This window comes from Toxorhynchites rutilus, chromosome 3 (assembly GCF_029784135.1).
Source record: "Toxorhynchites rutilus septentrionalis strain SRP chromosome 3, ASM2978413v1, whole genome shotgun sequence".
Classification (NCBI taxonomy): domain Eukaryota; kingdom Metazoa; phylum Arthropoda; class Insecta; order Diptera; family Culicidae; genus Toxorhynchites; species Toxorhynchites rutilus.
This window is the reverse complement of record NC_073746.1, coordinates 223,769,818-223,913,996: the sequence shown is the minus strand read 5'-3', so window position 1 is coordinate 223,913,996 and position 144,179 is coordinate 223,769,818. Positions and strand designations below refer to the sequence as shown.

The 144,179-nt window shown below is 38.6% G+C and overlaps 1 protein-coding gene across 1 annotated transcript; it reads left to right on the top strand.

Annotated features, from left to right (window-relative positions):
* Positions 1-58,318: 58,318 nt before the first annotated feature.
* On the top strand, positions 58,319-141,791 carry LOC129777616 (uncharacterized). Its single transcript, XM_055783990.1, has 9 exons — positions 58,319-59,219; positions 84,303-84,422; positions 84,593-84,786; positions 91,880-92,018; positions 92,147-92,296; positions 92,360-92,503; positions 92,620-92,832; positions 92,922-93,172; positions 140,733-141,791. The coding sequence occupies exons 1-9, from the start codon at positions 59,147-59,149 to the stop codon at positions 141,147-141,149; spliced, it is 1,701 nt and encodes a 566-aa protein (XP_055639965.1). The 5' UTR covers positions 58,319-59,146; the 3' UTR covers positions 141,150-141,791.
* Positions 141,792-144,179: the final 2,388 nt, after the last annotated feature.

Sequence of the window (144,179 nt, the reverse complement as noted above, 5' to 3'; positions counted from 1 at the left end):
GATTCAAGTGTTTTAGTCGGAGAATTATGGAAATTCGATACTTTTGTGAGCCTAACTAATCTTCAAAGTGTTTTGTAAATTCGAGTTCTACTCAAAATATGATCAACAGACACTGTATAATGGTTCATGAATAGTTGAAGAGAGGTTCTACGACGATTTGAAGTCGAAGAAACATGGTATGTCTTCGAAACATCTGGGAATCCTTAGGGTGTCAGTTTTATCCTAGTTTCCCCTGCAATATTACAAAGGCGCGAATTTTGCGGCTTTGTATGTTTACCATATCTTAAGATCCCTAACAACTACTCGCATGCAAGGTAGCATACAGATGTACAGATGTAAACATACAGATGTACAGAAAGAAAAAATCTGTATAAAAAATCTGTATCAGGAAACTAACGGAAAAAATGTTTATCTTCATTTGGAATTCATTTTTCTTTTTTATAGGTTGTTAAAGTCGTATCTGTACAATAAAGTAAATCATAAAAAGGTTTTCTTATAAACATTGTTTTTCAACCCTTAACAAAGAAAACAAATCTACGCGAATTTCTGCGAACTTTTTCCGCCAACCAATCATAACAAAGCGCGGGATCACTTGCGAAAGAGTGAAAAGAGATAGAACTTCCCAAGCTTTTGTTGGAAAAAACTAGACTAGTGGGTTATATCTTTGATTTGACCGCAAAGTAGACGTAGGACTAACGTTGACTTAGCAATAAAAAAGTAACAAGCATACGAATCTTAGACATTTCATCTTTCGAATAAAGTGATTATCATACCACTTCGTTTAGCCGGAAAAGAATTATTAACGCTCAAAGGGGGAATCGATTCCTCCTCAGAAATATCCAGCGTAAATAGTACCACTCCCCAAGCCCCGACAATTGAAATCAATCGTAAACAAAGATTGATATATAATATAATATCCACTACATCATACCATATCGTGTTCTTCACTATCAAATTCATAGTCAATGGCACCCATCGGTATCGAATTATCATCGAAACCTCGGTTTCGATAAATGCTCCGTTAGGTCCGGCTACAGAGGAGAAATGGGATTGAAAAACGACAAACGGGAGAAAGAGATGTTGGAGATTGGCAGAAAACTTCTGCATTTTATTTTTCGAATATTGTGATTATCATACCACTTCGATTTGCCAGAAAGAGATGTTGCTCAAAGGAGGAATCGAGTCCTCCGAGGAAATACCCAGCGCCAATTAGAATCGATTGCGGCATTCGTACACAAATAATTTCAGCTTTCATCAAAGTGATTTCTTCGATATGGTGAAAGATCCACTATTTCGTATTCGTCATTATCAAATCCATAGTGAATGGCGCCCATCGGTATCGAATTATCATCGACACCACCATTTTCGCTAAATGCTCCTTTCAGTTCGGCATGCAAAAAACTTTTCTGAACTCTAATCCATAAATTTGGTGTCCCTGAAAATGGCCGTTGATTACATGCTAAAGTACTAAGATAATAATGACGGAAGCGGAAGAGCGGCTGTTTAAGCACGCTCTCTTCGGATACGATGGGCCAGCTGGATGTCCTTGGGCATGATGTGACGCGTTTTGCGTTGCTTAGCACACATATTGGTATCTTCGGACAGGCCGGCTGAATAAGCCTCGCTTGCCTCCTGCAGTGCCATAACGGCGGGAAACTTTGTGGAAAATGTGGCTTCTCCCCACCTCCTGTGGCTGGCGCGCTTTTCTGAGCTGCTTTCGTGGTGCTTTACCACCGGTAGATTTACGAGCTATCTATATAACTCTTAGTCATTTTATCATTTGTATGCAGTGTATGGATTTCGATCAAAATCGTATGATACACAATGTGTCATGCAAGTAACCTCTCACGAATCACGAACATATAACCAAATATAAGAGGATCATTCAGATACTTGTATGAATGACAGTAATCACTTGTGTTACATTACATGATTAAACCAAGAGAGGAACGAAGACTGTTGTTTGCATATTCGAGCTGTATCAAACATCGCAAACCATTTTCGAAGCATGCATACAAGTTTGAACCGCATATATCGTCCCGCTCTACTATAGCGAAACCCACTGCACAGACAAGTGCAAAGCAATAAATGATACAAGAAAAATTACGTCATGATTCGGTCACCATTTGCGAAAAGCAACGAATGGGAAAAGAGAGCGGTGTTGCTAGTAAAACTATGCGGTCTATATGAATGTACATATTTCAAGGGATAGCGGCGTTAAAAATGGAAATTATGATCTGTCTACCCTTCCCTTAGCCTCTATCGAGCTAAATGATCATAAAATCAGAGGCAAAGAAGAAAATAAATTTTCTGTACCGAAAGCGTATATGATGGTTCTGCTTGCGTGTCGGTATATAATGAAGTGCGAAATAATGCGTCGTGATTTGCAGCACGTAACAACAAAAGAATGCCGCTGGGGGAAATGATTTGTGTATGATCATATTTGAACGAACGAAAGCGATTTTTTCAGTGAATGGATCATTTGGCAAACACTGTTTGTATGGAATGATTATCATACTGTTCCGTTGATCCGAAGCAGAAGTATTAACGCTTAAAAAAGGAATGGATTCCTTCTTGGATTTACTCATCAAAAATAATGCCCTTTCCCGATAATTAGAAACGAAAAACGGTTGCGGCATTCGCACATAAATAATTTCATAATGCAGCTTTCATTAAAGTGATTTCTTCGATATGGGGGAGCATCCATTACATCATGTCATATATTTCGTATTCTTCATTGTCAAATCCATAGTCAATAGCACCCATCGGTATCGAATTATCATCGACTTCACGATTTTCGCTAAACGCTCCTTTCAGTTCGGCCTGCAAATACTTTTCTGAACTCTAATCCATAAATTTGGTGTCCCTGAAAAGGGCCGTTGATTATATGCTAAGGTAATAACACGCTACTCGAATACGACAGGCCAGCTGGATATCCTCCGGCAGGGAGTGACGCGTTTTGCGTGGATAGCACACAAATTGGTATTTTCGAATAGGTCTCCTGCAGCGCCATAACCGTGGAACTTTGGAAGCGCAAGTCGGTTTCGAAGTCCTGGGCAATTCCACGAACCAAACGCTGCAAAGGTAGCTTGCGGATCAACAATTTGGTCGACTTCTGATAGCGACGAATTTCACGCAAAGCGACGGTTCTCGGTCGGTAGCGATGTGGCGATGTGGCTTCTTTCTGCGGCTGGTGCGCTTTTCCGAGCTGCTTTCGTGGTGCCTTATCACCGGTAGATTTACTAGCTGTCTGCTTGGTCCCAATGAAACGAGTCCTCACGGTGCGAGAGTAGCGGTAGAAATGAACGAAAGCGGTTCGCTTCGGTTCGGTTTTTGATTGTAGTGACTTTGAACTTTTTCAGTTCATTCGTCTCTAGCCTTGAGAAAGGCCCTTGGAAAACTTTGCTCTACACCTGCACTACACTTCGCACTCGATCCCTCGTCGTTCAGCTCATCCAGCAACGATGTTGTCAAGTCGGCGTCCACACAAAGAATGAACCATATCAAAGGATGTGTCATGTTTTATAGCCATCCGTTCGGTTCAACTGCAGAAGGGTAATGAAATTGGAAGACCATAATGCATAGGCATCTGAGCGCGACCGCCCTCTCTCACATCGCCGCATCAACTGAATGGATTGCCAGATCGTATGCGAGTTTATATACGGTTTCAATAATTTGTTTTCTAAGCAATTTTCAAACTATTGAAACAAGTTTTCGGGTCAGGCACAATTTGCATGGCTTTATCGGTTTAATCCAGACAAGCTACCACTCCGTTCAGCCGGAAAAGAGGTTTTAACGTTCAAAACCGTGCAGTCCAGCGTCACTCTTTTGTTTTCGAAACTTTAAACTTACACCCCGGTACAGAAATGAAAGACGTAGTCCTATGTCAAAAAAGACATTTGCCTATCGGTGCGCAGCTTATATTACTGGATGCTTTCAACGAGGTGTGGATCAAGGGATTTATCCTGAAGTCGTGGAAGGAGGGCGTCGTTATCCCTATACTGAAGCAGGTAAAAATGGCTGTTACGGAGAGGATTATCGTCCAATAACGCTGTTCAGTTGTTTGGGAAAATTACTCGAACGTATGGTGAATCGTTGACTTGTCACATACCTCGAGGGTCATCGTTACCTGAGCGCGGAGCAGTTTGCGTTTCGTGCCGACAAGGGAACCGAGCTTCACCTAGTTACGAATCATTAGCGATGCAATGGAAGATAGAGAACACGTAGTTTGTGTCCTGCTAGACCTTTCGAAAGCCTACGACAAGGTATGGAGAGAACCGATAATCCATACCCTGCGGAAATGGAGGGTGTACGGCAGAATGCTCCAATTTCTACAAAGTTTCCTAGAGCACAGGTGTTTCCGAGTGGCAGTGGAAGAAAAGCAGTCGTCGTTACGAAACCAGTCGAATGGTGTATTACAGGGAACTGTGTTGTCGGTAACGCTGTTCCTAGTGGCAATGCAACCGATCTTCACTCGCATGCCAAAGGGGGTGAAGACTCTTTTATATACAGATGATATCGTTATTATCGTTGCTGGAAGGATGGTCAAAATGGTTAGAAGATAGCTTCAACGTTTTTTCGATGTTGTCCTCCAAAGGACATCTGAGTCAGGGTTCAAGACTGTGTCCGACAAATGCCAGCTACTCCATTTCTGTGAAGGAAAACGTCATAACAAAATTCCAGGGCTGTTAATTGAAATGAAGATAATAGTGATCGACAATAAACTGTCATTCATCCCCCATGAACAGGAAGTGAAGCGGAGAACCAAGAGCCGTCTATATGTATTGAAGATAATCGGTGGCCCACGTGAAAACGCAAATAGGAAGACTATATTAAATATCTTGAACGGATGGATTGTCCCGAAAATATTCTACGGCATCGGCATATACAGCAGAGGTGGAAAAAAGGCCATCATGAAACTAGAGCCGACATTGGGGAAAAAGAAATGTCGTATATTGTCAATATTCTTCTTCTTCTTGAATGGCGTTAACGTTCTCTGTGGAACTTTTGCCGTCTCAACGAATGCGTCATTTATTAATACTTAGTTGAGATTTCTTAAGCCAAATAACACGCCTTCAATGTATTCCGAGGGGCAAGCTCTAGAATACGCGTGACCACAGTGCAAGTCGAAGGAAATTTCTCTGACGAAAAATCCTCCGGCCAGAACGGGAATCTAACCCGAACACCCGGCATGATAATGTGAGACGCTAACCACTCGGCCACGGGTGCACTATATTGTCAATATATGGCAACAATTAAACATATCTTTCATTCAGCTCGCGCAGTCCGAAGACATCGGTCGCAAATTTGTTCGCGTCTATTATAGAGTGGAGATTATACCGTTATCAGTTCGTGGCTGGTGAAGTTATTTCGCCCTAACGGGGTTCTCTTTATTGCGCGAGTGAGGAGAGCAGCAATCACTACCAGCGTGAGGAAGAAGTCCTCCACGGCGGACGCGGTGCGTGTGCCGTATCATCGCTGTGTGTGCTTTAGCATCGTCATCGATTCCATCATCGTGTTTTGGTGCGATATACCGTTGCATCTGTGCCGAGCGATTGCCACGCGGTTCGATTGGGACACCGTTTCAATTCATTCGCATTGGTGTGCGATTTAGGTATAATATATATTAGGTTTAGAAATACAAAAAAAAAATAAAAATTATATTATTTTATAACTGCCGTAATGGCAGAATGTCATGTTGACATGGAGATTGAAACTACTGTTTCCTCCTCACTAGCTACAACGGGGGCTGGGAAGTCGCTTAAACGCGTTCCCCCCTCAGAAGATGTCTCTTCAGAGAAAGAGGTAATCTACCTTAACAAGCCCCCCTCAAGAAAATTGGCAAACTTTTCCTCCTCGCCCTCTCAATCTCCCGCTCCCGCTTCCGCTCTACTACCGAACTTGCCTCCCAGCCCTACTGATCCCGCTCCCGTTCAACAATCGACCTCGTCCTCCCCCTCAGTTGTTTCCTCTCCTCGTGTCAAGGTCTATCCAGACGATGCACTTGGAGCTGGTCCATGGGTTGTTTTTTTCCGGCCTAAACCAAAAGGAAAGTCAATTAATGTCATTCAGGTTTCGAAAGATCTGGCAAGATTATATTCCTCCGTGGTCGAAATCTCTAAGGTTAGACCGAACAAACTGCGTGTTGTCGTGAGTGATCGGAAACACGCGAATGCAATTGTGATCGACGAGAGATTCTCCCTAGAGTATCGCGTCTACGTGCCCTCCCATGACGTAGAAATCTCGGGGGTGGTAACTGAAACTGGTCTGACGTGCGAAATGATAAAAGAAGGAGTTGGTAAATTTAAAAGACTCCCGTTGGTGGGTGTTAAAATTTTGGACAGCCGCCAACTAGGAAAAGTATCCCAGGAAGAGGGAAAAACTAAATTCACGCCGTCAGACTCGTTTCGAGTAACTTTTGCTGGTTCCGCTCTACCTGACTACGTCATGGTGGGCAAATTGAGATTGCCTGTGCGACTCTTCGTGCCAAAGCCCATGACTTGCCAAAAATGCAAGTCAGTTGGTCACACTTCAGATTATTGTGCCAACAAGGAGCGCTGTGCCACTTGCGGAGAGCAACATGAGGGGAAATCCTGCAGTGCGACTGAGCATAAATGTCCATATTGCGGGGGATCCCCACACGAGCTCTCAGTGTGTGAAACTTACAAGAGTCGCTGGGAGAAACAGAAGCGCTCTTTGAAGGAACGCTCGAAACGCACTTTTGCGGATATTTTAAAGGGCGCTTCTCCACGGGCCCAACAACAACAACCAATCAACACACAAAATGTCTTCGCCACGTTGCCCGTTGACGAAATAGAAGCGGACACAGCTAACGGGGGCACACCGTTCATTTTCCAAGGGAATCCCCGGCGCAAAAATGTGACCACTCCCAAAGTTCAAGGACAAGCCCCTCCGGTGATACCCCCTGTTAGCATGCCTAAAAAATCGAGTGCAGCGGACAAGCAAAATCAGGTTCCTCCTGGATTCCGTGGGAATAATTCACCTTCGAATGGCCCAGCACTCGAGGGGACATCAAAAACCCCAACTGCCCCTGTTTTTCCGTCCAGTTCAACTTCCCAATCGGGATTTATAAAGTTGTCTGACCTTTTGAACCAAATCTTCAAGTGTTTTAATGTTTCCGACTCCATCAGAACCATTGTCACCGCAATGCTTCCAGTACTAAAGACAATTTTGCAGCAATTGATGCAAACATGGCCCCTCCTTGCAATGATTATCTCTCTTGATGTCTAATTTAAATAGAGAGGTCGGAGACATCACTGTTTTACAGTGGAATTGTCGTAGTCTTATCCCTAAATTGGATACATTCAAATTTTTAATTCATAACTTCAATTGTGATGTTTTTGCTCTGTCCGAAACTTGGCTTTCTTCGCGAGATGATCTCTCTTTCCACGATTTTAATATCATACGCTTGGACCGTGATGACAGATACGGAGGGGTGCTATTGGGGATCAGTAAGTGCCACTCATTTTTTCGAATTGACCTTCCACCTATTGGAGGGATCGAAGCTGTTGCTTGTCATGCAAACATCAGAGGCAAAGACCTCTGTATTGTCAGCTTGTATTGGCCTCCGAGAGCTGCGGTTAGCCGCAATCAACTTGTTGACATGTGCTCACTCCTTCCTGAGCCACGATTGATCTTGGGAGACTTCAACTCTCACGGAACTGCCTGGGGGGAACAGTACGACGACAATCGTTCATTGTTGATATATGACCTTTGTAACAGCTTCAATATGACCGTTTTGAACACTGGGGAAACAACACGTGTACCTAAACCTCCTGCTAACCCAAGTGCTCTTGACCTCTCGCTTTGCTCGAATTCACTATCGTTAGATTGCAAGTGGAATGTAATCCAGGACCCCAACGGTAGTGATCACTTGCCAATCAAAATTTCCATCACCACTGGGTCGAATTCTTCTGAATCTATAAATTTGGCATATGACCTCACAAGACACATTGACTGGAAAAAATATGCGGACGCGATTACTCTAGCCATCAATTCCAGAGATGGTTTACCTCCATTGGAGGAGTATAACTTCCTTTCTCGTTTGATATATGACAGCGCGGTTCGCGCTCAAACGAAACCCATCCCAGGTTCCACTATTCATCGAAGGCCTCCCAATCCATGGTGGGATAGCCAATGTTCCAAGCTTTATCAGGATAAATCGAACGCATTTAAAGCTTTTCGGAAACGTGGAACCATTGAGAATTTTCAAACGTATTTGGACCTTGAAAATCAATTTAAAAACTTGATCAAAGGGAAAAAACGTGCTTATTGGCGAAATTTCGTGGGAGGTTTGTCACGAGAAACGTCAATGAAAAAATTATGGAAAGTGGCTCGAAACATGAGAAATCGCTCTTCATCGAATGAAAGCGAAGAATATTCACATCGATGGATTTTTAATTTTGCACGGAAGGTTTGTCCTGATTCCGCTCCTGTGCAAAAAATTGTTCGAGATATACCACAAGATAGGTGCGATCTTGATTCCGAGTTTTCGATGGTAGAATTCTCTCTTGCTCTCCTTTCTTGTAACAATTCTGCTCCAGGAACGGATAGAATTAAGTTCAACTTATTAAAAAACCTCCCTGATGTGGTGAAACATCGCTTGTTGAATTTATTCAATCGGTTTCTGGAGCATAATATTGTTCCAGATGATTGGAGACAAGTGCGAATTATAGCTATTCAAAAACCCGGAAAACCCGCGTCCGACTTCAATTCGTACCGCCCAATAGCAATGCTGTCTTGTATACGGAAATTGTTGGAGAAAATAATCTTGTTTCGCCTTGATCAATGGGTTGAAACGAATGGCCTCCTCTCAGATACACAATATGGGTTCCGCAGGGGCAAGGGGACGAATGATTGTCTTGCGTTGCTTTCTTCAGAAATTCAAATGGCTTACGCCGAAAAAAAACAAATGGCTTCAGTATTCTTGGACATAAAGGGGGCCTTTGATTCAGTTTCAATAGAGGTTTTGTCAGACAAATTACACTCTCGGGGTCTGCCGCCTCTGTTGAATAATATGTTATATAACTTGCTTTGTGAGAAACAGTTGAATTTTTCTCACGGGGATTCGACAGTAAATCGGGTCTCCTACATGGGCCTCCCCCAGGGCTCATGTTTAAGCCCCCTTTTGTACAACTTCTATGTAAACGACATCGACAATTGTCTTACACAAAATTGCAGCCTAAGACAACTTGCAGATGATGGAGTGGTGTCTGTCGTAGGATCAAACGAATCCGACCTGCAAGGTCCCTTACAAGATACTTTGAACCATTTTTCAACCTGGGCCATTGGGCTAGGGATCGAATTCTCCACGGAGAAAACAGAGATGGTGGTTTTTTCTAGGAAGCATAGACCAGCAAAACCAAAGCTTCAACTTTTGGGTAAACCGATCACTCATGCTATGTCATTCAAGTATCTTGGGGTCTGGTTCGACTCCAAATGTACTTGGGGGGCCCATATTAGGTATCTGAGTAAAAAATGCCAACAAAGAATAAACTTTCTCCGTACAATTACCGGCACCTGGTGGGGAGCCCATCCCGAAGATCTTATAATGTTGTATCGAACAACTATTCTCTCAGTGATGGAGTATGGCAGTTTCTGTTTTCAATCAGCTGCCAAAACACATCTCATTAAACTCGAGCGAATTCAGTATCTTTGTCTCCGTATTGCGTTGGGATGTATGCCCTCAACGCATACCATGAGTCTCGAGGTTTTGGCAGGCGTACTCCCACTAAAAGATCGCTTCAATTTATTATCTCTTCGGTTCCTCATCCGGTGTAAGGTTATGAACCCATTGGTGATCGGAAATTTTGAGCAGCTTATCGAGTTAAATTTTCATTCAGGATTCATGAGCTCATATCATGAATTCATCTCCATGCAGGTTGATCCTTCTTCGTATACTTCCAACCGTGTTTGTTTTCCTGACTACATCAATTCCTCTGTACATTTTGATCTGTTCATGAAGGAGAAAATCCATGGAATTCCAGATTATCATCGATCGGGGATAATTCCTACGATCTTCAATGCAAAGTATGGGCGTGTCAATTGTGATAATATGTACTTTACTGATGGGTCCTCTATGAATGAGTCCACAGGATTTGGAGTGTTCAACGAAATTTTTAGCACCTCCCACAGTCTTCAGAATCCTTGCTCTGTGTATATTGCTGAATTGGCAGCGATACACTGGGCGCTGGACAGCGTCGCCTCACGACCTGTTGAACACTATTACATTGTAACGGATAGTCTTAGCTCTGTCGAAGCTATCCGTTCAGTGAGGCCGGAAAAGCACTCGCCGTACTTCCTTGAGAGAATACGAGAAAATTTGAGTGCTTTAACCAGACGCTGTTATGTCATTACCTTTGTCTGGGTCCCTTCACATTGCTCAATTCCGGGTAACGAGAGGGCTGACTCATTGGCAAAGGTAGGTGCAATTGAAGGCGATATTTATCAGCGTCAAATCGCTTTCAATGAATTTTATTCTTTAGTCCGTAAAAATACCATCGCTAACTGGCAACGTAAATGGAACGAAGATGAATTGGGCCGGTGGTTTCACTCGATTATCCCTAAGGTTAGCCTCAAACCATGGTTCAAAAGTCTGGACTTGAGTCGGGACTTTATTCGCACCTTCTCCCGACTCATGTCCAATCACTGTTCGTTAGACGCGCTACTCTTTCGTTTTAATCTTGCCGATGGCAATATCTGTGCTTGTGGCCAAGGTTACCACGACATCGAACACGTTGTTTGGTCGTGCGAGGAGTATCTTGTTGCCAGATCGAATTTAGAAAACTCTCTTCGGGCTAGAGGAAGGCAGCCCAATGTGCCGGTGAGAGATGTGTTGGCTCGGTTAGACCTTGATTACATGTCCCAAATATATGTCTTCCTAAAAGCTATCGATCTTCGTGTGTGATTGTCCTTATATCCTTATATTCTCCTTTTCCTTTTCCTTCGCGAGAAATCAAATCCCTTCTTACTAACAATAGAATAAGGTGAAATGTAAATACATGTTAGATATAAGATAGGCTTAAGAATTGAGTATGATGAATGTGAGTGCGAATGTGAGTGTGAACATTGTCAACATATCCTTATATCCCATCCTTTTCCTGAAACAAAATGTCACCCTTCTAAACTCGAGCAAGCCGCGAGTAATCGGTTCTCTACTTCATTAACATTAGCATTAATAAAAAATGTTTATATATACTTGTAACTATACAGATAGGAGTTTGGCTCCTTTAAACTTATGTATCTGAGCCTGTAAAAATAAACGATTTAATAAAAAAAAAAAAAAAAAAAAAACATATCTTGTGTTGTACTTATCACATCGGGTCATACTATACGGATATTTAAAGACGACAATCTGTGCTACAAGTGTCGTTTTGACAGTGTTGTGATTGTTCTTTTCAGTCTCAAGTTATAGCGAGTCAAAGATGGAGTCCGCCACGCAAGAAATTCTCCATATTTTACGTTTTTACTACCTGCGAGGTAAAACTGCAACGAAGGCGTCCGAAAATATTCATGTAGTTTAAGGACCCGATACTGTAACGATTCGTACAGCGTACAGCGTTGGTTTGATCGATTTCGTTCTGGTGTAGTGGCTGTCGAAGATATACCCCGTACTGGTAGACCAATCGTCGTGGAAACCGATAAAATCGTCGAAATCATCCACGTAGACCGGCATGTGAGCACTCGCTCGATTGGCCAGGAACTGGGTATAGACCATAAAACCGTTTGGAACCATTTGCAGAAGATTGGATTCCAAAAAAAGCCTGATGTATGGGTGCCACACGAGTTGACGCAAAAAAATCTTTTAGACCGAATCAACGCCTGCGATGCACTGCTGAAACGGAACGAACTCGACCCGTTTTTGAAGAAGATGGTGACTGGTGATGAAAAGTGGATCACGTACGACAACCTAAAGCGAAAAAAAGTCGTGGTCGAAGCGCGATGTTCCGGCCCAAACCATCGCCAAGCTCGGATTGACGGCCAGGAAGGTTTTGCTATGTGTTTGGTGGGATTGGAAGGGAATCATCCACTATGAGCTGGTCAACTATGGCCAGACCCTCAACTCGGTTCTCTACTGTAAGCAGCTTGAGCTTTTGAAGCAGGCGATTGATCAGAAGCGTCCAGAAATGATCAATAGGAATGGTGTTGTTTTCCACCAGGACAATGGTTGGCCTCACACATCTTTAATGACCCACCAGAAGCTACGGGAGCTCGGATTGATGTCCTATTGCTCCCACCGTATAGTCCGGACCTGGCTCTAAGTGATTATCATCTCTTCCGGTCTATGCAAAACGCTCTTGGTGATACTAAGTTAGCCTCAAAAGAGGCTTGCGAAAACTGACTGTCTGAGTTTTTTGCAAATAAGGTGGGGGGTGGTTTATAAGGGGGGGATAATGAAGTTGCCTTCTAAATGGCAACAATTTTGCGAACAAAACGGCGCATATTTGACTTAAATTGGATAATTTAAAGTATGTAATTTTGATCCGAAATACGACATTTCTTGTTCCCCAACCCTATATTACTGGATGCTTTCAAAGAGGTGTGGATCAAGGGATGTATCCTGAAGTCGTGGAAGGAGGGCGTCGTTATCTCTATACTGAAGCAGGGAAAAATGGCTGTTACGGAGAGGATTATCGTCCAATAACGCTGTTCAGTTGTTTGGGAAAATTACTCGAACGTATGGTGAATCGTTGACTTGTCACATACCTCGAGCGTCGTCGTTACCTGAGCGCGAAGCAGTTTTCTTTTCGTGCCGACAAGGGAACCGAGCTTCACCTAGTTACGAATCATTAGCGATGCAATGGAAGATAGGAAACACGTAGTTTGTGTCCGTCCTGCTAGACCTTTCGAAAGCCTACGACAAGGTATGGAGAGAACCGATAATCCGTACCCTGCGGAAATGGAGGGTGTACGGCAGAATGCTCTTATTTCTACAAAGTTTCCTAGAGCACAGGTGTTTCCGAGTGGCAGTGGATGAAAAGCAGTCGTCGTTGCGAAACCAGGCGAATGGTGTATTATAGGGAACTGTGTTGTCGGTAACGCTGTTCCTAGTGGCAATGCTACCGATCTTCACTCGCATGCCAAAGGGGGTGAAGACTCTTTTATATACAGATGATATTGTTATTATCGTTGCTGGAAGAATGTTCAAAATGGTTAGAAGAAAGCTTCAAAGTTCTTTCGGTGCTGACCTCCAAAGGACATCTGAGTCAGGGTTCAAGACTGCATCCGACAAATGCCAGCTACTCCATTTCTGTGAAGGAAAACGTCATAATAAAATTCCTGGTCTGTTAATTGAAACGAAGATAATAGTGATCGACATTAAACTGTCATTCATCCCCCATGAACAGGAAGTGAAGCGGAGCACCAAGAGCCGTCTGTATGTATTGAAGATGATCGGTGGTCAACGGGGTTCTACGGCATTGGCATGTACAGCAGAGGTGGAAAAAAGGCCTTCAAGAAACTAGAGGCGACATACAATGAGGCGATTTGGAACTGCACGGGAGCCATGAGAACAAGTCCTATTACATCTCTGATAGCGGAATCCGGATAGTTGTCTATGGAATTTGCTGCAGCTGTGGCGTTAACCAATTGTGCAAACCGTCTGGCAGTAGGATCAATCTCCCGTGAATCCTACCCGACGGTTAGGAGGGCTATGACGCAATACAAGAAGTTAACGGGATATGATCTACCAACGATTGCAAGGAAGCTCTGTGCTGGCTCCCGGGAATGGTTTACCCCCAGGCCGTGCTTGGATTGAAGTTTGGAGAAGATTCCCGCCGGATCGAGCTCGTCTGTGGCACCACAGGTGTTTATTGCTCACATCGATGAAGTCTACAGGAATTACAGGAAAATGTACACGGATGGATCGGTAGACAAGAACGAAGTCGGTTGTGCTGACTGGAGTGAAAAGAGGAGTGAAACATATCGTCTACCGGATGGATGCTCAGCTTTCTCGGCATTTGCGATCTGGAAGGCGCTACCAAGAACGGTAGATCCGAGAGAATCAACGGTTATTTTCACTGATTCGGCGAGTAGCATGAGAGCATTGGAACACGGAAGTTGTCACCCATGGATCCGACGCGAGGAGGATTTTTGGCACCAGGTCAACGTATCGATTTGTTTGGTTCCTGAACATTCTGGGGATACCTGGCAATGAGAAGGCGGACGAGTTGGCAGCGAAATGAAGGAATAAATAACTCCCCACGACATGCATTCCGGTCCCGAGATAGGATGTAGACCGGACGGTGAGGCACCGAATCCGATTGGCATGGGAGAGCTCTTGGAAAAGAAGTGAAATTTTTTTAAAAGAGATCAAATCAACAACACTACCTTGGACGGACTGTAGAAAACTGCAAGAACAAAGAATATTGACCAGGCTACGTATAGGTCACACATACTCGACACATGGACATTTGTTGGAAGGAAAGGAGGCAAATCCGTGTATATTCTGTGGTGAGAGGATGTGGGTGGAGCATCTCCTGGAAGACTGCCCCGATTAACCCACGTGGGAGCAGATGCGGAATATGTGGTACAGTGGCCGAAATACTTGCTCCCGATCGGAAAGCAGAAGAGAAAATGGTAAATGCCCTAAGAGAAGTGACTTTAATTAATAAAATTTAGAAGTAAATTAACAAAAAAAGAAACAGATAACAGTATCAAAATCGAACAATAAATAAACAAAATCAATTTATAGGGATAATTGGTAAATGTAAACTAATCATTCAACAAAAACATTCAGAAATACAGACGAAAATGATTTCTCTTTTATTCACATTTTATGAAATTATTAATTATTAGTTTTGTGGTGAAGTATTGAAAACTTCATGAACTAAAATTGAGTACGTGATTGAGTGTGTTTTTGTACGTGCTATCGACATGTTTCCTCACCAAATCAATTTCCGATGTGTTCACATTTGTTTTTCTGCCCATATAACAGTATCATCGACTCCTGCTTCACGCTAATAGTTATGGGCAGTTCTCCAAACAAATTTGTTCAACTCAAACACAATCCATTGTGTAACAATCAAGCGATCCATGTTATATGCAAATCGAAAGATACCCACGAATTTTACATCGCATACAAAGTGGAAAAACAAACTGCACACCGTTCAACGGTTCCGCGTACTTTGTGATGCCCTTGAACAAAATAAAAAAAGACACACATCTACATAATATGAGTTCGAATTCAGCTTGAAACCGGTGTGAAATTATACACCGCTGCAGAACGGACATACCAAGTCAATTTCACCATTCGGCAGTAGCATGAGCACTTCCAGGAACACGAACCACATTTGAATTTTATATTTTCCACCGGAGTTAGTCCTTCCCGAAAGCTGAATCGCTCACTGTCAATTGGAAAGTTTATATAGAGGAGGGTGGTCCTAAGCTGAACCCTCTAAAATGAGTAGAGCTTTAGTGCCTCGAACCGGATCTCTTCTTTTAAAGCCTCCAATCTCATTTTGGAACGTTTCAGAAATGAAGTTGACCATCGATCACATATTCCAATTGCATTTTGATTATTTCGTTATTAATTTTGTTTAGAAAATGGCTGCTTAATTAATGTAAATTGTGTGACTCGACTAGCAGAATTGAAATCAGTTCCGCGAATGTACACAGTTAAGGTTTGACGTGGCCCACTTTATTCAAATACAAGCTAACGGCAAAATTGATTGAGATTTGCGTTTGGAAATAACATATATGTAGCTCTATTTACATTCCAATCTCTGAGCAACAATTGTATTGGTACAGCTTGTTAATCAAAACGATGCATTCCATGAATTGCTTCTGTTTCCGTGCGTAATTGTTGGCCTCCAGGAAACAATCTGCGAAATCGGACGATGGCGATGATGTCCGATCAGTGCGGATTATTCAATGTTGGTTACGTGAGTCTTTCGGGGCTTCCACGGCCGAGTGGTTAGCGGCATTAGTTATTGGTAGCTTCCAGACTGTGTGGGCTTTCCAGCATCGGTAATTTGCACCGATATCGCAAAAATAGACTTATGGGAAATGAACGAGAAAGTCAGGAAGTCATATTTTTATCGTATTTTGATCCAGGATTGAGAACAGTCATTTCACACAGTCAAGAATAATTTATTAAACATTTACTAAACATTAGATATTAGACTCTCGCTGTTGTTATGATGAAAAAATTTACGGGGATACTACCCCAGATACATTGTAGTGTCAACGGAAAATAAGAAAAACTACTTGAGTCATATATTTACTAATCAATCCGATTTCAGTGAATTGTCTCTATACTGATCCAATGGTACAATCGAAACACAAAATGTAAGCGTATAAATTGTGTGCTTTAATTGCAGCTGCTGATTAATTCAATCGAGATGCTCATAAATCTTTCACCTTTTGCTACTCTGGTAGGGAAATCGATACGTTGTGAAACGCAATACGGACGTGCAATTAAACATCACCATCCGTTGCCTGGCACTTTTGTGTAGCTTGCGTTGCGTTTGATTGATCGCTGTTCGTACCTGGCAGACGCGACCGTTCATTTTTTTCTCATTAAAATCTGTGTTCGTTTGAAAAATTTATAACAGTATCAGATATACAGAATTTCACCGTATGACACGATGTTCCTAGGTTAGTATTTGGGCGATGTATTTCTAGGTCACCCAAGATGCATCATTAATTGACGCAGCTTCTGTGTAGTACCATGTAGAATTTAATTGAAACTGTACATTTGGCGACAAAATCTTTGATCTTTTTATCAAAAAATCGTATCTCAAAATCTTCTAAGTAACTCAAAATCCAGATGTCTGATTAAAACAATGTTGTTGGAAAATTAACTATTAAGGAGAAATAACATTTCAAACCTAGTGTTTACAAATCTCACTCAAAAATACCATTAAAAGCTTTCATATATTTTTATTAGAAAACCCTTACAATCTAACATAGTTTGACGAACAGTGATGCCGTGGCAAACTCACCAAAATGGATATACGAATTTTTGAAAATTTATGAAATTTCAATACTTCGTGAAATCTTAACCATTTAAGAAAAGTAAAATTAAAAACGGAATCTACATGGGATTTTACATGAAAACTATATACAACTTTCTTTTTCTCTTTCTCGCTCCTGCGGTCCTCTCTTTCTCTTTCTCTTTCTGTTTCTGTTTCCTTTTTCTTTCTCCATTCACAAATTATTGTGATTCAAATGAACATTATGATACCACTATTTTCATATTAACCACATTTTACTATTTGATTAGCAGTAAGCTTCTTACCAAAACGGCTTATCTCAAACTTATGCGATCGCATGTCACACTTTGGAAATTCGCGCTCGTATTAAATAGTGCCTTTGCTGTGGCAAACCGTCAGTTGTTGCACTGCTATCGTGCTAACTTAGAAACTATAAGACCTAAAAACTTTTTGTCCAAGAATAAAATTTATTTTATTCTTGGACAAAAATTGTTTAAAAATCCGCATTTATTTTCTCAAAAAATGTTTTCATAATTCTAAAAAATGAATGAATTTATACACAAAAAAATTATGACTTTTTTTGGAGGAGTTCGGGTTGAGCATCGGTGCGGACTAGACGTGCTCGTTTTTGCTCTATGTTTTCTCGTAGCAAGTGTCGGTGGTTATTTGGTGTTTCGGTTGAAAATGTGTTAATTGAATCATGTGCTTTCTGCCTAGATACAGCGGATTGCAGTGGAATTTGTTTCAATTCCCTGGATAATTCATGTAAATGTTAAATGCAGAATATGTTGGTGTGGTCGCATCCGTTGTCCGCTCGGTTGGTGTAACGACATGTTCGTTTTTTTCATCGCGTGTTTATTTTGTATATATGTATGAATATTTTGGAATACATAAGATAGGGCATGAGAACCTATGAGTGTTCGTTTTTTTCGATATCGAGTGCGAAGTTATAATGTCGTTGTGACTGTATCACACCGAAAGACCCATCGACAGGGATGGACTGAGCGGGAAGCTGCATCATATCATATGGAGAATCTGTTTGTACGCAGCGATTGTGCGGTGTTGTTGTGTAGGTATCCTATGTTTGCATCCACACAGCGATACACAATCCGCGAGAAACTGTGGACAAAGGAGGTTGAGAAGAAGAGAGCGTTACAGAATCGGAAACCAAAGGTATAATTCACGAGCATGTAGTGGTGTCAGCTAAGTTTTATTTCTTTCGTATACATACATTATATAAATTGTTTTGTTGCATAATTTTTTAATCTTCAAATTCTTCAATTCTTCAATTTAATTTCTTAATACCGTATATATTTTTTTCTTGAATGTTTTCATTACTTCCTCATTAACTCTTCATTCGTATTTATTCATATTATTATTTTTTTCATATTTATTCATATTATCCAATTCTTCATTTCTTTAATTTTCAATTCATCAATTTCGTCGCGCCGTCGTTAACGGAATGTATCGCCAGTACGAATCATTTGGGGGTAGTACTCTCAGTTACCTTCTCAGGTTTCCCAAATATAACTCTCGGCCATCTCAACTGGAGTTCAATAAAAAAAACTCGAAATTTCCGGTCTGGGGTTCTCTCGGTTACCTTCTCAGGTTTCCTAAATATATCTCTCCTACATCGTGATTGGGTTTCGATGAAAAGTACTCGTCATAATTAATAGATGAAAACGGAGCCAGTTCAATCAACTTTGTAGGTTTTCCTTCTCAGGATACCTAAAGATAATCTCTACTGTGTGTTGTGATACATAATAATTTTTGAATTTCGTTTCGTCGAGCCGATAGTTCGTGTTTACTTCTCTTCCCCTGGTGACTGTAAAGACGTGACCGGCATTGTTATTGACTATTTAAAGCTCGAATCACCGAAACTTGCACATTGAGAATGTTTTTCTACTCCCAACCATCATTCAGTGTGTTCTTTGTGCAATTTCGCTTGTTTAGGTTAATCACGGAGAACAGCTACGAATTGTACAGTCTATCCAAGCTCAAGCTCAAGCTATCAGACTAAAAATCTAAAAATACAAAAATCTTAAAATTTTAAAACCCAAAATAAAAAAAAATCTAAAAAAAATAATTCAATAATACTCCACAAATCTAAAAATCCAAATATAAATCACAAGTGATCAATTGCTTCTTTGCAGCATGCACTTCACTTCTAAATATTATGTAGTAATTATTTGGAGAAAATTTAAAAATAAAATAAATTGAATAGTTGTGAGTTCACGTTTTTAGAATCACATCACTTTCCGCAGTGAATCCTGATTTTTCTTATCCATTCCCACTAACAACTATCTCTTCCATGATAAACGCTAGGGAGCCACGCTATAGAGGCGACCCTTCTGGCCTTCGGGCGGCGAATATCATACTAACATTCCTTCCCTTCCCCTGGTGACTGTAAGGACGTGGCCGGCGTCGTTATTGACCATTTAAAGCTCGAATTGCCGAAAATTCCGATAAGAGAGAATGATTTGTTAGTCCCAAGCGTCATTCTGTGTGTTCTTTGTGCAATTTGGTTGGTTCAGGTCAATCACGGAGAGCAACTACGAATTGTACAGTCTACCCAAGCTCAAGCTCAAAAAAATTATGACTTTTTTTTGCCTTTTTTGTTGCTTGTTGTATGTCGAGACTCGTTGCTATTAGAAATCATGCCATACACAACATAGTGCATTTGATGGAAGGGTGGGAATGATTTAAGAAGTGGATAATTTAGACGCAAATGTGCTCTTCGAAACATCGAAATAACTTCGTTGAATGCTTCTTTTCATATACCACACAAAAAATCGCGCAAGAAAAGGTTTGCCTGTACCGATTACTATCCGTGAAACTTGTTAGGCTCGAGCAATGTTGCCAACCTTCCAGTTTTATCTGGAGTCTTGTTAGTCATGTCAGCTTAAGAAATTATTACGAATGAACCTAATAATTGTCTTCGACAAAAAACCATATTTTAATAAGATCTAAAACTTTGTGGAATGCAGTATATAGCTATCTGGATTTTTTTAAAAAATAGGACTTTAAAATAGGTTTTAATTTTACCAAAGAAAAACTTTTGAAAAACTGTGAAAGTGCCTATCTTCCGATGTCATCGAATTTTTGGTAATTGTAAGGGCTATTCATATATTTTTTTTAAGAATTTGAAAAAATACGTTTTTGAGTATGGAAAATAAAAAAAATAAGTTTTTTTTTTTTTAATGAAAATTTAAACAATTTTCTACACTTCTTTCATTGACCGAATTATTTTAATTCTTATAGTATTTGAGCTAGAAGTTTTTGCAAAAAGAATTAAAAAAAATGGCTTTTTTCAAAAAGTAGTCTGATTTTTTCCGGATGTTTCAAGTATGCAAAGTTACTTAAATGACCATTGTTTTACACCCACATAGTTCCACTTTAATCTGAGGTGGTGCCTCCGATGGCCAGCCGAGTTGGTATGAAATTCGTCTATAGGTGTGACAAAACTGGAGAATACTTCGTTTCTCGTGTTTATGTTGGAAAATCTACGATTGAATTTGGCTCCTGATGCGTCCCAAGCGACAAACCAAAGTTCTATCGTGGAGTTAATCCACAATGGGCATGGCCGTATAAGTGTCCCCAAACCAAATCACCAACTGTATGGAAAATATTGTATAGGGTACTAAATAAAACATTTTGGCAGTAGTACCATATATTTGAGCTCTTATATGGTACACAATAGGATCGATGGTGAAAAATGCACCATTTCGTTTTTTCACGCCATTCTCAATAGCTTTGAGACGAAAATATAAAATAACACTGGAAGTATATTTTACTAAGGTGAATCGATAAATATCTTCAAACCTTTTTTTTCATCAAAAAAATCTAATTATAAAAAAAAGTTAAATACGCAATACAAAAATTTTTTATGCATTTTCTGGCATTTCGAAATTAAAAAAAATATGACTTCGAGACCAACTTCTGTTCTAATTTGTATTTAAATGCGTTCGTGTGTGTCTTTTTTCTACATGTGGCGTAATTTTTCCTGAATTTCTAAGAGCATTGCGAGACACAAAAATATTTTTCTTCATCGTCTGCATTATTATTTTTATTTTCTTGAAATTTAAGATTGAACAGAATTTATTGGAAATTTCAAAGCTCCCTTCCGATTAGGGAATAATCGCATTATTGAAAAAGTATTCATTAGAAAAAGGGAAAATTTTCATTCCATCAAAACTTTTTCATATAGTAAAATGACCTGCAGGAGCGTTCTTGGTATCAAATGAATGCTGATTGATAAGGTTAATTGGATTTACTATTGAATTGGTTAATAAAAGACTGTGTTAATCTACAAAATCTTTAAAAAAAGGAAAAAAAAACGATTTTTTCTTTCCAGTATTGTTATCCACTACACCTACACACAAAAAGACAGAAGCATTCACGTATTACATCTCAAAACGTGAAGCGTGGTGAAACGTGGTTTTTTACAAAGTTACAACGTTTCTAAAATCACTTAAAAACTTCAACATCGCGCATCGTTCCCATAAATTTTGACGAGTGTAGAATCAACGACATAGTATTGCGTACTTGGAATAAGATTTAGAGGCATAGTTTTATTTAGAAATTATTGAAGTATTATTTGAATCCTATTAATACTTTTCCCATGTCACACCGACTATTACCATAATAGGTACACTTATTACGAAACTCCAGGAACACTATTGCCATAATGGGTACATGGAAGTGGCATTTTCAAACATGTTTTTCATACAATTTAGTCAATCAATCATCGAAATATCAGTGAGAATCTTCAAGAACAGAGTTCAAACTGCTAGAAAAAGCTAACAAAGAGTATTTATTCGCCGATTTCTGCAAGTTGGTGACATATGTCCTCCATCATTGGTACTCTTACCCTATCTAATCTCACATTACGATGGTTTTTACTATGAAATTTACTATTGAAAAACGATGTAATTTTATTTGCACACCTAATAATATTTAGATTTACGAGAAGAGCAACTGACGGATCACACTCATCGATGTTGATGCTCCACTGTATCTTAATTTGAAGGAGACGCATGGTCGCAAAATTTGCAAGTAGGGTAGGGCGGGGCTAGTTGGTCATTTTTGAACAAATTTGGTTATAACTTTGTAGTACGAAGTTTTGCGTTAGAATGTTTTGTACCACAATGAAGCATACTTTTTACCCTTTCAATGAAAAATAACTAGTGAATCAATTATTTGACATTTTTCTTTTATTTAACGTCTTTGTATTTCAGAATAAATTTACCAACTAACCCCACATAATAGGCATGTTATTTTTGAGCAAATAATAAGCAATTTTCCATTAGAAGTTTCCTTCATTATAAATAAATTATTAAATCAAAACAAAAACAGTTAACTAATATCATGTAGCAAGTAATAAAACAAATTAATGAAAATTTCAAATTATCATCGTTGAAAATTAGTCAAATAATCTTTTCTAGCCATTTCGTCTCTCTTCCAATTTGTGGCGAACTAGAGATGCCAGGTTTGAAGACATGTCTTCATTTTGAAGACATTTGATTTTGTGAAGACATTTTGAAGACATTATGAAATTTTAGTATGATAGCGTACATGGATTTTTAAAAGATATTATTTCCATGAAATTCTAACTATTGGCCGAATATAACGTCAAAAAAAGAGGGCTTTAGTCTAAACGAAGCGATTCGAATACATATTCTCTCTAGAAGACATTAGATTATTTGCGCTCGAAAATTCGAATGATTTTGACATTGAATTTCTATTATTTTGGCCCTACTATACAATAGATTAACCTAGATCTTTCGAACGACCACTCCACAAATCGAATGTCTTCCGGTTACATGCCTTTCTACAATTAGTTTCATGGATATGGTTTGAGTTCCAACCAAACTTTCAATGCTAAAATAAACAAAATATCAAAGCTAAAATAAACAGCTAAAATAAACAAAGCTAAAATAATAATAGTTCCGTTTTTGTGAGAAGAACTTTCCTTCGATATTATGATGAAGACATTTTCTCGTACCATGTCAAGACTTTTGAAAAAAATCGCCTGGCATCCCTGTGACGCACAACCGCTTGCATTCTTGCTTGCTTTTGTTTTGATGACATTTGTACCGTTCGTCCCAAAGTATATAGAAATAGCCTCCAGGTATGCTACATCACTCAATGCATTATTGTGAGTTCTGATATTCAATGATAGCGTTTATTTTATTTAATGAAAATTTTACAACAAAACATATAAATATGACAATTATATTGCAAGTGGTTTGTTTTTTTTTATTTCTGTATTATAGTGACTTTCAACGCTTCTGGCTGGTTCGTCACTTTTATCTTCCATTTTGGAAGAATGTCGGGAGTGAGAATTGAACTCGTGATCTTGAGCGTGAGAAGTATGGATGTTACCTCCACGCCAGATCGGCTCCCTCAAGTGGTTTGTGTGGTGGTTGTCTCGTTTCAAATACACTGGGATTCAGCAGTAAAACATATGCCTTCTATATTTGTTTACAGCTTGTGTAATGAAACACAGCATACCTGAAAATTTTATATGCGTTGCTCTCAAACGATCAATTTGTGTGACCAACTAGCCCCTCTATATATGAAAAAGAATATTCATGAAAATTCAATAAAAATAATTTTAAAAACGATTTCCATTAACACTTAAAGCTAATACGTACAATAAAGCTTTGTTTTATGTTTGAGCCGATTTTTTTCACGGTTATTAACCAGTTTTAGAACACATTTTATAATGCGCAAATCGTGAATGATTCCTGGCGAAATCGGAACCATGTCCGTATGTTTTAACCTACTTAATATAAAGTTTTTCCGATTTGCTTATTTTTTTGTATCAGCAATTCGCTATTTTTCATTCATAGATCGCAATTTTTTTGGACGCTTAGATTCCAAGATATCGTCACTGACCAACTTACCCATATGACCAACTAGCCCTGCCCTACCCTACCGATTAATATCCGTGAAACTTTTTACACTCGAGCAGAGTTGCCAACCTTCCAGTTTTTTCCAGGATATTTCTAGTCTTTTTAAACATGCCAGCAAAACAACGCCAAAGGCCAAAGGCAATATATCTCCAATTTTCTTTGAATTTTTACAGGTTTCTCCACCTTTTTTTTCTCGTTTTTAAGTGTTTACTCCCCAAAATTATATTCTTTTCCCCCTGTCATGAGCATCCTACTCCACTCCATTCACATCATCCATCCATTCTCCATTCACATTTATGAAGTTGGCATTTGTGGGATCGAGGGAGAACCCATGGATAGTCTCAGTCGTTCTCTCGTGAACTGGAAAATGTTGAAGTTGTTTAAGTTAGACAGAAAACTAGCTGGCGTACAAAAAACGGGCATGATCGTCCGTCAAATTATCGACCACAATGAATGCATGGAATGTAATTAGTTTTACCAAATTCTAACGGCCAACAAATTCAAAGGAAAGCTACAAAAATACGATTTCTTCAGGTATATTTCTGCGAACCAATAGGAACTCTTCAAACTGATGCTCAATTTAATACTAGAACTACCAACCGGTTAAAATGATCGGTTGTATTATTTGTGCGCAAGATTTTGTCTTGAAATTTTATTAAATATATTCTATGAATGTTATGACTTTTTATAAATATAGTTCATTTCGTTTAAAATGTTTACATTTTGACAACTAAACATCACACTGGTCGAAATGATGTCAGGAGGGTTGTGTCCGAGACATGACCGTATAGTTGACGTAGGATTCCGTTTGGATTTCTGTTGATTTTGGATATGTTTGAAGAATTGCATCGTTAAACTCTTTGATGATTTGGTTTTAATGTCTCATGTACTTGCAATGTCGATTTCCCGCTGGCAGCTTGGTTTTGATGTCTCTGTTAGGGAATATATTTCGGTAGTAACAAAAGTTCCCCCTGCTTTCATGTATTTGCAATGCCGATTTTCCCCAGGCAGCTTGGTTTTGATGTCTCTGTTAGGAAAAATATTTCGGTGGGAACAAAAGCTCCCCCTACTTTTATATATTTGCAATTCCGATTTCCCCCAGGCAGCTTGGTTTTGATGTCTCTGTTAGGGACCCGCCGCATGTGTCGTCAATTTCAACCAATCAGAAGTGGGTATTTTCATTAGGATAGGGGTAGATTTTTTAATTGTTCGATAGTTAGTTTCATGATATATATTATTTTCTTCAATATAAAAAAATGTTATGGAGTGCCGAAATCGATTGACGCAAAAATCTCATTAATCCATCATGAAATGACTGAGCAATAAGCGTTTGAAATTGTACAATTTTCGCGATGTGCTCGATTTTCGATTTTCAATTTGTACCCCAATATGTTCCCGAAAGACGTAATCCTACGTCAAAAGTGACGAACCAGCCGAAATATGTTGAAAATCACTATAATAGAGAAAAAAAAGATTACAGGAGTGATACTAATTAAAGAAAGTTATTTGTCTTTGCATAACGAAGTGTCGTTAAAGAAAACGAAGTGAAATGTTCCAGACACCACATGCAAGAACATTAAATGTCCACATTGGCCATCATTTGGTCGATACTTGCCGCTAGACGAATGAAAACATCCGTTGACATGATATTAAATATTTACTCTACCTACGTGCAATGAGCATCGTCAAGTGCACTCCATTCTGGGGCTCTCGAATTTCCATTGTAAATTAACTTCCAGGGATGTTGTATATCAGTTATACGGTACATGTTTGTTAATCAATTCGTCCGAACTTTGCAGCTTCATTTCGTGTGAGGGGGCTGCAATACTACGAGTGTGTGTATGTGTGTGACGATTGCGGTTTCGGGTCCCTACTGTGTCGTATATCATGCCATACGAGATGATATATACTTCTTGAGAATGGTGTTTGTTTCCGGAGTAGTTCTCACACAAGATGCGGTAGATACGCTCTGCACATAAATTGAATTGTCGGCCTTTCCATTGCGGTTTAATTTACAATTGTATGGTACTTTCTACGATAGGAGGGCTGGAAGGGTCTGCATTTGGGTTTGGATTGTATTTCGCATAACTTTTTTATGGTGCATATGATTTGGTTATTGTGGGCATACGATATAACATTAAATGTTATTTACTTACACAATTCACACTTAATCAAATGAACCAAGAATTTAATCTGGAAGTTGATCCCAAAAGTGTGCTATTGAATTATTTTTAATCCTTAAGCAGAGGCAGCCGTGCTAGATTTTTTTTGTACGAAAACTTCATAAATGAAATACGAAACATGGAGCATACAGACAACCTCTAGTTTGGTTGGGTTGCGGGAATAAAAGCTTTGCATTTATTTTGTGCGAAGATGCACAAACTGCAAGTAGACATATCGTATTTCAGGCTGATAGATGCAAACGAATGCAGCTTTTATTCAGAAAAACAAAAAAACACTTGACTCAACTTGAGTTCCAACTGGAGATGGAAAAAATTGAAATTGGAAGGATATAAGCGTATTTCAATTCTTTAGCCTGATTTAGAGATAAAAGATCTTCTCAAATCTAGAACTGTCATTGGAAGAAAAGCCATCTTTGTCATTACGGTAGTACGGCTTCTATCGTTAACGGTAGAACCATCAGACGTATGGGAAGGAATTTGTTCTGTAAAATTGTGACTCGCAGTGGTATTAAGGGGGGACCCCTGTCTGGAAGTTCGGAAAATAATGAACTTTCGTGATTTTTTTTTCGGATGTTAGGAATAAAGTGAAGTTCTCGGTTATTTTGGTTATTGTTTAACACGTTAAGCCCCGATTTTTTTTGCTTCGCTTTCCATTCGTCCGCATCAAGAGTGTTTGCACAATATCAGTGTCGGTCCTTGTTCCCGATGATACTTATTGTATAAATAGAAAATAGTCAGCAATTTGACTAGAAAGTAGTAACATTTTATAAAACATCCGAAATGAAACCGTATATATTTTTATTTTATCATTTTGTAACTATCAGCGCTTTCCTGCCAGAAAGCTCGACGTCGGCTCCTAGGGCTTGCCTAGCTTCCCTAGTAGAGATTGTTAACCGGTTTTACCGTTACCGGTTTTACCGGTAATACCGGGTCATTGTTCATTACCGAATTACCGGTAATTTCACAATCAATAACCGGTAATTTCGGTAATTTAATTTTTACAATAATATTTGCCGTTATGCCGCTTCGAAATATTACTCGAGATTCAAAATAAGATCGAAAAAAAACACAACTAGTAGTGTTGCGCCGATTCTAGAACCTACGAGATTCAGCTTCAGAGCTGCTCGATCGATAAAGGAATTGGTTGATGCCCTCGAACCAGTTCTCATCGCTGTTGAACTGCTATTCTTTATTTACAAAGACAACATGCTATACATAGATGCCTTAATGCTTCATAACTACTACTACTACTTATAATACTACCACTACAAACTACAACTTTATAAATATACACAACTGTAACTAATCAAGTTAATTAAGAGCAATAGTATACATAGTATATTTTTTAGGGACGAACGAGACAGATGGAAATCGAAACAGACACTACAAGGGTTAAATACGCGGCACATGCTAGATATAGTTCCATTATATCCGTATTTTATTCGGGTTGATGGGATGTATAAATAGTTCGTAAATTACGGTGATTTATGTTGAAATTTATCAACCGAAGGAGCTCAGGACAATCGATGTTCGACATAATCGATTCGGAGGTAAATAGGGCCTTGGAAACGTTTCTGCGTGAAGCTAATGAGTCCAGTCCAATCAATTTGCAGCGATCCTCGTATCTAGGGAGGTTTATTGGATTATTCCACGGTAAATTGCGCAAGGCGAAACGATCGAATTTCCGCTGTATCGACTCAATTCGCTGAACATTATTCTGGTAATACGGTGACCAAACCACGCATGCATATTCAAGGATCGAGCGTACCAATGAGCAATAGAGAGCCTTAATGCAGTGTACGTCCTTGAAATCCTTTGTGACACGGAAGATAAAACCAAGAGTTCTAGATGCTTTAGATACGATGTAGGATATATGGTCTCGAAAAGTTAATTTACAATCCAACATAATCCCTGTTGAACTACATACATCCACTGTTATCCATGCGCCCCTCGTTCTGCCGCGCTCAAGTTATTTTCTTATTCACTCACCTTCTTTCCAACTGGAGATGGAAAAAATTGAAATTGGAAGGATATAAGCGTATTTCAATTCTTTAGCCTGATTTAGAGATAAAAGATCTTCTCAAATCTAGAACTGTCATTGGAAGAAAAGCCATCTTTGTCATTACGGTAGTACGGCTTCTATCGTTAACGGTAGAACCATCAGACGTATGGGAAGGAATTTGTTCTGTAAAATTGTGACTCGCAGTGGTATTAAGGGGGGACCCCTGTCTGGAAGTTCGGAAAATAATGAACTTTCGTGATTTTTTTTTCGGATGTTAGGAATAAAGTGAAGTTCTCGGTTATTTTGGTTATTGTTTAACACGTTAAGCCCCGATTTTTTTTGCTTCGCTTTCCATTCGTCCGCATCAAGAGTGTTTGCACAATATCAGTGTCGGTCCTTGTTCCCGATGATACTTATTGTATAAATAGAAAATAGTCAGCAATTTGACTAGAAAGTAGTAACATTTTATAAAACATCCGAAATGAAACCGTATATATTTTTATTTTATCATTTTGTAACTATCAGCGCTTTCCTGCCAGAAAGCTCGACGTCGGCTCCTAGGGCTTGCCTAGCTTCCCTAGTAGAGATTGTTAACCGGTTTTACCGTTACCGGTTTTACCGGTAATACCGGGTCATTGTTCATTACCGAATTACCGGTAATTTCACAATCAATAACCGGTAATTTCGGTAATTTAATTTTTACAATAATATTTGCCGTTATGCCGCTTCGAAATATTACTCGAGATTCAAAATAAGATCGAAAAAAAACACAACTAGTAGTGTTGCGCCGATTCTAGAACCTACGAGATTCAGCTTCAGAGCTGCTCGATCGATAAAGGAATTGGTTGATGCCCTCGAACCAGTTCTCATCGCTGTTGAACTGCTATTCTTTATTTACAAAGACAACATGCTATACATAGATGCCTTAATGCTTCATAACTACTACTACTACTTATAATACTACCACTACAAACTACAACTTTATAAATATACACAACTGTAACTAATCAAGTTAATTAAGAGCAATAGTATACATAGTATATTTTTTAGGGACGAACGAGACAGATGGAAATCGAAACAGACACTACAAGGGTTAAATACGCGGCACATGCTAGATATAGTTCCATTATATCCGTATTTTATTCGGGTTGATGGGATGTATAAATAGTTCGTAAATTACGGTGATTTATGTTGAAATTTATCAACCGAAGGAGCTCAGGACAATCGATGTTCGACATAATCGATTCGGAGGTAAATAGGGCCTTGGAAACGTTTCTGCGTGAAGCTAATGAGTCCAGTCCAATCAATTTGCAGCGATCCTCGTATCTAGGGAGGTTTATTGGATTATTCCACGGTAAATTGCGCAAGGCGAAACGATCGAATTTCCGCTGTATCGACTCAATTCGCTGAACATTATTCTGGTAATACGGTGACCAAACCACGCATGCATATTCAAGGATCGAGCGTACCAATGAGCAATAGAGAGCCTTAATGCAGTGTACGTCCTTGAAATCCTTTGTGACACGGAAGATAAAACCAAGAGTTCTAGATGCTTTAGATACGATGTAGGATATATGGTCTCGAAAAGTTAATTTACAATCCAACATAATCCCTGTTGAACTACATACATCCACTGTTATCCATGCGCCCCTCGTTCTGCCGCGCTCAAGTTATTTTCTTATTCACTCACCTTCTTTCCAACTGGAGATGGAAAAAATTGAAATTGGAAGGATATAAGCGTATTTCAATTCTTTAGCCTGATTTAGAGATAAAAGATCTTCTCAAATCTAGAACTGTCATTGGAAGAAAAGCCATCTTTGTCATTACGGTAGTACGGCTTCTATCGTTAACGGTAGAACCATCAGACGTATGGGAAGGAATTTGTTCTGTAAAATTGTGACTCGCAGTGGTATTAAGGGGGGACCCCTGTCTGGAAGTTCGGAAAATAATGAACTTTCGTGATTTTTTTTTCGGATGTTAGGAATAAAGTGAAGTTCTCGGTTATTTTGGTTATTGTTTAACACGTTAAGCCCCGATTTTTTTTGCTTCGCTTTCCATTCGTCCGCATCAAGAGTGTTTGCACAATATCAGTGTCGGTCCTTGTTCCCGATGATACTTATTGTATAAATAGAAAATAGTCAGCAATTTGACTAGAAAGTAGTAACATTTTATAAAACATCCGAAATGAAACCGTATATATTTTTATTTTATCATTTTGTAACTATCAGCGCTTTCCTGCCAGAAAGCTCGACGTCGGCTCCTAGGGCTTGCCTAGCTTCCCTAGTAGAGATTGTTAACCGGTTTTACCGTTACCGGTTTTACCGGTAATACCGGGTCATTGTTCATTACCGAATTACCGGTAATTTCACAATCAATAACCGGTAATTTCGGTAATTTAATTTTTACAATAATATTTGCCGTTATGCCGCTTCGAAATATTACTCGAGATTCAAAATAAGATCGAAAAAAAACACAACTAGTAGTGTTGCGCCGATTCTAGAACCTACGAGATTCAGCTTCAGAGCTGCTCGATCGATAAAGGAATTGGTTGATGCCCTCGAACCAGTTCTCATCGCTGTTGAACTGCTATTCTTTATTTACAAAGACAACATGCTATACATAGATGCCTTAATGCTTCATAACTACTACTACTACTTATAATACTACCACTACAAACTACAACTTTATAAATATACACAACTGTAACTAATCAAGTTAATTAAGAGCAATAGTATACATAGTATATTTTTTAGGGACGAACGAGACAGATGGAAATCGAAACAGACACTACAAGGGTTAAATACGCGGCACATGCTAGATATAGTTCCATTATATCCGTATTTTATTCGGGTTGATGGGATGTATAAATAGTTCGTAAATTACGGTGATTTATGTTGAAATTTATCAACCGAAGGAGCTCAGGACAATCGATGTTCGACATAATCGATTCGGAGGTAAATAGGGCCTTGGAAACGTTTCTGCGTGAAGCTAATGAGTCCAGTCCAATCAATTTGCAGCGATCCTCGTATCTAGGGAGGTTTATTGGATTATTCCACGGTAAATTGCGCAAGGCGAAACGATCGAATTTCCGCTGTATCGACTCAATTCGCTGAACATTATTCTGGTAATACGGTGACCAAACCACGCATGCATATTCAAGGATCGAGCGTACCAATGAGCAATAGAGAGCCTTAATGCAGTGTACGTCCTTGAAATCCTTTGTGACACGGAAGATAAAACCAAGAGTTCTAGATGCTTTAGATACGATGTAGGATATATGGTCTCGAAAAGTTAATTTACAATCCAACATAATCCCTGTTGAACTACATACATCCACTGTTATCCATGCGCCCCTCGTTCTGCCGCGCTCAAGTTATTTTCTTATTCACTCACCTTTTGAGCTTGTTATCTTGAACTATATCCGAAAGTCAAATACAATAAACACGTTTTTCATTCTTTCATTGTTAAAACTATATTCTAGAGTTATCGCGTTTTATTTGCCGCATCCGCGAGTCCTTCCGCTGCAACACTTTAGGTTCTGTGCCCAGTTACGCGTAATAGTCGAGAAAAGTAAATTTATGGCGGAAGAGGAGAAACACGAGCGTTTCCACTTGCCGCTTTTTGACGGCACGAACATCACAGCTTGGATGTTCCGGATTCGCGTTCTTCTCGAGGAGCATGATCTCCTCCAGTGTTTGGAAGCGGATTTGGCAGATATGCCTGCACTCAACGATGCAGCGGGCGATTCCGAGGAGCAAAAGGTTGCAAAACAAGCGCTGCGGGAAAAACGCATAAAGATGGATCGGAAGTGTAAATCACTGCTAGTGTCCCGGATTCACGACTCACAGTTGGAGTACGTGCAGGAGAAGGAAACGCCGAAGCAGATTATGGACGCTTTGATCCGTGTGTTTGAGCGTAAAAGTATTACGAGCCGAATGCACCTAAAGCGGAAGTTGCTCACCCGGCGACTGGATTCTGGATCTATGCAGGATCATTTTCTGCGATTCGATCGCCTCGTGAGGGAGTATCGCGGAACCGGAGCGGATCTGGTGGAAGTGGACGCGATATGTCATCTTCTACTCTCCCTCGGTCCAGCATATGCGACTGTGGTCACGACGTTAGAGACAATGCCGGAAGACAATTTGTCTATGGAGTTCGTGAAGTGTCGCCTTTTGGATAAGGAAATAAAGCAGTCGGGCTCAGGTATCGGTTTGGTCACTCCAAAGACTGAAGCAGCAGCTTTTATTGGCGGAAAGAAGCCGAAGCAGAAGAAGAAATTGACGTGTTACGGTTGTCAGGAAGAAGGACACAAAATTTACGATTGTCCGAAGAGAAAGCAACCATCCTGTGATCAAAGCGTGAACAAAGGCCGACAAAGAAGAAGAATGCCAAGGCAAATCTAGCGGAGGCCTGCGATAATGGAATTTTCTTCGTCACGTTAAAGAGTGGTGTTACGATTACGGAGAAAAAAAGAGTGAAATGGATTATAGATTCCGGATGTTCCGACCACTTAGTGAACAGTGAGGAATTGTTCGAAGAGTTGGTACCGCTGAAGAACCCAGTGCAAATTGCCGTTGCCAAAGATGGCATTTCGATTGTCGCGCATGCCTCGGGGACAGTGCGGTTGATATCCGTCGTGAACGGTCGCATTATTCCGTGCACAGTGTCGAATGTGCTGTACGTTCCGTCGTTGCGAACGAACTTGTTTTCGGTGGTGCGAGTTGAAACAAAAGGCATGAAAGTTGTGTTCGAAAACAGAAAAGTGAACATTCCGAAACCGTTGCCACGGGGGTACGTCGCGGACAGTATTACGAACTGAATGTGTACGCGGTTGGTGAATACTAAAACGGATCTATGTTGGCCTGTGGACACGTCGCAAAAGATCTCGAATTGTGCCACCGCAGATTCGGACATTTGAACATGGCGCAGCTAAATCAGTTGATCGGGAAGAATATTGTGAGCGGTTTGGAATTAGTGACTACTACAGGTAAACTTCGATATAACGTACATTTCACTTTCAAAATTGTACGTTGTATCGAATTGTACGTTATATCGAAGCATAATAAAGTACTCACAAACGTAGTCTATAATACATTATTGTGTTGCTGTTTTAGTAAAGTCAATGAATAACTTCAATCAGAAGACGAAGCCAGCCTTTCTCATGATGTTTCCCTTCGTACTGTTGATTAAAGCATGATTCATTTAGAATCCGGAATTACAAAACCAGCTGTATTTCGGGATTGATTGAAGGTACAAAACATGTTTTAGCATCACAATACAGATAATTCATTGTTTTATAAATTTTTTTTTCCTCTACACTTTGGAAAATGTGTACGTTATATCGAGGTAAAATGTACGTTATATCGAGTGACGTTATAGCGAGAGTACGTTATATCGAAGTTTCCCTGTAATGTTGACAGGAACGTTGTGTGTGAACCGTGCGTCGCCGGGAAACAGACACGTAAGCCTTTCTTCGTGCGCAAAGGCAAGAGGTCGACGCGTGTGCTCATTGGTCATTCATTCCGACGTTTGTGGCCCCATTAACCCAGAGGGTTCGAACGGTGAACGATACATCGTCACATTCATCGACGATTGGAGTCACTTTGTAATGGTTTTTCCTATGGCGACGAAAAACGAAGTGCTCGAGTAGTTCCAATACTACGAAGCGTTAGTTACAGCCAAATTTGGGACGCGTATTTCTAGGCTGAAGTGTGACAACAGAGGAGAGTACCGGAACAAAATTTTCGAGAAGTTTTGCTGCGACAAGGGGATTCAGATTGAATACACTGTGTCATGTACTCCAGAGCAGAATGGCACAAGCGAGCGGATGAACCGCACAATCATCGAGAGGGCTCGTGCCATGTTGGCAGATGCGAAGATTGACAAGAAGTTCTGGGTACAAGCGGTTCGGACGGCAACACATTTGATTAATCGCTGCCCATCTAGTGCCATTGCGAAAGACAAAACTCTCACCGAGCTGTGGGAAGACAAGCGAGCTGATGTTTCCCACCTCCGAGTGTTCGGATCTGTTGCGTACGTTCACGTACCAAAGGAACGCCGTAGTAAATTGGATGCCAAGGCCTGGAAAGGTGTGATGGTTGGCTACGCCCACAGCGGCTATCGAGTGTGGAATCCGTATACGAATGCGATTGTGACAGCGAGGGATGTCGACTTCGTCGAGACGACTGTACCAGAGGATGCTTCGAAGAAGAAGAGTGTGTCACCAGCTGATGTCACCGTACATTTTCGAGATGATACAGATGATGAAGCAAGCGAGGCGAACAACAACGAGGAAGAACAAAGTGATGACGATTCCTTCGAGAGTATCTGTGAGGCGGATGAGAACGAGTCGGACGAGAGTGGTGCTGAATCGGAAGTAGAAAAAAACGAGAATGTTCATGAACCAGAAGGAACCCCATCTCGAGAGCGTCAGCCCCCATCTTGGCACAGCGAGTATGATGTGGAATATGCTTGATTTGCGTACAGTGCTCTGTCTTACGTTGAGGATTTGCCTGAATCGTTAGCGGAGTTGAAGAAACGTCCAGATTGGCCCCTGTGGAAGCAGGCAATGCAGGGGGAGATGAATTCGCAAGTCAAGAACCATACATGGACCTTAGCAGAGCTGCCGGCCGGACGAAACGCTGTATCATGTACGTGGATTTTTTAAATTAAGCCAGCCGAAGATAATAAACCTGCCCGCTATAAATGCAGACTAGTAGCGCGTGGTTTTAGTCAGAAAAGAGGTTTTGATTATACCGAGACTTATTCTCCGGTTGCTCGTTTGGACACTCTACGTGTGGTTCTTGCTCTAGCGAATCGCGAGCATATGACTATCCACCAAATGGATGTTAGGACAGCGTTTTTTAATGGGGAGCTGTCAGAGGAAATTTTTATGCAGCAACCGGACGAATTTGCGAAGCAGGATGGTCTAGTATGTCATCTCAATAGGTCGCTGTATGGGCTAAAACAGGCCTCTAGGTCGTGGAACGAGAGATTCGACAAGTTCATGAAGATACTCGGATTCAAGAGGAATGTAAACGATTTTTGCTTGTACTACAAGAGAGCCGACCAGGAGCTGGTTATCTTGGTGCTGTACGTAGATGATGTACTTATTGTCAGCCTGTCCGAGAAGCTCATGAAGATTGTCAAAGGATGTCTTTCGCGGGAGTTTGAAATGTCGGATCTTGGAGAGGCGTGTCATTTTCTCGGGATGAAAATCGACCGAAACAAGGAGAAGAAGACGATGCGTATCAGCCAGCGACGATGTTTGGAGAGTCTTCTCAGCCGATTCCAGATGGAAGAATGTGGGCCAATAGCAACACCGATGGAGAACCGATTGCAGCTGCCGCAAGGAAAGGAGGCGAATCGAACTACATTACCGTACCGTGAGCTAGTGGGATGTGTGATGAACGTGTCGCAAACAACGAGACCGGATCTGGCAGCCGCCGCAAACTATTTTAGCCAGTTTCAGGTGTGCCCAACCGAGCAGCACTGGATGCATCTTCGCAGAACACTTCGTTATTTGGAAGATACGTTAGACTATGGACTGGTCTATAATGCTGACAACCAGGGTCCATTATTGGAAGTTTATTCAGATGCAAACTGGGCTAACTGCATTAACACACGTCGTTCCGTGTCTGGAGCGGTATTTAAAGTTTTCGGGACCACAGTCAGCTGGATAGCGAAGAAGCAGTCTACTGTGTCTCTCTCGTCTACGGAAGCCGATTTGGTGGTACTATGGTTGGCAGCGTGTCATGGCAAATGTTTAGTTCGTATTCTGGAGGAGTTGAATTGGTATTCGAAGTACCCTGTGCCATATCATGAGGATAATCAGTCGACTATAAAAATAGCGTCGAACCGGAAGGATTCAGGCCGACTGAAGCACATCGATGTTAAATATTTCTTCGTGCGAGAGTTGGTCGTGGACAAGAGCATCGAGGTGGACTATGTACCTTCGAACGAGCAGCAAGCGGACATTTTTACAAAGAGTCTTCCTGCTCCAGCCTTCAAGCAACATCGAAGCAACATCGGTGTCCAGGATTGCAGTGTTTGAGCGGGCGTGTTGAATTACATACATCCACTGCTATCCATGCGCCCCTCGTTCTGGCGCGCTCAAGTTATTTTCTTATTCACTCACCTTTTGAGCTTTTGAGCTACAATAAACACGTTTTTCATTCTTTCATTGTTAAAACAATATTCCAAAGTTATCGCGTTTTATTTGCCGCATCCGCGAGTTCTTCCGCTGCAACACTTTAATCCCGAGGTCTTTGGTGGTGTTGACACGGTCAAGTAAAACACCATGCAGCTTATATTCGAAGCTTATTGACGAACGCGTGAGAATGAAATGACTGAATGATGATGATGATGTTGGATTGAAGAGGCTTTAAACTTTTCAGTTCATTCGCCTCTACTAAATGACTGAACTGATTTTGATGGGTTTAAAAACATCCTGTTGGTTACACACCATTCGGCGAATATGTCTAGTTGCTGTTGTAAAAACTCAGCTACTTCGATGCAGTTCACTGGGAGGAACAATTTAGATATCCGCATACGATCCTCTAACTGCGTTTACATGATGTTACGAGAAAAGACGTAGATATAGTGTCACCTAATTTCACTGACATTTCGCGATCAGTAAGATATGAATGAAGCCACTCCAAAAAAGTACCGCTGAATCCAAGACGATGGAGCTTAGCTATTGCAATGTCGTGGTTGATTAAATCAAACGCTGCAGAGAAATCTGTGTACATCGCATTCGAGATTCTAGAGAGCGGGCGATGTAGGAAGTATACAGAACGATATTCGTAGTCGTTGATCTCTTAGACATGAATCCATGTTGTTCATCGGCAATGTAGCTGTTGAAAGCTTGAGAAATGTAATCCAAAATAATTATCTCAAATAGTTTGGAGATAGCGCATAGGCAGGCAATTCCTCTGTAATTCCTGACGTCCTCCCTGCAACCCTTCTTGAATACCGGGAACTTCTTCCACACATTTGGAAAAGTGCCACAGAGGATGGAGCGGCGGAACAAGATGCTCAACGGTGTCGAGAGGTTGCTTGAACACTTCAAAATATAATAGGCGGGATACCGTCAGGTCCAGCTATGCTATGGCGGAAGAACTGCACTCTTTATGAACCTGACGTCGGATTGCAATTTATGTTAGAAGAGCTATCGGAGCAACCATCAGAAATTTCGAAGCAGTTGCTTGGAGTCCTGAAGAAAAGGATAAACGTTTTGTATAGGCAGATTTGTTCGCGTATATGAATAATCATTCTGCTCGTTTATACAAGATCGATCTTTCCATTTCGATTTTTTGGGTCGATTCTTTGTACTCGAAAAAATCGCGAAAACCGATCTTTTCCTTCCGATTTTTTCGATCTTAGAAAAACTTTTTATAGATTTGGTTTTCAGTGTAGCGCGGACGGATTTCATGGGATGTTTGCTAGCTGAGTTCTGAACAAATACCTGTTGTTGAATTTCAAGTAATAATTTTCAATTAATTTATTCAATAATTTCCATGACCACGACAAAATTGCATTTCCCAGATCGATTCTTTAGTACCGATTTAATCAGTGGATCGATCCCTACGCCGTTTAGAAAATCGATTCTGGACAACAAGAGGTAATCCATAAAATCCATTGGACGATGCAGAGCCTGCAAAATAGTTGAGCATCAAGAGAAAACTTGAACGAGGATTGCAGGAATCAAAGGTATTAACAGAGGGCATCAGAGGCAAATACATGACAATGGTATTCGATGCTTTTCGTACTGTACGCCCAACATCTTTGAACTATGAACATGCGTTTTTCTCTCCTGGAAATTTTGTTCATATGATCTGATTAAGATCATTAAACGACAAAATTAACATTATTTTTGTAGCAAAGTAGCTACTAAGTAGCTAAAAAAAAAAATAATAGATTATTGAAATTTTGGCACGGTTGGCACGGTTTTTCCCTATTCCCAAGAATGCAAAAACAAAATAATTCTATTTTTTCGACCTTCCAGACCGGGGTCCCACTTAATGACATATTAAAATTGTTTTTTTCTTATTTGGATATATACAGTCGTGTATAGAACTGCACGGGAATGTGCAAAGCGGCAATTATCATGCTAGAAGCGATAGATTTATGCGTGTTTTCTTATCCAAACTTGTTCAAATCATTATTGAAATAGTAGGTACATGTACTTGGTTTTGGTTGGGGTGGCATATTTTTCCTGGTTAAAATCCACAAAGAGACCCCCTTAGGAGCAGAAAATAATAAGGTATATCAGCTTTTGAAAACAGAAAGTTGTCAGTAGTAATCTTTCTGAAGGTGTTATTATTAATTTATACCCAAAAACTCATAGTAAACTTGATTATTTCCATCAATCAAATGAGCTTTAACCGCTCTACAATTTGATCTATGACACCCAACTTCTATCTTTCTTAACTCGCTGCAATAAATAATTCCTGATGAGAATTGAATCAAAATATTAAAAAATATTATTTAAAAAAATTAAAAATGATTTTTTCCTTTATATTTCTATAGTTTAGGCATTCAAGAATATACCCTAGAAAAGAATTATCGAAAATCTTATTATTAGGCTGTCAAAAAAGTCCTGCGGTATTTTTTTGAATTTTCATTTGTTCATAAAATTAGTTACAATCATCTGTTTTCAGTCAAATATGCGCCGTTTTGTTCGATGACTTGTTCCCAACGAGATGCCAACTTCATAATACCCCTGTTATAGAAGCTCGCTTCCTTATTGGCAAAAAACTCGGATAGCCAATTTTCACAGGCCTCTTTTGTGGCTAACTTCTGACTACCTAGCTCGTTCGCCATGAACAAAAACAGGTGGTGTCAGGTCCGGACTATACGGCGGATGCAAAAGAACCTCCCATCCGAGCTCCCGGAGTTTCTGGCGCGTCACCAAAGAAGTGTGTGGCCTAGCGTTGTCCTGATGGAAGACAATGCGGCCTCTGTTTATCAAAGATGGCCTCTTCTTCATGCGGTCCAGTTGTTGGCAGTACAGGTCCGAATTGAGCGTTTGGCCATAGGGAAGCAGCTCATAATAGATTATCCCTTGACAATCCCACCAAACACACAGCAGAACCTTCCTGGCCGTTAATAAGGGGTTAGCCACCGTCTGAGCCGCTTCAGCAGGCTTCGACCACGACCTTTTGCGCTTCACGTTGCCGTAAGTGACCTACTTTTCATCGCCAGTCACCATCCGCTTCAGAAACGGGTCGATTTTGTTGCGATTCAGCAGCGATACATGTGTCGATACGGTCAAAGATGTTTTTTTTTGCGTCAACGTGTGTGGCACCCATACATCGAGCTTCTTTGTGAATCCAAGCTTCTTCAAATGGTTAATAACGGTTTGATGACTTATCCCCAGCTCTTGGCCGATGCTACGGCTGCTACTATGCCGGTCTTTCTCGGCTAATTCAGCGATTTTGTCGCAATTTTCGACGACAGGCCTTCCGGAGCGTGGCGCATCTTCGACGACCTCTACACCAGAACGAAAACGTTGAAACCATCGTTGTGCGGTGGAAATGGAAACTGTATCGGGTCCATAAACTGCACAAATGTTATTGGCAGCTTGAGATGCATTTTTGCCTTTGTCATAGTAGTACTGTAAAATATGCCGGATTTTCTCTTTATTTTGCTCCATATTTGCGACACTATAACTCACGAACGACTTAACCAAACAAAACACTGTCAAGGACTATATTATAGCAAAAATACCTTTCCAACAAGCTATAGTATGACTCGATACAATGAATACAACTAGAACTACGCGCTTACAACGACACCTCGCGGAAATACCGCAGGACTTTTTTGACAGCCTAATATTTACCGAGTTAGAGCCATTTTAGTGATGCGGTATCTAATCTGGTACGGCCATAACAATGAACTTCATTCCTCGTCGATTATTTGCAAGAGACGGATACACATTGTCCGTCCTCCGCTACAATATCGAAGCTGGAAAGTTTTTTTCCCCCTCCGCCAAAGTGATTTTTTGTTTTTTTTCTTTCGCCCATTGGTGACAAGTTAAGTGCCAACGCATCCGGAACAGCGAGGAAGCAGCACCTCTCCAGCGACACTGGACCGGTGTTCTGTGAATTGGTTCCATTGAGCGTCACATTTGTATCTTCACCAAACATCAAACAGAGAAGTACAATAGAATAGTTTTTGCCGTCTCGCTATTGTGCTTATACCGTAGCGTGCAGCGTTGTATAGCTCCCTGAATAGGGTTGTTCAAGTTGTTCGAACTCATCAGACTAAATTTTTTTATTGAGTTTTTATTTATTCATTTTTTTTTTACGAAATTATTGTTTTTTTTCAAGAAGATTTTTGATTTGAGCTAGTTTTTAGTTTAAGTTAGTTTTTAGTCTAAGTTAGTTATAAGTTGAGTTTTTGCGCGAGTGTGTGCGTGTGAGTTGTGTGTGTGCGTGCGATTTTTGTTTTTCGTTTTCATAGGCGGTTGCGCACCGTCTGCGCAACCGTTATGACATCTGCTGATGCCAATGTTGCGCGGACGCGTTATTATCAACAGTCCTCGAAGGCACCATGGGTTGTTTTCTTTCGGCCCAAGAAAAAAGCTTTGAGAACTCTTGATATTTCAAGAGATTTGCTGCGTAATTATAAGGGCGTCTCGATACATAAAGAGAGACCGGACAAACTGCGTGTAGAAGCACCGACTTTTGATGTGGCCAACAAGATTGTTGACCACGAAGTTTTTAACAGGGAGTATCACATCTACATCCCTTCTCGAGAAGTGGAGATAGAAGGCGTAGTAACCGACGAGAGTCTGAGTGTCGATGAACTAAAAAAAGCGTCGGGTTCCTTCAAAAACTCGATGATTGGAGATCTTGTAAAGATCCTGGATGTTAGAAATCTGCATTCAGCATCTTTGGAAGAAAATAAAAAAGTTTATAAGCCCTCGCACTCTTTTCGAGTTACTTTCGCAGGTTCTGTTCTCCCAAACTATGTGAAAGTAGAAAATGTTTTTTTCCCAGTGCGCCTGTTTGTACCGCGGGTTTATAATTGTACCAAATGTAAAAAGTTGGGACACTCGGTTAGCCACTGCGGCAACAAATTTCGTTGCGGCAAATGTGGCGTTAAACATAGTGAGGATTCTTGCACTCAAACAGTGGAAAAATGTATTCACTGTGGCGAGAATCCTCACCCTCTACAAGAGTGCCCAAGGTACAAACAGCACTCCGATAAAGTGAAGCGTTCTATCGCTGGACGCTCCAAGCGGACTTATGCTGAAATGCTAAAGACCGCATCAGCCGCTCAAAATGAAAACCAATTTTCGGTTTTGTCATTTCAAGAATATATTCGCTCTTTCCGAAACATGGCTTTCTTCTGACACAGAACTCAACTTCCACGATTTTAATATTATTCGCCTGGATAGAGATGATTCCTATGGAGGAGTACTTTTAGGGATCAAAAAGTGCTACTCTTTCTATAAAATTCCTCTCCCAGCTCTATCAGACGTCGAAATCGTCGCTTGTCAAATAACTGCAAAGAATAAAGAACTCTGCATAGCTTCAGTATACGTTTCCCCAAATACTTCCATTAGCCGTAGTCAACTTTGGAATCTAATTTCGATTCTCTCAACCCCAGTTCTAATTTTGGGTGACATGAACTCCCATAGTACTGGGTGGGGCGATCTTTATGATGACGCTAGGGCGTCTATTTTTTACAATTTATGTGACGATTTCAACTTGACTATCTTGAACACTGGTGAAGTGACACGAATTGCAAAACCTCCGGCTCGGGAAAGCCGACTCGATCTATCTTTGTGCTCAAACTCGCTATCATTAGATTGTCAGTGGAAGGTCATCAATGATCCCCATGGTAGCGATCACTTGCCAATCAATATATCAATCAAGTGTAGCCCGCAATCCACTGAACCATCTCGAGTTCCATTTGATCTAACAAGGAACATCGACTGGCAAAAATTTGCAACGGCGGCAACAATCGGTGTCGAATCAATAGATATACTCCCACCATTGGAAGAATATAGATTCTTCGTCGATTTATTGTATAAAAGCTCACTGGAAACACAAAAAAGAAAATTTCCAAGTGCTTCATTTAAAAGAAAACCAGCCACTCCTGGCTGGGACGATGAATGCACAAAATTGTATTTGAAAAAATCTGATGCTTTCAAAGCTTTTCGTAGACATGGAACATCCACACACTTCGAGGAATATTCAAAGCTTGAAATACAGCTGAAACAATTAGTTAAAGCAAAAAAACGCGGTTACTGGCGCAATTTCATCGAAGGTCTTTTTCGTGAAACCTCAATACGCACCTTGTGGAGGGTAGCTCGCAACATGCGTAACCGCTCATCTACCAACGAGAGTGAAGAATACTCCAACCGATGGATATTCGATTTCGCTAAAAAGGTCTGTCCAGACTCAGTTCCAGCCTAACATATTCTTCGAGAAACGTCTCCGAGCGGTGGACCTCTGGACAGACCATTCTCAATGCTGGAATTTTCTATGGCTCTTCTTTCATCGAACAACTCTTCACCCGGAAGCGATATGATTAAATTCGTTCTTCTAAAAAATCTTCCCGATATCGCGAAAAGACGCTTGCTAGACTTATTCAATACCCTACTAGAAAACAATATTGTGCCACCCGAATGGAGACAGGTCAAAGTGATAGCAATTCAAAAGCCTGGCAAACCAGCGTCTGACCATAACTCATACCGTCCGATTGCTATGCTCTCGTGCATTAGAAAATTGTTGGAGAAAATGATCCTTCGAAGACTCGATCAATGGATCGAGACAAATAATTTGCTATCAAGTACACAATTTGGGTTTCGCAAGAGCAAAGGAACAAACGATTGTCTAGCGTTGCTTTCTACAGATATTCAACTGGCCTTTGCGCACAAGGAGCAACTGGCTTCAGTATTCTTGGATATTAAGGGAGCTTTTGATTCAGTTTCCATAGAAATTCTGTCAGACAATCTGAACAGATGTGGACTTCCTGGAATTTTGAATAATTTCTTGTACAATTTGTTGTCAGAAAAGCAAATGAACTTCACCCTCGGACAGCTGACAACTTCCAGAAATAGTTATATGGGTCTACCCCAAGGCTCATGTCTCAGCCCCCTTCTTTATAATTTTTATGTGAAAGATATTGACAGTTGTTTGGTAGAACAATGCACGCTAAGACAACTTGCAGATGATGGTGTGGTTTCCGTCAGCGGTCCCCATACCGAAAACTTGCAAAGACCATTGCAAAATTCCCTAGATAACTTGTCTTCATGGGCAAGGAACTTAGGGATAGAATTCTCGCCGCAGAAAACAGAACTGGTAGTGTTTACTCGAAAGCGGTCCCCAGTCCAATTGCAACTTAAGCTTTCGGGCAGAAACATTACCCAATCATTGACCTTCAAGTACCTTGGTGTCTGGTTTGATTTAAAATGCACTTGGAATACCCACATTACGTATTTGAAGCAAAAATGTCAAAAAAGAGTCAACTTTCTCCGCTCGATTTGCGGCACGTGGTGGGGAGCTCATCCGGGAGATCTCATAACGCTTTATAAAACAACTATTCTATCTATTCTGGAGTATGGCTCTTTCTGCTTTCTCTCAGCAGCTAAAAGTCACCTTCTAAAATTGGAACGAATTCAATATCATTGTCTGCGTATAGCTCTCGGCTGTATGCACTCAACGCATAACATGAGTCTCGAGGTTCTGGCAGGAGTAACTCCTCTACAGAACCGATTCTGGGAACTTTCTCTCAGAATACTGGTGAAATGCGGTGTCACGAACACACTTGTGATCGAAAACTTTGAAAAAATGCTTCATCTAAATATACAATCTCGGTTTATGAGAATTTATCATCACTATATTTCATCAGATATTTGTCTTCCATCGTTTACTCCAGACCGTGCTCACTTCACCATCAGCAGTTCCTCAATTGAATACGATCTGTCGATGAAACAAGCAATACTTGGGATTTCAGATCAGCTTCGACCAACTTTCATTCCCCGTATTTTTAACCGAAAGTACCAAAAAGTCAATTGCATGAAAAGATACTTCACTGATGGGTCTCGCCTCAATGGATCCACTGGCTTCGGTGTTTTCAATGAAAATTCAAGCGCCTTCCGTAAACTGCAGGAACCTTGTTCCGTTTATGTTGCTGAGCTGGCAGCAATCGACTTCGCATTGGGGATGATCTCCAACAAGCCTGCAGACCATTACTTCATTTTCTCGGATAGTCTCAGTTCGCTTGAGGCTCTCCAGTCGACGAAAACTAGTAGGCACCCATCTTATTTCCTCACAAAAGTGAGACAGCAGATGAGTGCACTGATCGAAAGATCTTATAAGTTAACCTTTGTTTGGGTCCCCTCTCATTGCTCAATTCCTGGCAATGAGAAGGCGGACACTCTCGCAAAGGTGGGTGCCCAGGAAGGCGAATTGCTTGATAGACAGATTTCATACGATGAATTTTTCCAATTACTGCGTCAGAGTTCCCTCTTGAGTTGGCAAACCGATTGGGACACTGGAAGTCTTGGGCGGTGGTTATATTCAATTATTCCAAAGGTTTCTTCGAGAGCGTGGTTCAAAGGTTTGGACGTAAGTCGTGACTTCATTCGTGTAATGAGTAGACTTATGTCTAACCACTACTCGCTAGATGTGCATCTCCACAGAATAAATCTTGTTCAAAGCAACGTCTGTCGGTGTGGAAACGGTTACGATGACATCGATCACGCAGTTTGGCAATGTACGGATAATTACGCAGCCAGAGAGTACCTTTTGAATGCCCTTGAGGTCCAAGGAAGTGTATATAGCATATAGCAGATATCGCGTGTTGGGAACTCGCGATATCTGCTATATGCAGTTGATTTATATGTTTGTGAAACGGTCTAGTATAAGTATTTAATGCTTTTGTGTTTTTCTTTTTCGTTATTAGTTTGTTTGTCTTGTCCCCCCATCTCACCGTCGCCCACCCTCGACAGATAGTCGAACACCAGATGCTATCACTGGTCATTATGCACAATGCTACAGTGCGTGCGGCAACTCTCGGTTGAGACAACGATACCTCATATTCATATCCCCAACCTGACCCGTCCCACAAAAATGTTGCCCTTTTAACCTCGAGTAAACCGCGAGTATTCGGTCGAATCCTACTAAACATAGAAATTAGTTGAAACTTTGTATAAACAAACCTTGAATTAGCGGCTCCGCAAAGCTTATGCGATTGAGCCTTACAAATAAATGAACTGGATAAAAAAAAATGAACTTCAAACGTGTTTTTCTCGCAACTAGTGCACGAAACTGGCGTACACGATATTTCAAGTTTTACTGAACCAATTCATGTTGAATTTTTATGGATACAATCTGCAGGCATCTCTCTATCGCATGAACCTCTAAAAAATAGTATTTTTTATATTATACTATTTTCAAACAATCGGTAAACGTAAAAAAAAAAGTTTTAAACCGCATTTTGTTTTTTAAACGGCCGCCATTTTGTCAAAAAAGATGTTTTTGACTTTCCGAGGTTCATACGATAGCGATATTTTCAATGATTCAAAATCTGTTCGAGAAGGGTTATCATGTACGCCATGGCACAACTTTTTTCTGAACCCCCTCACTTCATCAGGCTGTTCTAGTTATGAATATTTTTTCTCAGTTCAATTTTTGTTTTATTGTTGAAAGATAGATGACCAGACACCATGAACATCTATGTGATGCTTCAACCCTACAAAATCGCATCACTGTTTGTAAAATTGTGAAACACCCAAAAATTGCATCATCAGTCGATAACACGAGAACGGAGATTCACGGTGCTTCTGGGCGCTTGAACATTCAAATTAACAGCGGAAACTCTTTGGGCGTAATTCTGAAAAAGTTCTGAAAAGAACTGATGAGTTAACTCCTTCTGGGTGGTGAACTGTGGAAGAACACACGTTGCGACAGGAGCGAAGCACATGCGTCAAAATTTCGTTCAGGTCATGACAGGAAAATTGAAACTGATTTGCTGCTGCCGATATTGTTACTGCTACTGCTGAAATTGTTACCTGCTCTGTCGTAATCTCGCGAAGTGACGCAAGCGCCAGAGGGAAGAGTTTTCAGTACGAGACTTTTTGCAAAATTGCATGTATAATCAGCATACGCGTACATTACAAAAATCTGATCTGTACAAACTGTTTACATTTGATGAAAAAACATTGCCATTGGCTTGTTTTAAAAAAATCAGTTTTATTTAAGCTATGCTACCAACGCCAGTTTGTTGTGGAAACAGCAAATTTTAATCGCTGTTTTCACAACCGATTGGCGTTCATCCATGAAAGAATGCGAGAATCTGTTTCCAATTACTTTCTTCAAAATGCCGCCGTTGAGCGGAGCATAAGAAAGCATTAGGGAGAAAAGTTCTACACATTTTCCGATTTTGTAGTATGCGTCGAGCAGGATAACGTAGTTGAGAACCCGATTGTAACAATTATGGACAGCACCATTTTTTTCCAATCCAAAATGCAATTGAAAACATGCCGTCCGAAATCATCCGATGTAAAGCAGATACAGTTTATGCGAGGATGTTTTGAGTTTTGTTATAAGATGCGTTTCGATGGAGAATTTAGAACAGTGCAGCTGTTCACCAAATCCGACATTTACCATTCAATCAACACTCAGCTTCAATTCATCCGGAAAAGAAATTGAGCAGGTGAGGAAAATAAACATCGTCAAGAAGCATTGTCCCTTGATTCCTGAAGATATTCTATTGGGAAATCCATGTAATTAACAATCCTTGTAATCAACAATTAAATTGATAAGTTTTAACTATTTAGTTACAATCGTTATGTGCTATATGTACAGGGTGGACCATTTAAAGTGGAAGGATTTGTTTTTGCAATAGCAAAGTAAAGAAGTGGAATTTTAAAATTTTTTTTTGAAATTCATTTATTTTGGTCCAAGGAGATTTGTTCTAACTACTTTTTGATTATGATATCTCGTCAGGAGGCGTCAAATCAGGTGATCTCGGTGGCCAGTCATAATCGCCGTTTTTCGATATTAATCTTCCGGGGAACATTTCGCGCAATAATTTGGTCGTGGCAGCCGCTGTATGGCATTTAGCGCCGTCCTGTTGGAACCAGTAATTGTCCAATTCATTTTCACGGACAAATGGCAATAAAAAATCGGTTATCATTGTCCGATAACGATCCCCATTCACGGTTACCGTTGCTCCATTTTCGTTTTCAAAGAAGTACGGGCCGATGACTTTATCGGCATAAATGCCACACCACACAGTAACTTTTTGGTCGTAAAGAGGTTGCGTTTCGATGAATTGAGGGTTTTCAGTAGCATAAAACCGACAATTTTGTTTATTCACTCCTCCATTCAAGTTGAAATGCGCCTCATCAGACATTATGATTAACACAATTGAGAAGTTATTTTGAATGTACAGCTGAACAATTTCAGCGCGTTGTTTAGGTGTGTATTGTTCCATGGTTAAAATTGTACTGAAATGACGCTTCCAACGCGGTATGACATTTGTTAATCTGACATCTCTGTCAAAAGTTATGGGGTTGCCAGATGCTTCCACTTTAAATGGCCCACCCTGTATTAGTTCATATAGGATTATTTTTCTTTCAAGATGAGTTTGATTGCATGAATTTAAATATTTGACAAGACTTTTAAACAGAGTTTCTAAATACATGATTAGTAGTTCTAAGCCAAATTGCTTTGTTTGTTTTTGTTTGTTATTGATTAAAATATTTGACATGAAGAGCTTTTCGGAAAAGTGTTTTTTACAAGAAAAAAGGCATGTGACTCTCATTCGGCTAAAAGTCCATTACGGAACATGTTGTTATGTGAAATGTGCTGTCCCTGCTCGTTCATTCTATGCCATCAGAACAGATAAAAAAATCACATCGCATCACATTCAAATTATGTCACATCATAAGGAAAATGGCGCTTACGCCACATCACATTCCATCATTCCATCATCACATCACACGCCATTCCGTTTTCAAACTTTTACGGGGTCATTTTTCCACATTTCTGTAAAACTTTGCAGTCGTTTGAAAGGATTTGGTATTCTTTAGCGATCTATAACATAAAAAATAAAATGTAAATTTTGGCGCTTGCGTCACTCTGCGAGATCACGGCAGTGCTGCTTTGATACCGCTCCTGTTGCTGATGTTGGATTTCATTACTCTGCTTTCGTTTCGCAGCGGGAATGAATTTGTTTATTGTGATAGATGCGTAGAATATTTCTTATTGGTGAAAACATATTTGTGGTCTATAAAAAATGGTCCAGTTAAATTCATGTTACACCCCATGCCTTCCTGTAAGACGTAGTCCCACGTCGAAGGACTTGTATCAATTACAGAAGGGCAATTCAGTTGGATCAAGGATCTGATAAAATTATCCGGCCGTCTTCATATCTACAAATTTATAATCACTCTAATGACAGAACTAGAATGGGGTAACCATTTTACTGCGAAGAGTAACGCCCCGACACAATACGTCACATAGCTTCCGTGGCTGTGGGTTATTTGTCAATCGATAATGCTTCGAAACATACATCAAACGGATATTCTCTGTTTGATGTCACTGCTGAAAGCTGTGGTCCCTAGAATAAAGCATTGCATAAAATTTCTAATTTATTACCACCGCTAAAGTATATGATAATAATAGATTGAGCTCCAACATAGGGGTTATGATGTTTCAGAATAATCTGCACTGCTCTCAGCCGAAAATGAGAGCTAATAACACGTGCGCCAGTGATGTAGAAAGATTAAACCTATAAACTATATTTATCATGTTGCATGATTTCTCCGTTCATCGTTCCACACAAGCTTCAGCCGTTGCATTTCTTTGCAACCTGGGGAAAATCAACACTTGTTCCAACCTTGAGGCGTTGGTTTGACGTGGTGTGCTGCATGTGCGATGGACATTCTGTCGGAATAAAAAGAATGCTGTTGTGAAAAGAAAATTTCCTGAATGCATTCATTCTTATAATCTACAGATGTCAGCAGAATCTACCTTCCATATTTTATATCAGCCCGAAATGGGTTAAAATTACTGTAGCGTTCAGCGTTGTAAAAATTTCTGCTTCTTCTGTCGTTAAAACATTATCTTTTGCCGCCAGGAAAATGCTGTTTTATAGAACTGAGAGAATGTGGCGAAATGTGCTTTTTTCCGCATTCATACCAAACGTGTTTTGGGATGTCGTCAGAGTTGCAGAAGGGTTGGTATACAGCATTTAGAATCCTCCCTCTATGTACATATCCATATCCTGCAGAACAAGTTTTTTTCCTCCTTCATCTTTCTGCTGCCAAGGAAGACTCTCTACGGATGGAAACGGCAAACAATCAGACAGGTAATCTCACTTTCGAACGGAGGAGCAGCATAAAGGGTACGGTTCACCGCTAAGCCACCTTGTGTGGATAACTGGGAAATGGTTCACGTTGCGGGCGATGAAAGTTATGAACGTGATAAAAATATGAAGTAGAACTTTGCTGATGCAGTTGAAGGCTGATTGTTCGAGAGAAATGATGAAAAATCACTTTCTATCGGTATGAAAAATCGTTTAATTTTCTGATGAACATCCCGTGCGCGTATGCTCGTGTCATACCGGGCGGAAACTCGGAAGAGGACTCGCAATTAGTGCCACAAACGTAGGAACGAACGAAGGAACGAATAGTAATCAGCGAGTAATCCTTGAGGCATGATACATGTCAAATGTAATTAGAAATGATCATTATAATCTGTTCAAATAGTATCGGTTTTACGTGATGTTTATTGAACAATATATGCTTCTGGCAATCATTGATGATCAATAATTCAATAACCGTGAACGCTGTTTATAATGTCATACCGAATATCAATAGCAAAATACCTCCAGGTGATTTGTCACATTTCTCAGCGCATCGTTTTGTTGTGCTGGATGCTGAACACTACTTTAATCTGATTAAATTAACACTACTGATTAAATTAATTTGAAATGATTCTACCTTCTGAAAAAAGTTGGCTTAATTCATGTGTTTTTTATTGTTTATTCGGGTTTGTTCCAATGCACATATCAACATAAATTTTACTTGTAGTATGTTAGAGAACAAACTTTTTAATTTTGAATGTTTTAGCCCAAGTTCATAATTCGTCTACATTAACAACAAATCGACACAACTTTAATATTTATCATAATTCTTCACCGGGTGGATTAAATCCACCAACAATGATGCAACAACTTTTCCAGAAACAAAAAAAAATAATAGTCGGATGAAAGTTTTTACTTTCACGACAATGAGTAATCTTGAATTTCCATAACAATGCATGCGAGCTCTCTTAATTTTAATTACACCATAGTATAACATCTGCTAGCATGGAGTGAAAGTATAATAGATAATAGTGGAGAGCAGATGGGAACATATTCTCCTGCTGCTAATTGAGGGAAAAGCTTTTAGTTCAAACGAGTTTCTTTTTGTCGGGCTTGTTTAGCGCTGTGCACTACTTGTTGTAATGTTAGAGGCGAGCGAAGAAAAGCCAAAGTAGCATTAGTGTAACCAGAAAGGATAATCTCATAACCAGAAAATACAAAACTTTTTGTATCAAGCAGTCACCTGTTCCGGAAACATATGTTATGATGTTCTTGAAACTAGTTTCAATACTTTGAAAATTGCCATGAGTTTGAATACTTTAATGAACAGTAACTGTAAATAGTGCCGGTCAACTCGGATGATATATTTAGATTTAATATGTGTTTAGTGTTTTTCGTTAGAATGTGACATATTTCCTAGTTTTAGAAGACCATCATGAATACATTTTCACTAACCTTGAATTCCCTAAAGATAGCAGTTTGTTACCAGAACATATTATCAGTTCATCCATAGTTCATGAAAAATAAGCAAAACTAGCGCGATAATTATCAATTAATGTTCCATCATCTTTGGTCCCTCCACCACAAGTATAATGCACGCGCATTTAGAAAAAATTACGGAAAAATAATGAAGTTCAGATTTATGGCATCGTTCGAAGCTTTCCCATAAACAAATCATTAGACATCGATACACCCGGAACTAGGTAGGTTATAAAAATGAATTATGTAAACATGTGAACACAACAACCTCATTCGTAAAGTGAATTCATACCGAAGTAGTAGTTCGAAATTGGAATTCGGACTATATCTCACTCTCCTAACTCTCTTGAAATAGATCGGTATTGATTGAAGTATTATTATCTTCCCGATGGATTCAGTATTCAGCTGTTACTAGTACTTTATTCGAGGCTAAACGTAGAAACATTTTGCGTTTTGCGTTTTTAATACAAAGAAACAACTTGCGATATATTGTTTTTGCGCGGGAATGACTGAATTATAAACCATCTTCAGCTGATTTTACAAAACCATCTTATATAGCAGTATGTAATATGATAACCCAAGAACATAATTTTAGCTTTTCAATATAGGGTAAAAGGAATCGTTCATTGTTTATGATTGTGCAACTCGACGCGCACCAAGCGTAGTGGCAGCAGAAATTTAGGAAACATGTGGCGCGCTATCACCGCCATTATACCCCTTTTTTCCATTTAGTCCTTAGAGGCACCGCATACCATGCAACTTTAAGACATTTGGCATCAATTTTTTTAAACCCTGATTTCCTTTACTTTTTCCTTGGGTGATTTTTCGATTTTTAACACAGCGTTGACCGCTTTGCGCTACTCTCCCTTAAGTTCGATTGAGCTGAGATTTAGCATAGGATGTTTTTTCGAGGTGGTGAACATTTTGTATGGGATAACTTTCTGAAATGTTAGGGTCGATTTTCCCAATACATCCATTGACACCTTAGCATACGGCCATTCCATGCCAAACCGAAATAGTGATTTTCAGATTTTCGTGAAAATTTGTAGTTTGATTCCTTATCGCAAAATATTGGACCCGTATTTTTTATTTTTTCGATTTAGGATGGTCTAAAAAATCTGTTTTACCCTTTTTTCCAAAAAAAAACTTTTTTCAAAAATTCATACTAGACCGATTAAAATGGGTTCTTGTTTCCGAGATTGTTGATGTATTTGTTTTTTTTTAGTTTACACGTTAGTTTACATGGTCTCGGGACCAAGGGCGCTATATTTTTCCTTATATTTTTCATTGAAAGCTGAAACATAAAATATCCAATATTTTATCAGATTAGCTCACTGGTTTCATTTAATGCTGTCGAACATTAAATAAAACCAATAATCATTTCGAGAAAAACCAAAATTTTTTTGGAAAAAAATTTCGCTTAAAAAAGTTATTTCAAAATTAAAATCCATTTTTCTCAAAAACGTATTTTTTTTTAAATTTCCAAAAATATATTTTTGAATAGCCCTTAAAATTTCCAACAAGTCGTCCATACATTGGAAGATGAGCACTTTTACAGGGAAAAGGTTTTTAACAACAACTTTTTTATTGAAAAAAATACAACTAATCCTAATTTTGTTTAAAGTCAAGATAGCGATATAATGTATTCGACAAAATTTTAGATCTTATTAAAATATGAACTTTTGTCGAAGATGTCAACTTTCTATCTGTTATAGCTTTTGGAATATAAGTCATTTTGGCATGAAGACTTCTGAAAAAAAAAGTTTTTCTCGTAACATTTTTGTGCGTAAATTCTCACGTTTGACATGTTCTGACATGTTCGAATTAGTTGTTTTTAGAAAAACTTTTTCCTTGTAAAAGTGCCCATCTTCCGATGTATGGACGACTTGTTGGAAATTATAAGGGCTATTCATATATATATTTTGAGAATTTTGAAAAAATACGTTTTTGAGAAAACCGGATTGTAATTTTTTAAATAACCTTTTTTCAGCGAATTTTTTTTTCAAAAAATTGTTGGTATATTTTTGTGAAAATTTAAACAATTGCCTACATTTCATCCTTTTGACAACAATTTTGTAAGTATCATAGTTTTTATGTAAAAATTAAGAAAACAAATTTGGCTTTTTCCAAAAAGTAGTCTAATTATTTTTCGAATAATTAGACTACTTTTTGGAAAAAAGATTAGCGAACACAATTCGCTAATCTCTTAACGGTTTAAATTCATGAAAACTGGAAGAACTTCCCTTTTTCCCATGCATTTGTTCTGCCGATTTGTGGTTGATGCCCGTATTTCGAATGCTCATAACTGGAACATTTCTTAACAGATCGGAAAGATGTTTGCATCAATTGATAGGAAATATTTCTACGCGTCTATCACAATTAATAAAATATTATTTTTCATGAGATGAACAATTGAATAACTGTAAAATGTCAGGCGTTATCTAAACGCCCTAACTGCCAAGTTTTCATTGGCCCGATTTACGGTTTCCCCAACACAGACTTCTAAATCGATGTACCTGTGGAAATCCGCTTTGCAAGTCGGGAGTATTTTTGCTCCCTCCGAGTTGTGTTTCCCTAACACGGACTTCAAAATTAATGTGCCTGGTGGAATCCGCTTTGCAATTACATACAAGTCAGGGATATTTTATGGTGTTGAGTACTTTTGTACTCGCTTGTCGTTGTGCAGACCGGAATATGTTTCCCTAAATCGTACTGGGAAAACCGTCATTTCAGATACTAAAGGTGAATGAACTTTCGCGGTTCGAGAACTACGTAAACATGAGATGTGCGATAATTTCAGAGGGAAATGTAAAATACAATAATCGTTTGACAATTTTTCCATTCACATATTTTGGTAGTCCTAGACATCATATCAAACGTAAAAGGACGTTCATTAAATTTCATTCATTTCATTCATTTGCATTCTAAGATAATATTCGAAGTGGTAAACAAGTGGATTGCTTAACATAATTGTGTAGTTCTACGTCGAAAATTTCTGCAGGCTGATGCCCATCACGGAGAGCAATACAATTTGCTCCGTTTTCCCGAGCTCAAGCACAAACTCAAAACTGCACACCTTGATTTGAACTGAGTGGAAGAAAGGCAGGGCAAGAAACTACACGAGGCATCCATATTGGAAAATCGACGTGATGCTATTCCTTTGATGTTAGTCAAACCCGAATTTTGAGTGTGTGTGTGTGTGAGAGAGAGAGTTTTCGTTGAATATGGGATGAATATTCGCGTGCGTCGTTACGTCAACAATAATTTACCATGAAAATATACGCGGCTTCGTTTCACGATTATATCAAAATATTCTATTCGAAACTAGTGCCAGCATTCTTTCTTATTTTATTGCCTTTTTTATCTTCTCACGTAATTTCGCATGTAATTGAACAAATGACCTCAATTCTGTGAATTATTGTCACACGGCATCCATTAATCTTTCGACGAGTCCTTGTTTGATATAATTAAATTACAGTATAATTTATTGCGATACATTGTACACTGCAGGAATAGTTTAACCAATATAAATATACATAAATACAGCATGGTTAAAATAAAATGCACGTTTTGCATGATGATTTCTCGGAAAATACCAGCAAAAGGGTCAAAGGGAACGAAACGCACTTTGTATGCGAAAGCGTTCCTCTATCGGAGTACTTTTTAAACTCGTCTGCTGACAAACAAAATTGTTGATGTTATTGTCACTGTGGAAAAAAAGGTAAACTTAGACTCTGGTTAATACGTTAATTAGTTTATCATACCAATAAAATTAGTTTACTGTTTTCTGTTTGTTTCACGGATCACCTTTGCGAAAATTTCCCTTTCGTTCGTTACAACCTGCAGAATGTTCTACTACTATAAATGTAGTGATCTAAACTTTGATTGATTCTTGAAGCGGATTGATAAAATAACTTTTAGAAGAACTGGACTTCGGTTCTGGTCGGGAAATTTTCTCCAAAGAAAGTTGCTGAAGAAAGTTGCGATGCTGAATATGGAACTCGAATATAATTACACCTTCCAGCTGGATAACGATCCAAAACATACAGTGTGCATACATAAACATTAAATATTGGGTTGGGGAGAAAGAAAAGTCGTATATTGTCAATATATGGCAACACTTAAACATATCTTGTGTTGTACTTATCGCATTGGATCATACTATACGGCTATTTAAAGACGACAATCTGTGCTACAAGTGTCGTTTTGACAGTGTTGTGATTGTCTTTTTCAGTCTCATGTTATAGCGCGTCAAAGATGGAGTCCACCAAGTGAGAAATTCGCCATATTTTACGTTTGTACTACTTGCGAGGTAAAATTGCAACGAAGGCGGCCGAAAAAAATCGTGTAGTTCATGGACCCGATACTGTAACGATTCGCACAGCACAGCGTTGGTTTGATCGATTTCGTTCTTGTGTAGTGGCTGTCGAAGATATACCCTGGTAGGCCAATCGTCGTGGAAACCGATAAAATCGTTGAAATCATCCAAGTAGAGCGGCATGTGAGCACTCGCTCGATTGGCCAGGAACTGGGTATAGGCCATAAAATCGTTTGGAACCATTTGCAGAAGATTGGATTCCAAAAAAAGGTGGATGTATGGCTTACCGATCAATTTTTCCACCAATGGAATGTTCAAAAAGTGTGTTTGTTTTTCGTTTGGAGTGCGCGACCGGAATCGAAATATTTTTTTTCCTCTTTTATCTCGAATTTCCGACTTTCGACATAAAATACTCCTTGCAGAAACCAGCCAACATAAAACCAATGTTACTTGAAAAACCCTCAGCTTATAAAATATAAATATAATAAAATATAGCGCCCTTGGTCCCGAGACCATGAAAACTAAAAAACAAATACAACCAATAATAACGAAAATAAAATTCTAATTTTTTGAGCTTATTGGTTGGGGACTTTACGAGCGATCATTAAGTATTTACGAATTCGTACATAGCTTCCAAAATTAAAGTGACTTCAAAGTACAACGCATTGTAAGTCGGATGGAAAGAAGAAATGTGTCCATTGCTATATTCCCCACCAACACAATCGATTTTTTTTGTTTCCTTTCTGCGAAAGATGCCCAAACAAATAATTCACTAATAACGCTATGTGAATTATTTTTACGGGAATTATTGGGTTTGAAGACGGTTTTTTCGACGTAGAACTACGTCTTTCAGGAAGGGTGCCAAATCATAAAACAAGTCACGTTTTTATGAAATAAAGGTAACGTTGATAACTATTTCCACTGTGAACGAATTCTCATGATTTGCATACCAATCGAATCGGAAAAGATTTGTTTGATATGCTATACATTACAATTCGCTAACCTCTAAACGGTTTATACTCATGAAAACTGGGAGAACTTCCTTTTTTTCCCATACATTTGTTCTGCTGATTTGTGTGCAAACACTTCCCGTATTTCGAATGCTTATAACTGGAACATTTCTCAATAGATCGGAAAGATGTTTGCATCAATTGATAGGAAATATTTCCACGCGTCTATCACAATTAATAAAATGTTATTTTTCATGAGATGAACAATTGAATAACTGTAAAATGTCAGGCGTTATCTAAATGCCCTAACTGCCAAGTTTTGATTGGCCCGATTTACGGTTTCCCCAGCACAGACTTCTAAATCGATGTACACCCAAAATCGGTTTTCAGCTCATGTTTTGTCATCCCAATTTATGACATTAAATGAGACATAATATAACATAAAATGTCATGACTCGCAAACACTGGTAATCATTTGTATAATATACATGGTACAGCAATATAAGATTAATACGAGCGAGCGAAACAAAAGACAAATAAGCTTTCCGCATGCTTTGCCACATACACGGCCCAGACCGAGATAGATATTGTTCTCCTTTATTACTCTTAGAAAACACTTCCCAACCTCATTTTATAATCAGGTGCAATATTATCACGTATTTGCTGAACAACTTCTTAAGCATCATTAGCCATGTGGATAGCGTGATGGTGTAAATTAGGTTTGCATTCCAGCCGGCCTAGGTTCGATCCCCATTGACGTCGTATGGACTTTTTTTTGGCACAATCCCAAATGAAATGAGGAAAGAAAACAGAAAGAGATGTCTGCACGCATACATACAAACCATTTTTAAGCTTTCATTATTTGCGCATTTGACTCAACAGCACACTAAATGGCATCATTTCTGCCAAAGATGACATTTTGGTAGTCCTAGACATAATATCAAACGTAAAAGGACGTTCATAAAATATATTTGTAGCGAGGAACATAATCTATTACAAAAAAATCGATGCATTCTAAAATAATATTCGAAGTGGTAAACAAGTGGATTGCATAATATAATTGCGTAATTCTACGTCGAAAATATGCGGTCGTGTCCTAGATATGGAACTCACAATTTTTTCTGGAGGGAATAATAATAAGATCGCGTTCACGTGACCATCTTGGAAGAAAGTCATAATTTGAAATGTAATCGTACATTACCAAAAGAGCATTGGGAAGTGTAAAGCTTAGGTGACACACATTTTAATGATTTGTATTTCACATTCATTAACACATATTAAAAAGAAACAACCCTGAATTGTTTCCATTATTTCATTCATTTTCTGAACCACATAAATGACTATCGTGTTTTACTTATGTGGACAAAATGCTCACATCACATGTTCACACCTTGTTGGACGATGTCTTCGTGTAGGGGCAATAATTATGGGTTAATTGAACCAGTTATCGCTTCATCGGGAAATGGTCCTATTTTCTAAACAGAATTCTTATATTGTATTTACATTGTCGACTGCAAAGGAGTCCTGGTTTGTAACGATATACCGGATATTGCGCAGATATCCTGAGTAGCTATAAATTATGCCACTTGCAAAAGGATCTAAGGAATGCTGCATGCGCATAAACGTACGTTCAGTAGCTATGAAACTATTTTAATATCCTGTTGCAGAACTAAAACCTATCCTCAGCCGAATTGCAGCACAAGCATGATCCACATATATTCAACGTCAGCATCATGACTAGAAATTGACAATTTTCGATATGGGCTATCGCCCTGCCATGCAGTAAATAAACCTTCCGCACAAATCAGCTACACCCGGAATAAGCAAAAACCTCGAATTTATTCTACAATTTGGCTCCGGAGGAAGCGGAAATATGGGTTTGCACCAAAACAAGCACACACACGAAATCAGATCAAAACATGCCGCTTGCTCCTTTGCCCGGAGCGAATCCCACAGTCCGAGCGAGAAATTGGGAATTTAGCTGCTCAGGAAAATGAGAAAAAGGAACCTGAGAATGAGTGCTGCCGCTTTTGAGAGGGAAATTCAAATTTTGAGTTCCAATATGCTCGATACTCCCTGTGAATGGGCTTGTCAAGATTTCGCCGGGACGACTGTTTTTTGTGCAACGGATTCGAACTATCTGCGTGGTGCAGCATTCAATTGGCTCAGTTACATCACAGACGCCGTCGAGAACGCATCGAGCGGAAACCCAGTCGTAGTCTATAGAAGCCCCCCCCGGCTATGATCTAAATCCTGGATCAACGAAGATTTTGTGAGCTTTTCCCCGAGTGTGGTGTCACCACGTCGAGTGATATACTTTGGCTCTAAAGTTCACATCAGAAGTGGAGAGGATTACGGAAGCGTTGTTATTATTTTCACTGTATGTTTTGCTGTCCCTTTTTGCACGTTATCTTGGTTTGAGCAGAGAAGTGAAATTTTATCCTCCATTTCTGGTCGAATAACATCGGTGGCTTCGGTGGCTTGAAGCAGTGTCGCCGGTGTAGTCACAGTGATTGATGAGCTTTTGATGTTCGAGATACATTAGGAATGCAGCGTAGTGTTATCGTGAGCTCCCGTGTGCGGTAACAAATTGCGGTAATGGATCATTTGCAGTTTGTGAAATATGTTGCCGCATCTCGCGAGTGAGCAGCATATGCAGAGGAAGTGTATCACAATAAAAAAATAATAAAGCCATTTTAAACGTGTCCCACGTACAATGAATCGTGAAACGGTGGAAAGTGATTCATAGCGCAATGAATAATGAAAATGTGATCCTAAGTAGACCCGATGATTATTTTCGAGTGGCACATACGGAACCAGTATTTCAAATATATCATTAACGAGAATTATCCTACCGTCGAACGTGTGTCCAACGTGGAAATGAGTTATTGGGAAATTGTAAAGCTCGCAAGTGTGTGTGTGAAAAGGGAATTTTGTCATAACTGATGGATTAACAGCAGTGGTTATGATGGCCATATTTCTAAAAGGACTCAATGCGTGACGAGCAAAATGGAGCAAAGGATTATAGCAGGCATTTTTGGATTACTGATTATTATACAGCAGATAGCTGGAGATGATTTAGGTAAGCTTAGTGTTTCGAACTCGATAGTGAAAGCGAGAATGTTTCGAACTAGGGATATAGTATATTCATCATTCGGGATTGGGGATAAATGATCCGATAACAAGAATTGGAAGATTGGACTTTTGGTTATTCATTGAGTTCATATATATGGAGGTACCCATTTTCAGGGGGGATTTATATGGGAATTATCGATATTTCGGCAGGAAATGAGACATCTACCCGGGACTGTGTCATATGCCTACGCCCATAATCCCTGAAATCCGTCAGAAGGATTTCGATTTTCTTCGCATGAATCATTTAAGCTGGATTTATGACTGATATTCAGTCGCAGGAAAACTTAGATATGCAAATTTCTCCCCTCTTTCGGACAATTTATGATAGCCTCGCCAAAATTTTTTTTCGTTTTTTGAGTTGAACATGTCATTGAGTCATTTTAGCATCATTTCATAAAAATTGAAGTGCTGCTCAGCGAATGAAAACAAATGATAATCGGAACGATCCGAGATAAGTGATGTGCGTAGTTGATCGTAATTGAGTAGCTCAACCGTTTCCCAGGCCTGTATTGCTTGGTGTGAAGGAGAATGTGTTATTTTCTGATATTCCGGACGTTTTTAAAGCAGAACACGGTTCAATTCGATCAAATGTTTCCAGTAATGCTATTAATAGTTTTATCGGTTTTCGAAAGGTCGTACCAGATTACACCTTGCTGATCCCAGAAAACACATAACATTGATCAGCAACCATGGTTGGCCGGAGTCAACATATGATCTTTTGTGCTTAGGATTCTTCCGCCAAGATGAAAACAACGTTTGAGTTTTTTGAAAACCGATCTCGACGTTTCATGCAACTCTAAGACATTTGGCATCAACAACTTTATTTTCTCTCTGATCCCCCTTGGAGGATTTTCGATTTTCAGAAAACTTAAATTTTTACATTTGCGACACTAGTAAATGAAGTCCGATTGAGATGATATTGTGCATAGCGCAGTTTTTCGTGGGAATCAACATTTTTAATCAAGTTCGCTTTGAAAATTCATTGGCACTCTAATGTACATACATCCTCAACACTGCATCAAAAATTCATACAAATGATTTATGTGAAACGAAGTTACTTTGTTTCAAAAAAATACTTAAATATTTCTATGTTTCACTTCACTTCTCTATTTTTGTCGAGTGTACATTCTGTCAAATATACACCGGGAATTTATAATTTCAAATCTGGCTGCTGAACTTTTTTTTTAATTTTTTTGTAAGTTGGTACTAATGTCTTAATGTCAATTTTGAACGCGATCTGTCATTAAGTTTCTTTACAACATGTTTTGCACTTATTTTTTGTTCGGTGATTTTAGATATGAAGTTGCCCATTCGGAATTCCGGAGGACCAAATGGTCAATTAAGAGTATTACCTTAGCGTTATGAGGCGTTTGAAAGAGAAAATTCGTCGCAAACGGCCAGATTTGTGCGGGAATAACATCTGGATTTTGCACCACGATAATGCACCAGCTCGTCGATCGAACATTTTGAACAGATTTTTGACCAAAAAAAAGACGGGTGGGTAATGTCGGGGACATAACCGGAGTGACGTAGGACTATACAAAGGTGACAGCTTTTGTTAAATATATATTTTAAATATATTGTTTTATTTTCTTCTCCTACGTGAATACCTACCTATCTACCTGAAAAATGGATTAGTTTACTGTTCCTTCCTGTTTAGCTATTGCGTTTGCCACTCGCCACAGCTTTCACAGTTGGAAATTTTTTTCCCATCCAGCTTGTGACATGTTGTTCAGTAAATTACATTTAATGCGACGTGCCGGAGAAACACTTTGCCACTCACTGAAACTAATTGTTGCCTTGATGAGCGCCGAACCGAAGCTGCTCTGTTCTTGATGCGGGTTTTCTGATTGTCGTGAGCAGCTTTGCAAGCCAACTCGAGCACTCCGACGGCCGAAAATCTATAATCGCTGTTAGGTATACTGGTGCTCCGGCACCAATCCGTTCGGCCTAGTTACCCTTGCGGAGCAATCAGTGAATGCGACCAACAGGGAACTGGAGACCTGCACGGTTCGAGTGAGACTTTGCCTTTCCCTTAACTTGTCCTCCTTTGTTACGTCCACGATGCCGATGCCGTACAACCACACGGGTTTACGGTTTGAAAGAAAATAAGATATTTTTTTGGGGTCCGCGTGTTTTATACTCTAGCGGTACACACTCACAGGATAGAGACAAATCGGCAGACTCAGCCAGAGGGGCGAGTCCAATGAGACGAACGAATGAGCGTTAAAAGGGAGCGATGGCAAAAAAATACATTCATTACGATTTGTTCGCTTGTTGGATTCACATGCTAAAGAAGGTCCTATTCAGGATCACAAAATTATCTTCAATCTAAAGAGTTTATTGTTTTGTTATCACTCGATATTCCCATCTTGTTCGGCTAAACCTTCCTGTTTAGTGATTTGTTGCCACTCGCCACAGCTTTCACAGTTGGAAAATTTCTTCCCATCCAGCTTTGTGACATGTTGTACAGTAAATTACATTCAATGAGACGTGCCGAAGCGCCACTTAGTGTCGGATGTAGGCGATTTTAACCTGTAATTGAACATTTGCGATGACAGTGGTACAGTGTCGACTTTCAATGTGGGGTCATAATTTGGATCTCTATGTTTACAAAAATGTCCAACTAAATAAGTCGCATTACATGTCCGTCCTTAGCTAAATGTCGAACTAATTGTAAATTACTGTACTTTCAATCTGGAAATAATACAAGAATTGGTGAAAATTGAATAATCAGGAAAGTCCCCAACTATCAATAAGCTCAGAACAACTGCCAAATTCACATACTCATCAGATCCTGGTAAACAAATGATGACAAAATCAATTTGTGTTTATTATTATTTTGGATATTGTTTTAGAAAGCATTGAACTGTATTTCCTAAACTCTTTTTTGGAAGGTTTAATGGCCCTGAAAAGCGCCTTGTTTTATGGAATGGTTCCAATTTAGAAAACTTAGTACTCGTGGTTTTGAAAAAAACCATTTCGAACGCCCTCGATGCCGCCTTGTTCTGGATTTGCCACCAAAGCAGTTTGTATAAAGAACAAACTTTTTTCTTCTGCTACCTGCTGCCGTCTCTATAACGGCGGCTAGGTGGACTGGTGCACTGGTACTAACGCGCTCGGCTTAGCTACCCTTGCGGGGAACTCCAGACCAACGCGATTCGAGCGGGATTTTGCCTTTCCGTTCACTTTTCCTCCTTTGCCATGTCCAGACATGGCTGCTTGGGTTGGTTTGTTGATGTGTTGTGATGCGAACTGATGTGGTGTACGGTTTGAATGAGAAAGATCGTTACGGCAGCGGAGCGGGGATTTTTAAGCTGACTGGCTGGCTCGAGAATTAAGCATGTGTGAGACTGCGACCAATGTTTCGTTCATTTTTTTCTTTTTCTTTTCCAATCGTGCTTCATTCTATTTCGCTGCTGCTCTGGTTGCCCGTTTTGGTCGGTACGATTTGAGGAGCACAAAATGGACCAATCAAAAATGGGCACATAGTGCATTTTGACAATGCTTGATATTTCACAATTATTCAATTATTCATCTCAAGAAAAATGAAATGTTATTCGTTATGATAGATGCGTAGATATATTTCCTATCAATTGATGCAAAAACCTTTGCGGTCTATTGAGAAATGCTCGAGTTATAAGCGTTCCAAATCTTGCATTTTTTCCTACTTGTTCAGTGCCTAGATTTCCATTTCACCCCCTATATCTTCCGGTTAGACGTAGTCCTACGTCAAAATTGCACGAATGCGATTGAACAAGTGACTTTTTGACGTAGGACTACGTCTTACATTAAGGGTGCCTAATCAGAACACAGGTCACGTTTTTATGAAAAAAAGTTAATGTTAATAACTATTTTTGCTTCCAGAGGATTTTAACGATTTGCATAACAATCGAATCGGGAATTTTCTAAGATTTGTTTGATATGCTATACATTCCAATCACATAGTCTGGTTTAAATTGATGAAAATTGGAAGCATTCACATTTTCCCATACATTTGTTCTGTCCATTTGTGTGCTTTCCCGAACAGAGCTATCAATAACGGGCAACTTATGCAGCCGCTAGAATAGAAACAACGAAGGGGGATAGCGAAAAGAGAATATTTGCGAAGTAAACTCCACGTTTGCATAGTGAGTAAGCTGTCGCTAGCGTATAAGTATTGCATCTTTCTGTGCCCGAAACAACAAAGGTCGCTTATTCTGCTCGTTTTGTATTTCATGTTTCCCCTAGAGTTGTGAACGCTAACGAATATTTCGTGTGCATCGGCTCTGTTCTGATGCAACAAGCTCCTTGCTTTCTTGACGGTTTTGACCGAGAGTCAAGAAAAGATTTTACATAAACGGTCATTCTGGCGATGTTTCATTCTTATCGCTGCAACTGTGTGCATCTGTTAGACGCGTGTTTGATGCTTATTGAATGGCGATGCACGGAAGATGCCTCTCGTTAATTACTTAGTGCAATGCGTGCATTGATATGAAGAAACAAATTGAGACATATGGCCAATTAGTGTATTGTACTCGCCAAAGCCAGAAAGAATCGTTGCTTCTCGAAATGATTCTACAAAACCACGCAAGCCATTAAACCTCTTCAGAGTTCTCGGGACTTTTTACTAAAGAGTTATTTATGAAATTTCAACGTATTCGCAAATAATACCCAAAATGATAAACCAACAAATTTCGAAAAAAAAATTGTGTAGTTCTACGTGCTAAGCGGTCGTGTCTCGAATACAACCCCTCGATTTTTTTTTCCGTAACATAAATTACCGCTTCGTGGGACTCTTAATTGTCAGTATTGAAGCCCTATACTTATAGCTTGAAAAATGTCTAAAATTCGTTCATAAGTAACTTTCTTCTCTTGCCTCGCACAATTTTGATAGCAACGAAATTTTCACCAACAAAATAGGAATACCTTCAAATCCTACTCGGTCGCTTCTTGGTCGATTCTGGAAATGTTCATTTTCTTGTTCATTTTGGAAATAATTGCTCTATCGGTGTACTTAGCAAAAAAAGCTCGACAAAAAAGAGGAATAGAGTGTAAAGTCGAAATTTTTAGGTGATTTTTGAAATTGAGTAATTTCGTGAAAAATCAACGCATGAAGAGGGAATATACATCATTTGGAAGCTTAAACTTTCAAATTTTGTAATATTTCACAAAATGTTTTTTTTATCAAAAATCAACACTCTGGAACTTCTTCCATTTGGGAAACCCTTGCGTCTATTCACGCGAACAATCAATCGTTGCAATGAACATTTGTTCGTATAGCTATACGTAATCACCAGGTTGCTTTGTCTGTAGTGTTAGCATTGACCTTTGCGATAATAGTCAAAAGTCTCCGTCGATAGTTTCAGTTGTTGTCGGATAAAATCAATGAGGTTTGGAAGAAATTCCAATGAACTAACCATTACATGAAGAAATTGAAGATATTGACAAAAACAAACAATTGAAAGATGGCTTCATTTAATTTCATTGACCAGCTTAAGCTCCAAAAATCACAATTAAAATTTTCATAATTAAAAATTAATAATAAAATAAATAATTTGGCTCTTATACCAATAGTTGTTTGTTGATAGTTGAAAATGTTTGTTCGCATGTTGAACATACGTATTACTTTGTGTAGAATGCGTAACAGCGAAAAAGTCGATTTTGTTCATTTTGTCGTTTACGTCTCCTATACAAACATGGGCAGTGCAGCCAGCTACCGAGAAAATAATGGATTTCTTTTTCTTCAATCTAAAATTTAAAACTGCCATACGTTCTCTTCGCGAGTAATCGGTTCCCGTTTTATTAACAACAGAAGAAGTTGAAATGTAAATGCAAGATTTAAGAATTTAGTGTATTATATTGCAACTGTGATAAGCTAAACTTGCGTTTCTCCCACCCATTTATAGCGATGCAGCACCATCATACATAGATTTTTTATTCAACGGTTCTCTGTTCTTTAAACCTAATTAGTTTTGAAATAAATATCATAAAAAAAACTTCATGTTGAAATACTCCCGACATTACGATAAAGCCGTAAATTATAAGTGCTAATAATGTGCTAAAATTGTATGAAACGTCGAGATCTACTGTTATCTCGAACAATTTGTTTTTGTCAAACCCTGGGGTTTTTTCGGAATACGTATGGTTGAGGGTGCCAATGAAAATCGTCATATCGATTTTTCATACGGTACTTCCTGTGAAATGTTTATTCGCACGATGAAATACTCTATGCAAAATATTAACTCATTCGGACTTCATTTACTATTGTCGTAGATCTCAAAATTTAAGTTTTCTGAAAAACGAAATATCGCCAAATCCTCAAAAATCGATTTTTTTCACACGAGAAAACGGCAAGTGCCAAAAAGTCAATATTTGACCAAAAATTTTTTCCGTAATAACGGTAAATCTCGACGTTTCATGTAATTCCGAGACATTAGGAATCACATTTTTTTTAAACCCCGACTCTCCCTTTGGGTGTTTTTCGATTTTCAGAAACTATTTTTTTACATTTGCGATAATAGTAAATGAGGTCCGAATGGGCTAATATTTTGCATAGGGTATTTTGTCTTGCAAATCAACATTTCGCAGGAAGTACCGAATGAAAAAGACGGGTGGGTAATGTCAGGGACATAACCGGAGTGACGTAGGACTATACAAAGGGGACAGCTTTTGTTAAATATATATTTTAAATATATTGTTTTATTTTCTTCTCCTACGTGAATACCTACCTATCTACCTGAAAAATGGATTAGTTCACTGTTTACTCTTTATGAATATGTTGATGGTTCTGAAAAGAACCTTTGGTGCTGTGTTTTTGTTATCACTCGATATTCCCATCTTGTTCGGTTAAACCTTCCTGTTTAGCTATTGCGTTTGCCACTCGCCACAGCTTTCACAGTTGGAAAATTTCTTCCCATCCAGCTTGTGACATATTTTACAATAAATTACATTCAATGGCACGTCGCATTACTACTACTCAGCATCGGATTGGAGGTAATTTTAACCTGTAATTGAACATTTGCGATCACAGTGGTAAAGTGTCGACTTTCAATGTGGGGTCATAATTTGGACCCCGAACTCTATGTTTACAAAAAAGTCCAACTAAATATGTCGCATTACAGGTCCGTCCAATTAGCTAAATGTCGAGATAAGTGTAAATTACTGTTACTTTCAATCTAGAAGCAATTTAAGAATTGGTGAAAATCAATAAGCTCAGAACAACTGCCAAATTCACATACTCATCATATCCTGGCAAACAAATTATGAAAAAATCAATTTGTGTTTTATTATTATTTTGGATATTGTTTTAGAAAGCATTGAACTGTATTTCCTAAACTCTTTGTTGGATGGTTTAATGGCACTGAAAAGCGCCTTGTTTTATGGAATGGTTCCAATTTAGAAAACTTAGTACTCGTGGTTATGAAAAAACCATTTCGAACGCCCTCGATGCCGCCTTGTTCTGGATTTGCCATTGAAGCAGTTTGTATAAAGAACAAACTTTTTTCTTCTGCTACCTGCTGCCGTCTCTATAACGGCGGCTAGGTGGACTGGTGCACTGGTACTAACGCGCTCGGCCTAGCTACCCTTGCGGGGAACTCCAGATCAACACGGTTCGAGCGGGATTTTGCCTTTCCCTTCACTTTTCCTCCTTTACCATGTCCAGACATGGCTGCTTGGGTTGGCTTGTTGATGTGTTGTGATGCGAACCGATGTGGTGTACGGTTTGAATGAGAATGATCGTTACGGCAGCGGAGCGGGGATTTTTAAGCTGACTGACTGGCTCGAGAATTACGCATGTGTGAGACTGCGACCAATGTTTCGTTCATTTTTTTCTTTTTCCTTTCCAATCGTGCTTCATTCTATTTCGCTGCTGCTCTGGTTGCCCGTTTTGGTCGGTACGATTTGAGGAGCACAAAATGGACCAATCAAAAATGGGCACATAGTGCATTTTGACAATGCTTGATATTTCACAATTATTCAATTATTCATCTCAAGAAAAATGAAATGTTATTCGTTATGATAGATGCGTAGATATATTTCCTATCAATTGATGCAAAAACCTTTGCGATCTATTGAGAAATGCTCGAGTTATAAGCGTTCCAAATCTTGCATTTTTTCCTACTTGTTCAGTGCCTAGATTTCCATTTCACCCCCTATATCTTCCGGTTAGACGTAGTCCTACGTCAAAATGAAGTCTGATTGAGTTGATATTTTGCATAGGGTAGTTTTTCGTGGGAATCAACATTTTTAATCAAGTTCTCTTTGAAAATTCGAAGGTCACTTTTTCCCCATACATCCATTGGCACTCTAAAGTACATTTTCAAACTGTATGCCAAATATTAGCTCAATCGGATTCAAGTAAGAGTGGCGCAAAGCGGTCAGTTTGTGTTTTTAGAAAATCGAAAAATCAGAGGAGGGAGGAAATCCCGGGTTCGAAAAATTTTTGTTGATGCCAAATGTCTTAATATTGCATGAAACGATTTTTTTTTGTCAAAAATCAACACTCTTGGACATCTTTTTTTTTGGAATACGAAACGAAACGTATGGTTTTGGGTACCAATAAAAATATTTATCTGGATTTTTCATTCGGAACTTGCTGCGAAATGTTGATTCGCTCGATAATATACCCCTTGCAAAATATTAGCTCATTCGAACTTCATTTATTAGTGTCACAGACGTAAAAATTGGAGTTTTTTTTTGAAAAATGAAAACTCATCGAAAATCGTGGTTTTCAAAAAAAAATTTTGGTGCCAAATGTCTTAAAATTGCATTACTTATCGAGATTTACTGTTATCTCGAAAAAAAAAAATTTTTAAAAATTTTTTTTTGACACCTGGTGGTTTATCCGACTGAAAAGTCGATTTTTAACAAACTGTAAATCTCGATGTCATGCAATTTCAAGACATTTGGCATCAACATTTTTTTTGAAAACCCCGATTTCTGGTGATTTTTCGGTTTTCAAAAAACTCAAATTTTAACGTCTGCTACACTAATAAATGAAGTTCGAATGAGCTAATATTTTGCATAGGGTATATTATCGTGCAAATCAACATTTCGCAACATGTTCCGAATGGAAAATCGAGATAATTATTTTTATTGGCACATAAAACCATATGTTTCATCTCGTACTCCGAAAAAAAGTGTGTCAATTTTTGAAATTTTTTTTTCCAGATGGCACTAGATCTCGACGTTTCATGCAATTTTAAGACATTTGGCATCAACATTTTTTTTTCGAAAACCCCGATTTCCTTTACTCCCCCTTGGGTGATCTTTTGATTTTCAAATAATGCACATAATGCGCAAGAATTTATTTTGTAACATTTCTTCATTGTGATTTGTTACGGTGAACCTGAGCGATTGCTGACGGCCAGGATCGTTCACACTATGAGGTACGATGCGATGGTGGACGAAGTCCTTTCAAGTATCTTTTGTAGTTTCCATGCTTTCTTTCAAAGCGTCAAAGTCCAATTACTATAATAATAAAATCTCACATTCAAAAATGTAACTTTATACGATCACGTTCCGATCAGAACTGAACGATTCTAACTGCCCAACCTCGATCGCCGTCGGTTTCCCGCGTAACGATTGGCTGGTAATAAGATAGAAGTTAATGCTCGGCTTTATTCCCGTTTCCAATTTATAGTGAAAACGAAATGAGCGGCACGCCATTGAACTACGTTTTACGAATTAGTGAAGCGTCAAAGATAATAATGGGAAAGACAACGAAACAATTCTGTTACGAATCGTAGGGAAGGTGGGGGTAAAACGGACATGTTAAGAAGAACTTCAATTATATCTTTGGAAACTCATGTTTCCCACAACTTCTTGCAATTCATTCAACTCACTGTTTTTTCTACCTAATTGGCCAAATATTTAACAAAAAAGTGTTTTTCAATGTTTTTTACTATAATTGAAACAGACCGAAAAGTACAACAATTTTTTTCGATGCGGATATAATGAACATGTAGTGGGGGTAATATGAACTTCATATATTTGTAATATATGAAGCGTAGAGGTTTATCGATCGCGAGAGGAATAATTTCATTCAACCAAGGTCTGAACTCCGAATGTCCGTTAAATGATGAAAAAATCGAATGTTTCCACCTAGAAGTGATAACGTGCTTTTCAGCAGTGTAAACGGACAGACCATCAACTATTTTGCTTTTGGTTCCAGTCAGCTTCTAAACAGTCCACATTTTTCGATTTGATTTCCATTTATAGACGCTAGGACTTAGGAATAGATTAAACAGACTTTTCACAGTTCATCTCACTCCCACTGGCAACTGTCCGTTTTACCCCACCGGTACAATTACTTATTTCAATAATTAAAAATTTTCCACTCAAAAATGAATTTACTTTTCCGTACATACCTAATATCGCTTTTCTGTTAACTCACAAACCGAAATATAACCATCAGCGAATTAAATTTTGATATTAAACCATTCTAAATGCTTAATATCGAAGCAGCTAAAATTACATGCTCACGTGGAATCATGCATGATTTTCGGTTTTTGTTTCCCTTTTCCACTTTTGATCAGTATTCATTACCATAGGGTGGCTTAAATATTATAGAATAACATGTAGAAGGTGTTCTCATTAACAGAAATCGGAAATTCAAAATGTAACTATACAAATCAACCACCTGTCCATATTACCCCCACTGTCCGTATTACCCGCGGTTCCCTTACATTCTGAGAGTCGCGTATGATTTTATACTTCTGGTACTATTTGCGATTAAATGCACCTCTAATTTACTCCAAACTTTGAAAAATCGGCTAGAAAAAACGGCCGAACGTATCAATATGAAACGTTCACAGATGTTGAGGGAATATACTAGGCTAAACATTTGGCTGCAAACATTAGAACTTACTGCGATGTTTGCAGAATTACAGTGAATTTTGTTAAGTACAATAAAAATCCTGTTTTTAGCACTTTTTTTAAATCGATGTAAACAAATTAAATACTTTTTTTCGTCAAAGTAACAAATTATCCTTGTGCAGAATTTATTGGAGTTTTCAAAACTGTCTTTTATAATTCATTATCAAAGACGAAGGGGTAATTTTTCATTCAAACTGAAATATCTCTGTGTAGGATAGTCCTACAGGATCGTTCTTGGAACCAAATATAAGATGGTTGATAAGGTTTATTGGATTTGCTGATGAGTTGGTTAGCAAAAAATTGCGGTAGTCCAGAATATTCTTGAAAAAAATAAAGAAAAATCGATTTTTCATTTCTTACCGATATTGTTGCCCACTACATCTACACACAACAAGATAAAAATATGTACATAACATAGTCTAATACATGAAAGTTGTAGCTTCAAAATGTTGTACATCCCATCGATATGCGTTGATTCTTCACGATGTTACAGCATTTCAAAAATCACTTAAAATTTCCGACTTCGCACTCTGTTCCTCTAATTTTTTTTTGTCGAGTGTAGGAATAATTTGAGCAGTATTTCTGTTTTTATCAAAGTGGTAATTTGAAACGTCACATATATTGCCTTTTTTCGTATACATTCGAAATTATCAAAGCAGAAGAGATGATTGATTTATATCTTAGATAATGATTGATTTCAATTAACGGTCTTTTTTGGTCGATAGGAACATTTTACATGTGCTGGAACATTTGTTTTTTATGTTGATATTTATGTTGATGGCCGTTGTCAGGCGTTTATTAGAATTCCATCCACGCAATGTCATAGAAACTCTTGAATAAGATAGAAGAAAAAAATAAAAATAATATCATGTTTTTGATAAATGTTCTGATAATAAATAAAACCAGGTCAACAAAGAACACCTGATTCGTGGAAATAGGAATAGTTTCCTGAAAATACACAATTTATATATTTACCAATCTGCCGTTCTACGCATAGTTGTCCCATGTTCTAAAATCAGCAACTGAGAAAAACGCAATCAAAGTTTTCTAGCATATTTGTCTACCACAAGCTTTAAGCATTTCAGTTTAGCAATACATCGGGTTTTTTATGAGCAGTAAACTATTGTTTAATGAAATGGGAAAAGTTCCCCTCACTTGATTGAATCAAACTTGATTATAAGTTTAAACAATCATGGTGGGACAGTTATGCCTAGAATATCAACATAAGAACTTGATGTTGTTTTTTTAATATCTGTGAACAAACTATAAGTTTTTTTGTGTTTTTCCGAAAGATTATGCATAAAAATATCGTTTTATGAATGAGAAAGTGATCTGCAACACCTTTACAGAATATAAATTTCATTGTTATTAGGCATTCGCTAACTAGGTGTACACGTGTTCTGTTAAACTTTTTTTCATTTGTTTAGGAAATAAGTCCGTTCTTCCAAACCAGAAATGAGTGCATTAGCCCTGGTGAAAGCGTGGCATCGAATTATTGTACTTGAACCGATTAATTTATTATGGATCTACAAAAAATACATGGCGAAACAGTTATGGCTAGAATATTAACATGGGACAATTGAACTTGATGTTGTTTTTTAAAAGCTGGAAACAAACAACAACTTTTTTTGTGTTTTTTTCCGGTAGATTATGCATAAAAACGTCGTTTAATGAAGAAAAGTGAAAATTGTCCAGGTAGATCAACCAGACAATTTGTTTTCTTCCGGCTAGCAGCGCATCGTACTCTGTATGGAAAAAATTATCCTTTGGATGTTTGTTGGCAACGGTTCAATGAAGTGTATTACTTGTTTGAATTCGATATGTCCAGAAAAACGTTTGTTATAAGGATTCAATAATTGAATTTTAGCCCGTCCGACAATTTATTAGCGAAGACTGGATAAATAAATAAATAAAAAGTAACATGCGTCAACTATGCGCAGAACGGCAGCAATCTCCAGCATGAATATTTTGAGCAATACAAATATACACTAAAGAACAGCCCATGGTCAAAAATGCAAACGTGTTATATTTTGTTTTAATAAATGTTGAATTCGGATGGAAGTAAATTAGGTATTAGTTACACTCGTGTTGTTGTAAACGTGGTAAACCTTCTTCGTGTAAATTGTATTCAAGTAAGCGTCATACTACCCTGTCTCGATATCCGTGCATAAACGACGATAACATGGAAGATTTGAAGCTAAAATGTGTTTCTATCGCGATAATGGAGGTTGCTTGAAGAGTCGAAATCGATAAACTTTATTCTTCTCGAAGAGGTAACGCAGGGTGAGTGCTATGGGTACTGTTCCGTGCGGTTCCGTTAGAATGTATGAAATTTTGTTCATAACCCTGTTCAGAGTATTAGTATCAATAACCTTATTTATGCTATCAATTGAACATTCTGTCTCGTCGGAAAAATGGAAGCGATTCGAGACATTATTTGTGCAATAAATTATTATGACTTTCGACGATGTTAGACGATAAAGCCCCATACATATTCCACTGTGAGGCGCTTGTATAACGAGTTTTATGGTGGTTTCGCTTCGCTCACAGACGAATGCCGTGAAAAGTTTGCTCAGAATCAGTTATTGTGTTGGAAAATTTTGATGTTGTACAAAAACTTATAAACTTAAAAATCGTCAGAATGAGGCAACCTATGGGATTAATTTTATCAGCTTCTCTAAAACATTGCATGTTCGTTTAGTCGTGACAAAATGTTTGTTCGTGTTTGATTGCACATATTTTGACAAAATCTCCAATTAATCAAATCAACAATGGAGCTTCTTCAAAACAGGTGTAAAAGATAGTAATGGATGGTTAATAATGGATGTATACTTGTGTCAAGATGGGACTAATCCATCGGAAGCTGTAAGCACCAGGGACATTTCAATACAAATGGCCAATATTTTTGCACCAACTTGTTATGACGCCCCAAGAGAATTGGAGAATAATTGCATCGGCTGGAAAGATTAGATTAAGTGGAATTCCAAAGTGGTTAAATTTCATTGAATGACTACCCACCAACTGGCCAAACAATGAATGGAAAATACCTCACGCATCGCCCAACTAACTGGATAAAAAGTGTGAGATGAAAGGCCAAAGAAATTGCAAGAAATAAAAACCCTTCTTGTGCATGAAAATACACCGGCTTATAAAAGCAAATCTAAAATGAATGAGTTTGGGGTATAAATTGTTGGAATATCTTCCTTATTCGCTAGATTTAACTCCCACTGGACTTCCATTTAATCACAAATCACAAGATATTTTTGAGTGGGAAATTTCGGGGGAAATGAAGGTGAAAATTTTTTTGTATATTCAGAAGACCATTCAAAATTGCACTCGAAAGAAGAGAAAGATGAATGCGTTTTTAATGATAAATTTACAAGTCTGATGATGTTTCATCATATACAGATAAGAGTGCCAATTATGAACTCCGCTCGGTGTATTTCACAATGGATTGGACACCATCCGTGTCAATGTCGGAGCCGATTCCCGAAAGAAATTCTTATTTCAAAATAAGGCAGTGATACCAAATCGTTCAAATAATAATCTAAATATGCTCCATTCAATAACAGGATACTCATTCTCCATTATTGCTCTGATGACCATCTCCATCTGAATAATCCACCGGAAAATCTCTCGAGAGCAGTTTAAACTTCCGCTTCAATTAGGATTTATCTTCGGATTCCTTTTTGTCTTCGACTTCATCAGGGATTATACTTCTCCGATTGGGTTTGTATCAATTATGCTACTGGCACTCCATTTCAAGCAAACACGACGTCGATGCTTTGGTTTGTTGCCCCCTTATACCATTTAATGGTGAACAACAGCACATCGCGGTTGTATATTTCCGTAGATTAGGACAAAAGAAATGAAAAGGCCAATTGAACGACTTCGCTTCAGTGTTTTACGAGGCGTTAGATTGGCTGTTTTTCCACTTCCGCTCCAAGGAAATAGAATATATTTTATTTTGCATATATTTTGCAGTTTCTTTGCATTGTAGTTCGGGCGGTTATGGCGTGAACAAAACAATACGACATTAAAATGTGATATTTTTTTAATTTTGAATTTTCTCAGCACATTGTAATTCCCGAAAAGTCTAACCCCCCCATTCCGAAAAAGTATAAACTTTTCATAAATTAAAAGAACTTATGGTGCCCGTGATACTTCGTTTTCGGTACCTATTTTTCAATACGACGTCATCAGACACCAGTCGTTATCTGAAATTACAAGTTCTAGCCAGTCCATTGAATCGATTTTTTTATCGACGTCTGACAGTTTATGTAGCACAAATCTTGAGTTGGACTTATATAAACTTATATAAAAATTAAACAAATACTGGATCTCAACATATTATTTTTACGTAGGACTACGGACAATCGGAAGATATAAAGGGTAAAATGTAAATCATGGCACTGAATATTTAGGAAATAATACGAGATTTCGAACGCTTATAACTCGATCTTTTCCTAATACAGGGAAACTTCGATATAACGTACCCTCGATATAACGTCACTCGATATAACGTACACATTTCCAAAGTGTGAAGGAAATTTTTTTTCAATACTTTTTTTTCTGATAGAACAATGAATTATCCGTATTGTGATGCTAAAACAAGTTTTATGCCTTCAATCAATTCCGAAATACAGCTGGTTTTGTGATTCCGGATTCTAAATGAAACAAGCTTTAATCAACAGTACGAAGGGAAACATCATGAGAAAGGCTGGCTTCGTCTTCTGATTGAAGTTATTCATCAACTTTACTAAAACAGCAACACAATAATGTATTATAGACTACGTTTGTGAGTACTTTATTATGCTTCGATATAACGTACAATTCGATACAACGCACAATTTTGAAAGTGAAATGTACATAATATCGAAGTTTACCTGTAGATCGCAAAGACGTTTGCATCAATTGATTGGACAAATTTCTAACCGATATAGTGGTTCTCAGATTTTCGTGAAAAGTGGTAGTTTTGTTTCTTATCGCAAAATATTAGAGCCTTTTTTTATTTTTTTAGGGTGGTCCAAAAAATAATGTTCTCCCCTTTTTTCGAAAAACGACTATTTTCGAAAAGTCATAACTACTGAACTGCTCTTTTAATTGGTTCAGTAGTTCATGATTTTATTTGAAAAAAAATTTGTCGTTCTTCCTGGGACAAATATAAAAAAATTTTTATTAGCGTCATTTAGAAGAGCATATGTGCTCCCGTGGCCGAGTGGTTAGCGTCGTATTTTTCGTCAAAGAAATTCCCTCCGACTTGCACTGTGATCACGCGTATTCTAGAGCTTGCCACTCAGAATGCATTCAAGGCGTGTTATTTGGCATAGAAATCTCAACTAAGTACTAATGAAAATGACGCAAGTAATACTACGTTGAGACGGCGAAGTTCCTCTAGGAACGTTAGTGCCATTGAAGAAGAGAGAAGAAGAGCATATTTTACTCTACATAATGTGACATTTTCAAAACTATGTTATTTTTCGTATTCGAGTAAATCAAATTTGAAAACATAAGTTTTTAGGTAAAATAAATATCAATAACTTTGAGTAGGACTAAGATATTGCCATCGCTAAATTTTTGTATTGATAAGCTCTGAAAGTCGTCGTAAAAAGAGCGTATTTTTGGGAAAAAATATCAATAATTTTGAGTAGAGTTGAGATATTGACAAGTTCTGCATCGCAAAATGTTTGTTTTAATAAGCTCCAAAGTTTTCTGAATATCGTTTGCATGTAGAATCTATATATATATCATCACGAGAGAAAGCTGATCAGATCTGCATCGTGTATATATTTTGTGAGTTTGTCTTCACCCAAATTAGGTTGATAGAATACTTTGAAGGATATTTGAGATAAAAAGGAAAATTAGAAAAAATGACTATGCATATCTTATAAATAAAATAAGGATATTTCAATAGGGGAAGTTCGAAAAAAGAGGTACGCATTTTCATCTTTCGCAGTGAAAATCATCATTAAGATCAATTTTACAGATCTGAACGATAACATACAAACTCTCTTGAAATTTATTCGATATGTTTAGCAATCAAAATATTCTCTAGATATAAATTATATGGCAGAACAACCTTTGCCGGGTCAGCTAGTTTGAAATATAAAAGTTGGAGTAAAAAACCGTTTTTTCATGGTGATCCTAACGCAACTAATTAATTTAAAAAAAAACAATTTTTGAAAAACCGGAAAGATTGACTTTTCGAACCATTGGTTAATTTTGAAAAATCATTACTTAAAAACGATAAAAACCATATCCCTGATTTTTGGATATGTCATGTAAAAAAAACTCAGCTCTCAAGAAAAAATATAAAAAATAAAGCGCCCTTGGTCACGAAACCATGTAAACTTAATAATTACGAAAACAAAATCAATTTTCTTCGCAAGTGTAATATTTTTTTAAATGAAGAATAGCTTATTGGCTTCAATTCTATTTGAACGATTTCTTTTATTTTATTTTTTCAACAAAAATTTTAGATCTAATAGTTTTTTAAGGTAATTTTTCGATAAAAAGTGGAAAAAAACCCTCAAAATTAAAAAAAAAAATGACTCAAGCTCAAAATTTTGGTCAGAGAAAGTTATGTAAGAAATAGTATAGGTTTTCATTCAAAAATATCTACAAGTTTTGTTTTTAAAGTTTCATAGAACAGAAAATTATTCCGAAAATTTAATTTTTTTTCTCAAGAACTGTAACTCTTAGGATTTGGGATAGGGCTCTCAGGGTCGCTTATTCATTACCCGGTTGCTGGTAAAAACTTTCACCTCTCACAAATAGGAGCTCTCCTCTATCGTCTCGCACTGCCAGGCCACCTCACGCACCAAATAAGCCACCTGCTAAGCCCACAAGCCGCTCTAGCTCAAAGGCTATGCAGTGTCAGCACACCTACTTCCAACTAAATGAGGACGAGGGCTGGCGACTCCTTTTGAGTCCGGAGGACGACAAGGTTCACGGGATAGTCGTAGTGGAGGAAAACAATTATAGTTTTTTCTCAGACTATACAACCTTAAATTTATTTTATTCTTCCACCCCACTCTTTCTCTTCCTGTTTTTACTATTTCCTCATTATTTCCTATCTTTCTTTAATTTATTTTATACGTGACGTCACATTCGATCATGCATGATACTTGCGGTAACTGTAGTGTGGGCTTTCAGTGTATCCCTAGGGGTATGGGTTTAACGGTGCAGCTCTCTCGTGAACAGACTACAGATGTTACACCATCTGCAGGTTTTCGCCAGCGTCTCCCCGCAATGGCGGATACTGTAGGCGAACAGGACAAAGATGGTGGGGCCCGCGTGTGCCTCTGGTAGCCGATGACTGCTGCAGCTAAACAGCTACGAAATAAACCGCATAAAAAATGGCCCGCTGGACGGACCTGTCCAGCGTATTAAGATACGAGCTAGGTTTAAAGAGACACCAAACCACAAGTTACCCTTTTTTTTTCTTCTTTTTTCCTTCTCTTTCTTTTTTCTCTGATCTTTCTTTCTCTTGTATAATTCACTGTGAAACAAAACCAAATGTTACTAACTTTTTCCACTTTCATATTTCAATTAATCTACTATTTCATCTATCAGTAATCCTTCACCACTTCTTATCACTAGCTTCAAAATTTAAAATTTGATTTGTTCCGGCGTGCACTTCTAACTTCCTCAAATGTTTTAAGTCGTTTGCCGGCACTGGTCATTTACCGAGCTTGAGTTGAATACTCACAAGTAACCGGCAATTAGGACTCAATGTAAATTATTTCCTGTTTTCTGTATTTGGGTGCAGCTCAAATGGCGCTTGGAACCAACGGTTACAGAACATATTTTGTTTAACCCTCTACAGCCCAAGCCCGCCTTTAGACGGGCTTCGCGGATTCTCTTTTCAAATTATTCAGCCATTATTTTCAATGTTCACCCCCACTAGGACGTCTTCAGAATATTTTCATCCATCACACATACACATTGTTTTAATGCTGGCAGCTCTCTGCTAGGAGTATTTTATGTTGAAAGTCGGAAATTCGAGATAAAAGTGGAGTAAGTTTTTCTAGACACATAAAAAACTTGAGCGGTAGAGGGTTAATACTGAGAAAAAATATATGAATATCTCATACAATTATCAGCAAGTCATCCATACATCGAAAAAAGCATGGTAACAGATTTTTTTTCTTCTAGCCACAACTTTTTCTTTGAAAATTACTACTAATGTTTTACCCGTAACATTTTTGTTTGTACATTATTGCGATTGATAGGTTTTGCAAACTTATTTCTATTTAGAAATATGTTAAAAACATATCAAATGCGAGAATTTACACACAAATGTGTTACGGGTAAAACTAGACGTTTTCAGGAGTCTTCATAGAAAAATACCGTATATCCCAGAAATTATGAAAGATAGAAAGTTGACGTCTTTGGCAAAACTCCATATTTTATAAGGATCTAAAACCTTCCGAATATACTACATTGCTATCTTGACATTAAACAAAACTAGGAATAGTTATACTTTTTTCAAAGAAAACATGAAAAAAGTTGTTGCTAGAAAAACTTTTTCCCTGTGAATGTGCCCCATATATGATGTACGAGTGACTTAATGGCTATTCAAATATTTTTTTGAGAATTAAAAAAAAAAGTTTTTGTGAAAATAAATTTCAATTTTTAAAATATTTTTTTGTCAGTGTAGTTTTCTTGAATTTTTTGTCATTTTTTATGAAAATTGAGGCAAGTTGCTACATTTTATATAATTGATAAAAATCTAGTAGGTTCTATAGTTTTTAAGTTATAAATTTTTATAAAGAGAAGAGAAAATAACTTTGGTCCTTTCCAAAAAGTGGAGATTTTAAGCATGCAAAGTTACTTAAATGTCCAATGTCTTACCACTGCAATCTGAGATGGTGCTGCCAACTCCTAAGATGAGTTGATTTTTGAACAGCTTTGCTGTTTATTATATTTCAATCAGAAATATGGATTTCGAGTTAAATTTTATCGCGAAAAGGACATTGTTTCTTTTAAAACCCTTATAAAAATCAGTCCTTTTCTAAATTTTTTCATCTGCCAATGAAAATAATGATTCAGGTAGTTGCCATCATATGTACAAAGTTTCAAAAACATCGGAGTCAAAATTGACTATTTTTCGGTCGATGTGGTGTGGAATTGTTCTTTATTCTATTATATATTTATACTCGCGACAGTAGCAGACATTTTTGGGCAATCAACATTCTCGATAGTACTCTTGTATTTTCGATAGATTGAAACCGGAAAATATAATAAACTAAAAATACATTTTGTATTTCATCGTGCGTAAAAATTTATTCTACCGTATGTTTAACTCGCGCCGGGGGAAAATGTACGGTGGAAAATCACGAGAATTCTTTATCTTCGTTATGTTACGTATATACAGAGTCATTCGAATTAAACGCCCTTGTAACACATTTTAATAACTTCTACAAAAGTGAACCGATTTTTATTTTTAAAAAACGAAAATAAATATAAGAATTTTATAATCGAAATACATTGTTTCTTACAAATTTTCAACTGTTAACAAAATTGTTATTTTTTCATTAATTTATTCGAAGTTTTCCCCATCATGAATATCTACATATTATTTCATAATCGCTTTAATATTTCGCATTAGCATTAGCATAAGCATTGAGCAAATTGCACAATATCGTAGGTGGTACGAATCCAGAACTGTTACGTCAAAAACTCGCCTTCATCCGTTACTGACGATTGGTAATATCTCTTAGATGAAGGCAGGATTTCTCCAACAGTTAAGAGTTGTCCTGGCCACGTCCTTGCAACTGCTAAGGAAAGGGAAGGAATGTTAGTTCGATATTTACTTAAAAGAGATGCATAGAACTCTACGACCTCTCATAAATACCTCCGGAATTTAGGATATGTTTTAGTAGGGAAGGTAAGCCATAGGATACACTCAGTCAGTGCTATTGGCGTAGCTTGTTATTATTAATAACTTAGTAGTACTTAGTGAAGAAATTACTTCATTATTATTATCACTATTATTGTTACTATTACTATTACTATTACTATTACTATTACTATTACTATTACTATTACTATTACTATTACTATTACTATTACTATTACTATTACTATTACTATTACTATTACTATTACTATTACTATTACTATTACTATTACTATTACTATTACTATGATTAGTTAATACTATTAATAATACTTAATGAAAATTGTATCTAAAAAAGTAATTGGTTAGTAAAATTAGTTATAAGTAATATTATATGTGGAATATTATAAGTGCACTCCGGCCTTCCGATTATTGTCACATCAGTAGCTGTATGAAAGAGTTATTTTTATGAATTGTTATTCTACTGTTAATGGGAATAGGGGTGAACCCGCAGGAGTGAGAGTGATTTTACTATCTCTTCTCCCAGAGGTCCAAACCCTCTATATATTTTCATCTTAATAAATATATTCAAAAATAAATAAATACTACCACAGATTTTCACAAGTTTGTGAAGATATAAACATAATCGCTTTAATATTTCGCAGACCAGAAATAAAGAAAAGTGAATGGTTATCTTGTTATCTAAGGTTTGAATGTATTTTTAATTTTTTTATATTTTTCCAGAGTATTATTTAAAAAAAAACTCCCCAATTCCATACAATTAGTTCCTACACAGTTGAAATATACTAGGAGTGGCCAAAGTGTCGACCGTGGTCATCTGGTCGCCCACCCATTTGATATGCACACATTTCTAAATTCACATTTACAAAGAACATAATACCGAACGTCAGTTCTAAAACCTAAGAGGGCCAAACCATTTAGAGCCCCCGCAGACTACAGACTTTTGTCGTCCGATAGATTGGTCGGACAACTTAATCAGTATGGAGCGATATGCATATGCGCACACTACACCGGTTCAGTACAGGCCGATAGAAAAGTTTGATAGGCTTCCCGATTGCATTCAAACTATTCTGTCGCTCAACTATCGCCCGTCCGTTTAATCAGTACAGACATGCATCGATCTACGCACACACGACGATTCTTTATCGGCCGATATTTCAATTCGCTCTCAATTTTGGCATCCGACATACGTGCCGTGCGAATCACTGAGAGTGGGATGCGCCCAATGCTCTCTATTTTTTTTTTTATTTTCTTTCGCCGTTCTCTTTTCCGTTATCAAACACAAATTAAATACTTTATTTCGAGAATATTCGGCCAACAGTTGGCTAGTGTGCGCACTCTTGACCAACCCGACTGTTTGGTTGGCTCGGTGTGCGCACTAGCAACCCAACCCGACCAAACTATCGGCTGAAAAAAGTCTGCAGTGTGCGAGGACTCATAGGCGGCTCGCACACCGGAGCAATAAGAAACTAGCAAACTGCAATACGCAATATGCAACAGGCAACATATTTTGTTGTTCTTCGCATACCAGAGCAATAAAAACCCCTGACATTATGCAAATTTTTCAAAATATGGACGATAAGTTGCTCTTCAACCGACACGCCGTGTTGCTAGCGATATGTGTTGCTCTGTAAAGGCGACAGCGATATCGTATTGCGTCGGTGTGCGAGATCAACAAAGATTAAATGGGAAAATCCATTGGCGATAATATTGCTTATTGCATGTTGACAGTTGCTAGTTGCTTATTGCTCCGGTGTGCGAGCCGCCTTAGGGTTTAGAACTGACGCTCGCTATGATCAGCAACCTCTAATCTGCAATGTAAGGCGTCATGATTTTGGACCCCCTATCCCTCTACGTAACGCAATTTCTTATCACTAATACACAGTGAGTTACGAGACCTTGAACCCCTCCCCCTCCCTTTCGCGTTACGTAGTTTGAGCACGACGCCTAAACTACCTAACTACTTTTGTTAACTTATCAAAATGGTTTCATACCAATAGACATTTCATGTAAGGGTCAGTTTTCATTGTCAATTTATTGAACTGAACTTATATTTACTTATATTTACACTTACAGTTTTGAGGCTTATGGTTTTAATGTATGGGAAAATGTGATCTTCGTGATGATTTCCATAAAAAAATAACTTTTTAAAAACCGAAAAATCGCCCAAGTTTTCAAAAAAAAAAATATGCCAAATGTCTTAGAATCGCATGAAACGTCGAGATTTACTGTTATCTCAAAAAAAAAAGTTTTGATCAAAAATTGACTTTTTCTAGTTGGCCATTACCATTGACACTCTGATGTGTATCTATGACATATTGAATAAAGCATATTCTAATTCAATACTTACCTGATGAATGATTTTGATAGACCGATGTCTATCTTTTAAACCACTTGAGTCAAATAACATCAACGATTATGTATCAGCAAATTGTTCTTTGAAGTTGGTTCTAAAATAGACACATTTATTGAAAAAAAACATTCAGAATCCTTTTTCCACTAGTGACAATTATTTAAAAATCCTATATTGTAAACGTGTGCAAAGTTTCTTCGGAATTGAAGATGGCCGCAAGAAAGATTTCGAATATTCCAAGCTCATACTGAAATACATCACTCATTCCTGAAATATGCGCTTAGAAAAATTCCCCTCAGTATGTATCTTCGCGACAGTTATTAATAATGATATAGCAATATTATCTGGTGACGTATGAAAGAATACCGAAACCTCGATTGTTTTGATCATTCGTTCACTTCAATCGGAGTTATATTTTTATGCATATTACGGTAATTTATGTAGGTATATACATCTGTGTTTCGTTCCTCCTTCTCTGTTTCCCTTCATGCCGTGGAGAATTCCAAAGAGCGTATAATGAGTTGTCTGGTTCCAATGTGCACGAGTTCAACTTTTTACCAGTCGGTTTATCATTCTACCTTCTGCGAAGTTTCTGTTATGAAGTTTATGTGAACCGATGTGGGGTGCTATTTTTTTTTGCTTTAGTATTGTACCGAAACATTGCGACTTGGTGCTCGTTGAAATTTTTGATGCTATTATAGTTTTCGGTTTTTCTGTCGGCCTGGTAACTAAACGTTTGCTGGCGGCAGCATTTGTTGCATAGCGCCCGAAGTTAGAAATTGTTGACTGACCTATTATCGAGTGGGGCTAATAAAGTTTTTATAAATAGCTGAATAAATAGATGAATGGAGCGAACTGTAACAGAATTATTCAGAAAAAGAGATACAGAAATGAATATTCCACGCGGTTGCCGGACATCCAATATTTTCGGAAGTTATGACAAATATCAGTACAGCGTTTGCGAGTGGAAGAACCTGGATAGAAGAAGATGTTTAGGTCAAATGGAAATGGAAAACGTTCACATGTATTCTGAAGATGAAAAATTGAATATTTCTACTTCAGTTCAATAATTCTCATATAGTTATCCTACAATGGACCCATGGATTACAGGAATGGCGCTACCCGTCGATGTTTCAGTAGTGACAAAGAAGTAATGTCACAACACTTACTCTTTGTTTAAATGGTGATTTATCTTGCACACTTAATTTTGTATTTTAGGACCATCCTTCCCTCATACTTATTAATTTAAGGAAATATGTGCAAACCATTAATTCTGATATGAAATTCCAGAATGATTGTGCACTGATGACTTTGAGATGTCAATACCATAAACTTATATTGGCGATTAAATTACTAGAAGCATAAGCATGAAGTAAATAAACCCAGCCCTACACAGGCAAAAAGCTATCCCTATTTACGATTTTCTCAGATATTCTTTACTAGTTTATCGACTGAGCAGAACCATCCGCTATGTCATTATGTGAAGTAGTAATTTATCTTGTTGATGTATTGGAACTGAGCCAACGTCCACACCATCATACTGGAAGCAATGAAATAGAGTAGAGAAGAAAAAAACAGGTCACAGCTTCCGCTCTAATGTGCGCGATAAAAAACGAACACAGCGTGGGATGTGTGGATAATATAGCAAGTTGCCAAGTTCACCGCGACAGTCATATCGATGACATTAAACAAAACTTCAGGGACCAGCAAGCATTCATCAATTATAGTAGGCGTCGGTACGGCGCACGGAAATCTCGATGATTTATGTTGACGTGTAACATCATGTGTAACATGATGATATGTTGACTTTGACTTATGCAATTTGAATGGTTTAATGGTTATTCTTGTTAAAACAAACAATGGCTGGAATTTTGTAAAGTCCAACCTTGTTGAATATTAGAAAAGTTTCCGTTTTATGTATGCTCATAAAATTTATGTTTGTTTATCTTTAGGTCTTCTATCGAGCACATTACGTGCATTCCGGCAAATGAGTTGCGAAGACCAGTTTTTGACTTTATCCTGTCCCGAAGGAACCAGCGTAAGCGTGGAGCTTGTGCAGTATGGAAAAAGAGGTAAGCATCAAGTGTTTCCGCAATAAACTTGTATCTTGGAATTTCATTTATTAAATTCTCCCATCGAACACCCACCGTGTGTGCCGTCGTCCGACAGCTTCCTCCCATATCCGTTCCACAAAGGATTAACCTATCTCATATCGTTATTACGTTATGTTTCGTTTTCTTAGAAGAAAATTCCTCACTGCTATGCTCCTTCACCGGCGGTACGGATAGTCGGTATTTCTCCGAATCGACGACTTTGATGGCGGACATGCCTTTCGTCCTGGGGAATATGACATTCTCCCTGGTGGAACCGAACATCAACGAGACTGTTCTGCTCGACAAAGCGCGGAGCAAGTGTATACAGAGCCATATATTACAGGTAAAGTTAACACAATTGTTGCGTAGAGAGCGGGAACAAGAAGGACTAATGACAAATGTTCCATTGGTACTGCTTCCGGAGACGAACATTAAATATGTAGAATTTAGTTGTTGCTTGAAGGAATCATGTTCAATGTCAAATGTGAAGAACAAATTCCTACATATCATCAAACAAAATTAAAATTAATTTAAAGATTGAAATTTTAAATTATTCAAACATAAAAATATAACCATAGCAAGTTAACTGTATGTTTATTTCCAATATTCAAAATTGGTTGTTATAAGTAGCTGTTCATGCAGAAAAGGATCTTTTCTAGTTGAGGTTAAATCACGGATGTCCTACCGCACTGAAGCCATTTTTCAGACATAGTAAAATCGAATTATCATCTTCTCCAATCGGCGTAACATACCATAGCCGATACACACTTCACTAATTATGAGGCGGAGCGAAATGGGTTGATGGTGTGATTGAATCAAAAGATAAGTAGTCCTTTCATCGAGCAACTTTAATTTCATTATAAAGAGAAATTTAGGAAACAACTTCTTTTGTACATTGATGTCGCGAGTGGGCGGAAATGACGAAGAACACTGAGAATCATATTTCGACTAATGATAACAGCAGAACTTTTAGTATTTTGACAAGGGTTCAGCTTTCAATCCACATCATATTCGGCAACTTGTCTTGACATGAAGATATACATATCGTGTAACATGAGCTCCTACTAATTATATTTAATATTGTTGCGATGTGCATTCATATTCACATGCAAAAAAAAACATTCGCAATCAAAGATATCTGTTATGACTTTCCAGGAAAATAATTTGGAAAATAATCCTAATTGGGTTCATGTATCATGAAAAAAGGGATTCCTTACCCATGATTAAATTTTTTCATATATACATCTCACACGTAATCGAAAATGGAGGCAAATATTCCGAGGAAGGCCAAGATCAAAACAACAGCGATTGAGGATTGAGGATTCCAATCGATCTAAATAACGCCTATGGCTATCCCTCTCACGCGCCAATATCAAAGTTATAAAATGCGGAGGAGAAATCAAACAAAGCATTTACTCTGTAATCCCCCAAAAACATGATAGATCACCTCACGTTGGCCCAATCCATCATTTGCTTCCACTGGAATGTGGAGCACTAATCTAATATAGTCCAAATCCAGCTTTGTGTTTCAGATGATATATGAGCCGTTACTTCGCAACGATAGGGAAATCGACCCTTGATGACGAAAAATGTAATCGTAAATCAGTACAGTGCGAGTTGATGGGAATGCGATGAACGTCATTCCGCATTTATATGTAGACATGTGTGACGGGAAATTTATGTGACGGAGAAGAAATGGATTTTAAAATCATTTCTAATGTTTGTTTTAGTATATGCTCACAGATTTATCACTTTAAAATGTTTTTTTTTCTATACGAATTTACTCTACATTCTTACATTTTTTTCAAGATAGTTTTAATTTTAAACTAACATTTCACAGAATCAAGAAATATCACCCAGATTGTGATTAGCCAGAACATGATTCATCGGAAAATCGGGTGGCAATTTCCTTGTTGTGGAAATATTTATGGTGGAGTGAACCTGTCATTTGGAAATTCAGAGCAAACCAGAGCATACGATATGATCAATACCGTGACCAGTGCAGGTACAGATTTATCTGAAGCGGTACAGATTTTTTCGTTATTTTTGGTACAGATTATGTACGGTACAGAGTACATATTTTTGTAAAGAGGGACAGATTGGTTTCTTTCCACATGTGAAAATTCTTACATTTGAACAAAACAACATTAAGATACATGTTGCGACGATTACGAGCACATTCGTTAGACCCCTCGTTGCCACAGTTGACCCCAACGATACCGTTGCTGGCGAGATAGATAGGATCTGATCGGCCATCATTCATAAACCAAATTGAACACAAGGTACACCAGTTTCTAGTTTATATTATATTTATGCGCAATTTTTGAAGTTTATAGTTTCGTAACAATTTCTTGAAGTCGTTCTAGGAACATTTACAATTACACATTTGTTGGATAGGAGAAAAATTGGAGGTTAAACTAGATGTAAGTAATCATTGTAATTAATGGTAGTCGGCTGAATAAATGCTTTCAGCTTTTAGCATTTTCCATCTCGAACAAAGGTGAATTCGCTCAGGAGAATTCCGAAATTTACTCTTCCAACAAAACTAAAAGATCTAACCGGATCCGAAAGATGCAAGATGACAACCAGAATAACTGTCGTGCATGTGGTGAGGCCGACAATAGCCGGATGGTTGCTTGCGATAAGTGCGAAGTTTGGTGGCACTTCGACTGCGTAGGAGTTGGAGAAAGCATCTGCGAGAAGGATTTTATCTGTCAGGAGTGTGTCCCTGGAGAGAAAGAACCCGATGCCACAAAAAACGCACCTAAACCACCTAACGTCACCGGCTCGGACGTCGGATCGTCTGCCAGCAGCACCCGAAACAGAACGAAGCTTCGCCTGTTGAAACTACAGGAACAGAAGGCAATAATGAAACGACAGTTGGAACCGGAACAAGCTGAGCAGCGGAGACGCCACGAAGCGGAAAGACTCCTGAAGGAAAACGAAGTGGAGAGGAAACAACTCGAAATCGATGAGCAGTTTTTGCTGGAAAAGTACCGCGCGTTAGAAGAGGAGTGCGACGACGAATGTAACGACCAAAAAAGCCGGAAATCAGTTCAGAGCAGCATCAGTAAAGTCAACCGATGGCAGGCACAACATCTAGGGGGTATAGTTAACTCTACCTTAACCACCCAAGAAACAGTTCCAGTTTTGGAGTCGACTACGACAGCTGTCGTCCAGGTTCCAACGCATTCCAAAGCGCACCAGCCAGTGGCAAACGCTACAACCGTTACGAGTGTCTTCAAACCAACAATCTTCGAGACCGCCCCAATCGCGACAACATCGGCATCCAACAGTAGGAGCGCTGGTGTAGTAGCAGTGCAATCGAGCCACTCGAGAGTTCCAGTTTCCACATCGAGTTCATCCGTACCGGTGTTTCCGAAGAATACGATGCCACGACCAACTCCTGCTATGAATGGTGCACTCAATCAGATCAGTCATCCTGAGAATAGTACCACCCATCATTTGAGAGGATTACTGAATCGAACTTCTAAACAATATCCGTTAGGGTTTCCACAAATAAGCAATGAGAACATCAACTATAGAAGCCAGGTGAAAGGTATTATGTCAGGAGAACCACATTATTCGCGAGGCAATATGATACCTGTAAAGGAAATGTATCAGGGCAGTAACGATAATCCGTTAAAAGGAGTAAATATCTCGCAAGGTAGTACGATGCCTGAACAGGAATGCCGTCGCAACTGAATGTGCATTATCCTCCCGTAGTTCATCTACCGTTGTTAAACGAAATGGGGCCCACACCCCGACAGCTGGCTGCGCGTCAGGTAATGTTAAAGGAGCTTTCTACGTTCTCAGGGAACCCGGAAGAATGGCCTTTATTTATAAGTTCGTTCACCAATTCCACTAATGCCTGTGGGTTCACGAATGCGGAGAACCTGATGCGATTGCATCGATGTCTACGAGGACCCGCTTTAGACGCTGTACGGAGTAGGCTTTTGATTCCGGATTCTGTTCCGCAAGTAATATCCACACTGCAGCCTTTATATGGGAGGCCGGAAATATTAGTGTATGCTTTGTTGAAGAAGGTTCGCGAAGTTCCAGCACCAAAGCCCGATAAAATCGAGACGCTCATCGGATTCGGAATGGCGGTTCAGAATATCTACGACCACCTTCATGTTAGTAATCAGGAGGCACATTTGAACAACCCTACGTTGCTTTATGAATTGGTGGAAAAGCTGCCGGCCAATCTTAAGTTGGACTGGGCAATGGTCAACAACCGGGAGCAGATCTTCGAACGTTCGCTGCGTACATGTCCACTATAGTATCTGCAGCCACGGAAGTTACTCTGACAGTGGACCAAAAGCCGAGTCAATCGAAGCACGACAGATCAAAGGAAAAGGATTTCTGGAAGCTCACAGTCAACCCAAGCCCATGGGAAGTAGTCCTATGGGGAAGCAGTGCCTCGTGTGTCAAGATCCCTCGCACAAAGTAAGGGATTGTACTAGATTTCAGAAGATGGATGTCGGCAATCGATGGAAATTGGTACAGAAGTTATCGCTGTGTCGCAAGTGTTTATTTTCGCACGGCAAGCGAAAGCTTGCGCGAATTAGTGAAGCATTATTTTTCGCTGGATAATATGGTGGTGTCTGTGAAACGAAACGTAGAGTCCGACGAAGATCAGCGAGCGAGGCGAATTTTGCAAAACACTACACAACGTGTTGGCTTTCGTTTTGAAATCGGCTTGCTGTGGAAGTACGATAACTTCGAATTTCCCGACAGCTATTTCATGGCTGTCCGAAGACTGGAATGTCTGGAGCGAAGAATGAAAGCGAATCCCGAACTATGTGTTGGTGTGAATAAACAAATAGAAGAATATAAAAGAAAAGGATACATCGTAAAGGCAACTGAAGAAGACCTGATTACTGCGGATCCTCGAAAAGTTTGGCATTTGCCATTAGGTGTGGTCATGTCAAAAAAAGCCGGGCACAATCCGCATTTTCTGTGATGCGGCCGCGAGAGTGGACGGAGTGAGTCTAAATACGATGCTAATTAAAGGACCTGACTTACTACTGCTTACTGCTCCCTTGGCCGAGTGGTTAGCGTCATAACTAACATGCCGGGTGTTCGGGTTCGATTCCCGTTCTGGTCGGGGGAATTTTTCGTCAAAGAAATTTCCTCCGACTTGCACTGTGATCACGCGTATTCTAGAGCTTGCCACTCATAATGCATTCAAGGCGTGTTATTTGGCATAGAAATCTCAACTAAGTACAAATAAAAATGACGCAAGTAATACTACGTTGAGACGGCGAAGTTCCTCTAGGAACGTTAGTGCCATTGAAGAAGAAGAAAGACTTACTAGTACCCTTGAAGTCGGTTCTGACCGGTTTCCGCGAACGGAGAGTAGCGGTTTCTTCATTCAGGTAACCATTACATTCGGGTAAATGCTGCATTCGGGTAAACGTTTCATTCGGGCAAATGTCCATTCGGGTATGTGTTACATTCGGGTAAATGTGCTTCGGGTAAACGTGTTTTGGGTGAATGGTATTCGGGTGAATGGAACACAACCATTTTTATCACGTCAATTCACCATTCCTAGTAAAAGTTATGGTTTCTGTTTTAATTTACCCCGAATTTCAACTTGCCCCGGTGTACTTTATAATTGCGCTATCTATTGGCGAAATTAACATTTTTACTCATAATTCGAATAACAACTTTGATATTTTTTCATGTCTTTGGAAGGCAACAAAAATGGAAATGTTTTTGCACCTAATGACAGCTTGATTAATAAGCTACCACTTACCATCAATTTTATTCAATTTTGTATAGCTATATTGGGTAAAAAAGTCGACTTAAAGCAGCTATGTGCGGAAAATGCATAACCTAACAAATATCAAAACCTTATTAAATATAAAAATGTGTGAACTATTATACTTTGATAAAAGTACACACATTATGATGCAGGAAAAAACACCTTTCCATTGAACCTGTCCAATGTTCGATTCTGGGTTTTTGTCATTTCCCGGAAAACGGAAGATCGGAAAAAAATTATGAAGCTTTATGAGATTCAATTAATGAAAACAAGGGTTGTTCTAGGAAGAGCTCAATATTAAAAATTAACGTCCTTTCTACGGGTCGTACTTGAACAGCTTCAGACTATTACTCGAAATTATTCTGATTGTTGTGCGCCATTGAAACCTCACATGATGAATCGTATTGATAATTAAAAGTACACCATAAATATGCCCAAATGTTCGGAATTTCTGGGAATTGGTCAAAATCAATTCCGTTTAGTACATGTTAATTCCGTGTATAAGTCGCAGTTAATCCGTATATGTGCTTCCTATAGTAAAGTTTTTCTACTCAGCATTATGGCATCAGTGTTCCAATATTAGGTCGTGACAGTAAGCTGTTGAATTCTGTGATAATTCTAAATTGAATTATTAGCAATATATCGTTTGGAACAAAAATACCAATGGTACACTCTTTTGTCACGTTTGTGAAATATGAAAATTTGGATTGGTAGAAACAGGAACCCGAACCGGTTTGTGAACTGTAGTCGCTCTGGAATGCGGGGAGGTGACAATTTTGGTCGCTTTCAACATTTGTGACAAAATTTCGATTCAAACCTTTCTGGTGGAGATTTATTGCGCCCATTGCGCCCGTGTCCTTCGGTGATATACTTTTTTGAGCTGATTTATGCGAAACTCTGTTCCAGATTCCGCTTTCCATTTTTTGTTTTCGAAGGGGACGTTTTTTATCCTATTTTGCAACCGACAGCAACCATTCGCAAAGCCCGATGGCCGCCGCGAGCCTTGATCTTTAAAGTGAAAAGGGCCGTATACACGGGACGAATGTGTGAGATTTGCTATCTGTACGAGAGGGGAAAAAATGGTTTGCTACAATAAAGAAAAAAGAGACGTGGAAATAATTGCTCGACCTTCGGCGAGCACTCAGATCTGGCTTACATAGTTCATTAGCAGTGATTAATACGGGTAGGCCTGCATAATGTTAGGGTCGTTATTTTCTTTCTCACATCCTAATTCGGCGAAATGTAGTATTATCAGTGTACGCACGGAGCCCAAGATGAAACGATATGAAAAATGTGATTCTTTTCACAAATTTCAATTTTAAACAAGCGCTGGTCAACGGTCGTTAATTTCCTAATCAATTTTGTATTTAATATTCAGTAGATGGATTTTCAGTCTTAGGTTTACTCAATCGAAATCAATCAACAGACTGTTATCATATAATTGATACATATATTCGTAACTTCCGCAATGCAGTAAACAATCACACCAACGCATATAAATAAATCTAATCATTAATAATTACCCTATTCCATCAAGTTGTAGAGAAACTCTTGCCGCCCCATGTTTAACTTGTGGGTTATCTATAATTGATGCTCATCTACTGTTACACACATAAATTTACGACGGTAGCACAAAATGCCAGTGACTAATAGAATTAACTTTCAGTACTCCATCCTGCAAATTGTGGTAGAGGCCTGCCAGAAGAAACGCAAATGTACATTCCGAGCCACGCCAAAAGCGTTCGACAGCGCTCCGTGCCCTGGCATCCACAAGATGGTGGAAGTGAGCTACAAATGTAGACCATGTAAGCTATTCTTTCCCTCCTGATCGTCCAAATTGATACATTCATTAAAATAATGTTTTTTTGTTTCCGTTTCCATATTTCGCTTTCATGCGTTCCTTCCCGAAAACGGAATCCTAATTGAAACACAGTCGAGTTTCGGAGTCTGATTGCTTGCGAGAAGGATGTGATACGATTGGTCTGTGGTCGTTATACCCGTATTGCCATCTACAGTGCCAGCTTCGGCCACACGGCCTACGAAAGCTCGCACTGCTCGCAGACGGCAGGCTCCAAAGAAGAAAGTAAGTAAACAAGACGTAATTGGGCGCCGTCCTCTTGAGTTAAAATTACCGTTGACTTTGTAGCTTGCCTGTCAACCCACACGAGCCTCACTCTAACCGAAATTTGCCAGGGAAGGCGCAAGTGTACAGTGGCGGTTGAAGGGTCCACCTTCGGGCAACCTTGTCCTGCCAACGTTCGGGTTTCGCTGAAAGTTGTTTACGCATGTGGTAAGTTTCTCATAATACTTCGTTCCGACCACAATGGTCTATTATGCTTCTGATGGAATTGTGCTCTTTTCTTGACGCTTTTTATATTGCATGTGCCTTTTACCGACTCTCAACAGTTTCGAGAAATGTGTTCAGAGATCGTTACATTACCCCGCTAGAGGATGATGAATTAGACCAACAATTTGAGCTCAACGAACTGTATGATGATGAATACACTCCCGCCCCCAATCAGGTGGACGACTCTTCCAGTGACCAGATGAGCCATAAATTCTCAGATGAGCTCGAGGCAACCGTGAAGGCTGAAAATATTCTCACTCAAAGCAAGAACGGTAAGTTTAATTGGGGAATTATTGCTCTCAATCCATCATTAAATAATCAACGCCATTACGACTCGTATATCCGGTCTCTGTCCATACAGCCAATGTCGATTCCCAGTCCGATAATCGTCTGCTAGTGATCGTCGTGGTAATTGTATTCTTCGGATGCTGCCTATCCATCGGGGCATTAGTGGCTTACAAAATAAGATTACTATCATCAACGGACAATGTGTGCATCAAGCATTCGGAATCGAGTGATCCGCAGTCCAATACGAACAGCAACGGACCGAATGATGACTTTGATTTGGTGGAATGCGTAGCGGAAACTATTCCCGTAGCGGTTAAAATGAAGGTAGGAGCAATTGAGTTATTCTATCGATTCAGCTTTAGTTTCGAATAGTCCTGTGCACACGCCTCCCGGTATGCAGTGCATAATTTATGGTGCAGTATTGTGTATTAGCTCCGAGTTCCGATGCTGTGTGCAAAGTAATTCTTATATGGTAGGCAAACCATTGAACTCCCCGTTTCAGGCCTAGCGAATGTTATTTGTCATCGCAACAATTTATAGTTCCATTTGTTTTCATCAATATATCACGCTCAAAAATATAGATGGGAATACATTTTTCAGTTGACGGCTGAGCGATGAGCCGTGTCAGTTAGAAATGTAAATAATGGGCTCAGTTGGGTATTCAGGTTAAGGAACATTTTGTAACGTGTATTAGAATCAGTAGAATATCAATAGAATGGAGGACATTCTTTCTAAAATAACATCAACAAATTGTAGGAAGTTGTTTTCAGGACTCGACCGCATTATTAACGTAAGATTTTGAAAATATTCTATCAATTTGCCTATCTATCACTTCGGGTATTGTTGCAGAATGCATCAAAATTTTAGAAATAACTTCTTCTTCTTCTTCTTTTTGGCTTTAAGAGGGTTTAAACTTTTCAGTTCATTCGCCTCTAGCTCTGAGAAGAGCCGTTGAGCACCAGTCTTGAGGAGGCTGGTGAAAAAGAAGAAAAAAAAAACAAATTCAGCGAACCTGTCTGTTCAGTTGTAAAACCGGGCGAAGGTAGGAAAGAATCCTATGCCATGTAAGATGTTTAATATAAGCTGTAACGTAATTGTATTGTTATTAATGAGTACCAAAGCAGCGACAAAGCATCGTAGAACCTAGCTCTAGATCAAAAGGGAATGTAGGGGGAGGGGTAGGTGGTGAAGATAAGGAAAGGAAAGGTAAGGAAAAGGGGTGGGATAGAGTGGGAAGGAATGATGTGATGTTGGATGATTTATAAATGTAGTTAAATTTAATGGTGTTAGTAAAATGCTGGATAAGAATGAATTAGTGTGGTTAGAATTTTTTTTTATTAAATCGTTTATTTTTACTGGCTCAGTTACATAAGTTTAAATGAGCCAAACTCCTGACTGTATTGTTACAAGTATATATAAACATTTTTCCTTAATTCTAATGTTAATGGTGTAGAAAACCGATTACTCGCGGTCTACTCGAGTTTAGAAGGGTTGACAAATTTTCTTCAGGAAAAGGAAGGGATAAAAGGATATGTTGACAATGTTCACTCTCACATTCACACTCACATTCATTACACTCAATTCTTAAGCCTATCTTATATCTAATATGTTTTTACATTTCACCTTATTCTATTGTTAATAAGAAGGGATTTGATTTCTCGCGAAGGAAAAGGAAAAGGAGAATATAAGGATATAAGGACAATCAGACACGAAATGGTTAGAATTGAGTAAAAAAAATAATAATATGTTTAAAAGGTATGCTGTTTGATTATATAGTACTGCTGCATATGCTGGAAAAAGTTAATTTGTGAGTTATATATGGAAGATGTTTATGTTTATATATTTTTATTTGTTTTAATATTTTTGTATGTTTTATGTTTATAGATGCATACACATACATACGCCAATTTATTTGTTAGATTGTAATTTTGTACATATACCTGTGCATGCATGCGCATGTACATGTATACATATATATATACATTTTATTTATTTATATCTACATGTATATGCATACGCGGCGGTGAAGTGACTAACTGAAATAAGAATGTATTTTAGATTTCACCAAAGAAGCCGGTTTCTTTCAGAAACGCAATTAGATTGGTTTCCTGTGTCTCATCTCTACTGAGAATATCTCGGAGACTCTGACCTATATTGTGTCGGGCACGAGCATCTTTGGTGTGTTGGCATTCTAGTAGAAGATGCCTAACTGAAACTTGGGCTGAGTTACATGCGCAAAGTGGTCTTTCGGTTTTCTCCATTAGGTGTGAGTGTGTGAAAAAAGTGTGTCCAATTCGAAGACGGGTTAGCACCCGTCTTTCTTTGCTGTTGTTTTGATCAAACCAAGGAAGCGTGGTATTTTTGATTTGATGGAGATGGGTGGGAGGGCTATTTAACCAGCCTATGTTCCAGCTTTCGCGAATTTGCTGTTTGACCCAGCGAGCTATATCAGTTCGAGGACAGGGTATAATTGGTGGTTCTATTTTGCTACTCTTACCGGCCAGTTTGTCTGCGGCTGTGTTTCCGAGGATTCCGGAATGACCAGGAACCCAACAGTAGGAGACGTTTTTTTCTGAAGCAACCTCTTCTGTCTGTATTATCCATGGGTGTCTACTGTTTCCACTGAGCAGGTCTTGAAGACAGCTAGCTGAATCGGAGAAAATTACCGTAGGAAGGTGATCATGGGTACACTCTTGTGTAGCTATTAATAGAGCAAAAGCTTCCGCATTGCGGTGGAAGAGAGAAGCTACCGGTGTATCTGTTCTCGAAAATCCCACACCCAACTCCATCGGAGTTAACAGAACCGTCTGTGTAGACCTGATGTTCGAATTTGAAGTGGGTTGCCGTGAGGTGATTGAAGCAGGCTTTCACTTTTGGTGGAAGGTCTCCCGCACGGACAGACTTGAGAAGATCAAGATTTACGTTCGGCGGTTTGACGTTCCATTTTCTTCCCGTGGCAGTTGAAAGTGCGCATATATCGGGAAGGTCCTGATTTGTGAGGTCTTTGAACCAGTTTTTAGCTCGAATTACTAATGGTACATGAGGGTCATTGTCAGGAAGTGAAAGTTGTCGGATGGCTTTACCTGTGATAATTCTTGTCACAAGGTATTTGAAAGGTAGATGGCCACTTTCCGCCATGACGGCAGAAGTGGGACTCGTGACGAAGGCTCCTGTTGCTAGCTTTATTGCTTTGGTGTAGATGGGTTTAATGGCGTTGAGTACTCTGTCCCCACCACGGCTGAAGATGCCTACTCCGTAAAGGATTTGGGGGACCAATCAGATATTGATGATTTTAAGCAGTGTTTCTCTGTGTCCAGAGGATAAACTTCCTGTAATGGACTTGAGGATATTCATTTTCCTGCTGGCGGCTTTTTTGACCAATTGAGCATGATGTAAAATGTTAAGCCTGGTATCGAAGGTAACACCCAGTATTCTGAGTGTTCTCTTCTGAGGGATTTCGGATTGATTAAGCTTTAGGACGGATTTCTTTTTGAGTGTTTTGCCAATGTGAATGAAACGGGATTTTTCTGGCGAAAATTGGAATCCTATGTGTTGGGCCCAGTTTTGTATGGAATCAATTGTACTTTGAAGTCTCTTTTTCTGTGCTAACCCAAAGGCACTGACAGAAACAAGAGTGATATCATCGGCATAAACAACAATGTTTATACTGTCGGGAATTAATTCAAAAATAGGTTGCATGGCAACATTGAAGAGTGTTGGAGAAAGGACTGAACCTTGGGGAAACCCGTTTTCAAGGATTTTCAATGAAGACTTGTGATTGTTGATGATTGTTTTAAAGGTTCTGTTTTCCAGAAACCCTTTGATGAAGAAGCCTAATCTACCACGAACCCCCCAGTTGAAAAGATCAGAACTGGGTACCTCCATGCTCGATCGAAGGCCTTGCTAAGATCGAGTGATACAACATCTGCGTGCAGATTACTTTCAGCGGCGTCGTCTAGGACTTTTTCGAGAGCTACGAGGCAGTCTTCTGTACTTTTACCCGCGCGCAGGCGTCCCAAAAGTACTGCATTTTCATTACAGTCGGTATGAAATAAAATCGAGACTCACTGTGTGCGCGCTACATTCGCATACAAGCGACAGAGCACGAATGAATAAAATAAACCTGTACTATAGCAGTCGGTGCTTCGTCGAATTTGTCTGATTTGTCGGGCCCGATCGTAGTGAGCCAAACGTACTGTTCATTTTCCATTTTTTCGTGTCTGCTACTCCATTAATTCTGTCGCTGTAACAGTCGCTCATGATGCGATGAATATCATCGGTTTACCCGAGTTACTGTCAAATTTGACTGTCGCAAGAAAAATGTCATGACCAAGAAATCGCGATCGTAAAACAAGCCTTTATTTTATGCGTTTGTGCTTTTTCACCAGAACGCTCTGGGATGTGGTTGTGAGCACAAGTTACGTATATACAGAGACAGCCGGTTCAATTTTAGATCGGCTGTATCGAGAATGATGTACTGCTGGGATAGCCGAATCAAGATAGGTACACAAATGAGCAGCAATTCATAGGAGAAAAAAGCACGGATCCCTAATGATTCTAGGCGAGAGTTTCTTTGTTAATATATTGATGATATCGGGAAATACTCAGTGTTGGGAACGTTTAGATTTATCCTCCAAGTAGGAAACTAATAATTGTGGTGACAGATTAATATATAACAATGCATTTTTGGCCTTATTTCGATCAAATCAATTTCAAATCGCCTCAATAAACACAAATGAAGCCAACTTTAAACGTTCGATCTACGCTAATTCCACCCACAACACTTCCTCTCGCATTTCTTTCAACAGATTCTCCCCTGTTGCTCACTTGCTCTCCACATATGATAGCCGCGTCATCGACCAACAAATATTTTTTTTTCATTTCGGAATATGCTGCAGAATTCACCAGAAACTGAAAATTATCTTCCGTTTCAAAGCCTACAACCTATAGTTTGCGAATGAGAAAATGAATAAAATACTGGTGAATAAAGAACACACTTTTGTAAGCGAACGACGTTGCATAATATATACAAAGACACCCGACATCATCAGCACGAGGGAAAAAATCATTCACGACAGTAGCAATGCATTTACGATTGCATTCCGAATCTACAAACAACATGACTAGTTAGCAACCAGGCCTGTCGCAGACGAATGAACAAAATACTCACATATGGAAATGCAGCCGTGTACAGCACACGACAGTAAATATAAATGTCGCACGACATTTTCACTGTGTGATTGTCGTTAATAGATTGATCTAACGACTGTTACGGGCCAATAATGGTGACAGTCGTCAGAATACAGTCGTAGTGCGGTACATTTGGTACCCCTGTCCGCGCGGAAGGCAAATTGTCTAGGGTCGAGCAGCTTGTTAGGCACTAAAAAGGTCGTTAAGCGCCGGTTGATAATTTTTTCCATGATTTTACCGACGCAACTCAGAAGAGTGATGGGACGGAAGTTGTCCAGCAGGTGATTATTCTTGTCTGGTTTAGGCAGAGAGACCATTAGGCCTTCTTTCCAGCAATTTGGGAAAATTCCACTGTTCCATACATTGTTGTAAAGTTTTAAAAGAACTTTTTTTCCAAGATAGGGTAGGTTTTTCAGCATTGGGTAGCTGATGTCATCTGGTCCAGTGGAGCCGCGTGTTGCTTTGCTTAAGGCCCATTCTAGTTCTTTGAATGAAAGATTTCTATTGAAGTCAAAATCTGCATCGGTGTCAAAATCAATGGGGATTTTTTCGCATTCTGCCTTGCGAGTTTGGAAGGTAGTATCGAAGCTTTGGTTAGCTGAGGTGGAGGCAAATAAATCTCCGAAGGCCTCTGCTATCGTTTTGCGATCATTTGTATACTGACCGTTAATGAGAAGGTTGTATTCGTTGTTCCTTTTTTTCCCATGAAGCCTGCCTATTTTGCTCCATAATTCCTTTGACGACGTGTTGGGATTAATATCGTTGACGAATTTAATCCAGCTGTTATGCTTGGCTGTTTTAATAATAGCTCTAGCATTGTTGCGAGCCCTTTGGAATTCCTCTAGCAGAGTGTGCTTAGATGGGTTATCCGGATGGGCCTTTCTTAGCTTCCGTAAGGCTTTTCTTCTGTCTTTGATGTCTGTATTTACTTCAGGTGTCCACCATGGGACGCATTTTCTACCAGGATTTCCGCTGGTTCTAGGAATGTGCCGTATTGCAACCTCAAGGACGGCTTGGGAAAAGTTCACGGGTGTCCAATCTTGTTTGGCTGAGAGGCAGCTTTCAATGTCACATTGATAGCTAGCCCAGTTTGCATATTCAAATTTCCATCTAGGCCTTGTTGAAACTTCTGGAGAAGGTTGGCCAAGGGAAATACATATTGGGAGATGATCGCTGTTGCAGCAATCATCGTGGGTGTTCCATGAAAGCTTTGAACAAAGTTGAGGGGATACGATGGTGAGATCTATGGCCGAAGAAGAGCCAGAAGCAGAATTGATTCTGGTGTGTTGGCCGTTGTTCAGAAGAGTGAGAGTATTATCGGAGAGAAAATCCTCTAAAATGGAGCCTCTTCGATTGAGGTATGAGCATCCCCAGGCATACGAGTGAGCATTGAAATCACCCATAAGAAAAACTGGGGAGGGAAGTTGGTTGAGAAGATGGTCCAGTTGACCCCGTAGAGGAGCCACATCGGACGTAGGAGAAATGTATATGCTGGCTACTGTGATTGGAATTGGAAGGTCTATGCGTATTGCCACTGCTTGTAGAACGGTGTTAACGGGGAGAAAATTATGGGTGGTGCCGATTTTTATTGAAGTTGTAACCCCGTTGAATGAGGGGTTGGGTCCTTCTTTGAAATAAGTTATGTAACCTTTGATAGAATCTTTGTGAAAATTTCTCTGCGTCATAGTCTCTTGGAGAGCTATGATTGTGGGATTATATTTATTGATTAATGTTTGTAATTCCGGAAAATTTCTTTGTAGGCTTCGAACGTTCCACTGAATAGCTAGTTTGTTCGTTGGAGTGAATGTATTGGCGGGTTTGGTGGATCTTATTTACCCTTGGAAGGGGTGCTGTTCTTTCCGGATCTCTTGTCATTTTTGTTTTATTTGTTATTTTGTGTGTTGTTGTTCTGTGTGTTGTTGTTTTGTGTGTTGTTGTTTTGTGTGTTGTTGTTTTGTGTGTTGTTGTTTTGTGTGTTGTTGTTTTGTGTGTTGTTGTTTTGTGTGTTGTGGTTTTGTGTGTTGTTTTTTTGTGGTGTGGTTTCCGTTGATTCCGGATTGTTTCGTGTCTTCTTCCTTTGTTTCTCTTTATTTTGTCGAAGTTCATCTTCTGAGGTTTTTAGCTCTTCTGAAGATGTGTTTTTGGAAGATATCTTCCTCTTGGTTTTCCTTGGGGCCTCAGATATTGTCATTGAAACATCGGAATCATATTCTGATTCGGTGGTCGAGGTATCAGATTCGGACATAGTAGTGTCAACTGTGGATGGAGTGCTTTCGCGACTTGTTGCCGGACTGTTTTCAGCTGAAACGCAACTACATTTGCACTTGTTGCAGCTAGCAGTCGGTTTTTGAATATTATTTAGCCTGTCTTGTAGAATACTTGAATATGAAGGTCCATTATTTTTAATGTTGTACAGATCCTTGGCTTGTTTATATGAAATGCCTTGATCTATTCTAATCTTGGTTATTTCATTTTCTTTTAGCCATATTGGGCACTTCCTGCTTGAAGAGGAGTGGTCCCCTTGGCAATTAATGCAGTAAGCGACATCGTTACATATTTTGTTTTCTGTGCCATGTTCTTTGCCGCAATTTCGACAGAGTGGATTCTCGCGTTGGCATCGTTTCGACGTATGTCCAAAGCGGAAGCACTTGAAACATTGCATTGGGTTCGGGTAAAAATTCCGAGTCCCGATGCGAAGGAATCCAAATAAAATTACTTCTGGGATCACTGTCCCACGAATGGTCAGAATTAGGGTAGCTGTGGGGATAACTATATTGTTTTCCTTCCTAGTGATCCGCTTAACATCGATCACTTGTTGGTCGGCAAGTTCAGTGAGAATTACTGATTCAGGTATATCAATCACTTCATGGCATGTGACAACGCATTTGCGTTGATTTAATGTTGGGTGATATATTACCTCAACAGGTGTTTTATCGATGAGTTCATTTATTAAGAGGAGCTTACCGATGGTGTCCTCGTCTCTGGCCGTTAAGATGTACTGCGTTCTCTTCTTATCGTCCTTTGATGGTCGGGCGTTTTTTTTTTATCAAAATTCTTCACGAAATTGGCGATGGTTTTACTCACAACAAATGGGTTTGATGGTAGCACATTATTTCCTGTAGCACGCAAGAGTAAAATTTGTAGATTACCGTTCAGAGGGTCAGCTCACTCTGGAGCGGTACGTTGAGTCGGCTTTCCTTGGTAAAAATTTGTAGCCCGGCCTCCCGGAGGCCCGGAGCTACTGGACGCCATGATATAGCCTAGCTACACCCTGGGTATAGCCGGCAGAATGGTTTCGATTTACACAAACCTAACAAAACACTATTCGGATATATGTGCGAGAAAACGCTTAACACACTAAATGGAGAAAAACGAAATAGCCCAAATCTGATTCACTGTAACGCGAAAAATTTGGAAAGAACGTACTAAAATTTTCAGTCGTATACACTTTCAGTTCAATCACTTCACCGTTGAAATTCGTCTGCATATATTCACGCTATATATTATTTGGTTTAAAACATTAAAAGAGGCACTATGGGGGTAGCGTCAGTGACGCCACAAAAGCGCGCGCTTTTTCCGGCTAGCCGGTAAGCGCCCGCTCTCCACGGTCGAAACGAGCTGATGCCTTCTCCTATTCGCCTTCTGCTGCCACGCTGTGAAAATTTAAGTAATTCTCCTTCTCAAATCGCCAACGGGAGACGTCCCAGTCTGCTGTCCAAAACGCCAAAACGCCGAGCTGAAAAAGACGACCTTCTCGGTCGGAGGTAAAAATCAGTATGTTTAGAAATAACTCTTTAGTAGAAATCAAGCAAGGCTCTGAAACGATCCGATAGTTTATGTGGTTTTGTAAAAGCAGCTAAAGATGGTTTATTCATGATTCATTCTTGCTCTCGCGCGAACAATACACTAGCTGACCAAGTGTCTTAAATTATTTCATGCATTTGCTAACAACGGATATTCTTCCTCTTCTAGAAAAACTGCGGTCGCAAACGATTATATATTTGTTTCGCCCTTACCATTATCTACCATTGACAAAGCATAAATTCAACAATACGTTCGAGTGATTCAATCATACAAAAACACTCGAATAAGAACGGACACGGTGCATATTTTCATTAAGTTTAAGTTAAGTAAATTTTCTGGTAAATGTGCCCGTTTGCAATAATAATAATAAAGCCACATGTACAGGGAGCCTGTCAATCAAGCTCGCTTGGAAGGAAAGGTTGCGGTTTCTGTGGCGCTCGGCTTTCGATTTTCCCCATCATTGAGGCTTCCTAGCTGTAGACAAACATTCCCTAAACACTTTTATTATGTTGGTGACAGTTCATTAGGCCATGTTTAACGATTTCGTATTCACAAGCGAGTAGTACGAAGCTTGCTACACGCGAGCGATGTTCTGATGCGTTTCTTCTTTCGATTGGATGCCATTTTTATAGCTGACTAGCTGACTCGGCGAACTTCGTATCGCCCAAAATTATTTTGACGTAGAACTACGTCTTTCATTAAGGGTGCCAAATCAGAAAACAGGTCACGTTTTTATGAAATAAAGTTAACGTTAATAACTATTTTTGCCGTGAACGGATTCTGGTGATTTACATACCAAAAAAATCGGAAATTCCCTAAAATTTGTTTGACATGCTATACATTACAATCCCATAGTCTGTTTATGGTTTTAATTGATGAAAATTGGAAGCATCCCCATTTCCTCATACATTTGTTCTGTCCATTTGTGTGCTTTCCCGAACAGAGCTGTTTATAACGAGCAACTTATCGACGAGCAACGGAGGAAAAATCGTAAGTTGTAAAGTCTCCGTGAACAAAAGAAGAATAACGGAGGGGAATATTTGCCTAGAGTATAAATAGTGGATCTCGCTGAGGCAAACTTCATTCTTTGTGAGGACATCGACTGGACAACACCGTTGCTGGGCGAGCTGGACGGCGAGGGATTGAATGGTTTTCTCAAGGCAATAGGGGTGGAGGAGTAATATGAGGAAAGAGTAGAGTTTTCCAATGGCCTTTTTGAAGACTAGAGACGAATGAACTGAAGAAGTTTAAAGTCTCTTAAATCAACAAGGAATAGAAGGAAAGGTATTCCAGTATCGTTCTAGATACGAAACAATGAACATCGCTTGTTATTCCTTGTTTTGCGCCATCAAATGTTTTCGTTTGTGCTTCGACTTAGATGTGGACGCGACCAAATTACTCACTCGTTGATGTCTCTTTCAACAAGCTAGTTGTTTCAATCAACAAGCTAGGCTATCGTCAGCTCACCAAGAAAATAAATGATCTGGAATTTTGTGAGTGATTTGGTTTCGCATAACGGTAGGAAAACTCTCTCCACAAATGATGACAGCTAAGCTAATCTAGACTGGCTATATTAACAGGAAGAGCTTCTGTTGAGAAGAGCGCAAAACAGAGATAAGTGTACAGTTGCTTCAAGCCATCGATATATGAATATTTGTGAGCGTACGTGCGTGCTTCATAACCCGTACGTAAAAATAGTGCATTTTCGCTACGCTGAAAACCCATTTGTAATGATAAATATAAACAAGGAGGGGATATAGCGGGAGGTAATTATTTACGCTATTCAGCCTTTTCCAAGCAATTAACATTATTTGTTGTAGCTTCGTTGGTGCCTTTGAAATTACATCAATGCATTGAACTGACGCTATGGTGAAGCAGGTGTTAAGGTTGTGCACCAAAAAAATATTTGGGGAATACCAAGTTATTCAATGTGTGTGTTGTTATAATATAAAAAGTCATAATAAGTCATTAATTTATTTGGGTTCGCGTGCAGATAGAGTTTATTTCGCTTATTTAGTCACCAAGAAAGTAAACGCCATTCTGGAAGTTTGTATGTGATTTGGTTTCGCTTGCCAGTAGCAAAACTTTCTCCACAAAGGATGACAGCTGCGCTTATCTCAAGCATGTATAGTTCTGCGAGCACAAGAATGAATCATCAAACAATTATCGTCAATTGATTCAACAATGAAAAAAAAACATTTCAGAGCGACCAAACTGGTAGAATGGCTATTTCAAAATATTCGTAGCATTATAAAATAATATAATATTATATATATATATATATATATATATATATATATATATATATATATATATATATATATATATATATATATATATATATATATATATATATATATATATATATATATATAATAAACAAGTGACTTGAATTAAACTACAGCGTAGTTCTACGTCAACAATGCGGTCGTGTCTTGAACACAACCTCCTATATTTTTTTTATGTGAATTCCTTCGAACATTCACGTTTTCTTACCGAGCTAACGTTTGTAGGTTCAATCGCAGAATTCTCCATTAATTAATCTTTACATTTTCTATTTACTATAAATTTCCTATAACCGAAACTCGCCACTATAATATAAATTTATTTTCAGACATAATTAAAAAAAATAGATTAAAAGATTTCTGATTCACTTGCAAGTAACATGTTTCTCTGTTACATGTTTGATACAGAAAAGTAAATTTTCATTCACGATTTTTATTTCCCACCTGAGAAGCATTTTCGCTTCACACCAACGGAACACGAAGCAAGCATAATTCCGCAAAAGCGAAACCCAATTGGATTAACAACAATGTCATTGTGGAACAAATGGGAATTGTTTTATTCCGAACTTTCTCTCACAGCACTTCAAACTTCAAAGCTGTTTTCTCACTATATGGGGTATTCGAAGAAAAGTTCTAAATTTCATAAAAGCCACATCGAAATAAATTTTTCGAAGATGTAATGACCTTTATTATTTTGACTCTTTTAATTTTTTTTAATTAAAACCGTACCGTATTGGCGTGAACCTCCTTCTTTTTCTTCTGCGGCATTAGCGTTCCTAGAGGAATATCGTCGTCTCAACGTAGTATTACTTGCGTTTTTATTTGTAGTTAGTTGATATTTCTATGTCAAATAACACGCCTTGAATATATTCTGAGTAGCATACTCAAGAATACGCGTGACCACCAGGCAAATCGGTAGAAAAAAGCTATGCCCTGTTTGACGCACGTTCCGACGGTTTACTTTATTATCGGTTCACCAATAAACTCACAATTTTACAGGATGTGTACAACGCACTATAGTTATGCACAGATACTATTTCAAATTTGAGTTATTGACGTAGAACTACGTCTTTCATTAAGAGTGCAAAATCAGAAAACAGGTCACGTTTTTGTGAAATAAAGTTAACGCTAATAACTATTTTTGCCACGAACGGATTTTGGCGATTTACATACCAAACGAATCGGAAATTCCCTAAGATTTGTTTTTTATGCTATACATGCGTGACCACCAGGCAAATCGGTAGAAAAAAGCTATGCCCTGTTTGACGCACGTTCCGACGGTTTACTTTATTATCGGTTCACCAATAAACTCACAATTTTACAGGATGTGTACAACGCACTATAGTTATGCACAGATACTATTTCAAATTTGAGTTATTGACGTAGAACTACGTCTTTCATTAAGAGTGCAAAATCAGAAAACAGGTCACGTTTTTGTGAAATAAAGTTAACGCTAATAACTATTTTTGCCACGAACGGATTTTGGCGATTTACATACCAAACGAATCGGAAATTCCCTAAGATTTGTTTTTTATGCTATACATTACGATCAACTTGTGTGTAAATGGTTAAAATTCATGAAAATATAAGCGTTTCCATTTCCATTTTCTGCTGATTTGAGAGCTTTTCTACCCGAGCCGTCAATAACGAGCAAATTATCGACGGGCAACGAAGGGGAAATCATGAGAGTCTCCGTTGACAAAGGAAAAGAAGATGAATGAAGGGGAAAAGAAGATGAAAGAAGGGGAAGAAGATGAATGAAGAAGAATACTAGACTATTAACAGTGGATCTCGCTGAGGGAAACTTTCATTCTTCGTGAGGACACCGACTGGACAACACCGTTGCTGGGCGAGCTGGACGGCGAGGGATCGAGTGCCTTTCTCAAGGCAATGAAGGTGAAGGAGTAATACGAGGAAAGATTCCCAAGGGTCTTTTTGAAGACTAGAGACGAATGAACTGAAAAAGTTTAATGTCTCTTTAATTCAATAAAAAGTATGAAGAAAAAGAAGGCAAACATTCAGTCACGTTCTGTATTCAAAGCAATGAACATCGCTTGTTCTTCTGCGTTTTGCGTCATCACATGTCTTCGTTTCGGATTGAGCTGAGGGCGCGACCAAATTACTCACGCGATTATGTCTCTGGCATTGCAATTGTTGCATCAAACTGACGCCATTGCATTAATGTTTTGAGCTACATAATTGTGTGAGGAATCATCAAGCTAGGCTATCGTTGGCTCACCAAGAAAAAAAAAAACTAATCTAAGCTAATCTAGACAGGCAATATTAACAGAAAGGCTTCTGTTGTGAAGAACGCAAAACGGAGATAAGTGTTTGTATATTTGGATGCTTCAAGTCATCGATATATGGATTTTGTGTGCGTACGTGCGTGCTTCATAACCCGTACGTACAAATCGTGCATCTTCGCTACGCTGAAACCCCATTTGTATCTGCTCCCGTGTGCATTGGTGGTGCAAATTATGCAGCCGTTATGATAAATGTAAACAAGGAGGGGAGATAGCGGAAGAGAAATATTTGCGCTAGGGTATTAGTAATGAATCTGTGCTGAGGCAAATATTCAGTATTATTCAAGCAGTTGACATTGTTTTCCGTCCTCATAAAGGCTTCGTTGGCGCCGTTGGCATGGCGAAGCAGGCGTTAAGGTTGTGCGCCAAAAAATATTTTGGGAATACCAAGCATCTTGAATGTTGTGCTGGAATGTTATAAGTAGAGTTGAAACGGATTTCCGGTTACTAACCGGTATCCGGCCGGACATTTGAAAAAAAAAAATAATTTCTCATTAAAACAAGATAAATCATATTTTTTTCAAGATTAAATTAATATTAGCTCATAACATTAATTTATTAACACTATTACTTTTATTATGAATTCTTTAACCGACTGATTACGCTCTGCTTCTTACACCAGACCAGCTTCAGAGAACAATCGTTCTTTATAAACACTGAGGAGCTTAAAGATAAACACTTACAAACCTTACCAATTGGGGTACTTCTTAGAGTTGAATAATTACCAATTGTAAGGAACGTGATTGCGTTCCATTCGAAATGTTTTCCCATAACAATCGATTTCGTTAGCAATGAGATTTTTTTCTTTTCGCGACGATGACCATCATATTCATTTGCCACTTCGTTGAAACTGTCTCAAAAGGTGACGTGAGCTTCGCGTATCAGGTTTAATCCAGTTTCGCTTCATTTGCTTCGTTTAATTTGATTTGTGTCGAAACAATTGTTCGTTTTCTCAGATTATCATCCCTGAAGAAAGTTCTAAGTTTTTTAATCTCGAATGTAAATATTTTTTATTTTTTTCTTATTTAATTTTTTTATAGTACTTACTTTAACTCAACTAGTATTGAAATTATTTCAATATATACACAAAAATTTCATCATTGTAATAGAAAATCTTTGACAGAAAAAGTCACAAGAGGGTTGTTTCCGAGACACGACCGCATAGCTGACGTAGGATTTCGTTGAGCTATCTGTTGATTTTGGATTTGCTTGAAGAATTAAACCGTTAAACTCTTTGACCCTCTAAGACCCAATTTTGTTTATTCGTCTTAAAAAATCAATCCACTTTTATTTCGAATTTCCGATTTTCAACATAAAATACTCCTAGCAGAAAGCTGCCAGCATAAAACCAACGTGTATGTGTGATAGAGGAAAATATTCTAAAGACGTTCTAGTGGGGGTGAACATTGAAAAAAATGACTGAATAAATTGAAAAAAAAATTCGTGAATCCCGTCTAAAGGCGGGGTTGGGCTGTAGAGGGTTAATAAAGATTTGGTGGCCCTGAAAATACCCGTTTTGTTTGGTTGTTGGGTATTGTTAGTGCACTTCACTAGTGTTTACCTAGTGATGATGATAGAAGAATGGTAAATAGTCGTTGGATGGTACATATCAGATAGAAAATGACGAATGAAAACGTAATTTTCTTTTATAATTTTTACTTTCTGAGTGTTTATTCAACCTTTTATTCAACGCAATACGAATTTTAATTGGACTAACAACACCTAATACTATATGTAGAGCATATGGGAAATCACTTTTTCGAATATTTCTTCACTTTTCCAATTTTTCTCGCCGTATGAACATTGCTTGGGTGGAAATGAACACAACAAAACTGACAGCTTAAACCGAACGGCCCGTTCTCGAGTAGGAGCACACCTTGGTTTTTATTTATGAAAATTGAAATGAATCGCTTCTAATTTCAAGTTATTTTTAACACAACTGCTACTAAATACAATTTTACACATTCATTCAATTTTACATTTCACGAAGCAACCAACATTAAAGTTTCAAATTTAAATTTGATTTGCTAGAATTAATCGCAATATGAAAATGCCCCCGATTTGCACACATTTGCAATGCCGATTCCCTCGGGCACCTTGGTTTTGATGTCTCTGTTAGGGAACACATTTCGGTAGGAACAAAAGCTCCCCCTACTTTCATGTATTTGCATTGTCGATTTCTCCCGGGCACCTTGATTTCGATGTCTCTGTTAGGGAACATATTTCGGTGGGAACAAAAGTTCCCCCTACTTTCATGTATTTGCAATGCCATTTTTCTCCCCAGGTAGCTTAGTTTAGATGTCTCTGTTAGGGAACCGCCACATGTGTCGACAATTTCGACCAATAAGAAGTGGGTATTTCTGTTAGGATAGGGGTTGAGATTTCTCAATTGTTCGATAGTTTGTTTATGACATATATCATTTTATTCAATGTAAACAATTGTTATGGAGTTCCGAAATCGATTGACGAAAAAATCTCATCAATCCATCATGAAATGACTGAGCAATAAGCGTTTGAAATTGGACAATTTTCACGATGTGCTCGATGTGCTTTTCAATTTGTACCCCAATATGTTCCCGAAAGACGTAATCCTACGTCAAAAAATGTGTTCAATATTTCTCGAAGCTTGCTGGATATCCGGTATCCGGTATCCGGCCAAACTACTATCCGTTTCATCACTAGTTATTTAGAGTCGCGTGCCAGTTGCAAAACTGCCTTCAACTAGGATAACATTTGTGTTAGTCTTGATCATAATGAAGCAATGCTACTCTTTTCGAGATTGTTGAGATTAACAGAAAGAGATTATTTCGTTTATTTAGTCAGCATGAAAGCAAATGTCGTATACATGCTATGGCGAACGCTTGTTTGGCGCTTGGTTTACGTTGTACGAACGATGTCTAGTGGTGCGATTCCACTGAGGCAATACCAAATAACATGAAGCATGGTATCTGATACTTGCAAGTATTGTCATTGTTGTTGTTTCCATGCGGTGTCTAATGTAGTTATGAAATGTGGAATAATGGTACTGGTGCAACAAGTATATAATAATTGTAACCGAATCTATGTCAATTGCGAAAAAGGCCACAGGAATAGCGTTCGAGGTAAATTTTCAATGTTTTGACATGAAACAAATTGCGACATACGATCAGCTAGTGTATTGTCCTGAGAGGGCGAGAATGAATCATCAATCAATTATCGTCAATTGATTCTATAATAAAAAAAAAAACGGGTGGGTAATGTCGGGGACATAACCGGAGTGACGTAGGACTATACAATGGGGACAGCTTTTGTTAAATATATTTTAAATATATTGTTTTATTTTCTTCTCCTACGTGAATACCTACCTATCTACATGAAAAATGGATTAGTTTACTGTTTACTCTTTATGAATATGTTGATGGTTCTGAAAAAAACCTTTGGTGTTGTGTTTTTGTTATCACTCGATATTCCCATCTTGTTCGGTTAAACCTTCTTGTTTAGCTATTGCGTTTGCCACTCGCCACAGCTTTCACAGTTGGAAAATTTCTTCCCATCCAGCTTGTGACATGTTGTTCAGTAAATTACATTTAATGCGACGTGCCGGAGAAACACTTTGCCACTCACTGAAACTAATTGTTGCCTTGATGAGCGCCGAACCGAAGCTGCTCTGTTCTTGATGCGGGTTTTCTGATTGTCGTGAGCAGCTTTGCAAGCCAACTCGAGCACTCCGACACTCCGACTCCGACACTCCGAAACTCTATAATCGCTGTTAGGTATACTGGTGCTCCGGCACCAATCCGTTCGGCCTAGTTACCCTTGCGGAGCAATCAGTGAATGCGACCAACAGGGAACTGGAGACCTGCACGGTTCGAGTGAGACTTTTCCTTTCCCTTAACTTGTCCTCCTTTGTTACGTTCACGATGCCGATGCCGTACCACCACACGGGTTTACGGTTTGAAAGAAATAAGATATTTTTTTGGGGTCCGCGTGTTCTATACTCTAGCGGTACACACTCACAGGATATAGACAAATCGGCAGACTCAGCCAGAGGGGCGAGTCCAACGAGACGAATGAATGAGCGTTAAAAGGGAGCGATGGCAAAAAAATACATTCATTACGATTTGTTCGCTCGTTGGATTCACATGCAGGCTAAAAAGGGTCCTTTTCAGGATCACAAAATTATCTTCAATCTAAAGAGTTTATTGTTTTGTTATCACTCGATATCCCCATCTTGTTCGGCTAAACCTTTCTGTTTAGCGATTGCATTTGCTACTCGCTACAGCTTTCACAGTTGGAAAATTTCTTCCCATCCAGCTTGTGACATATTTTACAGTAAATTACATTCAATGGCACGTCGCATTACCACCACTAAGTATCGGATTGGAGGTAATTTTAACCTGTAATTGAACATTTGCGATGACAGTGGTACAGTGTCGACTGTGTCGAATTTGGACCCCGAACTCTATGTTTACAAAAATGTCCAACTAAATATGTCGCATTACAGGTCCGTCCAATTAGCTAACTGTCGAGATAAGTGTAAATTACTGTACTTTCAATCTAGAAGCAATTTAAGAATTGGTGAAAATCAATAAGCTCAGAACAACTGCCAAATTCACATACTCATCAGATCCTGGCAAACAAATTATGAAAAAATCAATTTGTGTTTTATTATTATTTTGGATAATGTTTTTGAAAGCATTGAACAGTATTTCCTAAACTCTTTGTTGGAAGGTTTAATGGCGCCTTGTTTTATGGAATGGTTCCAATTTAGAAAACTTAGTACTCGTGGTTTTGAAAAAAACCATTTCGAACGCCCTCGATGCCGCCTTGTTCTGGATTTGCCACCAAAGCAGTTTGTATAAAGAACAAACTTTTTTCTTCTGCTACCTGATGCCGTTTTGCGATTGCGTTTTTGCCACTCGCCACTCGCTGCAACTGCCTGTTGTCTTGATTGTCCACCGAACCGAATGTGTTCTGTTCCGAATGCGGGTTTTCTTATCGTCGCGAGCAGCTTTGCCAGCTAACTCGATCACTTCGGCGGCCGAAACTATATAACGCCGGCTAGGTGGACTGGTGCACTGGTACTAACGCGCTCGGCCTAGCTACCCTTGCGGGGAACTCCAGATCAACACGGTTCGAGCGGGATTTTGCCTTTAACTTCACTTTTCCCCCTTTACCATGTCCAGACATGGCTGCTTGGGTTGGTTTGTTGATGTGTTGTGATGCGAACCGATGTGGTGTACGGTTTGAATGAGAATGATCGTTACGGAAGGAAGGAAGGAAGGTCTTGTATTATAGAGACTTTAAACTTTTGCAGTTCATTCGTCTCTAGCCTTGAGAAAGGCCCTTTGAAAACTCTACTCTACTCTATTACTCTACTCCAGCGCTACCACCTCCGCCCTCTTGCCTTGAGAAAGGCACTCGATTCCTCGCCGTCCAGCTCGTCCAGCAACGATGTTGTTCAGTCGGTGTCCACACAAAGAATGATCGTTACGGCAGCGGAGCGGGGATTTTTAAGCTGACTGGCTGGCTCGAGAATTACGCATGTGTGAGACTGCGACCAATGTTTCGTTCATTGTTTTCTTTTTCCTTTCCAATCGTGCTTCATTCTATTTCGCTACTGCTCTGGTTGCCCGTTTTGGTCGGTACGATTTGAGGAGCACAAAATGGACCAATCAAAAATGGGCACATAGTGCATTTTGACAATGCTTGATATTTCACAATTATTCAATTATTTATATCAAGTAAAATGAAATGTTATTCGTTATGATAGATGCGTAGATATATTTCCTATCAATTGATGCAAAAACCTTTGCGATCTATTGAGAAATGCTCGAGTTATAAGCGTTCCAAATCTTGCATTTTTTCCTACTTGTTCAGTGCCTAGATTTCCATTTCACCCCCTATATCTTCCGGTTAGACGTAGTCCTACGTCAAAATAGGAAGTGAGTTATATGTATGGTATAACCGCAAGGGTGACGTAGGACTATCGTTGATTTAGAGATCATTTGTTTGAAGTTGAATCTAAATCCATTCTGAATGAATGAATAAATGAATATTTGGGGGACTTCGAAAACGAGAGCGTTACGTTGGAGGCACAAGGTTTTATGCATCCAATATAGGATACGAAAAACCTTGTTCTGAAGAATAATCTTCAGAAGCTAACCTACTAACTGTACTTTATTGACAAATCACAAACCCAAATGTATTATATGGATATTTTATGGATAAAAAACATTAAAATAAACTCTTTCGCTTGAATGTAATTTTCAATTCCAAGGGAATGAAAGGGAAGAATTCCCAGAGGAACTGGCAGATTATTTTCCAGAAATGATTAGATCTTTCCGGATCTTTCTCAATGCTGAATGGCATCCAAACGGAAAGAATTCCGCGCGTGTATGTGTGTGTAGCTTCCCGGGGAACCGTTTGTGGCATCACTCTCCTCCTGATGGATTCCCTTCTGGCCTAGGGTGCACAAACAGGCTCTTGGTGACACCGTTCATCCGCGCTTTCATGATAAACGAAGAGCTTCACCACAACAGCGACAACATGCTCCAATCGCTGTTCAATTAGAACTGAGTGGATTTCCGAGCGGCGCTCGCTTATATACCGATTGGTGATTTCAATAGCCTGTTTTGAAAGCAATTTTAAGACTATTGAAACAAGTTTTTGGATCAAAAAGTAACAAGTATAGAACGCGTAGATATTTTATCTTTCGAATGAAGTGTTTATCATACCATTTCGTTCAGTTGTTTAGGAGCTATTAACGCTCAAAATCTCGGTCTCCGGCGTAACGCTTTCGTTTTCGAAACTTTGATTTTACACCCCAGTATAGAAATGAAAGACGTAGTCCTACGTCAAAAACATTTCAGGGCGATCAAACCATTCTACTAAACAGTTATTTCTAGAATTTCACAACATTATAAAATAATATCATATAACAAGCCACTTATATAAAATAACAGTGTAGTTCTACGTCAACAATGCGATAGTATCTTGAACACAACCTCCTATAATCTTTTTCTCAAAGTTCTGTCATTTTATTTTTTTGCTTGAGCAGTGGTCTTATAATTTTGTCCGACACCGTACAGGGCAGTTAGAACTCCATGCAAAATGCTTGGTGTCAATGTCAATGTCAATTTTTCGCTCATTTTTGATTTTCATACAATTTGGACATAAGATTTCATTAGATGTACTGGTGATTCTCACCACATTTTGGGCATACAGTGAGTTTGGCATTGCAATCAGCCATTTTATGACCATTTTTTTTATTTATGACCATATTTATTTTATGACCAGCATTTGAAGCATCTTAGAAACGATAAACCATCAATAACATTTTATGTTATTTTTGTGCATTTTATGTTAAAACAATTCTACAAATAATATACGAGCACACAAAAACACACACAAAAAATATATTCGTGATCTCCAAGTAAATTCGAGAGGTTCATCTGCCATTACGATTCGCTACTCAACTCTTGACGAGTAAAGTTCAGTGTCGGTATTCTGCGTTGCCACTTTTGCTATTGTGCTATTGGTACGAGTGAATCGTGTACGAGTGAATCGTGTACGAGTGAAGGTCATTGCTGTTCGCTTTCGACCTGACCTTTTGTGAAGTGGAACGAAGGAACAAAGGAAGCAGCGCTCTTGCAGCGAGCCGGATTGCGGCTGTTGAACTGATTCGGCATAACGGGATCGCCATCGCGTGACTGTCGCAAACGGGATTCATCATCACGTGGCTGCGTAAGCAATTCTTGCGCTATTGTGTTGTCTCCGTAGCGCGTAGCCTCTGTCTCTCCCTGATTAGGGCAGTAGAGTGCATTATTGGAACAACTTATACATTAAGGTACACATATTTATTATTAATATTATTATTCAATTCATTTGTTCATTGTTTAATATTATTATCATAATTTTTTTTTGCCTTTTTTTTTTTTGAGATTATTGTTCAAATCAATAATAAATTAGAAATAAGACAGAAATTTTTGTAAAATGGAGAATAGTGGAGGATCTCCAGAGATGGAGATCTCCGATAATGAATCTCATACAAGATCTGGGAAAAAACATAAACGAGTCCCTCATAAGGAAGATAGTTCTTCTGGGGACGAATCCGCTCATCCTACCAAGCCCCCCTCTAAGAAAATTGCAAGCCTCCCATCTCAACCCACTGTTACTTCCACTCCCCCTCTCCCATCATCGATTTCGCTTCCCCCTTCTGATGCTTCCGATCCAACCCAATCCTCGTCCTCGTCCTCATCCTCATCCTGGTCCTCGTCCTCGTCTTCCCCCTCTGTTGTCTCCGCTCCACGTGTCAGAGTTTATCCAGAAGATGCACCTGGAACTGGCCCGTGGGTTGTTTTCCTCCGGCCAAAACCGAAAGGAAAAAACCTTAACGTGATTCAGATCATGAAAGATCTGGCCAGATACACTTCTGTATCTGAAATTCGCAGGGTTCGACCGAACAAATTGCGAGTTGTCGTGAATGACCGGAAACACGCAAACGAGATTGTTGCTGATCAACATTTCACTCTCGAATATCGAGCATTTATACCCTCCCATAACGTAGAAATTGAGGGGGTGATAACTGAAACGGGTCTGCGAACAAATAAAAGCAGAAGGAAAAGGCAAGTTCAAGAAGCTCCCCTCAATGGAAGTGAATATCTTGGACTGTTGCCAACTCGGGAAACTGTCCCATGATGGGGACCAAACTAAATTTACGCCGTCCGTCTCGTTTCGAGTCACCTTTGCTGGTGCCGCTCTCCCTGACTACGTTATGGTGGACAAATTCAGACTACCTGTGCGACTCTTCGTGCCAAAGCCCATGACTTGCAACAAATGCAAGTCACTTCGGATTATTGTGCTAACAAGGAGCGCTGTGCCACTTGCGAAGAGCAACATGAGGGGAAATCCTGCAGTGCGATTGAGCATAAATGTCCATATTGCGGGGGATCCCCACACGAGCTCTCAGTTTGTGAAACTTACAAGAGTCGCTGGGAGAAACAGAAGCGCTCTTTAAAGGAACGCTCGAAGCGCACATTTGCGGAAATTTTAAAGGGCGCTTCGCCACTGACCCAACAACAAGAACAACCAATCTCAACACACAATACCTTTTCCACGTTGCCAGTTGATGAAATGGAAGCGGACACAGCTAGCGGGGGCACACCGTTTATTTTCAAAGGGAATCCCCGGCGCAAAAATGTGACCACTCCCAAAGTTCAAGAACAAGTCCCCACGGTTATATCCTCTGTTAGCTTGCCTAAAAAATCGAGTGCAGCGGACAAGCAAAATCAGGTTCCTCCTGGCTTCCGTGGGAATATTTCATCTTCGAACGACCCAGCACTCGAGGGGACATCAAAAACCCCAACTGTCCCTATTTTTCCGTCCAGTTCAACTTCCCAATCGGGATTTATAAAGTTGTCTGACCTTTTGGATCAAATCTTCAAGTGTTTTAATGTTTCCGACTCCATCAGAACAATTGTCATCTCAATGCTTCCAGTATTAAAGACAATTTTGCAACAATTGATGCAAACATGGCCCCTCCTTGCAATGATTATCTCTCTTGATGTCTAATTCAAATAGAGAGGTCGGAGATATCACTGTTTTACAGTGGAATTGTCGTAGTCTTATCCCTAAATTGGATACATTCAAATTTTTAATTCATAACTTCAATTGTGATGTTTTTGCTCTGTCCGAAACTTGGCTTTCTTCGCGAGATGATCTATCTTTCCACGATTTTAATATTATACGCTTGGACCGTGATGACAGATACGGAGGAGTGCTATTGGGGATCAATAAGTGCCACTAATTTTTTCGAAGTGACCTTTCACCTATTGGAGGGATCGAAGCTGTTGCTTGTCATGCAAACCTCAGAGGCAAAGACCTCTGTATAGTCAGCTTGTATTGGCCTCCGAGAGCTGCGGTTAGCCGCAAGCAACTTGTTGACATGTGCTCACTCCTTCCTGAGCCACGATTGATCTTGGGAGACTTCAACTCTCACGGAACTGCCTGGGGGGAACAGTACGACGACAATCGTTCATTGTTGATATATGACCTTTGTAACAGCTTCAATATGACCGTTTTGAACACTGGGGAAACAACACGTGTACCTAAACCTCCTGCTAACCCAAGTGCTCTTGACCTCTCGCTTTGCTCGTTAGATTGCAAGTGGAATGTAATCCAGAACCCCAACGGTAGTGATCACTTGCCAATCAAAATTTCCATCACCATTGGGTCGAATTCTTCTGAATCTATAAACATGGCATATGACCTCACAAGACACATTGACTGGAAAAAATATGCGGACGCGATTGCTCTAGCCATCAATTCCAGAAATGGTTTGCCTCCATTGGAGAAGTATAACTTCCTTTCTCGTTTAATCTATGACAGCGCGCTCAAACGAAACCCATCCCAGGTTCCACTATTCGTCAAAGGCCTCCCAATCTATGGTGGGATAGCCAGTGTTCCAAGCTTTATGTAGAAAAATCGAATGTATTTAAAGCTTTTCGGAAACGTGGAACCCCTGAAAATTTTCAAACGTATTTAGCCCTTGAAGATCAATTTAAAAACTTAATCAAAGGGAAAAAACGTGCTTATTGGCGAAATTTCGTGGGAGGTTTGTCACGAGAAACGTCAATGAAAAAATTATGGAAAGTGGCTTGAAACATGAGAAATCGCTCTTCAACGAATGAAAGCGAAGAATATTCTCATCGACGGATTTTTAATTTTGCACGGAAGGTTTGTCCTGATTCCGCTCCTGTGCAAAAAATTGTTCGAGATATACCACAAGGTAGGTGCGATCTTGATTCCGAGTTTTCGATGGTAGAATTCTCTCTTGCTCTCCTTTCATGTAACAATTCTGCTCCGGGATCGGATAGAATTAAGTTCAACTTGCTGAAAAACCTCCCTGATGTGGCGAAACATCGCTTGTTGAACTTATTCAATCGGTTTCTGGAGAATAATATTGTTCCAGATGATTGGAGACAAGTACGAGTTATAGCTACATAAATATGTACAGTAAAGTACATAAAGATCGCTTCAATTTATTATCTCTTCGGTTCTTCATCCGGTGTAAGGTCATGAACCCATTGGTGATCGGAAATTTTGAGCAGCTGATCGAGCTAAATTTTCATTCCGGATTCATGAGTTCATATCATGAATTCATCTCCATGCAGGTTGATCCTTCTTCGTATATTCCCAACCGTGTTTGTTTCCCTGACTACATCAATTTCTCTGTGCATTTTGATCTGTCCATGAAGCAAGATATCCATGGATATTCAGATTACCGACGATCTTCGATGAAAAGTATGGGGGTATCAATTGTGATAATATGTACTTTACTGATGGGTCCTCTATGAATGAGTCCACAGTGTTTGGAGTGTTCAACGAATTTTATAGCACCTCCCACAGTCTTCAGAATCCTTGCTCAGTGTATATTGCTGAATTGGCAGGAATACACTGGGCGCTGGACAGCGTCGCCTCACGACCTGTTGAACACTATTACATTGTAACGGATAGTCTTAGCTCTGTCGAAGCTATCCGTTCAGTGAGGCCGGAAAAGCACTCGCCGTACTTCCTTGAGAGAATACGAGAAATTTTGAGTGCTTTATCCAGACGCTGTTATGTCATTACCTTTATCTGGGTCCCTTCACATTGCTCCATTCCGGGTAATGAGAGGGCTGACTCATTAGCAAAGGTAGGTGCAATTGAAGGCGATATTTATCAGCGTCAAATCGCCTTCAATGAATTTTATTCTTTAGTTCTTAAAAATACCATCGCTAACTGGCAACGCAAGTGGAATGAAGATGAATTGGGCCGGTGGTTTCACTCGATTATCCCTAAGGTTAGCCTCAAACCGTGGTTCAAAAGTCTAGACTTGAGTCGGGACTTTATTCGCACCTTCTCCCGACTCATGTCCAATCACTGTTCGTTAGATGCACTACTCTTTCGTTTCAATCTTGCCAGCAGCAATCTCTGCGTTTGTGGCCAAGGTTATCACGACATCGAGCACATTGTTTGGTCATGCGAGGTGTATCTGGTCGCCAGATCGAATTTAGAAAACTCCCTTCGGGCCCGAGGAAGACAGCCCAATGTGCCGGTGAGAGATGTGTTGGCTCAGTTAGACCTTGATTACATGTCCCATATAAAGGGTGTGTCACATCAAATTGCATCACGGAAAAAACGCTGTAGAAATTCGCCCAGTAGACCGATCCTTTTGAAAATTTTAGACAGTAAAATAAAAACTATTAAACAACTTTTGGCATTTTCTTTTTATTCATACTTCGAGCCCAAACCCGTATGCTCGCACCTTCCTCTTTACCCCGTCCATAAGGTTCTGTACAACGTCAGGTTGTAGTTTTTTTTTAACAGAAATCCATTTTCTCTTGAAGTCCGCCTCCGATTTGACAACTTTTGGGTTCTTCCGGAGGGCCTGCTTCATAATCGCCCAATATTTCTCTATTGGGCGAAGCTCCGGCGCGTTGGGCGGGTTTATTTCCTTTGGTACGAAGTTGACCCCGTTGGCTTCGTACCACTCCAACACGTCCTTTGAATAGTGGCACGAAGCGAGATCCGGCCGGAAGATGGTCGGGCCCTCGTGCTGGTTCAATAGTGGTAGTAAGCGCTTTTGTAGGCACTCCTTAAGGTAAACCTGCCCGTTTACCGTGCCGGTCATCACGAAGAGGGCGCTCCGCTTTTCGCAAGAGCAGATCGCTTGCCACACCATGTACTTTTTGGCAAACTTGGATAGTTTCTGCTTGCGAATCTCCTCCGGAACGCTGAATTTGTCCTCTGCGGAGAAGAACAACAGGCCCGGCAGCTGACGAAAGTCCGCTTTGACGTAGGTTTCGTCGTCCATTACCAGGCAATGCGGCTTCGTCAGCATTTAAGTGTACAGCTTCCGGGCTCGCGTCTTCCCCACCATGTTTTGCTTTTCGTCGTGGTTAGGAGCCTTCTGAACCTTGTATGTACGCAGGCCCTCCCGCTGCTTGGTCCGCTGGACGAATGAACTTGACAAATTCAGCTTATTGGCGACATCCCGGACCGAACTTCTCGGATCACGTCTAAACTGCTTAACTACGCGCTTGTAATCTTTTTCACTGACGGAGCATCCATTCTTGCCGTTCTTCACCTTCCGGTCGATGGTTAGGTTCTCGAAGTATCGTTTTAGTACTCTGCTGACCGTGAATTGGACGATTCCCAGCATCTTACCGATGTCCCGATGTAACAACTCCGGATTCTCGAAATGAGTGCACAGGATTAATTCACGACGCTCTTTTTCGTTCGACGACATTTTTCCAAATTTACGAAAAATTGACAGTGAAGCATGGCCAACGTGATCTATACACTCTTATCTGATTATAAGCGAAAGCTGAAGATATAATTCCTAAAAATTAAATTTCTACAGCGTTTTTTCCGTGATGCAATTTGATGTGACACACCCTTTATATGTTTTCCTTAAAGCTATAAATCTTCGTGTGTGATTGTCCCTACATCCTTATACCCTCCTTTCCTTCCTTTGCGGGTAATTCGTCCCCTTGCTATAAATAGTAGAATAAGTTGAAATGTAAATACACTATAGATATACGAATAGATTTATGAAATGAGTGTTCATCAACATTGTTACAATTTCCTTATATCCCATCCTTCTCCAAAAAATATGTCACCCTCCTAAACTCGAGTACACCGCGAGTAGTCGGTTTTCCACCTTACTAACCATAGATGTAAGAAAATTGTTTATATATATATAGTTTTAAAATTATATTTAAGAATTCGGCTCCTTTAAACTTAAGTAACTGAGCCTGTAAAAATAAACGAATTAATAAAAAAAATAAAATAAAAATCTGCCATTAGCCATTCGTATAGAAAATGGAAAAAGAGAAATATCGGATTTTGATCAAACATTGTTTTTTTGATGGGAAAACTCATGAACGATTAATGCAGTTGTTGACGTAAGGAAACTATGTTAGGGAATAAATACAGCTGGCCAAAAAAATTTTTTTCGTTAACAATCCCGGGACTTATCAGCCCATGTAAATCCAGACCAGCTGGGCTTTTTAGTTTGTTCAGATAACCGCACTATACCGCTCAATTGGCTATTTCACATTCGCTCGTGCGATGTGAGAAAAGCCTCAATTGTAGTTTTGTAGAATCAAAATTGTCACACGATTAATCCTGAAATAATTCCAATTCCACTACTAGATCGAATTCGAATAGCATGTAGAGTGTATCTTCATTACTTCAATATGATGAAAAAAGCTGCGGAAAATCATCGCATTTTGGTGGAAGTTTATGGTGACCATGCTCCAACTGAGCGAACGTGTAAGACGTGGTTTGCACGGTTTAAAAATGGTAATTTTGACTTGGAAGACGAAGAACGTTCCGGACCACCGAAAAAGTTTGAAGATGAAGAATTGGTGGCTTTACTCGTTCAAGATCCGTCACAAACGCAACAAGAACTTGCAGATAGCTCAGCAAACCATATCCGATCGTTTAAAAGCAATGAGAATGGTCCGAAAGATAGGACATTGCGGAGTCTCGTGGTATACTTGCATAACATAGGGCGCTAGAACGCTCAGCAGAGTAGTGAAATCACTCGATGCGTGACGTATTAAATAATACGGGAAGGAATTAAGGAGGGACCCCGGTCTAGAAAATGGAAAAAAATCGGATTTTTGTTTTTTACATTTTTTGGACGCCTATGCCCTCAGAAATGTTGTCTTAAAAGCATTTTTCGATATTTGATTTCGTTGGAAAGTTACAGCCAAAAGTATGGAGTCACCTCAAGGGATATAGTATTTCTATACGAAATGGTTGCCATTTTGGCAATTTTTCGAATTTTCAAAAACCTTTATCCAACGCTTTAGATATTGTCCTAAAGTTTCAAAATATTCATTGGAATTTGTTCTACGACACCCCGTTACTTCAGAATCGATACCACAAGTACAGATTTTCAGACAGCATCCACGCATCCAGCTGTCAACAGCGTAATAATCATTATTCGCGCACTCAAAAAAATGGAAAATACATCATCAAATATACCCTAAACAATAACCAAAATACCCATACACTTCACTTTATTCCTAACATTTGAAAAAAAAAAACAACGCAAAGTCATCATTTTTCGATGCAATCGTATTTAATCATAAAATTCTCTTAGAGCTTCCATGAGCATTTTTTTGGCTCAAAATTTAGCTCCGCGTTATTGTCCAATACAACTTGTGCCTTAAAACTTCCAAAATCGGGGGTCTTCGTAGCCACTTGGTTACGTATTCGCTTACTAAGCGATCGATCGTGAGTTCAAACTCAGGGCCCTCAATTGACCATCTTTGTGTTGTTATAGAATAACTACGTCCATGCAACCATCATCAGCGATGGAGATCGATCCACGGTGGAACAAAGATCGATTTATCCATACAACTGCTTTGCTCTGCAAGGAACATCGAGCTGCTGTTCTATAAATAACACAACGATGATCAATATCAACTGTCTCCGCTGTCCGGTCTGCTGAGCAATGGAAGAACAGATAGAATACCCTTACGCCTAAATGGTTACTACAGTGTAATTTACCATAATGTAATGGAAGAGTAAAACCTAACGCCTAAATGGCTACTACTTCTACTGTGTAATTTACAATTTATAGAAACATAAACATATGTACATGTACACGATAAAAACCCGGCTCTGTTACAGATAAAATGCTATTGAGCCTGATAAATAAATAAATGGGATAAAAAAAACTTCCAAAACCCTCCTCTTCTTTTTTTGCTTTTTGGACATGAGATAGAGAAACTCCGTCCAACGTCTATCGAGGTTAACTTCGGATTTCGTTTGAATAGAGCCACTACTTTTAGATGAGTTTCTACATCAGTTTGTGTTTCATGTTTCTTGGGTAATTCAGCAGTTCAGTTAACTTATCAGCGCATAGTTCGATATTTTCTGCTGAAAACAAACGATCTTACCCTGACAGCACTTGTCCAATGCGATTATATACACTCTTAATGTAGTTCAGAGGAATTCTAAAGATTTTATTCATTAAATAAGCATTATCATTTTAAGTGTGTCAGATTTTTTTTTTGTTTACATGAAATCAAATCATGGCAACATATTTCGTTCACATTGATATCCTGGAGAGTATTTCTTTGTTTCCTGAGTCCATATTCGGATAAAACTATGAATTCCCAATGAATAACAGTATTCGATTATAATGGTGCTGTGCCAAATTCCATGTAGCCGAAAACGAACCGTATCAAAATCGACCGGATAGTGTAATGGCGGTAGAGTTTCGATTCGAACCATTTGATTCAAAGATTTTCAACTGTTCGAATTCGTTCGTTATGATTCTTGTAGCAGGTGGAAGAAACTCAACTTAAATGATTTTTTAGATTTTCAATCAAACATACTGTATACTTTAGCTGGAGCTCTATTCTTTCAACTGTTTCGTCTATCCGTTTTTTAAGAATTATGTAGATCCCATGTTTCAACATCTGTTACATTTTCTTTTTCATGGCGAAATGGCAGCAGAGACGATTTTTTTCCTTCTGGGTAAATGTTTCCATGCCAGCAACGATTACATTCAGATTAATCACTGAAAATACATCATCATTTTTCATATGACGAAAATGGTAAATAATAAAGTTGATTGTAACAGTAATTTTTTCTTCACTTATTTCAAATAGACTATATTGAGGGCCTGCAAATGAACTTAGTAATATTTTGTCGAATCGTTTACCTAATAGAATAAATCTGTGGAATGAGGAGTTTTCTATTACCTAGATTATTTTCCAAACCGATGTAAACATCAATTTGCAATTCGCCGCTGAACAAACCCGAATTAATCGTGCTGGAAAAAAAACGTTCATGAGATACGTGTGTTTGCTCGATATGTTATTCATAATGTACACGTTCGAACTTGTAAACTCGACAGGAAGGGCAAACATTTCTTCTCGCACGGCCAACCGGATTCGAGTTAACTGGTGCATGACGAGGAAATTCCGGACGTCGCCTTGTTGTTTGGCACTGCTCTTTTGCTGTCGTTTCCGCCCAAGAGAAAGTAATTCGGGTATGGGGCGTCGACAAAACAACAGGAAACATGCCATCACTGAAGAAAATCTTCCGACCAATTCTGGCGGCAACGAGATAAGTTGTTCCCTGATACTGGTTCTGGTTCCCACGTATATAATGTGCCTGCGAATAAATGCTCACATAAGTTTTTTCCCGCAAAAAAAAAAAAATAAATAAATAAAACACGTTCCGTAACACTAAGTCTCAGAAGCCTGAATGTAAATGCTTGAATCATTGTGAAGCAATTTGAGTCCTGAATGACTGTCGGTTCTGTTCCCCAGGATCTCAAATCATTTTCTCACATACAAGTGCGTAGATTGCTATTATGATTTATGACATCATTCAGTGGCGTAAGATTGTTAATACTGGTGTTAGAACCAATTAGTTGGCTGTATATTTTGTTTTTCATAGGTGCGGGTTCTTCGTCGGTGAGGTCTATTTCATGCGACTTATCGTCAATAAAAATGATCGATGGATCAATTCCAACGTTCCTGTTGTCATATTTATGTGTTAATGATTTTTTCGACGAAATAAGAACCATTCAGCTGTGGTACCAAATCACAGCATCGTTTGTACGAGGCTAACGAGCCTTCGCATTTTTAGAGGTTATAGGTTAGGGTATTGGAGAACTACTCCGACTATCAACCTCTCATGCTAGATTATAAAGAGTGTGTTATATATTACTTTATACACAGGAAAATACTTTCGAGACATCCGCCACATAACTGTCGTTCGGTTTGGGTTTTTCAACGTTGAATTTAGATTTCCTTGAAATTCTATCAAAATACTATACTTATTTTTCTCTATCTTCTTCTTGAATGGCGTTAACGTTCCCTGTGGAACTTTTGCCGTCTCAACGTATTCATTAACTAGCGTCGTTCATTAATACTTGGTTGAGATTTCTATGCCGAATAACACGCCTTGAATGTGCTCTAGAGTGGCAAGCTCTAGAATACGCGTGACCACAGTGCAAGCCGGAATAATTTTCTTTGACGAAAAATCCCCCAACCAGAACGGGAATCGAACCCGAACACCCGGCATGATAGTGTGGGACGCGAACCACTCGACCACGGGTGCACGGTTATTTTTCTCTATACTTATTATGATTTATGTTATGCTATCATTTCTTCATTTCTCCTGCACTAGAGTCACTCTTTTGATGAATTTAATTGACAATTGCCCAATATTTCTCAATTGCGCTGAATTTTCGAAGAAATCCGCCTTTTGAGCACTTGTATGAACCACTAGATTCCGTTATTTTCCGATGCGAAAAGAACGATCGCTGACGGATTATTAGGACAACAGTTTTATTTGAATTACATTGTTTGGCACATTTGAGGAAAATTAAACACTTCCGCCCAGGATGCGAAAGCTTTACTCGACGCTTCTGAGTTTTATAGTAAGTTCACTTAATGTGGAACCCAGACATGAACTTTGTGCAATTTCGCTTCAAATTACGAAATTACATAAAAAAATTTGCATTACATAGTGAGTTGTCCAAAGTCATGTCATTTAGGATTTAAGTTCGAACCTCTTTGAGGTGTATTCGAGTATGCATTTAAGAAATTTGAGATCAAAAATAATTTTTATCAATGCGTTTGTAGTTCTGCGCGTAAGATTCTTTCCAAATTTTATCTGAAATTTTGCTGTAATACGTAAAAATGCATGTTCTTTCACATAAAGTTAAAAAAATTGACAAAATGGCGGTTATATGATTTTTTTTTACAATTTTTGTAGCATCATCATTTAGTGCTCCCATGGCCAAGTGGTTACCGTCCCACATTATCATGCCATGGTTTCGGGTTCGATTCCCGTTCTGACCGGGATATATTTCGACTTGCACTGTGGTGACGCGTATTCTAGAGCATGCCACTCCAGAATACATTCAAAGCGTATTATCCGGCATAGAATTCTCAACTAAGTACTACTAATAAAAATTACGTAAGTAATACCTACGTTGATAAGGTAAAAGTTCCACTGGGAACGTTAGTGCCATCCAAGAAGAATCTTCATCACTTCAAATGCTCATATGAAATCGAAAAACCAAAATACCGACAAACAGCTACGCCACACGATAGATAATACACAATTGCTAAAAAGATTCTGTTATTTAGTTGTGTTAATACTTATTATTAAAGAAAGCGCCTGGCCGGGTAAGGGAATAAAAAGTCCCCCAAACAAACCACTAGCTGCATGGCAAATATTATATAGGATATTAAATAAGAAATTTTGGCGTTTTATTTGAACCCCTATGTGGTTTAACATGGGATCTATAGTGAAAATCGTACTTTTTCGTTTATTTCGTGCCATCCTTAGAAGCTTCGAGATAAAAATTTGAAAAAAAGTGAATGTGTATCTTACTACGGTGTATCGAGAAAAAATATTAAAAAAAATCCATAAAAAATTTTAGTACTAAAAAATATTGAAATTTTGAGTTTTTTTGGACTTAGAGATTCAATATTACTCTTATTCATATTTAAATGTGTTCCTACGACTTTTCTAGATATGTGTGATTTTTTTCAGTTTTTTTTCAGTCTTGCGCGGTACAAAAAAAAAATTATACTTCCAAAGAGTCTGCCTGGGTATGGGAGTGAAAAGTCCCCCAAACCAAATCATCAGCTGTATGGAAAATATTGTATAGGGTACTAAATATAAAATTTTGAAATTAGTACCATATATTTGAGTTCTTATGTGGTACAACATAGGATCTATGATGAAAAATGCACCTTTTCGTTTTTTCAAGCCGTTCTCAATAGTTTTGAGACAAAAATATGAAAAAATACTGAAAGTACATCTTACTAAGGTGTATCGATAAATATCTTCAAACTATTTTTTTCATCAGAAAATCAAACACTAAACAAATTTTAAATTAATTATTATTTGTATTTTAAATTATATTTTTTTTTATTTTGAGATTCAGTACTACTTTAGTTGGTATTCAACTTTCTTCCTACGTCTATTTTAGGTATATGTGATTTTTGATCAGAATTTTTGGAGTGTTTTTCGCGGTACATAAAGAATATATTTTCAGGTTCGAAATGTTTTGGACTTTTTGGGACTTTTTCGTTTTTTCGGAATACGAAGCAAAACGAATGGTTTAGGGTGCCAATGGAAATCGTCATATTGATTTTTCATACGGGACTCCCTCTGAAATGTTGATTTACACGATAAAATACCCTCTACAAGATATCAGCTCAATCGAACTTCATTTACTAGTGCCGCACAGCGGTCAAAATTTTAGTTTTTTGAAAATCGAAAAATCACCTTCATCACTAGAAGTGAAGGAAATCGGTGTTTTTAACAAAAAAAAAAAAAAGAAAAATGATGCCAAATATCTTAAAATCGCATGAAATATGGAGATTTACTGTTATCTTGAAAAAAAATTTCGTCAAAAATCGTCTTTTCAGACAAAAAAAAAACGTGCCGAATAGTCAATTTTTGACAACAATTTTTTTTTCAGTTAACAGCAAATCTCGACGTTTCATACAATTCTAAGACATTTGTCATCAACAATTTTTTTTTGAAAACCCCGAATTCCTCTACTCCCTCCTTGGGTGGTTTTTCGATTTTCAAAAAACTAAAATTTTGAGATCTGCGATAGTAAATGAAGTCCGAATGAGCTAATATTTTGCAGAGTGTATTTTATCGTGCAAATCAACATTTCGCAGGAAGTCCCGTATGAAAAATCAATATTTTTTCCAAAATATATATTTTTATCAAGGCTCATACGGGGCCGGAGTTCAATATTTTGACAGTTTTTCTTATTATTTATGTTAGTAATATGTAACCGATTACTCGCGGTCGGCTCGAGGTTAGTATTATTTACAAGTGTTCTCGTAATTGAGATGTTGCTGTCTCCAATGCTCTGTACGTGTGCCCGACACGGGATACTTCCTATTGGGATGCAGCTGACCATTAATCAGCAACGCCCCCCTAGTATGTACCCCATATCTAGCGTGGTGCGTCTTCTCGACTCGAGGAATCCAGGATAGGATGGTCACTAGCCGGCGCAATCATCAGCTCGTGTAGAGTTGTCATGAGCGGTATAACCTTTGGCTCTTGTTGAATCATCAGTGGACTGCACAACCTTTGGCCCGTGTATCTGTAAAGAGTGTTTGTATGTATTGCCGCGACTAAGTAAAAGTTTATAGATCGGATAGGAGGGATATGAAACAGGGACACAACGAAGGAAACATCATTAAACGTTGACATCGGCGTTTCTGAGGAACAGGTATAGATGAAGCAGAAGATCAGGATCACGGCTACCTAAGATATCCCGGACGGGGATATCCGATTGTCTGCCTTGTGCTCTCAGTGCTCTAGAGAGCTGAGAGCGAGCAGCATGGAACCGGATACACGACCAGACAACATGCTCGATGTCGTGGTAGCCATCGCCACAATCACAAAGATTGTTTGCTGCGAGCCCAATGCGATAGAGATGCGCGTTTAGGTTGTAGTGATTGGACATGAGCCGAGATATCACGCGAATGAAATCACGACCTACATTCAATCCCTTAAACCAAGCACTCGTCGAAACCTTAGGGATAATCGTGTGTAACCAACGACCGAACTCATCTTCACTCCACATGCGCTGCCAACTAACGAGTGTGTCCTGACGAGGAATGTGAAAAAATTCATTATAGGCAATTTGCCTTTCAAAAAGTGTGCCTTCTGAAGCGCCCACCTTAGCTAGCGAGTCCGCTTTCTCATTCCCCGGAATCGAGCAATGAGAGGGAACCCATGCTAAGGTAATCTTGAATAATTTTTCGACCAAAACACTCAATAGATGTCTTATTCTTGTTAGGAAATAAGATGAGCGTTTATCAACTTTCATTGAGCGGATTGCCTCTATTGAGCTGAGACTGTCTGAAAAAATAAAATAATGGTCGATGGGCAGTGTTTCAATGATCCCTAGAGCATAGTATATCGCACCCAATTCAGCGACATACACGGAACAAGGATCTTTGAGTTTGAAAGAGGCACTGGAATTTTCATTGAAGATGCCGAAGCCAGTGGACCCGTTTATGAATGAACCGTCAGTAAAGAACATTTTATCAGATCTAACTTTCCCATATTCTGCCGAAAATATCGGCGGAATAGAATCGGAGCGTAGATGATCTGGGATTCCATGGATTTTTTGTCGCATGGACAGATCAAAAATGACAGAGAAATTGCAAAAATATGGGAAGCAAACTTGGTTGGAGATGCCTGGTGAAGGGTGCACGTCGTGGGTAAGGTACTCATGGTATAAAGACATAAAACTTGACTGAGGAGTCAGTTGTAGTAGATTTTCGAAGTTATCAATCACCAATGGATTCATGATCTTGCAACGGATGAGAAACCTGTAGGATAATTCTGTGAACCGAAGAGTAAGCGGGGGTACTCCTGCTAAAACTTCGAGACTCATCGTATGTGTCGAATGCAAACACCCCATGGCTATACGCAAGCAACGATATTGTATCCTCTCCAGCTTGAGAATATGAATCCTGGCAGCTGATCGGAAGCAAAAACTGCCATATTCTAACACTGACAATATCGTTGTTTTGTACAACTGAATGAGGTCTCCTGGATGGGCACCCCACCATGTTCCGGTTATTGTTTGGAGAAAATTGATTCTTTGCTGGCATTTCTGTTTCAAATACGCAATGTGTCTCCCCCAGGTACATTTAGAATCAAAATATACACCCAGGTATTTGAAAAACATAGAGTGTTGGATCGTTTTGCCGGATAGGTAAAGCTGGAATTGGGCGGGTTCGTGCTTCCTAGAAAAAACGACCATTTCAGTTTTCTCCGTAGAGAATTCGATACCCAGCTTGAGGGCCCACGTGAACAGATTGTTCATGGTATCTTGCAACGACTTTTGCAGAGCGACGGGATTAGTACCCGTGATGGAAATAACTCCATCGTCTGCAAGTTGTCTCAGCGTGCAGTCTCTAGTTAGACAATCATCCATATCATTGACGTAAAAACTGTACAAGAGGGGGCTTAGGTAGGAGCCATGCGGTAGGCCCATAAAATTGTAACGAGAAGATTTTGAGTTGCCATGAGAGAAATTGATGTGCTTTTCTGACAGTAAATTGTACAGAAAATCGATATGACGATTTTCATTGGCATTGGGTGATTTTTCGGTTTTCAAAAAATTCAAACTTTGACCGCTGCGCGACACTAGTAAATAAAGTCCGATTGAGCTGATATTTTGAACAGGGTAGTTTTTCGTGGGAATCAACATTTTTAATCAAGTTCCCTTTGAAAATTCGAGGGTCACTTTTTTCCCATACATCCATTGGCACTCTAATATACAGTTAGGGGCTAATCAAGTGCTTTGATACTGAAGTTTAATAATATTAAAAAAATTGAGTTAATCGATTTGGTAAGTGAAGCATCCATTTATATTTCAACTAGCTGTCTCGGCAAAAGTTGTTCTGTTATATAAGTTGTTTCTAGTAAATCTGTTGGTTGTGAAGTAAAAATAATTAATTATTTCAAATGTGTTGAAATGTTTTAACGTTTTACAAAAATTGATAGAATGGAATCGATAAGTAAGAACGAATGAAACGATTCGAACGAAAGTGTATTGTTCTTAATTCAATGTATTTAATTACATTGATTACATTACACTACATTACTGAAATGTTTGATCTCTTAAAAGATAAAAATTAAGTGAAAAAAGTTATATATTTTAGTCGTAAAATAGAAATGAGAAATAAAGGAATTCAATATTAATGCATGAACATTGAATGTTTTGCTCAGCAGGGGCGAATATGGCACTACCCAACGATTATCAATGTCAATGTGGTTGGCGTTGATGATATGTATGAAGGACTATTCACCATCACCAGCTATAGCTTCGTCGATATATTGAGTATCCGCCTATGCTTGCAATCGTGTCATTGGTGAAATCTTTGGAAAATGCTTGGTACATTTCCCATCTACCATGTAATTCGATCGAAATCGACTTTTGCATTCTGAAATTCGTTCCACTTGAATTCAATCGAACTATGAAATGTGACAATCTTGCCTTGACGCAAATGAACGACAGGATAATTCATTCGTATTTGTGGAACAATTTACTCTCTATCATATTAACAGACTCGAAAGTAATTTGAAATTGTTTAATGGGGCATTACTCGATGTTGTTTAAATATTTAGAAGACATAGTCTTAATTTTTTAAATATTTAGGAGACATAGTTTTAAATTTCGTAGGAGTTCGGCTCCTGTAAACCTATGTAACTGAGCCTGTAAAAAAAACGATTTAAATAAAAAAAAATAGTCTTAAATTTATTTTTTTTTAATATTTAGGAGACAATAGTCTTAATAGTCTTTTTTATCTATAAATATACTTGCATTTCCGCCAAAACTTTATCCATAGTATAAAATCATTATCAGAGACGTTCAAGATTTTTCCCCACTTGCAGAGAATGTGTTACTCTGTTACACAGAACACATATTAGAACTTATTTTTTTTTTATAATTTTTGTTTTAAAAACGTGTTCATTTCACTCGAAAATTCATTACCATTCTCGCTTCACAGAAATGGAACACGAAGCTCAATGTCGTTACTATCGAATTTCGTGGTAAGTGGTATATTTGCAGATCTCGATTGGACTTGAATTGAACGGATTACAGAATGCAATATTGCGATCCGTTCGGGTAATCCGGACTCGTTTGAAATTCAGAATACCGGAAAATAGTTGATCAGTAGGAGGATCTGTACTTTACGAAGAAATTAAACCACCGTTTTCTCAGGTTGTATTTTGTCGACTAACCAAACTATAATAGGTGCGGTCCAGCAATAGCAAAGGCTGTGTCGGTGCTGCTCATGACAGCATCTCGTAAGTGAATCCATTCTTCCTCACACCACTTCTGTTGACTGTGTCGTAAGGATTGCAGCCGTTCGCTCTCTCTATTTGCGTATATGGTGACCATGGATTGTTGGTTCACGATATTGTAGAAAGATGTTGTCCCGACCGTGTCGAATCATCATACGACACTCATGAAAATCCATCAAGCGCCCTCTCTTATTTGCTTCGTTACCTATAACCACATGTTTATAACTATTAATCCAAAATAAGTAATGATATTCAGAATAATTGTAGTATGCATGGAGAGATCAATCTCGTTGTTTGATGTTTATGCAATATCGTGTTGTCCCTTCAGAGCACCAGGGGAATTTTTGGTCAAATAAATTTCGTCTGACTCGTGGTCACACATATTGCACAGATCGTCACTCGGAATACTTTCAAGGCAAGATTCTGGGCATAGAAATCTCAACAAAGTAGTATTAGAAACGACATGACCTAAGTAACACTACGTAGAGATGGCGACGGTAGGAACGTTGGGAACGTTGAGAACGTTGTGAATGACCTTTTCCGGAAGAAAACTATCTCAAGAGATATCGCCTTAGCACTAGAGATAATATTGTAAAATCTTCATCGGAACAGCTAATACGAAATTCTGTTTATGACATCATAATCAGAATTGCTGTAGGGTGTAGAGAAAACGTTTCCAACATTGTTTCATGGTGACATAGTGATAGAGAAAAAGTTCGCTATCAACCTCGCGGGACTGATTTTGCTTAAACGGAAAATCAACCGAAATTTGCTTGTCACTTAACGTGCCAAACGCGACAGGCATCGTAAACATTAATCCCTACGGATTATTCAGGAACTTTCATCGATGCGTTGTTCGATATGTTCGTTATATAGCAGAATAGAATATATTTCAGAATTGGAACATTAACTAGAATGATTGTCTGGTGAATTAACCTTTCTGTACTCGCGCGCAAAATCGCACGCTGTCACAGACTGTAATGTTGCTATTGTGTATTTTTGTACGTTATTGGTATTTATTTAAGAAGGGCCCCCTGTCTGGAAGGTCAGAAATTGATGAATTTTCGTGGATTTTTTTCGTATGTTACGAATAAAGTGAAGTGTTCGTGTAGTTTGGTTATTGTTTAAGGTATATTTGAAGATGTATTTTCCATTCTTTGAGTGCACGAATAATGATTATGACGTTGTTGACAGCTGGGTGCGTCTTGGGACAATACCTGAAGCGTTACATAGGGGTTTTTAAAATTCGAAAAATTTCCAAATCGGCGGCCATTTTTGTTAAAAATGAGATATTTTTCATGAATAATCTCTAAACAGCGATTTTTAAAAAATCGAAAAAAATGAGATATCAAAAAATGGCTATGTAAAGCCTTAGATAATTCATTTTTACGTGCTGATAAAAAATTTCAGCCAAATCGGTCGAATAGATTCTGAGATATCGATACCACCAGTTGAAATGGTTTCGAGAAAAACGCGTTTTAAAATTCGCTCAGCAATACTATAACCTTTGAAGTGACTTCATACTTTTGGCTGTAACTTCCCAATGAAATCAAATATCGAAAAAATACTATAAGAACAACATTTCTGAGGGCATAAGCTTCTCAAAAATGCAAAAAACAAAAACTCTTTTTTTTGGATTTTCCAGACCGCGGTCCCCCCTTGTAGAAAAAGATATAATTGAAAATCTCAAAGATGGACTACGCAGATTTTCTTCAATAACCTGGCTCAATAAATCAACTCATGGGTTTTATATATGGAGACACACCGAGCAATAAAAATTCTAGCAGTTTTTATTCCAATTTGTTGAAAAACAAGCCATAGGTTTTCCGCAAGAGCATCCGGAAGAAAAATAAATTATAGTAAATTCAAGTTCAGCTTCTCGTGTACCAATGCACAATGGTCCAGAGAGGGCATTTAAGTAGAAATTAGCTCGACATTTGCATATTTTACATTTGCGCCATTTGCGGTTATTTTAAGAGATAGAAAAAAATTTGTTCTGTAAAGTTTCTTAAAATAACTGGAGTTACAACATTTTCGAACTAAGTTTATCTCTATCTATGAAGATAAGAGAGTTAGATTTTTTATTTCAACGAAAAATTAGGTCACCCTATTTTTGACAACATAAAAATGAGCGCTCTATCAGTGTAACAACTTTGTTGAAGTCATAAAGAATAACTGTCAAGCTAAGGATGCTGATTTCCACTTAAATGCGCTTCCTGGACCATTTTGCAGGGCGAAAAAAGTGCCAAATAGAAAACAAAAGTACAGAAAGGGCCTGGCCGGGTAAGGGAGTAAAAAGTGCCCTCAAACTAAATTATGCCACATTAAAAAAAAACACATTTGAACGCATTTAAATAAAAATTAGAGCAGAAGTGGGTCTCAAAGTTATATTTTTTTTCAAAATTTCGAAATGCCAGAAAATATATAATTTTTTTTTGTACCTCGTATTTAAATTTCTTGTGAAATTTCTTTTCGATAATTTTTCTTGATACCTCGTAATAAGATGCACATTCAGTATTTTTTTCAAATTTTTATTTCGAAGCTTTTGAGGATGGCGTGAAATAAACAAAAATGTACGTTTTTCACCGTTGTTAAACCACATAGGGGTTCAAAAAACCGCCAAAATTTCTTATTTGATATCGTATACAATATTTTCCATACTGCGGTGATTTGGTTTGAGGGCACTTTTTACTCCCCTACCCGACCAGGCGATTGTCATGTGCTAATTCTAAAAGTTACATTGAATATAAATTTGACATAATAGTTTTTGGACGTATTTCAAAATGTTGATAAATTAACCAATTGATGATTTTTTTTTTGAAAATAGAAAACAGCCCATTATGAAAATTATGCACGTTATTTCTATTGTAAAAACGTACGATTTTCTCTGCTCAAAATTACCTTTTCGTCAAATGTTTGAAAATTTGTTTGATTTGTATGAAAATTTCTGTCTGGCCCTTACAAATACTTGTCTAAAATGAGTATGTTTATAGAATCACTGACCCGGCAAACTTCGTCCCGCCCAAAATTTGTTTTATGTTATCACATCCACGTTTTCTTACAAAGCGCACGTTCATGGGTCCAATCGCAGAACTGTTCATTGATTGATCTTCTAATCTACCCTTTATAATTACCTCTTACTACAAAATTCGTAGTACTATCATATTATTTTCAGACACAATTCTCGTTCAAGATTTTTCAACCACTTGCGAATAACATGTTTCTCTGTTACATGGAGTAAATGTTTGATACAGAAAATACAGGGTTTTCCATTTCGGGCTTCCGAAAGTATACAGCCCTGCGCTGACAACCGTTTGACATAGCTGTCAACCAAAGCGTCATATCGTTAGTTGTATGTCTGCCATTTTACAATATGGATCGTTTTAGCATCGCAAAACGTGTTAATTTTGTTAAATTATACTATAAAAATGATGAAAAACCGGCAAATGTTTTTCGAGCATTACGGACGGATTTTGGTCGTCATGGACGGCCTACAGAGCACACAATCGCTAATGTAGTGCGTAAATTCGAACAAACTGGATCCGTAGCGGATATTGTGAAACCTGTGCATCATCGTAATGTGCGTTCGGCCGAAAATATTGCTGCTGTTGCTGCCAGTGTGGAGGATGACCCGAATGTTTCGATTCCACGGCGTGCTCAGCAATTGGGATTGTCAAACACATCATTGTGGCGAATTTTGCATTTGGACTTGCACATACATCCATATAAAGTCCAACTGGTACAAAAATTAGAGTGTGGTGACCATGGAATGCGTCGGGCATACGTCGATTGGGTGAACGAACAACAGCAGCAAAATGCTGAATTTTCGCATCAAATTTTCTTCAGCGATGAGGCACATTTCGAGCTCGGTGGCTATGTGAACACCCAAAATTTCCGTATATGGGGCTCATAAAATCCACACGTGATTGTTGAGAGGCCATTGCATCCGCCAAAAGTCACTGTTTGGTGCGCTTTATGGTCTGGTGGAGTCATCGGGCCGTATTTCTTTGAAAATGAGGACGACGAGACGGTAACCGTGAATGGTGAGCGCTATGGCCGCATGTTAACCGATTTTTTTTGCCACAAATTGAAGATATGGATACGGATGACATGTGGTTTCAGCAGGACGGCGCCACGTGCCACACAACACGACCGAACATGGCCATATTACGCGTTTCGCGTTTTGGTGATGCCAATTGGCCGTCCTGATCATGCGATTTGAACCCGCTAGACTTTTTTTGTGGGGTTATGCGAAAGACCGTGTCTATGCCAACTCTCCGCAAACTTTTGAACATTTGAAAGACAACATTCGTGAAGTTATGACCGAGATACCGCCCCATATGTGCCGAAAAGTCATCGAAAATTACCTGTTCCGGATCAAGGTGTGCGAGGAAGCCCTAGGTGGACATTTGAATGATGTCGTATTTCACACATAATGGCATAAACCAAACTTTAATTTGAAATAAAAGTTTCATCGAAATTCGAATTCTAAGTGTGTTTTATTTCAATTTACTTTCGGAATTTAAAGTTGGAAAACCCTGTATGATACAATAAAGACAGCCCTAAATCGGACAATTCCATTCTTGAGTTTTGCTCTCATGAACACATTCGGCGATTCATTTATATATATATATATATATATATATATATATATATATATATATAAACGATATAGGAGTGCGTTTTATCACATTAAAATCCACTTTCGAACGAAGATCAATTTCGTTAGCGTAAACATCAAATGAATTAACAACGGAAATGAATTAAGATGGGAAATTTTTCGAATTTTCCCATCTTCCTTCAGAGTTTTCCGAAAAGTTAAAATTGTCATGTTTGGTTGAAATATGTGTATTATTTTTATGGGATCCCCTCTCCATTCCAGAGTTGGGAGGGGTGTTATATCATCATAGAAACATTTCTCGTAGTTATGCAGAAATTTGTGTTTCATTTGTATGGCAGCCTGTCCTTAAAGGGATAGTACACTATGGAAACTTGAAAAAAATAAAAAAAAATAATTCTGTCTTAAAATATTCTCTGGGATATCTACTTTACTGTAGTTTTTGTCCCAGGTTTGTCCGATGGTCCGTTCCGAAGTTACCATCCAATTGGTGGACCTTAGTCTTTGCGTAAGGAGCGCGGGTTCAAAATTAAAAACGCGATTTTCTCGAATCTAAGTTTTGCAAACTGGTGGGAGTTCTGCCTCCGGAACGGTCCATTCGATTTCGATGAGAAATTTGTGCTTCATTTATATGACAGCCACATCCCCCCCCCCTAAGAAAGGGGGGGGGGGGTGTGGCTGCCATATAAATGAAGCACAAATTTCTCAAATTTCTTATGATTGTCTCGAACTATCATAATAATCTTCCCGGCCCCAAAAACCCCTGCATACCAATTTTCATTGTCGATCGGTTCAGTAGTTTCCGAGTCCATAGGAATCCATTTTCATATATATAGATTGGCCACTAATTTCTCCTTTTCACTCCGAATTTTTATTGGCGCGATCTCAAATAACGCGAAACTATTATTCCTGAGAGTCGTGCAAGGAATAGATAAAAAATTCTGAGTGACATATCAAATTCACAGTAACGATGGATATTTGTGAATTCTATAAACATTATCTTTCTTAGCAACCGGGTCAGATCCTATCCAAACCACACACATTCGGACTCTTCAGGAACAAAAATTTATCTACATGTGATCCTGAAAACTTCTGAGAATAATCTCTCTGCCAGAACTGAAGTAGTAGCCTTACGTCAAAAATGTTGTATTTCCATGAACATATAAAATTAAAATTGAAGAAAAAAAGAAATTTGGTTTACGGATGTATCATCTTTATCTATGGAAACGATTAAAAAGTAGTTTAGAAGTTTATTTTCAATATGTTCCAGCCAGATCAGACTAGCTACCCCAAATACAGCGCCTCGGTTAGCCTCGGCATTCCACCGCTTTCCCATCTTCAGCTCATATCGATCGCTAGGGGACCTCGTTGAGCCACACAATTTATTATCTCTTGTTGCCAGTAAATTTCGACAGCTGTTTAATTGGATCGGGCACGTGTAGTTTGTCTTCGCCGCCTCTCATCAATTTTACTTAGTGATGTGTTTTCGTTGAGTTCAGCGTGTTCTGGGTGAGTGATGAATAATGGGTTGAGAAATGTTATTTGTAGACCGTGTTAGAATCGTTTTCCATTAGTTTTTTAAGTCTCCTTGGTGTTTTCCGATTCACTTGCTTCATATATAAGGTGTCTTACATTGAGAATGGATAGCATGACAGTGATGGAAATAAAGTAAAGATCAAATGTTGGAAACGATATTCTAAAGAATCCATGTCTCAGCTTGTGTCGGCAAGCCTGGATTTAGTGGCAATGACTGGACATCTGAATGATAAAGCAGCTGTTCTTACTAATATTTTGAGAGAGTGTACGAATAAATTAGTAGTTGAAAAACATATTGATTTGAGCAATTCGAACAGCTGGTACTCTTTGGATCTGATGCGCCTCAAACGCAAAAGAGACAAAAAGTACAAAAAGTTTTTGAGAACTAATTCAGACAACCATTGGAACATGTACACCTTAGCGCGGAACATATATTCACGGGCCTTGAAAAAGACTAGATGTGAATATATACAGAGGAAAATCGATGAACATCAAAATAATAGTAAAGGACTATGGAGAATATTAAAAACATTATTAAATTCGAAAAATAGTATACCGCGTTCCATAGTTTTCGGAGGGTCAGAAGAACAGTCAGACCAACAGTACAGTATCTGTTTTTCATTGCAAAAATCGGCTGGTACCGATAATGTCAACGCGAAAGTGATTCAAGATTGCTTTCACATCATTGGACACGATCTGCTGGACCTGATAAATGACTCTTTACGAACTGGGCACGTGTCAAAGGTTTGGAAGGAATCCCTTGTGATTCCAATCCCCAAAGTTAATGGGACGGATAAAGCCGAAGAGTACCGCCCTATTAACATGCTGCACATATTAGAGAAACTGTTAGAACTTGTTGTGAAAGGTCAGCTGATACATTTTATAGATAATAACAGTTTGCTAATACCAGAACAGTCGGGATATCGAGAGGGACACTCTTGTGAAACCGCGCTGAATCTGGTATTAGCAAAATGGAAAGAGAATATCGAGGCGAAAGAGACTATATTTGCGGTATTTCTGGATCTTAAACGCGCTTTTGAAACAATTTCTAGGCCCTTATTGTTACAAACACTGAAGCGCATTGGAATTGTAGGGATGGCGTACAAATGGTTTGAAAGCTATTTGTGCGATAGAACTCAAAAGACTCGTTTCAACGATTCTGTTTCCGATCCCATTGGCAACTCACTCGGGGTGCCACAGGGAAGTGTTTTAGGGCCCATTTTGTTTATTTTATACATAAATGATCTGCGACGAGTTTTACGATACTGTGACATTAATTTGTTCGCGGACGATACTGTCCTGTTCATCGCAGCTAAGGATATAAAAGAAACCGCCGAACACATAGACGAAGATTTGCATTCTCTGGCTCAGTGGCTTAAATTTAAACAATTAAAGTTAAATGTTGGCAAAACAAAATACATGCTCATTTCTGCAGCAAACTCCAGTATTGGCGTAAATTTTGAAATAGATGGTGAGACATTAGAACGCGTGAAAGAAATCAAATACTTAGGAGTTATTATTGATGACACGTTAACTTTCAAGTCTCACATCAATAATGTCATCAAAAAGATTGCCAAGAAGTACGGCGTTTTGTGTCGTTTGAAGAAAGAGTTGACAATAAACAGTAAAATTAAATTGTATAAATCATTGATTTCACCGCACATAGATTTTTGCTCGTCGATCCTCTTCCTTGCAAATAATACACAATTAACGAGATTGCAGCGTTTACAAAATAAAGTAATGCGTTTGATTTTAAGATGTAGTAGATACACTTCCTCTAGTTTGATGTTGGACGCGCTACAGTGGCTATCTGTGAAGCAGAGAATTTATTACATGACAATGGTGTTCATCTTCAAAATTTTGAACGATATGCTGCCTCGATATTTGTGTGATCGAATTGAAAAAGGAAGTGATGTTCATAGATACAATACAAGAAACGCGAATGATGCAAGAACACCCAACTTTATGTTTAGTAGATCGCAGAACTCGTTGTTATATAAAGGTATAAATTTCTTCAATTCGATGCCCAGAGAAATTAAACGTGCGGCAACAATGGCAGAGTACAAGAAAATGTGTATTTCACACGTAAAATCTGTTTTATAATTTTTTTTCCTAAATCATTCATTTATGTTTTCAATTGATAAAAATTAATAAAATTTATTTACAGGTTAAACTACCATGTTCGTACTGATGATGATGATTTTTTTTTGTTTTGTTAATGTATATTGTAAAAAAAAAGTAATAAGCGTTGTCTACGAGAGTTTGATCCTCGCGCGCATATGGTCGGCCTGGACTATGTTAATGGAACACTGGCAGAACACTGATACATGATGAAATTTTTATGTGGGTCTGAAGTGGAAACTGAAATGGGGATAGCTCATTCAGAATTGTCGTAAACTATCTTATCATAAGATGGTTATATCGAGTATTTGTGAATGTGGCAGATCTCTAACATGTTCTAAGTAGACACTTTTAGATATTGGGTTCGATTCCCAATCTGTCAAGAATCTTCCCGGGTTGGAAATTTTCTTGACATGCCTTAAAAAAACTTTGGGTCTGAAGTTGGGATTATCATTATGATAATGTCGATAAGGATAGGACCATTTTGTTGCCCCTCTAACCTCGAGTAAACCGCGAGTAATCGGTCGAAACCTACTAAACATAGCTTTAAGTTGAAATTCTGTAAAAACAAATCATGAATTAGTGGCTCCGCAAAGCTCATGCGATTGAGCCTTAGAAATAAATGAATTGGAAAAAAAAGGATAGGACCATTGTTTTTCTTTTAAAGTTTTTGCCTATTTATGATGTTCGATTAATAGAAATTCATGCCTGCAACAGAGTCAGTTCGCTGTTTTGTTTTATAATACTTATATCTTAATTTGGTTAAATATAAAATTTTTTTATTAGATAAATCGGCCAGTTCAAACCTTTGTAGGGGTATGAGGTGGGTCATCATCATCATCTTTATTTAAAATAGTCGGACACGTCGATGAAAACAGCAGCATATATGAACAATTTCTCTCTGAAAGTTTTTTTTCCGGAGCGAACTTTTTTCTGGTTGGCCAATTACTTTTATCCGTGCAGTCCTCCACATAAATTTGATTTATATTCTGATTAAGAGAACAATTTTTTTTTTCAGGATGTCATTTGTCTGTGAGACGTTCGTGTGATATTTAAATAAAAACATTTTTCGTCATTGATTTTTTTTCGCCTTTTTTCCTTGCCACTTTCTCTAACAGAATCGCTTTTTTTCTCTCCTTTAATCCGTATCGATCCAGCAAACAAACTTCGAGCATCCATCAACATCCGCCACCATCCTGCCGACGTTCAAAGTTTTCAATCCTCCTGATGCTGTGCCCCAGATATCAACCACAATGTTCATCCTGCCAAATTATATCGTTAACGGAGCCAATTTGCAGAGCAATAAAAACGTTCAGCCAACTCAAACGGCCACTGAAAACTTGAGTCTGGCTATGACAGATGTCTCATCTAGCACTGACCCGTTCCCACATGGGCCTAACCCTTGTGTTAAATGTTACCTTCTGGGATGGCATGCCACGGGCATCGGACCGGCCGCGCTGGAGCAGAAGCCAATTCCTCACCACAATCAATCATTTAAAACGCCAGAAGCTGAAAGTAAAATCTGCCAACACGATCCTTTTTTATGGCTGGGCTTGAAAATCGGGGTGATGTAAACTTGTAGGGTAAAGTTGTCAAGAGCAATCTGAACATGTAATCAGTGTTTCCTTCCGGTACAGAGCTACAACTTATTTCAATTTCACCATCTCCATCATCACTTCACAAATACACTTGACTCAAAGTAATCGTCTTGGCAGCTTTACCCGTTGACAATTGCCTGCGAGGGGGCGGCAAAGTCATCAAAGTTCGTTTTCTTCACATCACATCGAAAGTGCGTGCGATAGTCGCATTCGAAAGCGCGATCCACCCACACACACACACATACATGTATCTATGGCAAATCTATGCTACGCAATTTTGTGCCATCACCACCGAAAAGGATAAGAGATAAGAACGAAAGTATTTAGGTATATCGATTACAATCATCACGCTCTATCATATAGAGCAGCAACTTCATATTACATCAAAGAATGTCACTTTACCTGGAGAAAATTAGATATCGTTTCAGCCTTTTTACGTTACTCAGTTAATTTAATCGATATTTGATTTCATCTGTGTGCTGAAACATGAAGCCAAACACAAACCTGTTAGCGTAAGATGAGTGTAAATATTTTACGCAGTTGTCTGACACAGATAAAACTATACTAAAACGTGTACTTTTGTTGATATGGTTAAATACATTTTTCTAAGTAAAATAAGTTGAGACTATTGTTTCTTTATTGATGACATATCTATTCTCTTCTCGGGAATTTATAAATATGTAAATAAAACCTATGAGATGAAACGAAAACCGTGATTTTAATGGAACCAGACAGATATTAGAATGGGTGTATTGAAGTTATCTAAAAATCTGATTTTCCGTCGCTGACTGAATCAGTTTGATTGAATTCTTCTGATTGCAGAATACTTTGATATTTTCCATATATGCATATGTATGACAATATCCATATCATCAGGAAACATATTGGGAAGTTACTTACCATCCATTTCGATGTGCTCCTGAATAGACATATCTTACAATGGGTGACAACACATTCTCGTACATTTATTGAAAGTTTGACTTCTCGACAAAGGACAATGGAATGGTACGTGAGCGTTGAAAGAATTGCGACAGTGCGCTTTGGCTGTTCCCAACAGGTAAGTAAAAAACATCGATGGAGGAACCGAATCAATATAAAAACAATTACTAAAAATTCTAATATTCCAACACACTCAGCCCAAAAATCAACAGAGTAAAAAGAGTAAAACTTAACTTTTCAACGTAGTCAACAAGGAGATATATAGTGTAAAATGAGAAACTACAAAGTGAACATGTAACTGAAAAATGAAAAATTTTGAACACTTCTAACTAGTTCATTTTTCGATGGATTGAATTGAAGAAGATTTTGAAATTGGGCATTTGAAAAGTGCCATGTATTATCTGAACGAAAATATTTCCGTTTTGGTTGTTCCATTGCACAATGGGCCAGGAGGTGCATTTAAGTGGAAATTATCATCTAGAGCTCGACAGTTATTCTCTAGACAAACATTGTCTTCGACAAAGTTGGTACATATAATATAGCGCTCATTTTTATGTTATTAAAAATAGGATGACCAAAATTATCGATGAAATAAAAATCTAATATTCTTATCTTTATAGATAGAGGTAAACATGGTTCTACAATGTTATAGCCTCAGTTATTTTAAGCAACTTTGTAAAACAAAGATTTTTTCTATCTCTTGAAAAAAAACCTATACAGCGCTTTTTTTCTATGCTGCGTTAGGGTCACCTTGGAAAAAACGTTTTTTTGGTTCGACTATTATATTTAAAATTCTACACACAATGTCTACAATGTCTTCAGAAGACTTTTAGAGCTTACTAAGACAAACATTTTGCGATGCAGAACTTTTCAATATCTCAACCAGTTTTGCCACATTTTAATCTGTTCCAGAGGGGTTGAAAATCTTTCTCATCTGTCTTTTTTATAAAATCGCTCCGAGCGATACTGTGGCGTAAAAGTCGTCATGTACCTTAATGTTGCTTTGTTCGAATGTATGAAATTTCACACGCGGAAAAAAATCTGTACCAATCTGTACTTTTCACGAAAATCTGTACTCTGTACCGTACATAATCTGTACCAAAAATAAAAAAATGTTTATTGACTTCAATTGAAAGGGCATACTTGACTCTATATAATGTAATATGTTTAAAACTATGTTATTGAAATATAAAAGTTATAACAAAAAAACCGTTTTTTTCATGGTGACCATAACACAGCTTAGATAGAAAGCGCTTAAAACAACTTTATGGAAGATCTTAATTCTCTAGACAAAAACTGTCATTTCAATGTTGTCAACAATATGGTGATATCAAAAATCTAACTTTCTTATCTCTATAGATAGAGATAAACATAGTTCGACAATGTTGTAACTCCAGTTATTTAGATCAACTTTGTAGAGCAAATTTTTTTGTATCTTTTCATATAATCGATTTAGCGCTCTTTATTCTGAGTTGCATTAGGGTGACCATGGAAGAACGGGTATTTTGCTCTAACTTTTATATTTCAAATCCTACATCAAAACTGTCTTCGAACGATTGTTAGAGCTTATCACTACAAATATTTCGCGATGCATGTAAATATCTTAATTCTTCTCCAAGTTAATAATGGGTTTGCACCCAATAACTCATGATTTTAATTTTAGTTTACTCAAACACGAAAAATAACATATATTTGAAAATCTCACATTATATAGAGTCAAATATGCTCTTTCAAATGCCGCCAATAAACATTTTTTATGTTTGCCCCAGAAAGAACGACAAGCAAATAAAGAGAGCGTGTTTTGGGGGAATAAATATCAATGACTTTGAGTAGAATGGAAATATTGAAAAGTTCTGCATTGCAAAATATGTGTATTAGTAAGCTCTAAAAGTTTTCTGGAGGCAGTTTGCATGTAGAATTTGAAATATAAAAGTTAGAACAAAAAAAAGGTTTTATTCATGGTGACCCTAACACAGTTTAAAAAGAAAGCGTTTTTTTACCTCGGTTACTTCAAGAGATAGAAAAAAACTTTGTTTTACAAAGTTGCTTAAAATAACTGTGGCTACA

Excerpts from the sequence above, each read along its gene's own strand:
- LOC129777616 (XM_055783990.1), top strand. The coding sequence starts at position 59,147 with ATGGAGCAAAGGATTATAGCAGGCATTTTTGGATTACTGATTATTATA. Across the intron at positions 59,220-84,302 it reads GATAGCTGGAGATGATTTAG|GTCTTCTATCGAGCACATTA; the intron begins GTAAGCTTAGTG and ends GTTTATCTTTAG. Across the intron at positions 92,504-92,619 it reads GAAAGTTGTTTACGCATGTG|TTTCGAGAAATGTGTTCAGA; the intron begins GTAAGTTTCTCA and ends GACTCTCAACAG.